Source organism: Athene noctua, chromosome 13, assembly GCF_965140245.1.
Source record: "Athene noctua chromosome 13, bAthNoc1.hap1.1, whole genome shotgun sequence".
Taxonomy (NCBI): domain Eukaryota; kingdom Metazoa; phylum Chordata; class Aves; order Strigiformes; family Strigidae; genus Athene; species Athene noctua.
This window is the reverse complement of record NC_134049.1, coordinates 5,541,137-5,685,315: the sequence shown is the minus strand read 5'-3', so window position 1 is coordinate 5,685,315 and position 144,179 is coordinate 5,541,137. Positions and strand designations below refer to the sequence as shown.

The 144,179-nt window shown below is 39.4% G+C and overlaps 3 protein-coding genes across 10 annotated transcripts in view; 1 reads left to right on the top strand and 2 right to left on the bottom strand.

Moving 5' to 3' along the window:
* ADAMTSL3 (ADAMTS like 3) overlaps positions 1-14,384 on the bottom strand; it is a 189,421-nt gene extending 175,037 nt beyond the window's left edge. For 4 of the 6 annotated variants that reach the window (XM_074917213.1, XM_074917215.1, XM_074917218.1 and 1 more), the window contains exons 1-2: positions 14,138-14,384; positions 12,811-12,905 (exon numbers count right to left, since the gene is read on the bottom strand). In XM_074917213.1, coding sequence (XP_074773314.1) covers positions 12,811-12,905; positions 14,138-14,288 — 246 coding nt within the window. In that variant the 5' untranslated portion in view covers positions 14,289-14,384. Of the gene's footprint in view, positions 1-12,810; positions 12,906-13,754; positions 13,844-14,137 lie in introns of those variants that run through there. The other 2 variants (XM_074917214.1, XM_074917217.1) reach the window with 2 other exon arrangements.
* A 9,881-nt stretch (positions 14,385-24,265) lies between these two features.
* Positions 24,266-40,158, top strand: LOC141965709 (lamin-B3-like). Of its 3 annotated transcripts, XR_012634498.1 has the most exons (13): positions 24,266-24,709; positions 29,135-29,291; positions 30,260-30,385; positions 31,294-31,464; positions 32,775-32,900; positions 33,022-33,242; positions 33,947-34,172; positions 35,087-35,194; positions 36,030-36,146; positions 36,246-36,341; positions 36,454-36,524; positions 38,040-38,069; positions 38,636-40,158. XR_012634498.1 is itself a non-coding variant. In XM_074917634.1 (12 exons), exons 1-11 carry the CDS (start codon positions 24,351-24,353, stop codon positions 36,493-36,495), a joined length of 1,749 nt encoding a protein of 582 aa, XP_074773735.1. In that variant the 5' UTR covers positions 24,266-24,350; the 3' UTR covers positions 36,496-36,524; positions 38,636-40,158. The 3 variants fall into 3 exon arrangements, 2 of the variants coding, with proteins under 2 accessions (XP_074773735.1, XP_074773736.1); XM_074917634.1 differs by lacking the exon at positions 38,040-38,069; XM_074917635.1 differs by lacking the exons at positions 36,454-36,524; positions 38,040-38,069 and having other exon boundaries at positions 24,267-24,709.
* Positions 40,159-41,222: 1,064 nt separating this feature from the next.
* On the bottom strand, positions 41,223-96,186 carry SH3GL3 (SH3 domain containing GRB2 like 3, endophilin A3). Its single transcript, XM_074917474.1, has 9 exons — positions 96,060-96,186; positions 58,797-58,865; positions 57,424-57,496; positions 56,126-56,269; positions 54,413-54,546; positions 52,878-53,036; positions 49,966-50,069; positions 48,630-48,757; positions 41,223-42,828 (listed from the first exon to the last, which is right to left on the bottom strand). Exons 1-9 carry the CDS (start codon positions 96,102-96,104, stop codon positions 42,623-42,625), a joined length of 1,062 nt encoding a protein of 353 aa, XP_074773575.1. The 5' UTR covers positions 96,105-96,186; the 3' UTR covers positions 41,223-42,622.
* Between the last annotated feature and the right edge of the window lie 47,993 nt (positions 96,187-144,179).

The window sequence follows — 144,179 nt, the reverse complement described above, 5'->3', positions numbered from 1 at the left end:
CCATATATTGTGTCTGACCTATCTGATGTTAATTATGCAGCTCCAAACAGGATTTTCTTCTAAGCTACTTTATTAAAAGAGCCAGTTCCAACACAAAAGATAGATCAGTCAAGCAGGCGCCCATTTTACGAGACCAATCATGCCACTGCAAGCCCCAGTTCAAGCAAGTATTCAGCCTAGCAAGCCGCATCACCCTTCATTCCTCAGTTTTCTCAACCCATGCTCTCGTTTAGTTGTGCAAAAAGATCTGGTTGTGTCTATTTTCTTAACTAAAAATAATAGCAGGGGATATAATTGTATATTGTTTTATACAGCAACCCCGTACCTTATATGCAGAGAAGAGTCTATCAGGAACCTGCAGCTACCTAACACTTAATTCAGACTAAAACTCAAAGAAAATCACAGTTTGCCTGAGACTTTGTTAGTGCAATTACATACACACTATACATGCACATATTTCCATATACCATGCATATAGGTAATGTTGAAAACTTTAGCAGTGAATTGAGGCTTTCGACATTGGACACCACCACCTAAAAAGGGGAATTATATTTTTTAGGGGTGTTAAATGCTGCTTTTAAGAAAAATGTGCTAGCTTTTTTCTGCAGACAAAGTTATATACACCTTGACAGGTACTAGATACTTTTGATTTAACTTGAAGATGCAGATGTAACTTCTCAGAATAATACAGATGTCCAACTCTTCAAAACACATCAACCTTAGACACCAAAAATATCACCAAGAATTTGGGTGCTTTATCACAAAGACAGGTTAATGGAACTGGACCTGCCTCGTCTCACTTGGGGAATGCCATTACTATAAAAATTAATAAACTGCTTAAGTAGCAGGGAATAATTTCATGAAGGGGTTCAGAGTGGTCTGATTTTGAGAAGAGCTGGGGAAGAACTAGCAGGTGCAAGGATGTTGTAGCAGAAAACTCTTCTCTCAGTAGACTGGACAGAGTCGATGACATGGGAAACCTGGGTTGCCAACTTTCTACAGAGTATATAACCCTGAAACTCTGGGAAAATGAGTTGGATCACGAAGGTTGAAGAGAGAGGCCAGCCCATTACTGAAAAATAATCTAATTGAATTTTGCCAATTTTACCTGGATGATTCCTCTCAAGATGAAGGGCTAGTGCCACCACTTTGGCATTGCTGCTGGTCTGTTTTCCTTTTTCTCAGCTCCATTCTTTCACAGACCCATGTGGAGCTAAGAAAGCACATTAGTGAAAATTTCCCACAAAGGGTTGTGTTTGTGCAGCCAGCTAGGCTTTCCCCACACTTAATTCAGCTTTTTCTGAGAGGAGTTCCTCAGAACTCCGTATCCTTACTCTCAGAGTAAGGTGTTCTTGAACAGAGCAAGACCACGTTGAGTAGTAACAGTGGAACCTAAAGGTTGGCTTTGACTATTCTGATCCAGACGTGCACATTACTGGTTAATGTTTGCAGAATTCATTCACATTTTGTGCCAGAGGAATCTCTTACTTCATGAGTTAAATTTTATTCATAGCTGAAGTCTACATTCAAAATAAGACTGGGCTATTATGGAGGCAAAAACTTATAAAAATTGAAAACTCCCTTTGAAACACATGCTTTCCAGTAAGAGCAGCTAGCAAAATGCAAAACACGGTCAACATTCCAACACCATGATGTCAATTTTCATATGCACAGACAAAATGCTACATGTAGAAATCAACTCTCTATATCTTCCTTATTTATGGCGTGCTTGTGTTTCCCTCTATTTTCATTAGTAGAACTGCACCGTGCAGTGGAGAGTGCAACCCCTTAAAAGGTTCAAAGGAATCTTCTGAATATAGTAAATCTGGCAAAAAGTCACATCGATTTTTAAAAAGTGAATTTCCATGTTCTGCTTCAGTTCTCCTGAAAAATAGCATACATGCTCTAAGGACTGGTTTTGATGTTTCCCTCTGCAGTAGTTCAGAGAAATTCCTGCCAACAGGGATGGTCTGGAACACCTGATAAAATGGTCTTCAGTGACACACAATAAAAAAGTGACATGTGAAAAAATGGAAATCACTTCAGATTTTGCAAGGTTTACAAGCAACAGGCAAATTATCTTTTTTATTATCTCTGCTTTTTTTTCCAGAGGGATAAATACAGCCAATTTCCAAGAAAACTAACAGCTGCAGACAGAGCTTTAAATGCCATCTGTCCTTAGCTGTTACGTGAATAAGAGACGAAATGATTCACACCACACAACAGGAAATATGATAACCAACTAGTTAGCACTAATGAAACTCAGCTTCAGTTTTCTTCCTATGGGCAGGTCTTACTCAAGAAAAAACTCCCACTGATGTCTCAGGCCAAGTGCCTGCAGACTTCACTGGCACTGTTACTCAAGTGCAGAATGTTGCACTGTTGAAGTAGAAAGCCTGAATTTGACAAAATAAGGTCTCATTTGTGGCACAGCAACCTAATGAAGTCCACGGGGCTCCCCAGCCTGCATCTTTTTCAGGACTGAGGTTTTATAGTGCCTAGGCTTAGAGTCCTCATACTACCACTGATTCAGTGTGAACTTTTGGCAGACAAAGAATGATGGAACACTCCTACAGTACAGTTGAAGAGGACAAGGTCTTTTCTTCAGTGTTCTCAAGAGCTGGCCTTAATATTTGCAATAATAAAAAAGTCCACAGTTCCTACATCTTCCCCATATCTAAATAGTGGCTTCTATGTGACATATGACAGATGGCTCAGAGGTCTAAATTCAGGAAGAAAAATAAGCAATTATCAACAAATACATCATTGGTGCTTGCTAAGGACATAATTCAAGCAAGTTCAAAAGATCAGAACACGACCCACATGTTCTGTTTTCCCAGCTAAGGCCCTTCTCAAGATGGTTATCTACAGGAAGAAATTTTCTCCAAGAAAAGCTTAGTGTTTCCAGTACATCTCTGTTGCCCTTGGAGAAACCATGCAAGTTTTTTAAAAAAATTAAAATTCAACACGAATAAAAATTTAAAATACACAGAAAATTCTCCCTTTCAAAGCAACAGGTTTAAGATTAGGTAAAGATTTAAAAGGTAGCAAGTTAAGAACAGGTGATACTAACAGGATATTTGAAAGGCCCAGGAGACTTGCAACATTAAGTAAAATGTATTTGCCTCCTGATCTAATTGCTTACTAATTTTCAAATCTATTCCCACTGGATAAGTAATGGCATTTTAAGCCCAGCTCCTGGCATTAAAAATACATTTATAGTTTCCTTTTAGCAGAAGATAAACAACTGCACAGTAAAACCCCATACATTAAGATGGCATTCTGGAGGTTTACTTATAGTTTTAACCAACCTATTGTGTTCTAAATTTAACTGAAAGAAGTAGGAAGAGGAAATGGGAAAAGCATTTGGGTGCGCAGTTTCACACTGGGGTGAAGGCAAGTGCTCACTCATGCAGGGAATATGTCTGGAATATTTGTGTCTTACAGAAGGACTGACCACATAATTAAAGTGGAACTTAAGCCAAGCCTTATTTAGTAAAATATCAAGAGTCATTTCTCTATTTATCTTGGTCAAGGAAATACTAGTGTTTGTTTAAAAATAAGAAACTACTCCCGCAATTAAGATGACCCAAACTTCCTTGCATACTTTAAAAATCATTCCAAAACTTTAAAAATTGAAAACACGCCAGAAGCATAATTAAAATATTTGTAAAGAAAAAAATGTAATAACATAAAAATAAAAAATATTCCAGGCAGACACAAAGAAGCTCAGAATGTAAACATGCATCTAGTTTTTGAGAAGTTCTTATGCATCCAGGACATAGTTCCAGTCACACCTGGCGTTTGGAGAATATGTTTCTTTGTTAGTTTTTCAACGAGTCATAAGCAACAGCAAGTCTACGATTGGTTCTAACTTCTAGTTCAAAAATCCTCAAATGTAGCTCCAGGGAACACCAAAATAATATAAGAACAGCTGAACAGGTTCAGACCAAGGATCCATCTAGTCCAACAGCTTCCAACAGCAGCCGTAACTGACACCCAAAGAGCATGTCTGGAGCAAGTATGTCCAGCACTCCCCTGGACTCACCTAATTTTCTTCGCCTGCCGTGGCTTGTTTATATAGCAGTATTTAGTGGATCTTCCCAGTACTCAGCCCGTCTCCCCTGAAATCCATATAATCTTCTACTCAAAAAAACCCCACCAAAAACACTATGGCAAGGAGTGCCAAAGATCATTACATGGAGGACAACGATCTTTCATTGTTTTGAATGTCTCCTAGTAGTTTTATTTAATGGCATTCAGTTCTTACGCTGGAAGAAACAAGTTGCCAGCTGATTGCTGTCTAACCTTTCCACCCCATTCATAAAGGCATCAGAACTGTCTACAATACTCAAGCGTGGGCAAACTAGGAATTCATACAGTGAAGAGGTGATACTCTTTGCTTTTACACCTTCCCTTCATAGCATTTCCTACCATTCAATTTTTACTGTTAACTGCTGTTAAGCTCTGAGCTGACTGTTCCATGAAAAGACTTACCTGAGAATCACCGCTCTAGAGGAACAGTGAAATGGTTAGTCACATAAAGCACCTTATACTTAAACAAAGTTATAAAATCAGGCCACAAAAACAGTCTGTTAAGCAATCTTATCAGTTAGTGGTATTAGTAAAATCCCTACATAAGCCTACAGCACACACAAGACACCTCTCCAGTGATAGATGAATTCCCTCTTCTTTCTGACAGAAGTGTTGATGAGATCAGCTGAACAAATCAGTATATGGTGGATGTACCTGGTAGTTTCCAACTAGAACATCATCTGTGAAGCAGGCAATACTCAAGACACTACTATGCTATTGGTTTTTTCAGCCAACATCCATGTTAGTCAACCAGGGAACAGTTTAAAACTATTTGGAGTCTCAAGAAAACAAAACACCAAATGACTAATGAGACCTTGAAAACATCTAATAAAAGGAGACTCTCAAGAGAGGAAGCCAAATCATATTTTAGCATATTTCACATTATACGTCCACAGAGAGCACTGAGCTTGTTTAGCCTTCTGCTTCCACACCACTGCTACACCAACAAGAGGCTGCAGTAGCTGGGAAACCAGCAAAGAAAACTCTCACCAGAAGAGGCAAATCTGAATGTATCCGAGCCAGTACTTGCATTCTCCTTTCACATTTCACCATGCCAGCGGATGACCTGGAGCAGCCACGTATAGAAGCAGGAAAATTGCAACAAAAGGGGGTATTTTTTGGAGTCTTGCTGAATCAGCCAGCTGGGAATAAAGCCAGTTTCTGCAACCTTCTCAGAGCTTCTGCAAGGTGCAGGCCAGGAAACATTTATTGCCAAACAGAACTTGAAAGAACACAATAACTTACTCTTCACATTCTGCCGCAGTGCAGGTGTGCCCATGTCATCTTACTTCTATGATACCAAAAGGCATTAGATCAGGCAGCTAAAACTCTCTTTACATCTGCATTTACTATAGAGTGAGCCTCTATGGGTCCTTTCACACATACACACTATAAAGGATACCCTGTTCTGCTTGCATGCACTGACAAGAGACTGTATCCTATAAATTTTAAGCAGATTCAAGTTTTGGCAAAGCACCTGATGACAGAAAAAACATTACAGAAATACATGTTTCCACATATAAACAAATGCTGCACTTATTTAATGCTACGAAACAGCATCATTAACCAGTTGCGACCTCCCACCGTGCCACAAATGACAACAGTTAGCATACAACAACAATCTAGTAATTGCAATCGTAAATGCATTTTTAATATTGTTTCACAATTTAGTCGAGCTGACTTGCATTCGCTGTGTTTCTAGTGCATCCAGAAGCATGACAAACTGACAATTCTTGGAAACCACATTTCTCAAAACAGACTGAGAATACTGTTTTCATTTTCTATCCATAATGATGTTAAATCTAATAAAAATAAAATTAGAAACAGAAATAACATTGTTCCTAAACAATTTATGTAATATGCTGTCTGGAAAGGATATATTAGGCCAAGATTTTAAAAACTGCCCTCCCTTTATAAACACATGATGCTTGTACTTGCACTTCTCAAATATGATCAAATATCTATCAATCATACCCTGGGCTGCACCCAGAGCAGTGTGGCCAGCAGGGCGAGGGAGGGGATTCTCCCACTCTACTCCACTCTTGTGATACCCCCCTGCAGTGCTGTGTGCAGCTCTGAGACCCTCAACAGAAGGGTACAGACCTGCTCAAGCAGGTCCAGAGGAGGCCACGCAGATGCTCAGGGGGCTGGAGCCCCTCCCCTGTGAGGCCAGGCTGAGAGAGTTGGGGGTGTTCAGCCTGGAGAAGAGAAGGCTCCGGGGAGAGCTTATAGCGGCCTCCCCGTGCTTAAAGGGGCTGCAGGGAAGATGGGGAGGGACTCGTTATCAGGGGGTGTAGGGATAGGGTGAGGGGTAATGGTTTTAAAGTGAAAAGAGTAGATTCAGATTAGATATAAGGAAGAAATTCTTCCCTGTGAGGGTGGTGAGGCCCTGGCCCAGGTTGCCCAGAGCAGCTGTGGCTGCCCCCTCCCTGGCAGGGTTCAAGGCCAGGTTGGACGGGGCTTTGGGCAACCTGGGCTAGGGGAAGGTGTCCCTGCCCATGGCAGGGGGTTGGAACTAGGTGATCTTTAAGGTCCCTGCCAACCCAAACCAGTCTGTGACCCACACACCCAGGTATTAGAATGTGCACACCAGAAACCTATTCTTTCAACTGAGTTTTAAGGCCGAAAGTTTTGGTTTAATCTGGTAAATGATGAAAAATGCTTAGCCAGACTTTTGGAACTGCCTGAGGCACCTAATGCCTGGGTCCCACTGGATTAATTGAAATTTACCTTGTTACTTGTTTTGAGAAATCCAGCTAAGCACCTACCAATACAGTTAAACACTTAACAGTATTCGTGTTTAATTTATGTCTCAAATCTTAATGAAAGTCATCAAAAGAAAGGCTTCACATCACACAGACCCTTCTGAAAAAGCTACTATATCTGCATTAAGTTTAGCACCCTCGCGTAGCTGATGGTCATTAAAAAGTGAATTTCTAGAATTGTACTTCCTCCTAGAAGATGGAGTGAGGCCATTTTGAAAACATGGCCCTAAAATTCAAGAGCACTTGACAGTCCACAGACTTCAGCTAGTATCAAGGAAAAGTCTCCTTTTATGGGAAATAAAGTTATATGTATGCTTTCAAAGCCTAAAGGAATTATTTATCTATCTATGACAATAAAGTGCAGAGGGCATATGAGAACTGCAGCACTATACAGTTCCTGTGTGGGTCCTGGATGTCTCTCCAGAGTTGCCATGGCTATATCCAATGTCCTTTCTGGAATGCTGTGCTCACTAGCAAACTGTACTTCAAAAACAAACCCATTCTTTCACCATGCACAAACTCTCTCTGTTTTACAGAGATTTTGCATAATAAGAATTACACTGGAATTGTTCGAGTAAGACTGTGTAGGACTGTACACAGCCACAAGACTTTATCATCAACTATATAAAATCTTAAAACACTGACTTAACAGCAAAGTACAACATTTGCACAGTGTGGTATAACTCAAGCTCAACAATTTCTTTCATAGTCTTACAACACAAACAAGTACAGAGGCACATTTATAAATCTGCTCCCACTATCACCAAAATTAGTATCTTTTACTACTTCGTTGCAAGTCACATTATATTTGGTGTTTACTTAAACCTCAGCTCCTGGATGCAGGTGAGCATGGAGAATGACTTTAAGAAAAGCTTCAAGCCCTAAAATTGCAGATAAAGACATAAATATGTGAACCCTACAGGTTCTAAAAGAAAATTAAAAGGACTCATTTTAAAATATATATTCTTTTTGAAGTGAAATTCATTATTTCCAATGGCCAAATTGCAATTCCTGAACAAACAGTAAAAGGGCTTTAATATAATGTATATTTTCTGTGATGCGAAGGCAGGAATGGAATTTGGTACATTGTGCAAAACTGCCACCTCAGTGCTGTTTATGCCCCAATTTGGTATGGAATATGAAGGATCCAGCTGCACCAAACAGACCTGAATGAGTAATTATCAACGACTAAGCGTTCAAATATCTGCTAAAACCAAAGATCATCCTAGAGCTATTCCTTCATTTCTTCACTACTTTTTCAAGATAAATTAGAAGCCACTGGCTGTTATGAGAGATTATTCCTACACTTGAGGCTTCTCTAAAAGGGTTCAACTCTTGGATATCTAGTTTTGGAACCAGCAATTTGCAGCTCTACGCACAACTGACTTGAGAATCTCTGCTCATCTTTAACTTCATCAGAAATTCTCATCACAGTGAGCACTGATATCCACATCTGAAGACAAAGAATTCAAAATCTAGCTGGATTAAACCACCTTTGCTGCATTAGACCATGCTTTAGCTGAATAATCAAAGCTTGATTTTCTGAGTTGCATCACTGCAAGCATCATTCATAATCACTATGATAAAAATATTTACTGAGAAAATGAAAACAGATAAATGAAATAGTAAAAGGCTGCCTTCACTAATATCATCTGCACTCCTGGTCATCTCCCGCAGTTGACAGTTTTTAAGTACATTTTTACAAAAAAGTATTCATACATAGTTTGTGTCTCAAGTCACAAGGCAGATTCATCACAATTTTTCTGGCAATTCTACTCTTTTGGATTGTAAATTGGGGGTAACAGCAGTTCAGATCCTATGAGCACTGACTGAGCAATCATTATTAGTCATAAATTCAAAGCAAGTTCAGAAACTTACATCAGTTTTCTGGTAATGCTGTCACTGAGTTACAACCTTGTCAATAACAATGAATATTTTAAGTCAGAACACTTCTACAGAGTCTCAGAAGTGTTATTTGTCTAGAGCAGAGGCATTTCAATCTTCCAACTAAGAATAAACCACAGGCCTATTGAGGCTGATGGCAAAACTCCAGATGGGTGCAGTATTGCAACCTGCCTACAAAAAGGGGAAACTGCTTCAGATTTAACTCTGGACTTGCAAATCTCATCCTGATATTTTTGATTAAAGTTACCGGAGATTTAAAAGTCCTTACTATTATATGGCCTGTAGATCATAATCTATTTTCTGAACATTGGTGTGCAATACATTCAGTGACTGTAAAACAATATTCCAAAGGTTTTCCACAAAGATGGTCTCCAAGTCCACTATGTCATATAATGGACATCAGATTTTTGGCCTTGCAAAACTCAACCTTAAAGACATTTACTATGTTGGTAGTTTTTGGCAGATTGGTTATGGCAGAATCATTTTGAATAAGATAATGTTTTCAGCATGTATATCCTTTATATCCAAAATATCACAGATAGTTAGAAAAAAACATAACACAGGCAGGGATTGCAGAAGCATAAATCATGGGAGCAACCAACAGTTGATTCAATGAATATGTGACCTATGAAACTTTCCCTTCCATAGAAACTCAGAGCTAATGCTTCTTAAACAACCAGACGTGGTGGCTTTGCTGTTATTCTCTCCTCAGACATTAGCAAGCCCATGGTCCTTGGAGGTGAAACGTTTAATTTGGACTGTAGGGACCTAAGAAAACATCAGCATATTCCTGATTTGAAAACAACATACCAGAGAATAAATCTAAAATTAACTGACATGTAAAATCCTTGATGACATATATTTGTCTATATCAATTTGCTAGCCATCATTTCTTGTTGCCATGAATCCATTATAAGAATACACAGATATACCTTCTTACATACATTTCATAACAAACGTAACAGTGTATAGGTGAATGGTGTAATAAAATGTTATCACAAGGTTAAGAAAGAGTTGGTTACCAGGCTGAGCATCCTGCCTTTTCAGTTACCAGTATGAAGACATATGTACTCAAGAGATCACTTAACAGCAGCAAAATTGGAGTTTGATACTCCTATTTTGTTTATTGGCTTAGACATTTCCTAAAAATCTGTAGCATTGATAGCTCACCTGCCACCATGCAAGAAAAATGAGGAGCTTTTTACACCATATTTAGCAATAAATACACATGAATAGTTACTTTCAAGGCCAAGGATATAGGTAATGTTCACCAATCCACCAATATCAATACTGTGAAATACAGTAACATCTTTGGATAGATTCACCATTTACATCTTTAGAAACAACGAATTATTCAATGTTGATGCAATCATTTGTGGTGGTTTTTTTGATGGTTTTTAAGAAAAAAAAAAACACATTCAGACATGATTTGTTGGATTACCACTGGCTTTAGACTAATGCAGTTCCGTTCATTTAATTTATATTGGCACGTATCAGAAAAAAGCAGGCTCTATGTCTGCAAGAGAACCCAGCCAAGGCTAGCCCATAAGTGATCTCCTCCCGAGTCATTTATGCCACTGGTCTTGGTCGCAGAGCACATCTAATGAACAGACAGCTCAGCAATGCTCAGTGGTAAACTATTCACTGAGTTATCCTATGAAATCTGATTTACTACTATAGCTACCAATCTGTCCTTGAGAAAATAATTTTGTCAAACCGGAGACACTGCATATCTGTAAGGGCAGAGTTCAGTTTGGAGCCCAGCTAAGCACCCTGCTGTGCTCGTTACCATGCTACAAAGAATCAGCATGGGCTCCTATAACCAAAGTTAACTTCCATTTCTCCTCAGTAACAGCTACCGCTTTTTCACAACTTCTCATGTTAAAGTTTTCTTTGCGTTACATTCATACCACATTTCCACCACATTCTTTTTAAACGGTCATTATTTTATTCTATACCTGCCTCAAGCAGGATGAAATTAATCAATTGCACATAAGTGACATGACATAGACTTGTGACCTTGCCCAGCATCCAATTGTTTCTAATTGATTAGCTCCAGACATAAGCACTTTAATAGCCAAAAACAACACAAGTGGAAGCTATAGTACAATATTAGGGTAGAATGACTGTGTGTGGTCCATATAGTATGGCCCCAAGCAACCAATTAAAGAATTAATGGTTATTGGATACCAAAAATGTTATGTTAAATAATATAAAATATCTTTAATGTGCCTAAAATTGTGATAAAATACCAAAAACTCAGGAGCAGAAGGGCCTCCTTACAAGACTGGGGTTAAGTGCTAATGACTCAACTATGCCAAATAGATTAGAATAGTTGAAAGGACAATCAAGACCAAAATCTTTGACCTGGATTGAAATGTTCATAAAGCTACTCACAATAGCCTATTGATTACTACAATGTGTTTGGGTTGTTCTTATTATAGAGAGACAAGTGAAGCTGTGCCAAACCATTCGTGGAGAAGAGGAAACTATGCCACTACTGGTTCCAGTTCTACAATAAGAAAAATATGGAAGAAAAAAATACAACAGAAATACTGTAAAAAAAAAAAAGTGTCTTGATAACCAAAAGACCCAAACATGAAGTTGACATTTCCCTTCTCTGAACTTCTACTCTCATCTTGAACAGAATTATGAAGTGAACTTTACATACCACTTTGAGTGTTTTGCAGGGCACGTTAATACAGCATCACTCAACCACTCACACACAAAAATACAAGCTGAAGAGGCACAGCATATCAGTAACATTTTTCTTCTCGCATAAAAAATATGCAAGCAAAAAGCAGAAGATCCCCCTGTTGCCCTATCTGCTTGGACATGTGCTGAATGAACTATGTTTTACTGCACAGTTAATACACATTATTAATTTAATGGCAGGTCCTTTACTCAAGTAACCAGTGTGCTTTCACAGACAGCTGCAGTAACACACATACAAGAGGTGTTCATCAAGAGCAGCTGCCAACTGACTCTCAGCACACAGTGCACTACACAGTGCTCCTGAGGATGGGTTGGAGTCCCATTCCCACTACCTAAAACCCCAAAGTCCCCTCTAAATGGATCACGGCTTACTCAGCTGTCTAGTACAGTCTCCTCAGTTCTTCATACTCCTTTTGAATTTACTTTTGCCTGCTGTATTATCCTTCAATTCAAAATTCTTCAGGATGTCTGTTTATATAATGCCCAGCACACCAGGCTCCAGTCTGAAACCACCATTTCTCAGCATAGCAATAGTACAAACAGAAACTACTACAGTACTTCAGAAAAATGACTCTATTCCAAAAAAATATTTTTCAGTTTATTTAGCTGTCCTTTTCTAAGGAGTTCTGGATTTGGGTGTACTTAAGACTGAAGAATCCTTGAAACGTTGTGCTGTGGGAACTATCAGTATAGAGAATGACATACTATAACAACATCTCTGCCGCATGCCAGCACACCATATTTCTTGAAATACTCACTTCTTGGAACTGATTAGGCTCATGTGTCAGGCAATAGATCAGTTGGCAGCTATGGTTTTCCTCCATGGTTCCTGTACGCATTGAACACTTGAAGCAAAGGCCTTTTTGGACCACCTTTCCTTTCACTCCCTTCCCCCCCAACACTGACTTCCCAGTGCTTTAGATGTTTCCACCCAGGTATTTATATAACTCTTGTCACTTACAGTATCTTAACATTTATCAGGTGATAGACCTCCTGGAGGCAAAGAGCAGCTGTACTGCCTGGAAAGACCCATGGCATTACACATCTGGCAAGATCTCCCTTTGGTCCCCATATAGGAAAGTCAGGTACAATATTACTAGGAAGAGAGAGAGTATCAATTTTCCACATGGATGTCTTTGAAATTCAGTTCAGTGGAAGGAAAACTTTCTCTTTGGGAGCGTTTTATTTACAGTGCAGTTCCTTCAGCAGCTTTGTTGGGTTTTAAAAAAAAAAAAAAAAAAAAAAAAAAAAACATAAAACCAACCAATAATTCAAACTGTGCAGCAGATAAAGGACCAGGTATGACAATAGCAACAAGTTCATTACCTACCTGTAGGTGAGCACAGACAGCAATAGCAAGCCAAGTGATCTCCCAGGAGAGCCCTGCGGCTTTAGGGCTGGCCATCCTCGTGCCTCGGGGCTCTGCTGAGAGAAATTGTTTCAAGTTACAAACAAAATCAAGTGGGCTCCGCCAGAATTTCAATGACTAAAGCAAATTGGGCAAAGGCATGGAACCGGCCTTTGGAAGCAATGCAATGCAAACACCGGAGTTTTGTACTGGCCAGAGGAGCAGAGGAGCGGTGCATGCCATGAGCACAGCCTGCAGGGTTGATGTCGTTCCAATTAGGGAACAGAAAGGGGGAAAAATGAAATGTTTGGGGATGCTGGCAATAGTGGGCAAGTCTGATTATCTCCTGAATGTAGAAGAATTTATGAAATTGGGAACGCCTCCCATCTTGATCTCTGGAAAGTAAAATCCAAGGAGCATAGGATTTCTGATGTACTGTTCCAGCCTTTCACCCACTCAAAGCTGAGAGCCCAGCCCTGGGACTTCCGCAGTTATTTGCGCTGTCTTTGAAAGCTCTGATCATAACAGCTCAGAGAAAAAAAAAAAAAGAAAAAAAAATCCATCATCATAACCATTACAGGGCCAATATGAAAATGTCAGTCACTTTTAGCAAAAAACCTTCAGTTTAAAATGGCCAACGAGAAAAAAAATCATGCAATAATGCTGCTTAATTCTGTTAATTCCTGGTGTCAATGCACCCTCCTGCCTCAGACTATTCATTACTACAGTGATCTCAAAACAGTGAAGTTCCACACACCCGCACACAAACACAACCAGCTCTCCCTCCCTCCCCCAGAAACTCCCCCACTATTTTGCCAAGGCCCACAGCGAACGCAGATCTCTCCTTCAAGAAAGACATCCCAGAGGAAAACCGTCTATCTAACAGTTCCTGCACCTGTCAACTAAACATAATAAAGATTCCTTACAGAAATAAGTGGTTTATTCCCTCCGTCCAGAAAGATTTTTAAAGCTCCCCTTCCTGCCAAAACCTTTAGCGCCCCTGGACGCTTCTGTCACTGAGGAGCTGCAGTCAGCCACGGCAGTAAGAGGGAAGATTCCCTCCGCCCCGCCACGGCCGCGGGGCGCTGCCCAGAGCCACGGCCGGCAGGACCCCCCCGGTGCGGTGCCCGGGCTGCCCAAGGACGGGCTCTGCCCGCAGCCCCCGCCGCGCCCCCTCGGAGGCTCCTCCCGGCCGCCCCCCGCCCGCCCCGCCGAGCCCGCCCGGGGGGCCCGGCCCGCCGCCCGCCCCCCCCCCCCCCCCCGCCGGGACCCGCTCGGGGCCGGCGCCGGGGCCGCCCCGCTCACCCACCTGGTGCGGCGCCCGGCCCGGCGGGGAGCGCGCAGCGGGGCTGGGGCCGCGCAGGAGGCGGGGAGCGGGTCCGGCTCCGCCGGCGCCTCCTTCCCGCGGGCAGGGCAGGGCAGGGCGAGCCTCGGCTGTCACGGCACCGGGGATACAGCATCCTGCATCGCGAGCGGCCGCCCCTCCCTCGCGCCGGGCTCCAGCCCACCGCCGCACCTTCGCCAAGGTCCCACAGGCTGCTGGCGGCCGCCGCGGCCCGGCCCCGGCCAGAGGCGTCCGGGCGCCTCCACCTGCGGCGCGGGGCCGCGGCCCGGCCCCCCCCGCTCCCCCCCCCGCGGCCAGCGCAGGCGGGCGGGCGGCCAAGGAGGCCCCGGCTGCCGAGGCACCGGCGGCGCCCCGGCCCGAGGGGTTCGGCTTCCCCCGAGGGGCAAAAGCTACCGTGAAGTCAGCTCCCACAGCTGATGCAAAGCAGCTTCCAAACCCACAACCGGCCGGCGTCTCATCTCCGAGTAACTCTCGCAGTGCAGCTGCAAATCTGCTCACGCACCCAGGGGGTCTTTAATCACGCTGCCCTCCGCGATATTTTTAGGTCTCCCCCTGTAACTCTGAGGAGCGTGTCTCCCCCGACGGCTTCTGCTCCCGTCCTCCCTCCGAGCCTCGGGCTGCCGGGCGGCAACCCCGGACCCTCTACCTCTGCGCCACGGCTCCCACGGGCGTCCCAAGCTTTCGTCGAGTCCGCTAAAAGCAGCGCGTAGAAAGAGGGCTATTATCCCTGCCACTGAAGTTAAAAATATGCTCCAGTGAACTAAACATAACCGATGAAGAGTTTGTTCAAATATGTTGCACTGGAAACTTTTCCAATCCGTTTAGGTTTCTCCCCAGCACGGGAAAGCGCCTCCTCCATCGTTAGGAACAGAGTGCCCTCTGCTGAAACTAGCCTGGGAGAGGAGCCGGGCGCGGCAGGAGCGGCCCTGGGGGGACCTGCCTGCGCTGCTGGGAGGCTGGGGCTGCTCCGCCGAGGCTGCTCCGCCGAGGCTGCTCTGCCTGCAGGTTCACCCTGACAGCTGAGCTAAGCTGCTCTTGCCAGGCCGCACATTACCACGATACTGGGCTGTGGAACTGCTTAGGACCTGATCCTTTTCTAATGCTGGTCAGCCTAAAGTGTATCAGCTTGCCGGAAAGCTTTGCTTTCCATCTATTTCAGTCGCTACAATTACTCAAACAACCCCATAGTCCTTTAACTGTGACCCCATAGTTATACCCCTGCGATTCTGTCTTCAAAAAAGATATACCGGTGCAAGTCAGCATATACTTCAGCCTCGATCACAAGCGATTTTAAAGCCAGAATTTAGCCATTAGATCAGCTGATGCAGAAAATAAGTTTTCCTGTCCGAAAAATATGGCTTGGCAGTGCTACAAGAAAACAAAAAAGATGTTCACCACCACAGGAGGAAGCTGACCTTCAAGACCTGACATCTCCTTAGGGATGTTTGCCCCATCCCTGTTTAGAATATCACTTCTCAAAATTATTTGCCCTCCATAGTGAGGCTGTCCCCGGGTCCCCGAAGCAAAACCTGCAGAGTGGGCTATTAATTTCTCTGCCAGATAGACGTATTTAGACAAAACAGTTCTTGCTGTGTTCCTACCACTGGCATTAGCCATAGATTACATTGAAAGGCTTGGCCCTCAGATTCTAATAGCATTTTCCAAACTTGAACGCTGGTCAGCATTTCTTTGTTTTTCCCTTTTCCATTGCTACTCATCTCTGTGCTCTCTCCCCTCCCAGCTTACTCCGATACCTTCCTTCAATGCTGCTCCCAGTCATCTGCTTCAGACCAGTTGACTGCGTGCATCCCTAACCATAAAGGATAATCAAACATCGTGTACACAAGTCTTAGAAACATTTGCTCATCTCCTGCAATAAACCTGAGAGTAGAAAAGTTGAGTAATAGGAAGTAGCATAGGCTAGCTCACATCAGATTCAGTGACTTAAGTGAGGCTACTGCTTACACACTTAACTCCTCCTGTGATCTCAGTCCCAGGTTATAGGTTCTATGCCTGAACTTATACATCATGTAAGAAAACTGAAGCACCCGCAAGCATTACCTCTCAGGAAGATTTCAGACAGCAGCATTATAATAAATATTGCAAGTACCTTGTGGTACCTATCTAGTAAAACAGCGACTGGCAATATGTTTTGCCCAAGCTACTGAAATGACATAGCGTTGTTAATCCTGTTCTTCCCCATCACCCATGGTCTGGTTTTGCTTTTATTACATTGAAATCATCATTTTTGTGTGGAAGATGAGCACTGAGGAAATAACAGTATTTGGAGCATAAAACCAGCCTCAGCCTACTACTGAAAACTATACAGGGTTTCAGACAGCTTTTAACGGGGCATTTTCCTATGCAAAGCTCATTCTCATTGAATACTGATTTTTTTTTTTTGTCTCCCTTATCCAATTTATTTAATTTCTACACCGCAGCCTCTCTCCACATCCCTGCCACTTCAGTCTTTTCTATGTAGACTTCCAGTGAATCTGGAAGCTTTGAGATTTCGACTCCTGGTGGAAGTTTCCATAACCTCTTCCACTAAGCCAAACAAAAACTGAATGAAACTCAGGTGTCTAGGCAAGATCTGTTTGAAAACAACCACTTCAAAACTCACAGCACCTGCAGCTCCACAGCAGACTCCTTCGATACACACCACCCTAAAGTTAAAAGCCACAAACTTACAGGTTCTGGACACCTAATTTTCATCCCTGGAATTCTGCAAAAACTAATTGACCATTCAAGTTTAAAAGAAATCACCCTTTTCTAAGGATAATTATTTCACATTTTAAATTTAACATTTAACTTCTCTTCTGCTTACTGTCTTGCCTATATGGATTATAAACCCTTCAAGGCAGGAACTATAGTTCTTTGCCTACTACATTACATTTACACAACCTCTGGTCCAGTGTCAAGTCCTTTAGGTATTACCTTATGGGCAGTTTTTACCACACAGTCTTCTAATTCCCACACGTGCCATATTAGCTTGGCAGAGTTGGTATCAGATTTTGGAGTAGGAAACTATAGCGATGCTCTTAATGCTCGGAGTTCACATGCATAATTCCTGTATTTGCCTCTTGTTATTAGCAATGCTTTTTTATTGTATATATGCTTTTCTTTCACTGCTCGCTAAAATATGCATCATTTAAATGACATTGAATATGACAGCTGTTAAGCCCTTACTGCTCATAAAATTGTGAAATACGGACATTTGCACTTATTTCATTGAACACATAAGAGTGATCTCGTCCATCTGTACAGCTGGCATGGTCTCTCACGAGGAAGCTGTTTGGAAATATGATGGTTTTATCCTTCGGTTTATACTGACTTAAGACCATGTGTCTTCACTATCGAACACAATCATGAAATATTTTGTCATTTGTTGATTTACATTCAATTGCAACAGAAAATGTCAACTTACACTCAATAGTGCAGGCAGAAATGGCAGAGAAAAAAGATTCTGCAAGATACAGCTAAGGGCAAAATTGAAGAAAATTAAATCTGGTCTGGTAAACAAAAACCTCTGTTCAATCACATGATAACCACCAGATTTCACTCTCTCAGTGAACATTAATAGAAAATCTTCACATCTGAAAGAAAAACCACATTTCTCTGTTTATCTTTATCCTGAAATGCAGGTATACATACTTCTTCAGCAGACTCCACTTTTATATAAATATTCTCTCAAAACAAGTTCAGCTAAGCAAATCTGATGATCATGAAGGCCATTCTTTCATCATAACAAAAGTCAATACTACTCAGGAAAAATATGTTTGGCTAAACTACAAATTTTAAATCCATTGAAACAGTGCAGAACAACATTTGGCTCATAAATCAGGATTATGTCTAATGAATACCAAACTGGAAGTATCCTGCCGAGGCCCCATGCAGAAACTGAATTTTGGTTTGAGGCCTTAAAGTTATCAGTAATAGAGCTGCACCTGATTGACTAATAAAAGGAAAATGTTACACTTCCTGTAACTAGAGTCATGAGAACCCTGACACAGTATAATCAGTTCTTTGGCCCTGTATTGTATTTGTACTGGGTGCCTGTTTACCCTGAAATAACAAGGTCTCTGGGGCAGAGAGCAATCATGCACTGTCACACTTCACAACTATGTTATACCCTATAAAGAATAAAGCCTCTATTAGTATAAAGGTACAAAGTTCAGCCACAGTACCGTGTCTTTGATTTCTTGGTGTTAGGGAATTCATTGCGTTTCACGTTGATCCTTGCCCTGGGCTTTGAAAATGGCTCCATCAATATAGTAAGTAGAAAAAAATTCTTGTGGCTTAAAGAAAGCAAAACTACTTATGTATAGACCTAAACATTACAGAAGAAAACTACTGTCTTCCTCTCAGTTGGTGTTTAAATGAATCTAGCATTAACCAGTACAGTATATACAAATGGTCACTATTTCAAGTATTTGAATAAATATTTGTCCTTTCTTGTCTTTTAAATTCCCTTTTATCCTCAAGCAAAACAACTTGTGAGTCATTTGCATATTTATGATCCTGTACAGTAGTAACAGATCCATTAAATTTCATGACTCTCCAGAACAAACACATCTTGCTTCAGATGGCACATACTTACTTTTTGTTGTAGTTCAGTGTTCATAGCCCTAACTAAAATGTCAGAATCGACATTTTGAGGTAAATTTATAATAGACTTACATAATCATTTTGTGGGTTTGCAGCATATCTTCTCAAAATAATATAGGTGCTTATTGTCAGCATAATTATAAAATATGAACTTGTATAGATGAAGACTGAATGCAGATAAGGCAAAATGAAAAATTAATTGCAGCAGTAAACCAACTTCAGTTTATTTACATATAGTTGTGTGTTCTTTAACAGCTTTTTTTTTCTGGTTTGCAAAAAAATGCAACCCCACTGAGGACTGTGGATAGGCCAGATTTGAATTCCTGAACTTGTATGCCGTTTTCTTCTCATGAAACAGGGACAATGATCTGTTTTCCTCAGTCTGTGATGGTTCTTCTGTGATTTTTAGAAATAAAATGTTATTGAGTGCTATGTGAAGGAGGCAACACATTTGGTGAATAGAGGGGCTCTGAGGAAATCAGTTATGTTGCAAGCCATGAGCAACAGACAAAGGTCAGCAGGACAATTACTGCCCTCACTGTAATGGTTCACTGGGGAAAGACAAGGAGAATAAAGCAGGTGACCTGCATCTCAAGATGACTTGTGCATGTCCCTACACGAATATCTAAAGAAACACACCAGTATGGAAACAGAAGAGGAGAACATAAGCAAGGAGCAAGCAGTGAGATGAAATAAAGAAAAGGTCAAGGTTGGAAGAAATACATGATACATCATTGGGAGGAATACCAGTGACAAAGACAATGCAGTTAAAAAAGCAGAAGCTGAACGATTAACATAGGAAAATGCAGTAAAACCAGAGGAGAGAATGTGCATGGGTAACAGTTCAAAGATCTAAAAATTAAATTCCCCAAACAAAAATGAGGTCACTGGAAAATAGCTTCAGAAAAGTGACATTGTGCATCAAATGTCTAGCAGTAAGAGGACCAAAATTTCCACTTTCTCACATACATTCTGTGTCTCAATACAAATATAGAAAAACCTACAACAAAACCCACAACAGAAAACGGTCGCACACTGCTATAAGCTTCTGGGGGTGGGAACAAAGCAGCAAACAAAACCTAAAGCCCAGACCAAGAATGCGATAGCGTACTAACCGAGGATAGAACCCCTAGCTCTAGCTATACAGTTGAAAGTATATGTGAGAACAGAAAGCGAGTTCAAAATTAATTTTTTATTCTTCTGTTCACTTCTAGGAAAAGCATCCATTCTCCTCACCACAGCCTGGCTGCAGCCCAAGTGCTCAATATTGAGTGAAGTACTGAGTCAAGTGCAATGACAGTGGGATAAACTATTTGCTCTCTATGAAATGGATTCAACTCATCTCAATTTAGCAATGTTGCCTGGATATAAATGAAGACATTTTTGTTACTATATTCTACTAAAAGAGATGGAAGTGACTTCATTTTCACAAGGGACTCAGATTTGTCTTAGCTTTGGTGGATCTGAGGTGGTTCCCAGCTCTTGTGGGAGGTAGCAGATGTGCTCATTCTTATTAACAGTCAGCAATGACATAATTGAATACAATCTATTTGACAATGAATAAGGAAAAAGAAGAGCTAGAAAGATTTGATGGATGGAGAGAAAGTAAGTTTGTAAAGGTCCAGATTCACAGTTTGGAGCTATATAGTCACTGGAAAAACAAATTATTTTCCACTTTCCTTCATATTTTTCTCCTTCACTGGCTCTGTTGCCTTATACTATGAGAACCCTTCATAATCTGTGACATTTCGTCAAAGTCCGACACAGCTATCAGGAAAAGCCTATAGAACAAAATCTTATTTTTTGCAGACCCATGCAGTACCCAAGGCCTCTTTCCTTCCTCATTCTGTATAGATATTCCTTACAGAAACTAAGATGCATTCTACATAAAACTGGAAAAGAGCTTATATCTTCCGACAGTGAGCCAGATTCTAGTCCTAGTGGTACCAATATAAACTGTATATGGGAACAGCTTCTCTGCATTTGTACATGAAAGTAGAATTTGGTCACTGCAACTGGAAACTAGGACAGCCTAAGACAGCACCTTATCAGGCGTCACCTCCAAAATATTGCTATCAGGTATATTTTCTATATTTCATGTTTTACCAAACAAAATATATAGTTTACTTTTGCATCTGGTAATACCACAAATAATTCCATTCCTTTACCTATTACCAACTTAGAGAATGCAGTTGTTGCAACACAGGCAAAATCCACTGTAACCAGCCTGACTTGTCCTACTTAACTAGACAAGTAGGGGCAGATCAAGTACTACACAGGAGGATCACTTGTGCAGTTACATGTTTCAGGAAAGAACTTCTCCACCTCTATATACTACCAAAGACATAGAAATAGCCCTTTAACCTTTCTGGTGGGTAATCTCTAAATTTCTCAGGGAGCCTCCATACCTATTCTAGTACCGTGGCAACCATTATCAGGCTAGTAGAACTCAATCCGTCTTCATTAGCTCTGGACATAGGTGAGCAACTACCATCTGCCTGTAAACAAACTGCTTAGTAAAGTGTTTCTAATGCATCAGAGTAATGCCACTTGAAACAGCATTACAATTATATGTACAGATTTCTTGACCTATCACAAAAGCTGTCCAGCAATAACTTGTTTTGCTTCCAGTGGATATTTAGGAAGAGACCCTCAAAAATTACAGAGCAGAAAGACTATCGGAGAAAAGCACTAAACTGCTATAACAGTTTCTGTTGTCTATTCTGACTCTGCATCTATGCCTACACTTGACAGCACAGTATTTTCACACTACTCAAGCCTATCCATTTGCTGTACATAGCCTCAAATATATTTAACACTTGAAAAGTAGATATAAAATCAAACATTTTGGATTAAGTCACGAAAAAAGCCTAAAAATAAATACTACTATTAGCAAACTTGTCCTTACTTAAGTATTTAGCAGTTATTGCTCTTCACAGCCTGTCATCTACGAAGTGGCAAGGTCCATTTGCTTCCTGATGAATAGAGAGCCAAGTCAGGTAGCCAGGCTGGCAGAGTAGGGGCCCTGTCCCACTGCTCCTGGCTAGAATCCACAGGGCTAGAGATGGCAACCAGAGTGTGCAGAAAGCCCAGGCAAAGTTACAGCACCTAAAGAGGTACAAGGTCAAGCCAGAAAAATCAGCCCACGGGCCAACAAAGCTTCTAACTAGGTACAACAATAACAAAGCTTAAAGAGGGGCTGAAGGCCAGGCCAGAGCTTAAAAGGAGTTTCTGCACCTGTGGGCAGAGGCGTGGGCAGAAGCCCCAGCTGAGGCTGGTCAAGGATGTTAAGGCATACGGGTGCACTCAGAGCCCTGACAACAGTCTGGAACCAGTACTAGCAGATTGCTCACAGGTGGTTAGAATCAGTTAGCAGATTCTAGGAAAAGAAAAGCAAAAAGTTCAGTTGACTTCTTCCTGATTGTCATTGTGCCTCTGCACTGCTGTATTTTTTTCACTTAATTTCATCAGCTCCAGATCAAGGCCTGATGAAGACACATGAAGAAAGTCCACAAATATTTTAAATTTGTCTTTAGATTTTTAATTCTAACTTTGTGGATTCTGCTAGTACTGTTTAAATTTCCCATATCTAGATTTTCCTGCAAAAGGGCTATTTGTAGGAAAGCTTTTACTCTGCTTTAGTCTGGGATATATACCTTTCCCCACAATTTTTCCTGATGCCCTCCATATCTTTATACTCGAAACAATAGGAAAAGATGGTACAGGCTTATCTCTGCAGGAATCCTCAGCTACACTTGTGGTCTAAGCAGTACAGATTACTGTTTTAGTCAAAGTCAGAAAAAAGTCAGAAATAAAAGAATCAGTAACAGACTTCCATTTCACTCTTTTTAAGTTGCCACCTTCTGTTCTTGCATAGGGATAGTAGGTGAAAAATACAAAAGATAAAACTAGCTCAGGCTATTTTTGAACTATTTCTTTCAGCTGTTTTTGTTTGCACTATTACAAAGCTTTGGCAGGCAAGGAAAATATTCTTAGAATAGCAGATTTCTTGCTTTGTTCTGCATCTGTTCCAAAACCATACAATTGTATTTGAACAGCTGGCCAGTAACATGCCACTATCAAACATGACAATGACATACTGTCACAGTGTTCTTTGTAGAGGACTGAGGTTTCAAAGTTGAGGTAAACCCTCAGATGTAGACATCTTGGTCTTAGAGGTACATATTCAGACTGAAATCATACTTATCATTTTTCTTGAATTGAGCTTTCTATTGGCAATGAAGAACAAACAAGTACTCATTATATCAAAATAAAAAAACTGGAACTGCTCTGCAGAAAAATAATTTCCTGGTGTTGTTGCTAGGACTAGAACCAGAGGAGCTCAGACTGGCCATACATCATTACCACGCTGCATGCTGTTTTAGAGTTTTGAACTTGTGTTTTATTTTATACATAAATGTGTAAAGAATTTCCAAAAAAACCCTTGAGGAGCATCCGTATTTCCTTCTATGTCTTCGTCTACTTTGTAACTTTATGTCCAAGGGTATATATAACCTAATTCTAATACACCCAGCTACAATCTTGGGGCCAACTATTGTTCTTCTATGTTATCTGCCTGCTGGCCTACAAAACGAAGCTTAAATTTACACCTAGAACCTTCACAAAATGTATCTTTACATTTAAAGAACTCTTAAGAGGATGCAAAGGCTCTATTTCTGCGTGGGAAATAACACTGACCTAAGCTAACCTTGAAAGTGAAGTTTCTTGTAACTGCTGCAACAAACAGTGCAATTAACAGTTATATTAACGGTCAGAGATATTTATGCTTATGCTGAGGTCTGCTTTCCAAAATGTAAGTGGAAAAGGGTAAATTAATTAGCTGCTGGAGAAAACTGACAACTATCACAGTACACGTCACTACTAAAGAAGTGCTGAAGCAACTTTCTTATTGAACGATTTTTATAAAATCTAATTAGTGTAAGGCTTTGCAGACTGCTTCGCATGTTTGTCTTGATGTGGGTTCCCTTTCCTTTTTCGTTCTTGCTTCTGCTCACACGTCATCTTTTAACTGAAACCCTGTAGCACTGCGGTGGCTGACAGCCACCACAGCCTAACCTAAAAGCTCTGAACGCCAACAACAAAACAAAAAAGAGCACGGCCTAGCTTATTTTCATCAGCTGAACAAATCGCAGAAAAAAACAGACAGAACAGGAAGGACACTGACACGACAGCATGCTGGAGCGTGAGCATCCCTTCAGCTGTCACGCAGCCTCCTAAATCCGGGATTATTTTTTTTTTTTCTACGCCGACCCTTTGCACCGGTTTGTAAAAACGCCGGGCTGCCGTCTGCTTCTGACAGCTCCCTCCGCGCCCCTGCCAGGCCGCACCATGGGGCTGATGAGATGCAGCAAGGCGTGTGGAAGAAACACGATAAATACGTAAATAAGAAAGCAGCCCGTCCGTGCTGCCCAGGGCGCGGCCCTAGCCCTTTAAGCTGCCCGCCCTCCGCGGCGGCAGCTGGCGGCTATTTATACGCGGGCGGCGGCAGCGGGCGCTGGGCGGCCTGCGCGGGGCGGGCCCGGGGAGCGGGGCTCGGGCCGCAGCTGCCATGGACACGGGTGTCTCCTCCGCCCCGGCGAGCGGGAGCCGCGCCGACCCCGGCGCCTCGCCGCTGACCCCGGCGCGGCTGAGCCGGCTGCAGGAGAAGGAGGCGCTGCAGCAGCTCAACGACCGCCTGGCCGCCTACATCGAGCGGGTGCGGGCGCTGGAGGCCGACAAGTCCGTGCTGCAGCAGCGCCTGGCCGAGCTGGACGCGCAGAGCGACCGGGAGCTCAGCGGCCTGCGGCTCTGCTACGAGGCGGAGCTGGCCGACGCCCGCCGGGCGCTGGACGACATCTCCCTGGAGCGGGCCACGCTGCAGGTGGAGCTGGGCAAGATCGGCGAGGAGCACCGGCAGCTGCTCAGCAGGTCGGTGGGTGCCCGGGCCCTCCCGCCGCACCTGCGGCCCCGAGCGGGCCTCCCCGCGGGGAACCCCCCTGCCCCGCGCCGCCGCCTGGCAGCGGGGTGTGTGTGTGTGCTGGGGAGGGAGCCCTCGGTGCGGCAGGGTGGGGGTGTCCCCCCCCCGAAGGCGGAGGCCTGCGAGGCTTGAGTGTCCGGGGCTGGGGGGAGCGGAAGGTGTGCCCTAGGGTGAGCGCCTGCTGCTGCGGGGCCCCTCCAGCACCTCCCCGGGGTGCCCGTGGGGCTCCCCCAGGACTTGGGTGTTGGGGGGCCGATGGGGATAGTGTTGGATGAGCGCCTAGCAGCTGGCTGGGCTTGGCACCACAGCTGTGTTGATAAGCCCTTAAGGAGCTGCTGTGCTGCAGAGCATCTAGGTTGTGGGCATGGGGGAAGGGGTCTCTGTATGGAGTCAGCTCGCGTCTTTTGGGGGACTTATTAGCTCAGGGACTGCCTAGAGGGGAGTACCCCGAGGGGGCAGTCCTGTAAGCAGTATAGTTTACCTGGGTCAAGCTGGCACTGCACAGAAACTGTTCTAGTGGCTTTTAGGTCTTGATTTACATGCTACTGGGATGAACTGCCTGCTGTTCCAGGCTTGATTTTCTTGCATGCCTCTTTCTATCCTGAGCCAGGAATCACCTTGTTGTCTAGTCTTGCCAAGCCTGAAACAAAGGAGTGGCCTAGTGTAAGTGCAATTAAACCCTCTTGAAGGAGGGAAGAAGGTGGGTAGTGGAGGGAAGGGAACAAGTATCCAATCCTAACAAGCTTCCTCTGTGGATATACACAGAGCATGAGCATTACTAGTTACTTTAATGCCCCATTGTACTGCTAAATCAATTACAGACTTGAAATAATTTGTGTATCCACAGGCCCACTAAATCCTGTTATAAACTTGTATCATAGCAACTTTAGGCACCACTTTTTTTTTTAAACACATGTGTGGAGCAAATATTGCTCCCTCATAGGCTCTGTAGGATTTAAGTAGCTGTTCTACTTGGGAATAAAACATGTTTTTACTCTAAAAAGCTTCTGTTTTCAGCTGCTTAGAAGTTCTTGGGCTTGTCTCATTCATGCTGGGTTTTGGCTCATAGATCTATTTCATAAATCTAACCAGCCACTTGAGTGGACAGTGAAGAGAGGGGTAATGCCAGTTCTAAAACTTTTCTGCTGCTCTCTGTGTTTGTATAACTGTGGCTTTGTTTATAAAGCTTTAGGTTTGGCAAGTATGCAATCCTCTGGACTGTTGGTTTTTTTACTTGAAAGTAACTAGGTCTTAGAAGTGGTTAACTTTACAGCCCGTGGGAAATGATGCATGGTGTGCATGCTGCTTTCTGAAAGAAGTCCTAATATTGTGTGTTTTGTAGCTGGGTATTTTGTATCTGGGCTGCCTAACTGCAGATGTCTCGGATGACTTGGAACAAACCACTCTGAGGGTATTGTGCCTTTTATATATACACCCTTTAAATAACCTGAAACTCTTATAGGATGGAATGTCACCAGATAATTTCCCTACAGCATTAACCATTGACTCTTGTTAATCACTGGTGAAGAGACTTAAAACTTCAGCAACTCTGAAGTGTGCTTGCACTTCAGCTTTTTTTTCTTATGACTTAGAGTGGTAACTGGAAGTAGGCCAAAGATGTTTGGGGAGGAGGAGTTGTGGATAAGCGTATCAGTTATTTGGACCCTGAGGAAGGTCAAAGCAGCTACAGTAGCACAGCAGAGAAAGACAAGACCAGTTTCTTGCTGCACCAGTGAGCACACATGTGCATTTTGCTGCTGAACCTGACATATGCAGTGTAGCAAGCTGAAGGTGTAACGATTGAGTTCTGCAAGTGCTGTTCGTGTCCCCTAGTCTTGACAAACTGGAGTCTGTTTCAAATATACCTGAACTCTTTTGGTAAAATTATTTAAATGTTCCAGGTCAAGCATGTGTAACACCCTGATTTACAGGGAATGTGATTGGCAGTGCCTCAAAGTTATTGCTTGCAACTGATAGTCAATAAGCCATGCCTAGTTCTGGAATGGTTGCTATATGGAATGTTGTAGAGTACTGTAATTGTCACTGCTTGCTGTAGAATAATGTGAAATGGCATTCAGAACCCCAAACGTGGTTTAAAAGGGTAGTAAATGCTCTTATCAAAGCCAGACTTGTTAAATCACTGTTCTTAAAGATGAAGTGACTCACTACAGGGTTCTCTGAAAATAATATTTGTCAGGAAAGAATATAGGAAACCTGAACCTCCTGTCAGAGGCCTGCATCAGGAAACTGGGCTATCAAACCACAGAGTTAAAACACGATACTAATGGAATTTCAGTCAGGCACACACTTTGACTGCAGAATGAAATTGATATTATTGTAGAATGAAACAGTCAATATTATTATTAAGTAGTGTTATTAATGTGCTTGTTAATATCATAACTAATACTTGCAATAAGTGGTGGTGATAACAGATCCCAGACGGAAGGTGACTAATACCTAGAAAAAGAAACCTGCAAATGCTAAAAAAACCTACAAGATGTTATCTTGTTTGTCACTGTTACCCCAGTAGAGTTATTTTTTTTTTCTAGAGTCTGAGGAGAGAGTAAATAACTGCTAGCAAAACATTTGGTTTTGTGTCATGGTCATGAAGCACAAGGACGCAATCAACAAATGCCTCTGCATAGCAGGGCTAGAGATGGCCTTGAGCAAGAACCTGATGTATCCACCTGCCTCAGGCCTGTGTTGGAACCAACCATATCTGTATCCCTTCCAGCAGATATTTTCGTAACCCTTTCTTTAAATTCCAGATGATGGAGATTCCAGAATATTGCTTCAGGTTGAACTACTGTTAGTTTCCTCTCCCTAACATCTAATCCAAATATTCCTCCCTGCGATTTAACCCTGCAACTTCCCATCTTTTCCACAACTGGCATGAAACAGATTCTCTTCCTCTATGCAGCAGTCTTTCATGTATTTAAAGACTGTTATGTCTCCTGTCACTTTTCTCTTCTCTAGACTAAACAACCCTTAATTTTTTTCCAATCTTTCCTTGCAGTCCAAGCTTTCTAGAGCTGATCACTCCTGCAGAATGACTTTGGACTCTATCCAACTGGTCTGCTCAGTTATCAACTGGAAAACTCATTGTATGAATTATCACAACTTTGTCACTTCGCAGAACAGATTTTGCTAAAATAAACTGGACACTTTACTCTTTGCAATCTCAAATTTGAGTTTTGATCAGGAAGTCAGGCTCTGGATAGTGGTCAAGCAACTGCAAGGATTTTAGAAGTTAGAGTGCTCTGGGAAATTATTGCCCTTTTCTCTGACAGAAACTCGCTGTGGGCCCAGCACTTACCTTCTGTGATGTCAAGTAAAACTGGCAACTTAAACTGTGCTGGCCATCCAGGTGGTACCTGAGGGCTTTGTACCTGGGTATTTGTGCAGGGAAACGGCTCTCCTGAAGGCAAAGCTTCTCGCTCTAACTGCCATGGTGTAAAGGAGGGAGGAGCGTGTGACCCTTCCCAAGGGAGAAGAGTCCCTTGCAGGGCTGCTGTGAGGGAAGGGTGGTTGCTGGGGGGGCTTGTTGCCCTGTGGCAGGAGCTGAGGGGCTGTAGAGAAGTCAAGGCCCGGGTGGGGGATGTGGGGCTGACCAGCCCCCAGGGCCTGGCTGGAGGCCCCTTCCTGGGGACAAAACTCCTGCGCTGTGGGCAGGCATGTCCTGGGGATGAGGAATGATATTGCCGGCACCCAGAGCTGGGATCTGCCTCTGCCTGAAGAGGAGGGTGTGCTTTGCCCCGGTGTGTGACCAGCATCGCCTGCCCCCTGCCTGGGGAAGGCCGCCCCGAGCTGCTCCCCCCAGCCTGGCCGCGCTGAGGCGCTGCGGGGCCTCCCCTGCGGTGGAGGGGGCCTCCGTGGCTGCTCCCGCCTGGCGAGGAGCGTGCCGGGCCCGGAGCCCCGGGGGCCACAGCAGCGGTGCCTTTTCATGGCCAACAGGCAGCTTGCCAGGAAGCTGGTGGCAGCCTTTGCTGAAAGGAGATGTCTGTGAGCAGCCTGTTCGGTGGTGGCAGGTCACCGTGGTCTGGTGAACTCTGGCTTTGAGTGTGACTAGGCCCTCCCTGTGGAGACAGGGGTCTGTGCCATCCCTTCCCTCTCTGGTGGTGCTGTGGAAAATAGCTGGCTTCCACATAGGATTCACCCAAAATGAGCTGGAAACTGGGTCAGATCTTTCTGGTTAAACAAATGATGCTTGTCTGAAGGGCCTGTCTGGTTTGTTTTACAGCCTACCCTGTGCTCTCACTGCAAGTGTTAACCTCTTTTCTGTTTCAGTTCTGCCACAGACCCCTGTGAAGGTGAACACATAAAAAACTTTCTCCCTTGCTGGCTGCAACTTATGAGTGTAAAACTTTCACTTGTAGGAATTCAAAAAAAGAAGCAGATTTAAACCTGGCACAAGCTCGTATGAGAGACCTTGATGCTCAGCTGAATGCGAAGGAAGCTGACTTGGCGACAGCTTTGAATGAGAACCGAACCTTGGAGAATGATGTTCGTGAATTAAAGGATCGAATAGTCACTGTAAGGCTTGTTCTGGAATTTCAGCTTTGCTTTTGTTCCTGAAGCTTTTGCTTGCTTTTCCCCAACTAGTTATTAAGCAGAGTAAGACTGTTATCTATGGCAATGGCAGGTGGACAGAAAGATTTCTACAATCTTGCTGAAAGCAAATGCTACTGATAGTTGGTCTGTTAAAACTTCCACTTGTGGGTAACTTTAATTCTATTTTATGACCACAGTATGTCATGTTTCTTGTTCTAAGGGCAAAGCAAGTGGAAATGTGTACTGCTGTAGCCCCTGTAGCATTCTCTAACATGTCAGCACAGGAAGCATTTGATGGACCCTGCTTCACTATGCTTAAATCTAGGTAGAATAAATAAGAAGTTCTGACTACTTTTTTGTAGTCTCTTGTGCTACTAAAGATAACTCTGAGTTGCTACTCTATCAATGCATTTCTAAGAGCATAGCTTTTGTATCTTCATGCTTTAATGTGATCCTTGAACAAGCTAATTTCAAATCTTTAGGATGAAAATTTACAAGGTTTTTTTTTTTTATTGTTAAAGCAGCAGACTCTAACAGTGGAAGTGTACAAGAGTTTGTCAACATAGGCTGTATTTGGAGGATGTAATTTGTTAAGCATCAAACAAATGACATCAGAAGTTAGGGAGAAGTTTGGCCCACCTAGTGTTGTGAAGGGATGGAACGTACATGGATGGTACAGTTGATTCATCTGAAGTCTACTTTGAGGGGTCAAGTTTAGCTGGTGGGATTAAGGGCTGATCTGTTTGCTTTGTGGGAACTCTGGTCTATGTAACAGATAGGCTTCTTCCTGTTGCTAATATGCTGGATCCCACTGAAGTAAGAATTTAAGAGTAACCAACTTCAGTGTGTTTTGCTATGGAATGAAGCTGAATGACCTGTAATAAGTTGACTGTCTTAGTTTGGAAAAATGACCTCTCAGTTTTGATTATCCTGATGTCTCTCTTTTCTAGCTGAAGCTGTCACTGGAGGATGCCAAAAAGCATCTCCACAGTGAAACATTGAAGAGGGTGGACCTGGAAAATCATATGAAAACTTTGCAGGAACAAATGACATTCCAGAAGCGCCTTCACGAAGATGTATGTTTTAGCTTATTAACAAGGATTTTTGTAGGTGTCCATGATCCCTGGATGCACTTAAAAGCAATGTTAAGATGTGCTTTATCCTTAAAAAGGTAACTAGCTGAGTCAACCTATGACTCCACCAGTCAATAAAATCCACCTAACTAGGAAGACTTCAAGAAAGTACACAACCTCATGTTAACTGGCATAGTACCAATAGGTATCTGGAATATGAGATAATTTTCTCACACTGCACTTCTGAAGGTAACTACAATCCCGATATACTACTTGTGTAACTGAAAGTGCATATATTGAAGTTAAATGATTCCAGATGTTTGCTAGAAGCCTAAAATTGAAGAAGTTAAATCTTCTTTAATAAGCAACTTATGTTCCCTACTTCCTTAACACTTATCAAAGGTGTCTGGTAACCTTTGTGTGAGAAGTCAGTACATAGCACTAAAACCCATGTGAATATTAACTAACTTCCTTCTGACTGGAAGGAATCTCAAAGTCTGTGGTTTAAGTGATAGAGAATTCAGTTTCTCTAACCAACTGCTATTACTTTGAATAAAACAAGAATAGGTGAAGTAACAGTGCTGAGACTGAAGTGTATATGCATGTGTTCTAACTAAAGAGAACCAGAGAAATCAATCTAGTTCAAAGAATTTAGATTTAATTGAATACAAACTGCTGCATTTATTAGTTTAAGCAATGTTGGCAGTGAGATAGCAAAACAACCCAGCACAGCTAGCAAGGTAGAAGTATCCAACCTAATGGATGAATATCTAAGATCTGAACAAAATTGAATTACTGTACACAGTGATAAATCTGTTCTGATATTGAATGACTTGTTAAGCTGATACAGTAAGTCCAGTCTCAAATCAAACTGTATTAGCTTGCTTATTCTCAGAAATTTCTTCTCCTAGGAGCTTAAGGAGACAAAAAGAGTCCACGAGAGCAGGATAGCAGAAATGGAATCGGACTGTCAGAGGGAACTTGAGAGTAAGCTCTTGAATGTTCTTCAGGGGCTCAGAAAACAACAGGAAGAACAAATTCAAGGATACAAAGAGGAGCTGGAGCGAACATTCAGTGCAAAAGTGAGTCTGTAAAAGATGCCAATAAAACAAAGCTTAAGTTATCTGCACCTTGATAGGATTAAAGTCACACCAGCAGAAATAGCTGACTGATGGAGCCCTTGCATTCAGTGCAGAGCTTCTTGGCAAAAGTTGTTATGGAATTTCAAAGCAGTGTCAAATTTGACAACTTTTATGAATGCTTGGTCCCAGACAAAACCAATTCAAGCACAAATACTGTCACTTTGAGGAGTGATGTGGAATGGCTAATTTAATGAAGTTGATCATAATTCAGACTTCTGACAAATCTGAGAGCTTGTCTGACAAATTCAGGACCAAGGTGTGCTATGTTTGTATTAAGTAATTTCAGTATTCTTGAATAACAACTCGATCTACTGATTATAGTTTTACTAAAATGCATGAAATAAGGTACTAGTTCTACAAGAGCACTTTTAGATGTATGAGTGCAAATGTCCCTTCCCAGTTGCTAGTAGTGGATAAGGGGGAGAGGGTGGCTATTGGAAATAGCTTGACAGTTTGTCTTCCAGAACTGGTCTGGTCACCTCTTTCCCAGCACTAGCCACATACACAGGAAAAAGTAGTACTTTAGGATTATACTCTTGATAGGCAAGATCCCAGGGGTTCATGGGTTGGTTGCAGTGTACAGCATTGTTATCTTAAGCCTTCTTTAATACTTGGTGCAGAATCACATGATTTGCTACTTCTCTCAAGAAGTACCTGTGTTCATTTCTTCCTGGTTCTTCTGACTTGCTCTGTACTCCAACTCACATGCCAACTCAGTGAGTTCCTTTGGATGCTTCTGTCCTGGTTTCCACTGGAAGTTCTCCTCTTGTAGGAGCATGGCTTTACCTTATCCTTCCTTTAAACATCTCAGGATTAAATTGCTCTAGAAATACCTCAGTGCTGCTTATAGTGATGCAGGAACTGTTTAGTAACAGAACTTTTGGGGAGGAGCAATAGACTGACATGCACACCTGATGTCCTGTAGCCCCATGCTTTGACAAGCAGATACTAAATGTATTCTCTGGAGAATCAATTTATTTAACATTTATACAAAGTCTTTATGTATCTGTAACTGAAATATCCTAATCCAGCCATTTTCACTACTTGATTATTGCTGACTTTGACATGCATGTCAAACTTCTGTAAACCTCCCTGAAAAGCAATGAAAAACTTTGACGTGGACGTTATTGGTATCTGCACACTTAAGTAAAACATAACTGCTTCCAGATGTAACAGCTGGAAATCTCTTGGTTTTCCTTATTTAAAGTACATGTTCATAAGCAACTTGGTAATGAGTGACTTATCCATAGGTGGAGAATGCCCAGCTATCTGCAGCAAGAAGTAGTGACTTTGCCAATGCTGCTCGGGAGCAGCTGATTGAAACAAAGATGAGAATTGATGCTCTGTCATCTCAAGTTAATCATTATCACAGCCAGGTACTATCTATTTGTGTAACCTAAGAGTTATTTTAATGTAGATACCCAATTCAAAATATTGGCCCCTCCTCTCGAATTTTCAGTTACGGTTTAAGTGATTTGTCTGTCCCCTGAATTTTAGAATGCTGCTTTGGAGAACAGAGCAAGGGAACTACAGGAGATGCTGGATTATGATCGTGATCTCCATCAAAGGTGTATTGCTGAAAAAGAGAAAGAAATGGTAGAAGCCCAGCAGCAGGCACAAGCACAGTTGGAAGAATATGAACATCTCTTGGATGTGAAACTGGCTCTAGATCTGGAAATAAATGCCTACAGAAAGATGCTGGAAGGAGAGGAACAGAGGTAGGCTATGATGATATCTTCATATGGAAACTTGCTTCATCTGAGATCTCTACACTTAGTGACTGTATGTTCTTCAGAATGTGGAGGAGGCAAGAAATAAATACCTAGTATGTCATTAGTTCCATAATTTAGTTCTTGAAGCATAATCTTCTGTAGATTGGTAGATGTAGGATGTAAATACATATGGTGTAAGATGAAGTAATTTGATAAACCCAGTTGATAATGTTCAAATGTCCCTTAGACATCCCTCAACTTTCTCCAAAGCTTTGTGCTATGTCTTAGAGACTGATACCAAAGACAGTGCTTAAGTTTTGTGCATGGAACTAGGAAAACGTATCAACTCCCAACTATCCAGACACTGTCTGGTGAGAACAACATGAGCTCTCAATACATGCTAGGAAGGGTCAGACTTAAACTGCTTCCACTAAAGATTGTGTCTGTAGAGAATTTAAAGGAATACTTACTGCAATTAGGAATCTTTCCTTAGCAACATAAGCTTGCTCTGAACTCTAGGGCTGGAGCTGTATTCCAAACTCAACAAGCTATTTAACTACACTTGTCATTAAAAATAAAATCTTATATTGAAGACTTTAGGGGAAGCTTGGATATAAGAATCTCTTAGGCTTGGCTGTAGTGGAAGGATAGGACTGAGAAGCAGTAAGTACACTGGATATTCAAGTGAATGTTATCCAACTCCCTTCTAGGCTAAACCTGTCACCCAGTCCATCTTCACACAGCACTGCAACTCAAGCAACAAGTCAAAGGCGATGGTTCCTGCATGGGAAGAAAAGGAAAATGAAAGAGGCTAAAAAGAGAAGGCATAGTGCTGGGTTTAAGGTTGTTCAGCACGCTTCATCTTCTGGAAATGTATCTATTGAAGAAATCGATGCAGATGGGAAATTTGTGAGGCTTAAAAACACCTCTGATGAGGTACTTCTGTTCATTCAAGTCTGCGTGACCTTCGCTGCGATGTATGACTGCTTGTAAAGCAACTTGTAGCTTAGTGAGAGATGGCAGTGGGGAAGGATGAAGACATGAGGGAAGAGCACTGCCAAAAAAACCTCAGAGTGGGGACTTCTCAGCTAAGCTGGCTGCTGTCAAGAGAAGACTATAGAGACTGATTCTCTTTCTTAGTACTGCAAGGTGTTGTTCACAGGTCTATCTGGGAGGTGCACTGGGGTTGTGGTGCAGAAATCTAATGCCTTCTGCTGTTACTCATCAGATTGAGGCTAGTGCCATCAAGAAATACTACTTATCCTCAGTGAACTAAAGGTGCTTGGTAAATTGGATAATGAGAGCTTTTTATTACTTAAAAATGCTTAAAACAGCTAAAAGGTTGAATAGACCTGACTGTAATCCATGCAGAGGGTTTATCTGACCCATTAGATGATAATTCTTTATCTATTTTAGTCTGCAAATCCAGAATTACTAGAATTAATCCTCAGTGTCAAAATTTGTGGCTGGTAGTTTAGCCACTTCAGCCTGAGATGCCTTAAATCATCACATGCTGCTATGTGTGTGTTGTCTATATGGCCCAAGCTGGGAGGTGGGCATGACAAACTTCATTTATCAGCATCTCCCTGCTAAAGAGCATCATGATCCCCCTTCAACAGAAGGCAAGAATAGGTGTGCCTAAACTTGTACTTCCTTAGGATTACTCTTAGTCCCACAGGGAGAAATCATAGGCTGGCTTTAATGGAAATTTGAAGGCTTCCTCTGAATTGATCAGATTCTTGTGTGCTGCAGGAGTGGGACTAAAACTGACCCTTGAGTCTGGAAAGAACTTTGCACTTATATGGTATGGTGTTGGTCTGTAATACTGAGAGAAATTTCTTGTCTCACAGGATCAACTACTACATGGATGGGTGTTAAGACGACATCTTGGGAACGTGTCAGATGTAACATACAAATTCCCATCACAGTTCACTCTTCAGGCAGGCCAAGTAGTTACAGTAGGTAGTTGCTTTATAAAATATGGAGCTCTGTTCTTAGATTCATGTAATAAGGAAAACCAGATTGATACTGCAAGTGCTTAAGGAAATAAAATCCTTCAGTTTTATGTGGGGAGGGAGATGGGAAAAATCCTTGATTTGAAATGCCAGTGAAATTTTCCTTAGAGCTAGATCTTGGATTGAACTTGAGTCATCCCAGACTGGGATGTGCTGTTACTGTGAACAGACTCAATATATTCCAGTTTATTCTTAGGGTTGCCCATACTCTGGTGATTTGATAAGTTGTGTAAAGACTTACACTGTTGCTAAAAGTTTTAGTCCACTGCAGTTTAGTTGAGCTCACGGTACTAAACTAAATAGTATCCCTAAAATCACACTCTTAAGTATGTTTAGATAGAGTTAGGCTCTTTGACCACTACACTCTGTACTCCAAACTCTGTACAAGCTTGCTCAAGAGACCTGTGAGTGACCCTGGGCTAGAGGCTATCTTGTATCCACAAATGGCTGCCATGAGTACGCCTGTAACTGTGGCTTGGCTCTGACTCAAGTGGTATGTGTGTCCAAGCAAAGCTACCTCTACATCAGCTAGAAGCTGGTAACAGCTTTTTCTGCACTTACTGTTTTACAGTATTCTGTTAAAAACAAACAAAAAACCAAAACACCACAAAACCCACCATTACTGGTAGTCCTGAAAAGAACTAACCTGCCAGGGATCAGTTCTGTTTGTTACTAGACATCTTTAGTACTGAAGTATTTAATAGTTAGATTAGGCTTCAGTCTAACATATATAGCTACAAATAAGATTATTCAGAAGCTCACTGTGAATCTGTTTCAGATCTGGGGTGCAGCTGCTGGTGTAAGCCCAGGTCCTACTGATCTGGTCTGGAAGTCTCAGAAGTCTTGGGGAGCTGGGGATAGTATTGGTGTTACACTCATCACAGATGATGGTGAGGTAAGTGAGACAGTAAATAAACCTTACTGTCCTAATACTCAACTTGTTTGATGTGCTTAGTTCTTGAGGGTTCTTGATGGCAATTCAATTGTACCCTAGGAGCTCGCAGAGAGGAAGATAATGCATATACCCAGAGAAGAAAGCAGTGAACAAGATGAGGAAATAACTGGAAGTGAAATGGAGCTTTCATCCCAGGTAAGCTGCTTGAAGTTTAAATCCATGCTATCCAATGGCCATTTTTCGTAACTCTATGAAAATACTTCCTCTATCCATCTTCTACAACTCTTAACATTTTTCTTGATGTCAGACCAAAAGAAGAAGAAAAAAGAAATGTTGTTTGGTTTCATGATAGTGGTTCCTGTGAGCATCCGTAAGCAGGTGAGATAGTGAGAATCATGCTTGTCATCTCATGGAAAACTTGCTTCATTCACAGTGCTGCAGTCTCTTGTCCCATGTAGGATGTAGCTTGCATGGCTTTTGCATCAGAAGTGGAAAAAATGTTTTGTTCATTCTCTAGTTGAGTATGATCAAATAGTAGCATTAACTGTTTGGTCTCTTACCACTGACACACTAAAAACCATGAGCTTTAATGTCTGTTCCATCTGCACATCTGAGTATGAATAAACTTAAAAGCAGTTACCCCAAGATCAGAATGCAAACACTAACCAGAAATATCTTTACTTACCTGACACACTAGTGTCTCTGACTTGCTCTTAACTTAAATTCACAATGAAGAAACCTAGTATTTCCATTCAAAAGTATTAAAAGGCTGAAATCAAAGTTCTTAGTGTATTGATTGCCTAAGTCCCTCTTAAATTCAAGCACAAAACAGACACACTTCTGTTACAGCTCATTTCAAGGAACTACTTTTTTCTTCCTTTGCTGTGTGAGATATTTATCTCAGCCTTGCTTCAGTTGTAAATTCTTTCTTGAATACTTTCCAAGTGGAACTTCAGCAGACATGCAGGTCATGCTAATGGAATTGATGTAGTTAAATGGAATAAGCATATTTTGTGCCCAATATACTTAAGACCCTTGGGCCACAACTGGCATGTTGTAATGCCCTGTGAAAGACACTCGAGCCCCTCCAAATGGCTTTTGACTGACTATGTTAAAAGTCTGAACTTCTGCATATTGGCTGTTCCTAGTGTACTTTGCTATATTAGTAGTCAAGGTATCTTTAACAGAACTAATACAAGGGCTTGCAATCAGTTATAACTGAACAATTATGGACTGTACTTGACTCTTTCGTTGATTTGTTTCTTGACTTGAAATAGCACTGAGTCCCTTTTGCTAGTACAAACTCCAAGGCTTTAAGTGCAAGGGGATGCCTAGCTAAAAAGTCATTGCTTGGTTCTGTTCCTTGTCCTTTTTTCAAACAGAAAATCTGGTTTGGTATTTATTAGTACAGTGCCATCTGGCTTAAAGGATGTTTCTCAGTCTCTTGCTGAAGGAGGGTGAGACCCCATTAAATAGGGTATTGAGAAAGGTTCTATAATGCTATTCTGGCCTTTGGGCTCTTAGTGCTGTATTGGGTTTGGCTGAACTGGAATAGGTTTTCCCCTATAGCAGCCCTCACGGTGCTGTGGTTTATGCTGGGAGCTGGCAGGGTGTTGATAGCACCCTGGTGTTGTGGCTGCTGCTGATTCCAGTTCAGCCAGACCCAATACAGTGCACAACATACACCAAAATCATTGAAGTAACACAAGTGGAAGATTTAGGCTTATGAGGAGACTTACTGATACAAGCTTTATGTGTTCAGGGTAGGGCCTCTCCTCAAAGTTTTACTGCTGTCTTTTAAAGGCTCTTGACTTGGCTAATAATGACTTGTTTGGCATTCAGTGATGAAAAGCAAAAATAACTTTTCCTTATACCTCTGATCTGTTTTACCAGCAATTTTATAATAGTTTTGTGACACTTATGGTAAGAATCGGTTCTAATACTATCACTCAAATGTTAATGTCATCCCTGTCTGAATTCCTATCAAACTTTTGTCATTAGTACCTATGTGCTTCTGCTGCACTGGTAGTTTGGAAATAATGGCAACTTAGTAAAAAAGTTGACTTCTTGCATGTGGTAAAGTGATGCAAAGGAAGCATGCTGTGCTTTAAAGGCAGGCAGGGTTTCCATGGCTTTTGCTTTTACCATCCTGCCTAGGGTAGCATGAATCTGCATGCCTGTTAAGTTTTGATGTTTCAGAATGGGGGTACTGATATAGTCTGATATGTTCTCATTAGGGTGTAGGCTCCTCATGTACTGCATGGGCTCAAACTCTGAAGAGCTTGTCCTCTTTTCCACACCCCCAAACCATCTAGTATAGTTAAGGTACTGCCTCTCTTGAAGACCCACTTTGCTTTATTAAGTGACTAAATTTACAAACCACTAAAACCATCACACACCTATATGAGGATCAGTTAGGTAACCAGCAATAAATACTAAGTTTGTACACATACTAATTAGCCTAATGTCTTCACACTTTATTTCTGCAGCGAAGTGAGGATCCTAGCTGTTCTATAATGTAATGTGGACAAGAAGATGGTCATGTGAAAACACTTCTGAAGAGACTGTGTCTGTTTTGGTATATTCTGCAATATCTGAAGCTTGGAATTTGCATCTCTTATCTGACCTCTTTATAGAAAAAAAACCAACAACACTGGCTATAACATGATGAAATTTCCTACTTTCTGATACTGGACCCTGTCCCTGGATTCACTGGTACAAAGAGCAGTAGAATACAAGCTCCATGTGAAGCTATCTTCACTTTAACGCAAGGATCTGGTTTCTTTGGCCTGCTGAAACAGGAGGGTGCACAGTTTACAAAGCTTCTAAATGTGTGCCCTAGAAGGATGCAAAGTACTTGACAATAAGTGTGAGGCTGCCTCAGCTTTTTCAATATTTGGATATGGTGTTTCTCCAAAGGTAATCCCTGTCTTAAGCCTGAGTGGGAAACTGTGGGCCACATCACACCCCCAGCTTGCACCTTGAGCAAGTCTGAGCTGGGCTGAGGTAAAACACTATCCTGAAGATTGCTGAGGGAAATGTTTCCTGCTCAAGATCCTCATGCTGAAATAAATGAAACTGGTCTAGATCACTTGCTAGAGAACTTCCTAGAGTAAAACACTTTAGTTGTAAAAATACTGTCTGTTATTTAAATGTACTGTTTCTGTTTTTTAGCACCTGGAAATCAACCAGTTTCAATATTTATATTCTTAGACACAGTGTATCAACCTTAACTTGGACAGATGTATCCTGTAAATGTGAAAAAGCATCTCATTCCAACAGAGAAGGTACTGTAGCAATATTAGCACTTTCTAAGGGGCTAGAAAAAAAAATGCTGAAACAAAACCCACCAACTCTGTAGTAAAAAGGTGCATCAAAAATACCTGCTCCTCAAGTCCTTACATACTAAATCTGTGCAGTCTGCAGTACTGCTTGTGTATGTCTGTTGGGCAGGCAGGGGGAATACTGCCTGTTGGCCAGTACGTACTTTAACTTTGATAGCTCTGTAGTCCATGTAAAGCCTGACCTATACCCTTCAAACCAGGCAGTCAGCCTCTGGGGACACTACATTCAATTATTAACTACTTTTTACTGAAATGCTTACCTGCTGGCTCTATGGTGAAGGGCCTTGATGAGCCACATGAAGTACACTTCTTTTTAAGAGCATGAGGGGAGCAGCTGACATTGCAGTTTTTCCAGATGCTGGAATAGGTTTTTTTTTTGACTGCCTCTTACCTTGCCAAAGTATTCAGTTTTAAATTTAAGACCTGTTCTGTGTTAGGATGCAGTGGTTAAGGTGAGGCTTTCCTTATATTAGCTTGAACTCTCAAATTATTTATTTGATATTTTTGAGACATCAGCAGTAGATGCTGGTTTAATACTTGTGTTTCAGCAGATCTGAATTCTTGTTGTACCTTATGGCTCACATAGAAATAGCTGCTACTATAACCCTGCTCTATTTATCTTGATTTCTAAAACTTTTTTAACTAATAAAGATATTTTTCATGCATATAAAAGCAGTCTTGGACTTTATTTGTAAGTTAAATAATAAAGTTCTCTGTTCATTGATCTTGAGTGGCTCAAAAGACTCTTAAGCAATGAACCTGGTGCCTTTAGGGAAGATTCCCTGCAGACTGAAGAAACTTTTCAGAAATACTGTGCTGCCCTGTTTATAAAGATAGTATTATCTATTTATTTTTATTTGCTAAACTATGAACTTGATTTCAAGAAGCATCTTCAGTATTTCAAATTAAACCTTTCTATGGCACAAGGGAAGGATGATGTACAAGTGTGCAAGCCTTGATAGGAAATAGCAGTGGTATAGGATGTTTAGTAAAACCAGCTAGTGGTCCAGGAAACAAGATCTACTTATATTTACTCCACTATACAACCTCCATAACAGCTGAAAAAACTGGTTCTGATTATACAGTCTTAAAGTACATGTATTAAAGAATCAGTTCTGATGTGCAATGGATCCTATTGTACAAACAGTCTTTGTAGCAACCCTTAAGTAGTTGCTTTGCTGTGACCTCTCTCTCTGTACTTTATTCCAGTCAACAAGTGTAGTGTTCTTGTCTTGCTTTCAGCCTCCTACTTTTGCAATAGCTACTTCTGTTAGATGAGACCTTGATTGCAGCTGACCAAGGGCAAGCTGCCTACTGCAAAGTGTATGGAGAATTCAAGCATTTATTATGTGTGTACATATGCAGTTTCTTCCTCTAGGGAGTTCTGGTGAGTCAAAACAGTTCAATGCCTCTTTTCTTGCCTGCTATAGAATGGTAGGACTGGTGAGACTGATACAGGATGGGGGGAAAAAGCAAAAGCAGCCATGCATTCCAATTACTTAAACCCTTGGAAGTCATCCCTTACATCAATATTCAGAATTACATTCTGAATTTTGAATTACATTTAAAAACTAGGTCAGGAGAGGGTTACTTTCCATATTGCTGCTCTAATAACAACTAGGTACTTACTTGGAAAAGGGCTGACTTTTTTAACAGTCAAATTCTGAGCTGATGTGCCTTAAGTAGCAGACTGTAGCCCAAGCTGCAAAGAATAATCCTCTGCTTCTCTTGTGACCATTGTGCAAGCCCAGGCTAGAGCTGGGAGAAATCAGACAGCTGTGCTGTGATTGTCAGTCAGGGACTATTTATGATTTTTAGAGGGAAAAGGTACTGTACCTGTGCACAGAAATTCTTTCTTCTCTAGAGAATTGTTTCAACTGGACTACAGAACTTTGAAACTCTGAAGCAGGACTCAAGCCCATTTGCCCATAAAGAGTTCAGAGCTCTTTTCATCCTCTGTTCCTTTTCCATGTTCCTCAGGGGCTGCTGAATTTTTTTTGGTCATGGCTACATCTGCATTTACTAAGCAAAGCGGAAGGCTAACAAAACCAAATTAATTCAGTCTTCATTTTGATAGTACTTAAGATGCCTGAGTCTGTCCTTCATTTTGAGTTTTTTTTCATACTGTTAGTTCCAGCATGTCTTTCCTTCCCCACCTAGTCTCCTCTTTCTCTTCCTTCTCTATCCCTTTCAAATAAATATAGAAAGTAGGAGTGTAATGACTTTTCAGTTCTTGGCAGTAGTCACCAGTGATACCTATTTATCTCAATGGACTTCTATACAAACCCTATGGAGCAAGGACCACTTCGTTCAAAGGAATTTTTCTCTTCCTGCTAGAAGGAAAACTTTAACAGACATTATAAATGCTACACAATCAGTAGGAAGACAGCAAGATTATTAAGAGGAGGTAATAAAACTAATACTTTGGCTTTATTGGTGCATTTTTAATGTAGCATTTTCTTTACTTAAAGCTGTAAGCAAAGGTGACCTCCAGCTCAAAAACAAATGCCAGAACTATAGGAGTAGAAGCAGCCACCATTGGTCTTATCCCACAGAAATATTTATTCGGTTTGGTCAGTAAGTTATAGGAATTCTCAATGCTGAGAGCTTGTACTTAGTACAACAACATCATAATATTGACAACAACCACTTTGCCTTTTGTCAACATACAGTGTGAAATGTGGATTAACTCACAATAAATTACAGTGTGATCAATGAAAAGAGCTTAATGACATCAGTAATTTAGGAACTGGTTACAGTTAGCTTCACTTACAGTATTTTTAAAAATGGTTTTCCATAGTAAAATCATTTCAGCCAAAGATAAAAAAAACCACAACATGTACCATAATAGCAAGGAAATGCATTTTTGGAGCAAGTGTGAGCTACCAGTAAACACTTCATACAGTGATCTTCAAGGCACAAAGCAAAAAAACTGGGTATGGGTTTTTTTGCAGGTTGATGAGTCAGGGAAGGTGAAATTTTTTTGAATATAAAATAAATACATTTTAAAAAGACGCATACAAAAGTCAGTAAGTCAGTCAAATAGCAAGGCTTTCACAGAATGCCACACTGACAGAACATTTGTGAATCCATTTCAGTCATGAAATCACATTCACAGCTTGAATGACATGATCACTGAGGCAAGGGAACCATCACTTCAACATAATTAATGGGGAAGAAGCCAGACTCTCCATTTAACATCCCCTCATACCAATTCTCATCAATCTGATTGGTCAAAGTTATGATGTCCCCTTCCTTAAACCCAAGCTCGCCTTCATTTTCTGGCTCAAAGTCATAGAGAGCTTGGCAGCAAGGCTGATCCATGTGCATTGAAGAACCTGCCCCCAGTGACAGAAGAAAAAAAACCTGTATTAATAGAGCTTCACAGCATACCACCAGCCACTAAGCATAAAACAATGGGTCAAAAAGTGTAGCCCCAGCTGTCATGAGTTCCCCCCTAGCAGTTTTTCCATTGCTTTCACCCATCAACATCTAGTACATGTAAAAATTAATACTAGTGATAATTGGTTTAAAGCATAATTCTGTTTATCCCATAAATTCAGATGCTGCTCTGTTTTCATTTTGAGCTGACTTCCCTTTCAAAAGGACATTTATCCCAAACTGCCAGTTTAAGTAATTACAGCTGTCAGACTCAGTGTGGTCTCTTCGCAGTGGTGGCTGGGGGAACTGGAAAGGTAGGAGTTGAGGAAGCAGAAGAGTCAACAGGAGAAGTGACAAATCATTTAAACAAATTGTGAACACCTACCAGAGGGCAGGGGCTCGGAGCCAGTCCTACAAACACACACGTCCAGCCTGGAGGCACCGCCTGGATTTTCACACTACGTGTGCGCTTGCAGGAGCAAGGCTCCAGCTGCTCCCCTCCCGCGTGGAGGCTTCTACCCTCACCTCACTTGAGCAGTGACAGTCACTTCTGGGTTACTGCTCCCCAAGTTTGTGTTCAGATCCTTTGTTGTGCACATCCTTCATCTGAACTAAAGCCAGGGTTATGCTAGGAACAACGGTGCCTGTCAAACTATTTTACAGATGAAAAGAGTTTTCCAATGCAGTATCTGGTTGTTCTTGTGACTTACATTGTTTGCCTGGCTATAAAGATCTTCATTCCAAATTACTCTTTTAAAATATTAATGGTAACATAATCGTAAGTACATACATTTACAGGAAAACAAATATAAATCAAAGTATAAAACAGAATCACCAATAGCAAAAGTTAACCTTGTAAATACAGTCACCTTTTATTCATATTTATGCATACTAACTGATTCTAATAAAATGTAATCTAATGTTCAAATTGTAAAGCTTAGCTCTGTGGCCAAGGACTAGCCAGACGTTCAATTGAAGTTCAGCCATAATGGATTTTTAAAAACATACACAGCCTATCCAAGTAAAATCTAGTAATTTGAAATATATTTATAATGGAAGAATAGGAGAAGAGATTTCATGCTGCTGCCGTGTAAACAGTAATAAAACACACTATAGCATGACTAGTCTAGAACACTCTAGTACTTACATTAAAGCAGTTGAGCCCCTTACGTATTAAGTTATTCAGGTCATCTTATTTGGAACTTTGCAACAATTCTCAAATATTCTAGTCTTGACTCTCTCCGAACTACCACACATGCTAATCATACAATCACCCTGAGGAATCATTTTTGTCTGGGTAAACCTGCACACAGTTGGCAATGCAATACAGATAAAAGAGCTAAGATGTTAAAAATGCATGCAGAAATGCATTTTAATCTGCTAATCATGGTAGTGTGTAGAAAAGTATTGAAAAGTGTTCAGGCATCTTCTAGTAAAAGGAATTAGGAGCCGTCTCTTATGGAAAGCAGTTGACAGCTACCCTGGGGATCAGTATATGAGAGAAGGTGAAAGCATCTTTTAAACTGACAATAATATAATTGGGATTAATATTTGGTGTTGAAATCAGGAAGTAGAAATTTCTTTACTATTTTGTGGTTATTTTTTATCCTTTATAACTGCAGAAGCAAGCCTTTATCTATAACAACGGAAGAGAACTGTCAACACAGAGATGTCCCTCAGCAAACCTCCCCAGAACACTGGTGTAACAATGCTGGACTAGCCCTCTGCTGCGGAAGGCATGGGCTAGTGACAATGTTTTACAAGAACAAACTACATCATGGCTAGTCTAATACAATGATACAGGTGAAAGCTTCATTCTGGAGATATTTTTGCTGCAACAGTCCAAGCAGAAAAAAAGATGACGACCCAGAATTTCCCAGGTAAAATGGACTGATTATGTTCAAAAATAGCTGAGCTGTTTTCAGTCTTTGCCAAAGTAGAACTGGTACCAGGCTCACCAGAACTGCCAACAGCAGAAGGCCATGCTCTGAATAATTGACAAAGTTCCTTGCTTTCACCAGCTGCTCTGATGGGGCTACTTTATTACTGCAAGCCAGTTAATTTCTGACAGTAAGGTACCTGATATGAGATGGATCACATTTGGTTCATTTTAAGCTCCAAAGAACTGAAAAGAAACATCTGGCAGCCTGGAAAGATTTTTAAATAATGGTCACAGCCAGTACAACCAGTTTCACTCCAGGCTGTAGGATCAGTCAAAGTCTTCATTAGAGTCAGGCAGCTGCTGCTACTGTAGACTCTAATGAGATGGAGTTTCTCTGACAAAGGTAATGAGGGCAGCACTGCCTGACAGTCTGCAACACACATTGTTTAACATCGCAGAACTGGTGACACGATCCCAGCCTTTTCCTGTCTATTAAATACTTGCACATCCTTTCCTGTTGCAGAGATTTAAGCTAAAGAAATGGCACTCTTTTTTTCTGCAAACAGGGTTTATGTTAATTTGCAACACCATGCACACCTCCTTAATTTCTCCAGTTGTGGAGTTCAACTGTCACACTTCACTGTCACATTCAAAGGTGACTTGTTATTACTCTCCAGACCACTCAAGCCTGGACAGCACAAAACCAGGTTAAGCAAGAAGCTGTCTTTGATTTCTGGAGTGTTACAGGATGAAAACAGAATGCCATTCAACCTTGGTTTGGTTTTCTGTTTGTTTACCCCAAAGGGAGTTACTGCTTGTACCTGCATCTACTCTGTTTTCCATATCCCGCTGTATACACATGGTAGCAAAATTACACTTTAATAATCACAAACTGGAAGTTTGCTAAGCTAATTAATCCAAGTTTCCCTCACAGCTGAAGTCAGTAAACACTCAGATGCTTATGCTAAATTCCAGCACATGGCAACCAGATCCATTTAATTCACAGCATAGTCAAACCTGACAAACAAAAAGAATGAAAGGCATGATGTAATACAGTATTTAAAGAGAGTTTTAAAATGAGCCAGATGATGCTCATAGCTCCAGCTGATTGAGGAAAACAGGGAATTAGAACAAAGATACAGATTTGTTATCTGTGCTTAATCAAAGCAGCTAAATAATTCACAACATTAAAATGAGGTTTCTGTGAATCTAGCCCTGCAAATGTGTGCAAGTCATTAGTAGTAAATAATCCCCACGTGTTAGGGACTGTACAAAGGGAAATACTGTTTTTGCTCCAAGAGGCTGATACTTCACTTGAAAAGCTATGGTGAAACACAGGAAAAGCCATTTCAACACTCAGAACTGGCTTGTGCTGAACGCATCGCAGCTTGCTTTGAACCGTCCTGTTGATTTCCATGGGCTGGCTGAATGCTAAGATACCACTTACCTTGAGTGACAGTATCCAGGAAAATAAAGGTCTACATTTTGATAGGGCTAATGTGTAAACAGGGGCAATTAAGCATGAAAAGTGCTTGTTTGTGTAGGATGAAGAGGTCAGTTTTCTATACAAAAAAAGAGGGTGATCATGATGCTGTTCCCCCTATCACATGGAGACCTTAAAACATCTAACTGATTTGCTTAGAGCTGCTTGGTTCACATTTCTAAATCACAGACCATAAATCTAATCTGTTTCATGATTCTGATTTTAAACAGGAACAGAAAGGTTTCCCCATTTACAAGCAGGGCATATTGACTCCACTGCAGCTCCACAGAAATCCATACGGATAACTTTTGAGTAGGAAGAGATTAAGAGAATGAACAACAATTTCACCAATGATTGTACTTGCTGGGGAGATAAGGAGAGCATCCACAGCTTCTTCGGGAGGAAAAAACCATGATACATGCTCTTTCTGATATTATTAGCAACACTAAGCATAGCAACAATTATTACATACATCCCATTCCTCCTTTTCATCTCTTTCATGGTGGTTTTATTTCTTTTCCATTCTGACAGTGCTGAGCGAAACAGTAAGTGAAAACCCATCACTTAGTGATACACAAGCAGCTGATGCAATAGTCCTGAATGGAATCAGTGAATGGAAGTGGCTCACTCCTTCCTTATCGTAGTGACCAGTGGTCAATTACTTTTTAACCAGAAGCAACCCTGAGAAGTCACCTAGTCTGTCTTTCTCCCAAAGGCAGGATTGATTACCCTTAAAGGACGTGTTGGATCAAGTGCTTCATGGCAGTGATAAACCACTGTAATATGATTTGAAACTCTGGTCTGACACATTAGTTTATGTACAAATGCTGAATCTGAACCTCCTTTCTCCACTGCACATGCAAAACAGAAAAAAGAAGGCCTATGTAACTTGACAAGTAATTAACAGGGGCCTAGAATTTTTATGCTGAATTTTTAATAAAGGTTGTTATGGTTTTGCTACTCATCCTGATATGCTGTGAAAATACCTAGGAAGTTACTGACTGCTGTAAACATCCCCAGTGCTTTGAAATAAAATGGGTGCTTGTATCACACAGCCTTAGTAACCAGTGGCTTGAATCGAGAGGAGTGTATGAAGAGGGGGTTGTCTCCCTCAGTCCTACATTTGACAGCAACACACAAACTCCTCTTAGCACTTGGGCAACATGGGGAGCTTCGCTAACACACCCCCAAGTAGCTTGAAGCACAAAAGGAACAAATTGAAGAATAAGATCTTGCAGGGTGGATTTATGCCACCAAACTACTGCAAATCCCCTTCAGTGTGGATTGTATAACAGCTTCATCTTGTAGCAGAGTGCAAGAAAATTAAAGACATTAGGAGCATGAAGTTACAGCTCCAAGCTTTATTCTTTCACCTTTAGTTCTCTCATTTCTCTCTCAACAACCTTGAAAAAGGAACAAGACTGGAGGGAAGAAGAAATTGGAAAGTAAGGAAAAAAAAAAAGAAAATAAAAGAGCTCCAGGAAAAGATCCTAGATACCATGCCAAGTAGAGAAGGGAACCTTTGGCTCACTGCTTCCCCTCTATTTTCCTTACAAATAATGTTTATGGAAAAATGTGGGTTTTTCATTCTCTCTTCTTTGCATATTGTTGTATTTTGTGGATTGGGGGTTTTTTTGGTTTGTTTTTTTTTAATTGATCTTCTCTAATCACACACTGTAGCCATTAAGGAGATAGGGCAAAATAATTTTATCCATGAGATGACAAAAAGCTATTTCAATGAGTAGTATAACCTCACTAATTATTACCATTCACACAACTTTCAACAGCTTTCAACAGCTGATTTTTTTTTTTGTGGAATCGGGGCCTAATTACAGGAAGGGATCCTACTCATACAAAAGTAGGTACCTGTGTATTTCAGTTCATAAATGCACACACTTTGGTGCATACTTTAGGGGACAGTGAAGTAAAATATGTTAATAAAATCAGTAAGGGTGGGAATCATCTCTCTGAATTTTACAGGGCTAATAGTTAAGATCCTGTACTGATCATTTATGGTCTCTGACTGGAGAGAAATTAGCATCTGGAGATATTCCAGACAGTGATCAAACACACCCACCTTAGGCATCCATCTTTGCAAGAAATTAACTGTTTTCTGCAAGTGCCTCTCCCTCTCTCTCCTCCTACCCTCAGTGGCAATACAGAGAACCTAGAAGACCAAGCAGAATGCCACACCTGAATTTCAGATGGGTGAGAGATCATTGAGAGGAACCGTGTTTCACAATTCCCCTTCCAAATCTGGGAAACAAACTGAAGTCAGATGCATGGATACCTGACACCTCATGGATCCACTGTTCTCAAGGTACAAGGAATACCTCAAGCAACAATCTGGCAAAACATCTACAGACATGTTAATCATGTGGCCATAGACTTACCTGATGATTTTATGGAAGAACTATAGGCAATCCCATTGTGCTGCTGATTATCACCAATTTCCAGAGTTGTAGTTATTACAGGCTTTGGCTTAAATTCACGCTTAGGCCTACTAGATGCTACATTTATTCTGGAACACAGAGAAGAGTGGCAAGAGAGTTACCTTGAAAGAAGAAATGCTTACAGAGCTTACAGTCAGGTTCAGTGCTTTGGTGTCTGGACGATGGGGGAAAAAAAACAACCCAACTTCTGCTGGTTTTGTTTTTACACTTTTTTTTTTTTTTTTGGGGGGGGGGGGTTATTCACTAAAGGCTGCTCAATTCTCATGCAGGATTTGAATTTCAGCAAGTCCCTATTTTATTTAATGCTTTGGTCCCACTGACAGAGGCACAAAGCTTAACAGCCTGAGTCTGAGAAGTGCTGAGCATCCACAGCTGCCACTGCGTTCAGCAGAAGTTTCAGGAACAAGCTCTCTGGAAAGTTCAACTGCAAATGACATATGCAGAAACGCAGCCAGGACAGAGGCCCCAGGACTGCAACTCACACACTGCCTTTTTATTACAGAAAAGGGGAAACCACCATTCGGTCAGCTCAACTGTCTCAATACCTCTTCCTGTAAGTGCACGTGGCCCAGCTGAGACCTCCTTGTCTCAGTGTCCCCTCCAGCTGGGACGGTGCAGGGTGTCACAGCTACCCCTGTGCCAGTGCTCACAGCCACCACATCCACCCTGATCTCAGGAAAGCCCCAAACACTTATCTTGACTCTGCGACTGTTAGCATTACAGGTGACACTCAAGCCATTTAGGTCTCCTGTTGTCTGTTTTTCTCTGTATGACATATAACAAATCAATGACAGCAGCGTTATTTTCTTCCATTAGGATGACACAAAGTGTCTGGGCCTTTCCTAAGTGCATTACACCACAGCTGTGTTCTTAGCCAGCTGGCTATTTTCTTACTCCGCTGCACAATTTTGTTATACCCCTTAATCTCAATGAAAATAGGCCAACTTCTCAGCAAAGCCTCCAAAACACAACTCAAAGTAAGCAAGTTTAAATAAACCTACAAACAAATGGAGGCTGTCCTGATTAACCTCCACAGATGTGAGTGAGAGATTCTGCACACACTCAAAGCTATCTGGGCAGATCCTGCATTACATTAAAGGCTCACAGTGCAGCAAGAAGTTGCCAGGTGGCAAAGGTTTAAAGCAATGAAGTCCAGTAAAGCACAGAGCACAGCAAATGTGCATCTGTGAGATGGTGCTACAAGATCTGTTGCTCCAGTGACTTTTCACATTTGTGAACCTCAGCTGCAAGAGTTTACTGATAGGTTCAGTCTTACCGGTTTTGCAGCTTGCTCTGCAGATCCTCCAAAATTTCTGTGGATTGTTTATGGTAATCTAGTGCTGCTTCTACAAATACAGCCAACTGGCTAACTTGTTCTACCTGAAATATAGAGAAGGAACATAGTTGTAAGGAGCCTGCAGTACATTCAGCTGAAGGATAAACAGAGCATTCAAAGCAGACCTGGTATCTCAAAAGACCACAATACTTTGTGGAGGTTATTGAAAAAGAGCATATGTGATTCTATCAGAGAAACTGCCAGTTGGAAACTGAACAAAACTGAGGTGTAACTTTTAGTTCACTAACTCAAGGCTGGGTCCTTGAGTCATTTCCTTTCACAGTGTGCAAATCCCTCCTGCTTTCAACTTACAAGCCAGCTGTCTGTCAACACCCAAGCCTGAAACATTTAAAAGGACATGACCCTTTAGCAGGTGAAAGTGGGGCTTTTCTGATCAGTAATGCTGGAAGAAATTACAGTGTGACAGCTCTTATGACGCAGACCCATTACTGTTTATTAGCAGTGTTTACAAACTACAGTTCTGGAATGATCTGGACTTACCTCACTAGATGGCAGCATTTATAAAGCAATAAATGAAACATGATTTATCTACTTGGATTTAAAAAGTATCAGCCAATCATTCAAAAATATGATTGCTGAGGAAAGGGAGAATGTGAAGGAGAAAGAAAAATCAAAATATATTCTGTTCAAGAGGTACAAATAATATGATTCCCCTAACACAAACTGAAGATCAAGCTGTACTGGGGATGGAGCAGTAACATTTATTTGTCCTCTTCCTTTAAGATGACATTAAGAAGACCCCAAGAAGTGTGACATGTCTCCACCTCATCATGATGTTTTCGGACATTGGATCACAACAAGATATCTGAGTAAGCTTTCTACAATGTTTTATGGACCCATGGCAATTTTGTGCTATGCTTTGTATACTTCTACACAGTTAAAAAGATTATTAAAAATTCTGCTGGGAGTCCAAGAGAGCCAAATATTGTCACACAGCATAACAGAAATGAAATGCACAGAACCGAATCAACAGCTGATACAATTCCATCACAGTCAGAAGACAGTAATGTAAACCAGCTGAGGACAACGCACAAAGTGCCTGGGGTTTGAATGGGGCGGCCAGAGAAAATGGATAGACAAGGACTGTCCAAACAAGATGACTAAGAGCCAGGAGGGATATGGAATTGTGGATTAGGAGAAGAGACAGAAAGACTGACAAAGAGCCAAAGAAACTTGAGGGACTAAAAGCCACTTAGCAAGAGGAGCCTGGGACTGGCTAAGTGGGAAAGGCTGGAAAATGGATCTGATAAGAAGTGCATGCAATGGTCTCTATGTAGGAGGTCTGGAACTGGGTGTGCAAAAACCTGATGAGAAAGATGTGGATCAGGACAGAGTCTGGGAAAGGCACCTGGCAAGATGGCTGGGAACCAGAGCTCAGAGAACAGATTGTAGGGCAAGGAGACCAAGAAAGGGAGACATTTGGGGAATTGGAAAGGATGGGAAGGAAGCGATTGCGGTGAAGATCTCTGCAAACCCAAAGACAGTCTGGGGTTAGACAACAAGGCTGTAAGGAGAAGTCTGAGGAGGACGGACAGACTGGGTCAGCATGGAAAATGGAAAGGAAGGAGCACAGTTTCCTTTAAACAGAAACAGTAGGATGTGCGTATGGAATAAACCTCAAAAGGGACATTCAGTTCACTCCCTCCCAAAGGCAGAATCAGTTATGCTAGAGAGTATAACTCATCAGTCGTCTAGTGGCTCAGCTAAACCATTTTAATCCACTCAGTTTTATCTTCAGTGTGGTGCTTTGACTAATGATAAACACTGACACATTTCTCAGCTGCTTATGCAAGGCAGAATTATAAAACACATACACTGCAACCAGGCAACTGGTAGAGCCTACAGTGGAACAACGTGCTGATATTGTTTACAGAGGATGTTACAATTTTTGCTGCCCTCCTATAACTCGCGCTGGTAAAACAGCAAGAGGCTTACTGACTTACACACAGCTGTAACACATGTGACCCTGTCACAGTTTAGGAGCTACAGGCTAGTTTATAACTGGCCATTATGTAATGGGTGTGCATAGAGGGAGAAGTTGCTTGCAGTTAAATATTCCCACTTAACAGCTCCTCCTTGTTGCACACTTCCTACTTTCTAAGTGTGTTTTCTGGGATGTTGCACCTTACAAAAGAAAAGCAAGCTTTGGAATAGGCCCAAATAGGTCCAGTTCTCTTTTCCTACACTTCCATGATTACAAAGGAGAAAGTACATCCTTCTATTCCTCTGTGTGTGAACGAGAGGATTATCTTGAATAACCACAGCTGGTCCTTATTTAGACGTAATTTCATGATGGACTTGGACTGTGAGCCAAAGTCCAGGTATCTGAGCCCAAGCTACAAAGAAACAAAAAATTTTCAGAGCCAAATAGTAGTAATAATGCTTTTCAGAGATAAAATCATTCAGAAACTTCAAATCAGCAGCAAAGTCTTGACTATAAGTGAGCTACAATTCAGAAAGCGCATGGTATATACCCTCGGTCATAGTTTCAGCAGCAGGTCTATGACTGTTACTCTCCCACCTTCTCCCTCCCACCCATGAATTTGCATTCTACTCTTAGATAGTTCATTGCTCATAGATTATAAAACTACTTAAGACCTCTGTGACGATCTTGTCTGAGCCACTGTGACTCCAGAAGAAATTCCTGAATTCTTGAGTTCTCTCACCTACTGCATTATGTTCCTCTCTACCAAGAGATTAAAAGAGCGAGGAGGCACACTTTCTGCTTTCAGACCTTACCTCCTATGAAGGATGGGACAGGCTTTATCCAATCCCACACACATTGCCCTCCCAGATGTACTGCAGCAAACAAAAACACAGAATAGACTTACATCATTTTCTAAGAAATTGAACATGCTTCTTTCAGCCAGTTCCTTTGACTCTTCAAATTTTTCTACTGCTTGTCTAACTTCTTCATCTGGTATCTTTCCAAAACGCTTCTTTTTATAATCATAATCCAAACGGCGTCCTTCTAATTTCTTCAAATGATGCTAAATAAGACAGAACATGTATGAGGAAGTCCAAACAGGACATGCCTAAACAAACACATTGTGATTTAGGAAGTTTCAGTTATGGATGCAAATATATTCAGAACTGAAGAAATACGAGGCTCAGGGATTATCCAGTCCATCCCTTTGATCTAAGGCAGCACTAGGTAAGTCTAGGACTACATACATTAATGAAATTTTAAATAAACAGCCATTTGTTAACATCTGGAGAACTGGCTATCTTGATTTGTTAACTTAGGCATCCAACTCACAGACTAGATGTGCAACACCTCCACTTGTCTAAATGAGAAGCAGGATCCAATCTAAATATGTGTGTCCCCATATTCTACATTTAAATCAATTTTACCTCTGGAATTATTCGCAATACAACAGCTAGAAGTTAAAGGGTTATTTTCCCCTCATTCCATAAGCAGTGCTCCAACAAATCTCGTATTCTTGCTTGCTTTGTTAGGTGTCAACTTGAGACTTCTATCTGATATAACTACACAAGATTTCTGTCACCAAAAATCATGGGACTGACAGACTTACAGAATGGACTCACAGTGACAGTACAAAATGCTCATTAAAGCCAACGTCAGACAAATTATTTTCATCAGTTCAGAAGAACTACAACTGAAACCAGTAATGTATCACAGGAGACAGCTACAGACATCAAGACGTTATTAGTATCTTTTTGCTATGCTTTCCACATCCATTTATGTGTAAACAAATAACTTTCATTTCTGCATTTCAGCAGGGTTTTAACTTGCTTATTACCCAAGTCTATTGGAATCAACAGACTCAGAGACTGCCTGGCTTTCTTTGAATTGCACAGTGTAAACAAAAGCACTGAAAAACTTAACTCTAAAGGTTAAAAATTTATTCCTCAGCCTCCTTTATTTTTCATGTAGTGGCATATGACACTTCAACATTTCATGGCACTCTTCAGATCACTCTGCGATTGCCCTGAAATAGCCTTTTTCAACAGTTATACTCATCCCTCATTATAAACAGCTTTAGGCTGACAAAGACAGCAAGACAGGATAATCAGTCACATTAAATCACAGCCCACTCACATGTTCATAAGAATTAATAAAGATGTCAGTTAAAGTAAAATAGCAGAAAACTAAAGAATACAATTTTCTTCACTATCCTTCTTGTACTATATGTACAAGCAATATAGAAAATTGAGTAAGTTAGACAAGTGAGAAATAGCCAGGTATTAATTTAAAGCAGATTTCATCACTGTTTTGCTAGAGAGACAAATGCAGTGAAATTTATTTATTTACCATTTTGCTTTCAAGAAAAAATATCTCAGGGAACTAGAGTCTGATTGACTATGATTATTGATAAGTGAAGCTTTACCCTGGAAAACTTACCCCAATCTCTTTTAAATCTTTGTCCTGCAATAACTGTAGAGGATCAATAAAATTTTGTTTGACATTAATATCAAGCGAGTCCTTCACCTCTGCCATTTGCTTCATGCTCTCACCAGCATCCAGTAGTGCAAGGCCTATGGTAAAGAACAGGCTACTTATATCTCAATATATGCAAAACCAGAAGATTTGTCTCACAAAACAACTATTTCAAATAGGTATCTTTATATCTGCTGCAGGCCTCAGAAGAGTGAAAAAAATAATGCAGACTATGCAATTGTTTGTCCCCTACAGAAAACTAGAACTTGTAAATTTTTGCTCCAAGTATGCTGCTTTTTTTTTTTTTTTCCTCAAGGGCATCAGGGAATACTATTTTCCCTACTGTATTTGCATAGGTTACAAACCTCCTCCACTTAGAGAGCTGCAAACCAAGCTGATTGATTTGTACAACTTTAGTGGTATTATTAAATATACAAAAAGTGAGGAACTTTTTAGTCACAAAACCATGTTTTACAACTTCCTTGCATACAGCATGCTTTCTTTCGGTCAAAATTGTTGCTGCTACTTTAAAACCACCTATTTAACATAGCTGTATACTTTATTAAGCACGTTAAGTATGAGCAGGAAGAATAGTGTTTGAAGTGCTCTTTCCCCTTTCCTAGTTTTATTTCGTATCCTCGTTGCTTTTGCAAAAACACAAATACATCCAGCTCACAGATGAGCTGTGCCACTTGACTCTTCATGAGGAGAATAAGTGAGCCTTTGGCTATCAGCAGCACCTTTCCCTGTGCAGCACCTACTTGGACTCCAGGTCCCTAGATCTACACAGCTGTTACTATTTCAAGACAACCCCTGTGTGTAAAACTGCAGATACTAACAACAGTACATAACCAAGCCAGCCAGTTCTGTGCTGGCTTCTGCACACAGTCCTAGCTCATACCGCTCTCTCCTAGCCCTATAGCCCTCTCTTTCCCCAAACCAGGATTCTCCTTTTCTCATGTATTTCTCCCTCACTCTCTCAATCCCAGCCATATCAAAAAGCACCCACTGAGTAGCCCTGTGACAATGCTTCAAATTCATTCCAGTCGAGCCCACACACTATGCATGCTCAGCAAGCAAGGCCTCTATCAAGATTACGGCTGTGAAGTACCAGCATATCTTGAGAGGAAATAGGCAAGCTATGATTTACCAAAGAATTGTAGCATGGCCAAGCCAGAGTACATTTTCAAGAAAATGAGAAAATGCTTATTTAAAACGCACTGCACCAAAGCACAGAAATACCAGATCATTATAAAAAAAGCCCCAAAAATGCCAAAATCACCCAAAGTTACTGTTCATTTTTTTCCATGAGAAATTTTTCCCTTAGTTTACTTCTCAAATATAGGTTAACCATTTTTATTTAAAGATTAAAAAAAAATACAGTGAGTCTAAGAATCACCCTGAATTATTTAGGTTTGGCAAATTAGAAACTAAAATGGTTATGGTAATACGAATCATCAGGCAGCATCAGCAATAGTGTTATCAAATCCACCTGCAACAGAGATGGACAAACATACAGAGGCCTTGTGTTTTGTTAATGGTATCAATCACCCCCTGACCACTGTACTTAACTTCCCCTCTTACCTGTAGTAGCTATTTACATAGGTTATGTCACTGAGAAATATTCTGCAAAGAATTTAATGCTGAAATATTCGCAGAGGAGATACACAAACTCACCAAACATAGAATCATCGCCAAGCTCTCTGCCATACCGTATCATGCAGTCTCCCAGGAGTCCCTCTGTCTGGGGATAGCCTGTGGTTTTAACCTGTCCTCTGATCTTTGACATAGTGTTCAGCATTCCCAGCTTGGCTCTGTATGCTAAGAAGGACATAAAAAAAAAAAAAGTTATGGAAACACTTTTTAAACTAAAATATTTAAAGCAATAAATTATTTAACAAGGAACATAATGAAGCAAGTCATTAAGCTGGTCTATAGATCCATAAATTTTTTGTTGTCAGTACTTCAGTCAGAAGTTAAAATAAGATTTCATTCAACAATATGGGTCATATGAAACTGTTTTTTATTGCCCTAAGCATCATTTCTTCAGGCAGATATATAGTGGAAATGCTTATTATCTTCTGTGGCTATTCACCAATACTCACATTCCTTCAAATATTGCTACTTGTGAACTTCTTGATTAGAAATATTGCAGAAAGCAAACGCAGAACAGATACAAGCACAGCCAAAGCCAATTTCATGCACTCTCTCTCTCCCTCTCTTGCTTGTGAGAAATTTACAGAACTTCCCCCCCACCCCTTTTTTTTTCAATAATCATGACAGTAGAAATTTATTCTGCGGGATGGCCATATAAATTAATTTATTGTCATCTTGCACTTATGACAATGAATCAAGGTCATAACAGATAAAACTTTGTGACTGACTGCAAATGTGAATGTGTCTCCTTTCTTATTTCTTAGAACATCATTTGAAAAACCTCTATCAACTGACGATCCAAAATCCACCGAGACCTAGCAGTGTCCAGAAAATGCAAAACCTCATTCAAATACCATGTAAGCATGTAACAGCACTCTTCCCCATGGTTACATAACCATCAGTACCTCTAACGACAGCAGCTTATGAGTTAAATTCAACAGCTTTTGTATCTCTGCTAAAAAAATAAAAATAAAAATACTGTTCTCTTCACTTTAGGGACCCATATCCCATTTCCAGGAAATCTAGCAAAAATATGACTACATGTGCTGTACTACAGGCCCAAGCTGTCCAAGACATGTCATGCATGCACAGCCTACACATGCCCAGTAACCTGACACACTGTGTGCTGCAAATTGAACGCATCCCAGACCATACCACATAGAAACTTTACAGTTGTTCATTGCACACACAGGTAATGTTCTCTAGGATGCCCAGAAGCCTCATAGTGATGACCTAATTAGCTTTTATTTACTTAGGATGAATTTCCAAGTAAGAAGACAACGTTCAGCAAAACTCAGCATCTACTGTTCCTATCCTACCTGGATTTGGCTGAAGATACTCTGTGGATTTGGACAGAAGTTCCGTTACAGCTTTATTAGTAACATCAATTTTCTGCAAAAGAAAAGTAACACAGTTAGCAAAAAAGCAAATCGATTACTACATTAAGTAAAATACTTAGATAAACTAGAAAATTTAGAATTTTATTACACATAATACACTATTCTAGCTGACTATGAAATTTTATTTAAAGTAAAGCAAATATTCTAGCTTAAAATAAAGAGCCATGACATAGTTATGACAGGATTTTACCAAAAACATATTAATTGGCAGATAGTACTGCAAAGGAGAGAAGGTTTATATAAAAATGTGGGCTTGCCTTTCCAGCCCATCAGTCTTGACTACTGCTTAGACATTCTAGACTATAACTTTCCTGCCAGCCCAACAGTTGTTACTGAGACTGCTTTTCTCCACAGGTGAAAAAGACTGAACACATCTTGGGGTCAGAGCCATTTAAAACAGTAGTTTGCACTGTCTTCCCATTTAATAGTTTCTAAAATGCTATAAAAATCACGTTTCTGGTTTGTTTCCCTTTCCCTCCCTTAGGGCCTGCACATTATTTTTCTCCTTGTAATGCAGAGAAAGGAAATAATTATTCTGTAGCCAAAGAAACTGAAGCCTAGAAACCTGTTTAGATCATAAATTCAAACATGCATGCTGGGGAAAAAAAAACCCACAACAACTCATGCAAGACTTTTTTCCTCTATCTGCCAACAATAAAAGCTGTGACCTAGGTCTACTATGAACATTAAAAAATACACAGAAAGACAAGGCAATATAAAAAAAAAAAAGGCACATAAAAGGTGAAAAAGCAAAAATTGGCAGTAACATTGTATAATTTGCAACACAACCAATAAGTGGATAGCAAACATCTCCATTTCCACAACAATTCATGTAAATTTCTGAACGTGGATTTAAACTAAGAAATATAATTCTATATCAAGAGAAAATTCGACCCTGGTAGTTAGATTTTTATCGTGAATAATATCAGATGGGAAGGTTTCGTGATATTTACAAAGACTCACTAAACACTGAAGACTTCTCTCTCACACAGACAGAGGAGAAAGGCCCCTCCTGATGCTCTGCACCACTCTTGGAGGAGTTTCTCTTCCGTGTTGAGAGGCGTCAGTGGAAGCTGCTCCCTCTCCTCAGACAGCCTTTGTAGATGTCTCTTTTTCTCTGGCTGTCCTGACAAGGCTCAAGGATAAATCTGCACCTCTATGTTTCTGTTTGGAAGCGCAGGTGGAGTTTCCCCCACAGGTAAATCTACAATACCATTCTAATACTTGAAACATGAAATATTTTTGATTCTGCAACAGCTTCATATTGAAAAATACAATGTTAGTTTCCTTACCCTTTCCATCTCTTGAAATTCTTCATCTAACTTTGTTCCTTCTGCACCACTTATTTTTTCACTGAACAACTGTAAAAAAATTAATTTCAGAAAAAACCGGCATGATTATTTAATTACAGAATAAATATCTCCGAGAGTCACAGGAATTCACTCCAGATTAGAAAATATGCAGCAATCATTTGAGGCAACTGTGCAAGAGAAGAGTAACCTTATTCTTGGAAGTGAAGCACTCCTTTCAAGAGAGACAAAGATACCTGAGACGAATTCACAACAGGCAAACAAAAAATGCTTTCTTGTGCTTAAACAGTTTGTACCCTAAAGGCACAACCTACACTGCAGACTTCCGAGCACAGGGACCAGAATCTGGCTGCACATAAATCCACAGCAACCCTTTCAAGCACATCTCTCCATCCCTGTACTTCTAAGTGCCTCTGGCCTTGTATGCCATTAGGTTCAGGAATACAACTCCCATTCCTGCTGCTGGGAGTTGTGTGCAGTTCTGTGGAAGGAACAGACTTGTGAAAAATGCTGCGCTGTGACCCACCTGTGTGACGGAGCATCTTTATGATGCTGAAAACAAAAATGCCATGCATTCTTCAAAAACTCAAAGCACCAGTTTTAAATAGAAGATTTCAGTATATGTTCTTAAGACGGCTGAAATGTTATTCAACTTCTGTGTAAAAATTCCTGGCTGTCAGACCTGAGTTTGGTCCTCACTGGGTAATCCATGGCTAGGAATAAGCACTCGAGCAGAATCCAGCTATCTGCTTCTTCCAGTGCATGGTACCTGCATCACAAAAAGAGCGCCAGACCCTCACCCAGTGTGAAACAGCCTGTGAAAGCATCACTCCACTATGACAGAAGTGTTTTAACACATATTCAACAAATTTTAAATATAAATTCCTGCAGAAATGCTACACATTTCTCTGTTTTAATTGACTTGTACTACTGAATTTGTAACAGAGTAATGCAAAATCCAAGCCTAGCTCACTGACTGCCTGAGTTCCCCAAACCTGCCCCCAGTAAAGCATTTTGTTCATCCTCAGCACATTCTAAAAGGGAATTCATCTCACTGAATCAAAAGGGCCTTGGAGACTTGCATAATCTGAAAATGGGTCACGGCTCTTTGTAGCGCAATGGTTCCCTCTTCTCGGTCACAGCCTGCACTGCACAGGTGTGGAGGGAGCACGCTGCCTTGCCAAAAAGCAGCGAGGAGCTGACGAAGCAGAGCTGGGAGCTCAGTAGTGGCTGACCTTGCATCAACATCACAGCTACCACCAAGCCAAAAGCACAGACCTGCTTGAGGGGAAAAATGCGAGTTCAAAGAGAGCCATACTGCTCATTATCTCTATTGGCTTTGCAGTAGGACTCGCAGTCTTTATGCTTAATATGCCAAGCAGCCCACGTCAAGGTTATTTCTCTTCCAGAGCACTGACAGAACAAGCACAAAAGCAGATAAAACAGATGGTGAAGCCCAAGAACCAGTGAGTTCCTGTGGGTCATCAACTTGCTGCTGTAAGACATCACAGCCGAGAAGCAACCTGAGGCCATGTACGGAGGGGGACACTGCCCAGGTCTCTGCAGGTACGTCTGAGGAGTCCTTCAGCACTGATGGAGAAAGATGCCTGAAAAGGCTGCAGGAAAAGCAGCTTATCAGAAATTGTGCAGCTTCTTTACACTGGCAGTTTTTGTCTCTTTTCTGTGCAATGTTAATTCCTAAAATAATCAATGCCATTTTCCACAGTCTCACACATGTTTTCCAGCAGGCAATGAACAGATCTGTGGTTTCCTGAAACCTCTCATGGTGATCCCTTTTCAAAGGCAGAGTGCAGCGGAGGAAATTATCCTTCTCAGGCTGAAGTTGCAAAATCCACATTCAGTAGCAACCCATAAATGGATTATTTGTAATGAGACAGCTATATGTTGGCAAAGAATAAATGCAATGAAGTAACATGACTGCTCAACTGTGAAAGCATAATTAGTAATAAATCACTGCCCCAAATGTCTAAAATAATGAAATGTCCCACACTTGAGAGAGAATAGATCTGAAAGTTATAACAAGAAGCATAAGTAGATGTGTATAAAGTTCACATGCTAACAGTAATGCCAGAGAGAAAAAAACCAACTCCAGTGGCTCATTAGAAGGCTAACAAAGATAGTCTGAAAAATGCAATTTCTCATCAGATACACTGGAAGTTGATATGTTTTCAGTAAATGTCTCGGAGCATACTCTATTTATCCATTGGCATCCCTTAGTTCTCCCTGGCTTACTGATGGCCGTACATAGTCACATACCCCTCCCTTGAGTAACAGTCTGAAACTTAAGTTTACTGAGTTGTTGCTGGTTTTGCCAGGACTGCAGCTGCTGATCCAGGCGTTTGCACTTGGCTGGTGAGGCTGCACCACTCCCAGTGCCGACCCACATGTGCCTCAGCACCGGGCTGCAGCCTGCTCACTCTCTTTGCACAACTGCTCACACGCTGCTCCCCATGTTTGGTTTTGGTTTCCCTTCTGAAACGTTGCAAAACTCTTCACTGTGTTTTGAATGGATAAAATTTGATGCTACTCACAGAGGGAGAAACTATTTGCAGCAGCACTGATTCATTCTTTTCAAGGGGATCACTGGACTTCGTGAAGCAGCAGGGAGTAAGGAAAGCCTCTAAGTTAAATCCAGAAGGTCACAGAACAACTAAGACTTCCCTGCACCAGCTTGCAGAGAGACATTCTACATCTGCAATGTGCAGAGAATAATGGAGTAGTTTAATTAACAACTTGAATGATTGGATAGAGTACACTCCCTGAGAGTCTGGAATGCATCAGCTTGGGGGAGCAGTTGATACACCAGATGGTGGGGCTGCTCCTCATAAGGGCCTTGACAGGCTAGAAAAAATGGGCTGACAGAAAGTTCATGAAGCTCAAACACAAAGTCCTGCACCTGCAATGGAATATCCCCATGCAACAGTCCAGGCTGGAGGCCAACTGGCTACGAAAACAGCTCTGCAGAGCAACACCTGTGGTACTGGTGGAAAGCAAGTTGAACGTAAGTTCAACTGCTCTAACAGGACCTGCTTGGAGTGGGAAGCTACAGTAGATGCTGTCTGAAGGGCCCTCCCGACCTACCTGACGCCCAATTCTAATTCCATATTTACAGTAAGATGTGAATGCAACTCCACAGAGCCAGCCGCAGGATCTGCAGACACCGTTTCATACAGACACTGAAAACAACCTAACACACCCCTACATCTAGGGAGCAAAAGCACTGACCATAAGAAAAAGGTTGTTCACATGCTTTCCCAGTTCTACACAAACATTAACGATACTGCAATTTCTAGCTCAAGGAGACACTTCTTCTATGATATCTACTCTGAGCTCTAATTTTCTTTGAAAAAGGAGACTCCCTTGATGTTCAGAGAGATACTGTAAAGAATGATTCCTTAAAGTCTATAAGCTGTACTGTTTGTGCTCCTGACAGTAAAAACTGGTATGAAGTTCTAATGGTTATCATTACCTTTTACACCACTACAGCTTATTTCATACTGGTATAACATTGGATCAGCTTTACTATTCTCATATTTACGACCACCAAATCTTTTGTTCTGCTCATACTGAATGTAGGAGTTGTAAAACTAGCATCACCACTCTCCCAATTAAAAGTCACAGGATACTCAATTAATTATTGAAAATGGATGCACAAAGGAGACAGCTGCTGAGTTTTAGTTCTCCAACTATTTGCTGAGTATCATTTACATGCATTATATCAAGCTGTAATATGCTTTGAACTTAAATAGAAGCATGCCCAACTGTGGGGCTGTGTAATTAGGTGGCAATATCTATCCATTTTTACGAGTCAGCTAATCAAAGGAGAAACATCACACAAGGCATGTACTCCGTGGGAGCCTGGAATTACTTGTACAGGAAGAATCTTTCATCTCCAAATTCAGAAGCTGGGAGCAATGGATTCAGCACCTTTTCACTAGACAGGGCCTGAGCTAGAATTTGGGGCTCTGACAAAACTCAGTTCCTGCCATAGGGACCACCACTACCTTACTATTCCACTGTCAGGTCAGAAGGTAAAGCCATTCATTAGTCATATTTCTGGTGGAGTTAATTAGGTTTCCTCTGGATCAAAATTTACACCCAGAGAATAGCTGTGAAATGAGAAAGATTTCTTCCTCTCAGGTGTCTGTGCAACTCCCTCCATCACACTTGACATATTAGTGTTAGCGGAGAGAAAAAAAAAAAAAAAAAAAACTAAATAAAAACATGAAAATACTTTCCAATCAGCCATTGCATTATCACCTCTCATTTGTAGTTATATACAGTAGCAAACTACCTTTTACTGTAAAACTTGCATGCTTTATATAATAGAAGAACTTCTTGCCTGAATTTGCCTGAATAAATACTGCAGTTTGTACACAAATGTTCATTGCTTGTAATTTCTTCCTAGATCCTACTATTCAATATTGAAAAATTAAATATGATGTTGTATTACAGACAATCTAAAAGTCTCTGGTGGGCTTATGTGGAAACTTCTAGGAAGACAAATCTGGAAAAAAAAAAAAAAAAAAAAGAGGTTTTGAAAGAAACCCCGCTAGATATTGTGACTTCTATTTAAGTTCTGTATATCCAGCAAATTCCTATTTTGTTAGACAGTCTTAAAAGATTGAGTAGTCATCTGATAAGAAATTTATATTCCAATACATTCTCTGAGAAAACAATTTTTCTGTAAGCCTAATATTGAGATCTTGTTCTCATGCTAGCTATTTGTTACTCTAATTTCTTTGAGATAATGTCATTTTCTTTTGATCTGTTCTGTTGTAATGAAGCATGAACACAGCACACGAACTGCCTACAGTTTAAACTAAAATCTATGGCTCCCTTAAACTCTAAACTAAAAAAAGCCTCAAGTGTTCACGTAATTTCTCAGTACTTTTAAGTATGTTAAGATTTATCCTTTTTATTGCAGAGGAATAGTACATTTCTCCATCATACGGATTATAAAAACAAGCTTCAGAAAAATGCTGTCTTTTACTAATGTTTTCTATATCATATCTACTAGATTACAGTACTCTTTCAGATTTCACTAAAGGTTATGGAACATGAGAAACTGCCAAAAATATCCCATATCAACAGAGCGCTGATACAAGTCTCAAAACAATTACCCTATTTTTTATATATCCACTGGGTATTTTATAGTACATGTCAATAGGATTCTTGCCAGCCAATACTTGCACACATGCTCTGACCTTCTGTTTCACTTGTTTTGCCTTTCTTTTGCAAGAGTCATTAACCGGGATTGAACCATCACAGGATTTTTTGTTGTTTTTCAGCTACTGTTGAAAAAAACTGGAGCTGAAGAAGTCCTTAACTGGCCAGAAAAACTCCCTTATACATAACCAGCCAAGAAATCATCAAATACTATTTAATGACTGAATGAAAGGTATCATATTCTATTAAAGACTTAAGAGCTTTTAATAACTCTTCACCAAGTAACATCATTTATTTTGTTCCGAAGGAGTATCTGCTGAAATTATCTGTTGAAACTTTAATGGGATGGAAAATTTCCACATTTGTCATAAATATGCACACTGTCAAACCCATGAGGCAAAACCTAGATTTTCAGGAAAAAAAAATAATCTTTTAACAAAAAAGCCAAAGCTATGAAAATATTTTAAATGTATTTCCCTCTCTCTAAAAAGGAAGTAAGCAATCAACTGGGAAAACCAGCAGATTCATCCCAAAGTTAACACACAGAAAGCCAGAAAATAATCTAACTATATGGCTACATTTCCCACAGAAACATATAACTGGGCCAAACTGCACAAATACATTGATATGTCTTTAAATATAGTACTTAGTACAAAACACTGCATTCTGGTACAGTAATGTATACTAGTTATGCTTCTCTTAATAAATCTTTAAGACTTCCAGTTATTGCCCTGCAGCCACATTAATTGTTTCTTTTGGCATTAAATTACTATGCATTGAGGTTTTAATGCAACGTGACAATACTAAATAGCTTTCTAAAGAATCTTATTAAAGCCTATCATAAACAATGGGAAGAATAAGATGGCTAGAAAGATATCTTCTGGCTAAAGTAGAATTCCCTTGCAGTGTTCAACCTCCTGAGGGCAGAGAGAGATTTTCTTTTTCGACCTTTTCCAGAATGCTCAGTCAGATTAGAGAATCAAGATGCCAGCCTTTCTTTTAGATCAAAAGTAGTTTAACTTCAAATACCCATAGTTCCCTGTTGTGTGCTTTACAATGCTATGTATATTACCTGTTTTTCCTCTTTTCCAATTGCTGTTTTTCACTTAGATTGCCAATTCCCACACAAAAAGGTTACTACTAGTTCATGTACTGCAGACTACCAAGAACTTGAACCTACAAGGCAGCTTACTTAATGTCTGGCATCTTAGCACATCTTTAACAACATAAAGGGGTACACAGTGGCAGAGCCATCTGCACAGTCTGCCACTGTGACAGAAAAATATTATTTAAAAAAAAAAAAAATTAGAATATTCTGCTTTATTGACTAGGTGAGCATGCAAAATGAACGGACAGTTTATAGACACGCCTGTGCCTGATTTCTAGTGATCTACTGAAGGTCTGAATGCTCAGAAGACGTGTCCCACACTGAGAAACTAAACTAAGATATACCTTTTCAAACACATCTCTAAACAAAAGGCCGAGGAAACAGAGCACTTGGCCCCTGGAACAACTGCAGAGAATTCTGAAACCAACCAGGTATAAGAATGGCAGTCTCTTCAGGTCCCTCCTCTCACATCAACAATGTCCCAAGACAAGGCTGTCAGAGCCATTCAAAGTCAAAAATCATCTGCAGGTGAAAATGGGTAATATATACCTAAAAAATTATTTTTCTCAGGCTCCTTAAAAAAAATACACCCATGAGGGAAAGAGTCAAATTATCAAAGTGTACCAGTAATTGAAGCTGTTCTTTTAATTATATTGACACAGCTCATACTATCCTAATGCTTTGGAGAAAATCCAAACCTCTTATTTTAGAGGTTAAGCACTAAACAATCACAAGAACTCTTTAGTTGACTCAGTACGTTGTATTTTCAAAGAAAACAAAAATATTCTTGCTCTGATATATTTGAAAGAAAAAAGACTTATTTTGTCCCCCCCCAAATAAGTAAAGGGTCTACTACAAAGTGCATGTTTCAGTCTTGCAAATACTCTGGCTTACCTCCAGCAAATCATTTAAGTTCATACTTCAGTAGGTGCTTAAGTGCTTTGCTGGATCAAGACCGGAATGCTCAGCACCTCACAGTCTCAAGCTCAAAGGGTCATCACCTTTACATGGAGTATTTTATAACTTTTTCTTCTACTAAACTTTCAGCTAGTAATAGCATGGATTTCTCCAAAGCACTTGGGGAAACAGTAAAAAAATATTTCTGACATCAACAGAGAGAACTGGGGGGTTTTGAAAAAATTAATCAAGCAGCTGAATTGGGTCCTACTGGTATTTAATAAAAATTAAGGAGTGCAAGAAGCTGCACCCTAAAAATCAGATACTCATTGTTCTCACAGCTACATGAGTGGTACAAAACATCTCTGAATTCAACACTTGTGCATAAGTATTTAAGAAAGTGAAGCTTTCTCTTTTGCTAAAAGTTTATGCATAATTATAACATGTAATATAATACTTTGGAATTTATGGGAGACATTAACACTGATTAAAAATTATAATCATATTACAGACACAAAAATTAAAAGAGCATTCTGGTAGTACCTACGGCAGAGTACATTTTTATATAATGGTAGGGAGACAAAGAAGTGTTGCATACAGTTGGCTGATTATCTTGTAATTCATTACCCATCACAAACAGCTGAACCAGAACTCCAGAGCACCACATCCATGGCTGCAGGAATTCACATCCTAGTGTTTCACCACAGATGTCTGTTCCCAGATATTTAAAGTAGAAATATAAAGTATGAACTGTAGGATGTGCCTGTACTTCAAAGGCAGCTCCTGACTATGCTCACACTTTCCTGAGTAAAGAAAGGGCACGCCCTACATCTCAACTTCCTTTAGGCATTTCTGGTGGATTCAACAGCAAACCTTGTCCCAGCAGCAAAAAAACAAAACAAAACAAAAACAAAATGAAAAGGGTTGTATTTTTTAAAAATATGAAGGATTTAAAAAATATGTAGAAATGTGTTACATTTAAGGATACGTTAAGATAAATACCATTAAAATCTTTCTTAAATATTTTCTAATTTAAAAAAAATTCATACAACTTATAAACATGAAAAATAAAACCTGAGCCCCATTTCATTTTTAGAGTACAGATTTAGGTAGGAAATTCTGTTTGCATAACAAAAAAAATCCCCAGGCCATCTAAAGGACACCATGAATCTCAAGGGCCTGTTTCCCAAGAAGCAAAACATACTTTTTCTACCAAGAGATCTCTGAATCATGCAAACAAAGTTAAATGCATGTAAGTACTGCCAGAGTGTTTATATTCATGATGAACATTCCTACCTCACTAATACTTATGAATCCTTTATTTCATTACTTGTAAGTTCTCAGACAAACAGGAGCAACAAAACACAGTAGATTTTTTTTTTTTTTAGGAAGACAGATGAACTGAGTTATAAAAGGCTACGCCAGATAAAAAGGAATAGAAGAGAAATATGTTTGCAATGTGACTTGCCTTGGGAGGTTGGGATCTGAGAGTGTCCCCATATACTTCTCACATAGTGATGTTCTGTGAGCTGCTGGTGTAACATTAACTTACCTTCAAGCACGTCACTGTTAATGGGTCGCATGCAGATCTACATAAAGCATTATTATTAAGTCTACCTTAAAGCACGGAGCAAATATTTCACAGCCTAGCATGACCCAAAGTGTAGAGAAGTCTAGCCAGGCAATCAGCTGATACCACTACAGTCAACTCTACAGCTGCCAGTATCAACGAGAATGGACCCAGTCCATCAAAATTCCCCATATGCTCATAAAGAAAAAAATACCCATTCACATCATGGAACGTAAGGTCTGCAACTACCACGCTGAATCAATGAACAGCCACAGCTGCTGAGCTGCAACAGCACAATTCTGGCAAAGATTCAGAAGTGGCAGCTTAGTTTTATTTAGAAAGGAAGCTCAAATAGTGCAAGCCATGTATTCTGGGATCAAGAAAGCCCTTACAAGCACTGGTACAGAGAGGAACGTTTGAGGAATGACAGAACTCCCCAGCGATGTAGGAGTTTCAGCAGGCAATCCAGACACTCCTCACAGGGAAAATCCAAGACGTCTGTCTTTCAGCAAAATATCTCACCAACAGATCAACTGGAGGAGCTGCTTTCAAACTAATGGTGTTAGAGACTCAGAACTATGAAGACAAGAATTTCCACTGATTTCAAATCTTTTATGTACAGTTTTTCTGTACCACTTAGTGTAATCTCTCCTAACTTCAATCAATTTTATGAATAAGGACTGCTGAAGCCACCTAGGTGCATGTCAAAATGTATTCAATCAGTCTAACAGCCTTTGCTTGGGAAACCACATTGAAGAAAGGGGAAAAGGCACAAAACCCAAGAACATGACATAAATGAGGTTACTGGATGACAAGTGCCTTCTTTTCTTCAGGAAGGACTTACGTAATCAAAAAGTATGGAAGAAAAAAAAGAGTATTAAGAGTGAGATTACCTGAACAACATATATGATTCTGCATAGTCTAAACAAAAGATTCTGCCACTTGGGAGTATTATCACAGCAAAAATTTTTCCAGAAAGAAGGGCATGCCATTTTGACAAAGCTAAAGAGTGCTTTACATAAAGATCTGCCATACAATGTATATGATGTGGGTGTTTGACCATTTCTGTAAGTTCCTAGAATCCTTGCAATTCTTTCTGCTGACATAACTCAGGGATGCATGAAATATTTTTTGATTCCTGTTGTTTCAAGGGGGAAAAAAAAAAAAGGAAACATAGAAACAGACACAAGTATATCCACAGTTTTGACAGACTTGTAAGATTCTGTGTGTGTGTGCTTTAGAAACTCATCATCTCTAAAGTAAGCAGCAAATGATGTAGTAATGCCTCGTGCTCTAAGAAAAGATCTACAACTGATAAGGTAAAATGAAGTGTCTGATATTAAACAATTAAGTCATTTGTAAAAACAGGACAATGTGCCAGTCACGGTCCTGCAGTTCCTGAGTCAACAATAACATCCAGTGAAATATTATTTATGACTCTGTGTTATTTGCCATATCTGTGGAACAAAAAGAAAAAAATCATCTCCATTCTTTGACATTAATACTCAGAACTTACCTCGTATGATTCCTATGCTCTTTTAATGTATTTCTCATATGTAATATTTTGCCAGAACTTAGGGTTTGGTTATGTTTTTTTATTAATTTAGTAACTGAAACATCAGACATTACATTATAGCTCTGATACTCCTTAAAGTTGTTCTGAAAGAAGTCTGGGCCATAAAGTGAATTCTGAGTAGGGTGAGGAATGTTGGGTGCTTGCTGTTGCTCAGTCAACACTCAAAATCCTGTACCCAGCTGATCCAGTCAGTACACAATTGGGCAGCCTTTTAAATTAACCTTACTAAAAAAATCCAGCCAAAGTATGTGTAAATATAGACTTTGTAATCTAGGCTTATAAAGAAGTCTGCACACTGAGAAGGGTGCTCTCTATTCCTCTAAGAAAGCATGCTCTTTTAAAGTTCTTAACATATCACAGAACATTTTATCTTCACTATGTAATGGACAGTTTGACACTTGCTGTAACACTGCAAAGGTCTCGAGCCTCTCATTAAAAGAAAGCCCGTGCTACTTGTGCTGATGATATTGCTTGTTCACAGGTCTGGATTCCAGACCTTCTACTCTCAGCAAGAGCTACTTCTTAGCCACTGCTATAGCTTTTGATGCTAGAGGAAAAATGGAGGAATGAATTGGTACAGATTGAACCACACATCCAAGCTCCTAATATGACAGTAATTGAGAGGGGTGGATCTGAAAGCCTAAATCCTTGACTGAATTTGGGTTGACTGTCCTTGGCCACACGGTAAACAAGTGGTAACTGAAAGCAGAATTCCGGAGTCCCAGATCTTCACTCTTTGCCCTGAAGAATGCTGTCTTACATAAAATATTCTATATGTATTTCTGAACAGGGAAAGCAAAATAAAGTTATGTTTACAGAATGCAAATTGAGCTGTCAAGTGCTGCACAATCATTAAACCTTATTCTAAGAATGCAATTCTAGATTTTGTTGGAGAGCAAAATTAAAAAATGAGTGTACAATCTGCAAAAAAAATATTTTTATTGTAGATGGTCCATTAGAAAAGTGAAATGAAAAGTGTTTATACCTGTTTTCCATGTTCAAACTGATATGACTAATGTTTCAGATTTTCAAAATCTGAGTGATAACACTTAATGTCTGCAAAGTTATGTTGGTTTCCTGCTGATCTATGCAGTCATGGATTGTTCTAGTTCCTGCAACCTTACAAAAGATAAAATACTAACAAAAATCTGCATTTGGTCCAAATATGCAATCATTTGGTGAGCAAAGTTGAACAGTTTGCTAAAGATTGTAAGAGACACTTTTGACCCCAATCAGGAATTGAATAAACTCTGTGCTGTCCAGCTGAACACCTCTGTCTCAAAACCAAACTTCAGAAAAACTGAAAATTCAGAAAAAAATTATATCAAAGCTATCTGAAATTGTACACAAAGCAAGGAACATGTGACTGCTCATTTTACACTAACATAAGTTTAACTGACTCTGCAATTACAGGATTCACTTTGGAAAAAAAAAAAAAAAGATCCTGGACTAACTGAATAAATTCTGCTAAAACTAACTTTAAAGAAAACAACGGGGTACTACAATATCCAGTTGCAGTCCTGATTCAGCAGAAGTAGCTTTCCACATGAGTATTATTAATGAAGTTGAGAACTTTCATAAGGATCATAAATCACATCACATACAGTTACAATGAGGCAACAGTTCAAAATACATCAGTAACCAAAACGTTAAATCCTAATTATGCAAGTAAATATAAAAGACTTGCTCTCTTGTGCTGCTTGGGAGATTAATGGACAACTAGAAGAAACATAAGGGCAATATTTACAAAATATTCCCTACTTCAGCCACTTTTGCACTTTTTTTCCAGTCACTTCTAGCTTTTTTTTTTTTTTCCTTTTTCCTTCTCAAACATAAATCTGTCAGAGCTCAGCTACAAAATGATGCTAAACTGGAATTAGCAAAACTGATGTCTTAACAATAAATACGACACATAAGATCACACCATTAAACCTGCTGATAACATGCCAAAGGATTCCCTTTTCCATGCAAGTCAGAAGGTACAAGGAATAACAAGTTTCCTCTTTGCCTCACAAATACAAGCAAGTGAGGGAAAACAAGAGTAAAACAACAAAATACAGGAAAGAGAGATACAAACAAAACAGTAGTTACAAAATAACTCAGTGGCTCAGCAAACCGGGATGGAATGCTATTCCTATTAAATTGAATATGCTTGTGCTTCTAAAGAATAGCATTAATCAATCAACTGCTTTTATATGCATGCACATGCACGTACAGACAGCCCCACACAGCTCCCCATATTCCCCTAAGAACCCCAAGAGGTATTAGAGACCTGGATGCTTTTGAAAACCCCACCAAGTGCTTATCTAAATCTCAAGGCATGTAAATACTTCTTAAGAGTCTAGCCCAAGAGACTCATCAGAGAAGCACACAAGACTCAACACTGCCAAAAGACAAGCTCTGTTTAATTTCAGATTCTAGCCATAAACAGCTGACAGCAGCTAAACTAACTACTACTACATTATTATTACTTAATGCCTTCTTTTCAAGCAATATTTTGTCCTTGTGTTTCTTCTAGCACAGCACAGCAAAAGCTTCTCTTGTTTACATTCATAAATAATGACTGGATAGGTGGTGAGCATTTCCTTAAACAATCTTTGCACCCAGAGTGTAGAACCATCAGTACACCTTAGGACATACATACAGTTCATCAGGACATCTGCGTATGGTCTACAATTATCAAATAAGAAACACTTCAAAAATTATCAATATTTAAACTACTGGTTGACTACAGAGTTACGTGTGCATGCCTGGACCCAACACTTCCTTGCAAACTACCATGTACATCTAAAGATCCATAGCACTGTGGCCCAATACATTTCAAATGGCATTAAAAATTATTCTGACAATCAGCAAATACTTTTCCACAATTTAAAAAATTACACAAAAAGTTGAATACTCTAGAAAGAAGGCAGACTTGCACAACAAAACTCAGATCAATGGCTCCTGGCTTGGAATCACTCTGCCAGTGCGAACGAAGAGATACACTTTTGAAAAGAAGCACTGCATGATTATTTGTAAAGCAATGGCAATCCTACCTACCCAAATGGCACGTGTAATAGTATGAAGTTATAAACAGAATTCCTGTTTTCCACATCATTCTTTTTCTGCAATGGATTTAGTAATTTCACCCAGGAGTCCCCTACCTCCCCTTCCTTTTTTACCTCTCAAATCCCAGTCCCTTGTGCTAGTAAAATCAGCTCAAGTTGCCACTTCCCTCACCTGTATCACTAGTGCCAGAGTTTGCAAGAATTAAGTTTTAAAGGAAACCACGACAGAAATGACTACTTTTGAAAGGGTAGCACACTTAATGCTTCATTAATAATTTCATCTGAAACCCTATTTAGAACATTAGCAATGTAAATTTACATATTTCATTTGTGAACCTGTGGGAATTTAGATCTACTTTCAGCAGGGGTTTGCTGCAAAACACAGTTCTGATACTGGAAAAGAGGTGCAGGAATGAAACATGTTCCTGGCAAGAAGAGATGCAGCAGTTCAGTGTATTCCCTCTGCAGCCGCTGCCAGCTGGGTTCCCAGAGCCAGAGTGACAATTAAAAGCTTGCTGAAGTTCTTGGTGCAAGGCTGAAGTATAAACACTGCTTGCCTTCCTAGGAAAGGGACAGCAAAATTGATGCTTCTCCATACCAGCAAGGTTAAATCAATGCCACAACTTCAAATACCAGGGACAAAGTCTGATCTTTGTAGAGTATCATTGTCTTCAGGAAACTGAGAAATAAGGGAGTTTGGCTCAGTGTTCTAACTGAAACAAGAATCGGGGAAGGGGAAAGCAAGAAAAATCACTTTACCGCTGGACAACTATTGCATTACATCCAGTCTGTGCCAGGGGCAGTCAGGTCTATTAAGGCACTAAACTCCTGCGTCAGGTCTTCCTGGCAGTCCTATTGCTTACCTCACATTACAGTACAGAAGTGCAGAGCTGTCACTTTCTCTCATCTCTTGAGTATTTTACTAAGATTTGGAAAATTTTCTCTCTCACAGAAACATTAAGCCAACCATGCATCCCGAAACATGTTTCCTCCTCATGCACTAATCCCTGGTACCTCTGCGCTTCAATTCAGTTGGTTCAATTTAGTCTCTTTTCACTACCACTGCTTCTACTTGGTCTGTTTTTCTCTCAGTTGCCTCATGCCTCCTTATCTTTTATCTCTCTTTGCCTTATGTTTCTTTCTATTTTCTTCTGACACACTTCTCTCCATCTATGCTGTATGTAAGACCCTGCTCAAAACCTGAGCAAATCACACACACATATTAGATTAAAAAAAAAAAAAAAAAAAAGGAAAGGAAAAAAAAAAGAGCAGCAGTATTTGAGCTGGCAGTCTCCAGCAGCTGCCAGCAAATAGCTCAGAGCTCCTCAGAGGGAGTGAAAAGAGGGGCAATTTCTTCCATTTGCTTCCAAACTTCCCTCTTAATTTTCTTCCATGAATAGTTCTTCAAATAGGTCGTTTCATGAAACAGATTCCAGGATATTGTGGTTTCAGATTTAAATCCATCTAGAGTCTGTTACATTGATGCTAAAGCACCCCTCACACTCAAAATATTAAGACTGCTTAACCATGGAAATTTCAAAAGAAAAAAGGTTTTTCTACTAAAGTCAGTGGGACAGGGATGGAATAAAGAAGCAGTGGGATGAAATATAAATGCTGGCTCTGATCACAGCAAGGCATTTGGGCTTATTACCATCCATTTATCATCTCCATCTTCTATTCTGCAAAAATAAAATTATCAGCATAGCTAAGGCCAAGCTACCCATCACAGCACTCAAGCAATACACCCTGCTACACAACTTGAGGCTTCAGATGTCAGATAAACCCAGTTCTCCAGGGTGCAAGTCTAGATGTGAGGTAGAGTACTTCATTGCAGCTTCAGACCAAGACTCAAAAACCAAGCCTAAATAAACAAAGCTGGTTTTCCTCTGAAATGAAGAAAGTCTACTCACTGCCTCCGCATAGGGTCTATGTCTTTGTACAGTTTATATTTTCCATCAAGCTCCCAAAACCAACTAAATATTAAAGTGCAGCAAGGTATGGTTTTATTTTTTCTAACTGGTTCCATTTTGTTTTGGGGTGCACAGTGATTCACAGTGAACTGAAACCAAACCAAGTATTGTTCAGCTACAGGAGTCTATAAGCAGAACAGATCAATTACTATTTCTAAACTTCTTTTAAATTTCCTCTTTCTGGATCATCTTCCTACACAGTGTATTGCCACTGTAAATCTCGCAGTATCAATTCCTGTGGCTGCACACAGGCCACAGTCAGTAGCACTAGTGAGGATGATAAAGGAAATGCAGGCAGGGAAGTGCCTTGCTGTTACGCTCTCACTAGTATATGGTTTCTAATATTTCCTAATTGTATCTTATTTGCGACAGCAGATTGCCCGTTGTCCATTTCTTCCTTAGAGATACACTCAAGTTTAGACAGACAAACACCTTTGTAACTTGTGAAATTCTGCACATTCTACAGCAACATTTTTGCCATAGAAAATATTGCTCTTAGTATAATTTCCCTGAGATACTGTAACTAGAGCTGAACTGAACTAACTCTTCAGAACCTATTATTACAGACCATGTGGATACCAGTTCACATCTGCACACACATACGCATGGGAATGAAAGATAAGTCCTGGACAGGCTAGTTATTTGTTAGGTGGTGAAAATAGTAATTTAACTATTGTCTCAACTAGTCTGGAGAGAAAGGTTCGATTCCATTTAAAAGAAATGTAACAGCTAAAGGAAGTGTCATTATTTAAATTATTTTATGTATTTTTTTCCTATTATTAGGGAATGATCTCCTAAAGGGATTTTAAAGTGCAATAGGGAGTAGACAGGAAAAGAAGTTTTTTCTTCAAATGTGTTTACTTTCTGCATTTGACAGCACCTTCAAGTAGTCCAACAGTTTTCCCACAAGCATGATGCAAATGTTCCATTGCTAACCTGAATATAAACAGAGAGCTTACGGTCTGCTTTCTTTTTTAAATTACAACGAATGTACATAAATCAAAGGAACCTGAGAAATTTGTAATATTTTTTTTTAATACCTTGTTTATATTTATGTGTAGTGACACAAACTAAACATTTAGTTTGCATACTTCATTGCATTTAAGTCTATTTATAATGTGAATTCACCCTGTTTGAGTTAGTCAACTCAAGTTCAAACAGCAGAGAAGATAAAGTAACTTTGCTTTTATCTCTAAGCTCTCTCCCACCTTGGAAATTAATATAGACTGGTATAGCCTTGTCAAACTGAAATAAAGGCACCCACTGACATAATGCCACGTCCATTAGACAGGTTAGACATTTGTTTGACAGTTTGTAAATTGTGTATTTACTTAAGTCACTGGTTTCATCTCTTAAGATTTAGTCACACACTGAGAGCCTGATATGCTCTGCATTGAGGAATAAAGTTTCTTTACCATTTAAAGACAAACTGATTGCTCATGAAAGGAAAGCCTATTGGCAGGACCATTGCCAAGCTTCTCATCTAGATAATTCTATGAATGGGTGACTCACAGAGTTGTTCCAGATGCATTTGTGTTCCCCCTGGCCTTGTCACCAGTATATACTGGTCCAATGAAACAATTCATAATTAAACCACTTAAAAGATCAAATTTACCAGAAAAAGGTCTAATCATGATGTTGTTTCAATGTTAAGCCCAACTCAGAGGGACAAAGAACTGTCCAGCTATGGTTTCATTTTGCTGCAAAAAGGTCAAGAAAAACAAAATACTCCCACAGCTACAAGAAGTGGCTTGACAAATTGTTCAGAGAATTTATACTTAAGGCAGGAAATGAAACATTGTAGAATGACTAGTTACTTTGTGCATCTACAGATGATGATAATTCATCCGGCCTTCCATTCTAAATACTCTCTCACAAGCCAAGCCCCTACCCACACACACCCCCCCACCCCACCCCCCAGATCCCTTTTTTCCCCCTGCTAGTCTCTGTTTTCTGTTCCCAACAAGAGCTGCATATACTTTGGCTCCTTTCAGTGCTCTGCTCAGCAGTCATTTATTGGTACACTCTCATGTTCTTTTATCAAAGTACAAGACTGGTTTATCCTGATCATTTCTACAGTCTCTAACTCAAGGTTGAAAGAATGAAGAGTCCTAGGACAGAAATACTGTAGCGAACATGCTGGAGAAGATTATGTACTTGATGTTATTTTGAGAAACAGATAATGCTGAAAGGAGATGGGGGAAAACAGCTATAAAGAGATGCAACTACCTTGGCTTTCAAGGAGAGTTGCAAAAAACCTCTGCTTGAAAAGTTCCTTTCTATCAGCTTTACTTTCTATCACAAAGATATGCACTGTTTATGACTCTCCATTTCATTAAATTTGACCTTCTGCCTTTAAATTGTAAAAGCACTTTCACACAGATGCATGGACGCTTGAACTTAAGAACACAAGAGATAAGTGTCACCAGTTATATTAACTGTGAACAGCTATTTCCCAAATGGCTTACCAAGTACCACAATGCCAGGTTCAGAAAATGCTATCCACCGTGAGTTCTAAATCATCTGCAAGAGTGAAGGTCTCTGATTAGAAGTCTGTCACTGAGACAAAATGTCATCAGTGTGTATTAAATCCTTCAACTTTTAAATGGGACTTGAGTCTCCTCCTGCTTTCAGATCTGTCAGCAGCAAAACACTTTTTGGTTTAAGCTCTGGGTGAGAGCCTGCAGCTCTACAAGGTAAGATTACTAGACAAACACACGAGCTAGAAGCATACTGAATGTTTAATGTTATTCTAGCAGGAAATGTTTAAAGGAATGTATTCCACCATTTCTAAACCTAAAAGGCTAAGTCCTTTCTCTTATAATGCATACAGTACTTGTTTAAGATAATTTTCTTTACTAAGCTTCTTTGACAGAAAAGATTAAGCAATCAGTAACCATACATAGATAATTTTGGCAAGACCCTCAACTATAGTTGTAAAAGTGCCGTCTTTTATTTCTTTCCCATAACAAATAGCAGCTTTCTCGGCTTCCTAATTACACGCATTCTTTATTCTTTTTAACCACTAGCACAGAGCTTAAACACTAGCCACTGAATAACATGAAAAGAAATCTGTGTTGTACATTTCAAGGAAAAAAAGAGCAGCTGTCACAAAGCAGAAGCTTGATTCCAGCCACAGAGAGCTAGCAAAACATCTCAACTGCTGAGAGACCTGGTGTTTGCTATTCCAAGCCATTCTGGCCAAAGGAGTTGAACTCCAATAATTCAACAATTCAAACACAATTCTTCCCCCACTACTCCCCTACAGCCTCTCACAAATGAGACCACTCAATGATTAATGGAGCTGGTTATTAACTCACCCTGACAACCTGCTCTAGTAATACCATTTTCCAGAAGGTGGACCTTTGGGTCCTATGGGTTCTTAAACTAGCTGAACTTGGGCATAGCCGCTGCTTCTAGTGCTACAATTCTGAGACACACTGTCATCTGAAGTCATTTGGACGTGGTGATCCACCACCTCAAACGCTTTAAACCTGAAATCCGTATCAGACTTGACATCCTTCCCAGGTACCTAGATAGACTTTCTCAGTGCACCCCACTAACACTGCAGTTTTCACATTAGCTGTTCCACCACACCAGTGGGATGAAAACACAGAAGACGCAGGCTTCACTTCAGATGCATTTCTAAACCACAGTGCTTTTAATTCTTAATGCCTTTGGCAGCTACTGAACTTTGGAGGCAGCAAAACCACTGGAAGTACATTCCAGAAAACAAGTCCATCCCACTGCAAACTCATAGTTTTTCAAGATTTCTACATGCCTCCTACTCCTCCTTACCAATAAATCCAACTTAATTGTGGCAAAATCCACAGACCCCCTTCAGAGAGCAAAATCCTATTCCTAAATAAAGCCTTCATCTCCATGCCACTGTACAAATCACAAAGCTCCAGTAACTATCACTCATACTTTATCCAAACTTGTTCCAGATCTCTGCACAGAATGGTTTCAGACTGCCCTTTGATGACTTCTAGCTATGGTCCTTCCACGTAGCACTAAATGACCTTTCCTACTCATCCCAACTGTCCCGACAGAACATAAGCAATTGTTCTGGACAAGCCCAAATAAATACAGCTCTGAGGGCAGTATTTCTACATATTGCAAAGAAGCCATTCCAGGTTGAGAAGCATACCTTGTCTTCAATCACATCTAAAAAAAGCAGTGAAAAACAACAGTAAGATACCAAACCCATAGAAAATGGAGGCAAATTATACAAATCAAACAGATCACTAGTATGAGATGGTGTATACACCAATACTCAGCATGGTGTCTATGAGCTTAAATTAAATGCATACAGATATTGAAGAAAAACAGTGTCATGGACAAAGGACATTCTTGTCCATATATGAATAAAGTTCAAGACTCTGGACTCTATAATGTGATTTTGCATTTCTATAGAGTGTGACTCACTTCGCACCAGGCAGTGACACGTCACAGTATTACTAAGCATTTTAGTCAAACTTGTCTGCTAAAGCTATTCTTTAGCACATGCATTGTACAACAAAACTACTTTGTATTGCAAAACCTTGAGCACTTCCCTGACAAACCTCCACTGTTTCCCGAAAAACTCAACAATGATGCCTACACATGCATTTAGAAATTAGTAAATTGAAAATAATCATTATTGTACACATGAAGATGTTTTCCTTTCGAGATAAGAATTCAAATGTAATAAACTAATCAATCTAAATTTCAGATGCAGACATATTATTTGCTCTGCAAGCCTACTTAAAAGACTATGTTATGAGACCCAAAACTGTCCACTTTTCAGGAGATACAAGTGCTTTTAATGAGGAAACCCAACTACACTGAAGCCTCTGACAAAAATTCAATCAAACTCATTGATGTGAGATTTCATGTTGCCAAGAACAATGACATACCTGAAAACATAAAGATCCACAAAGACAGAATCACTCTTTTACTTCAGCATTTCATTTTGCAAATCTAAAATACTGTTCCCTATTCTGTTTTAAATCTTGCTGTTTGTGTAAGTGAGCATATTCTAAGAACAGAAGCGTAAAGCCATCGAAGGGCCACCAAAAAAAAAAAAAAATCTGTATTTAATATCCTTCCTCACTTTTACAGTTTCACTGATTCATCGCTCAATTCCAAACTTCTGTTAAAGAAAACATTCGGAATGTCTTTGAAAAGTAAAATCTGGGGATTTTTTTTCCAAACTATGATCTGTTTGGCACTTGCTTATCCAGCAAGAATAGACTGAGCCAGCATGGGCATGAGCACTGCAGACAAGGGGTGGTAGTGGCTGCATTACCCAGAGGCAGTCCTTCTGCAGGGTGATAAAGGACAAGCATCAAGACTCAGTGGTGGGTACGTACCCTGCCAGAACCATTTCCTGTCTCTGTTCAGGCATCTTGTTTCAGGTATAACAACCAGGTAATATTTCATCCCCTTTCCTCTGCATGGAGAGGAGCTAGAGCTGTGAATGACAAGTTAGACGCAGAGTGAGTTCCACTGGCTGTTATCACATTAACACTTCTTCCTCCCTCCACAAGCTCCCGGTGCAAAAATTCACTTGGCAGCAATACAATCCTAATTTGGCCTTAAAACAATCCCTCTTTCTAAAGCTGTTCTCTGTGCTTGTAAGGAAGGTGTGGGGTTTTTCTGACATACTCATATATGCCCACTGCAAAGATAAGAAAGGGTGATTATGCTTGTAAACACATCCCTTAAAATTAGAGATTTAAATAACCCCCTTTACACGCGTCCTTTTCAAGTAATATGAGGGCCTTTCATATTATCTTGTTTCTTACTCCAGCTGCCATGTTATTTAAGAAGTTTCTACATTCCATGTTTCTCATAACTGAATTCAAAGATTGCTTTTACAGGTGCTAACAAGTAATTGTCAAAGTGGTTCCTTACAACATTCTGTTGCGTCCAAAGAGTATTGAAAGAACATGAGAAGTTATACCACCTCTATTTTTTACTGGTTAGCTTGTCTCTTGCTACCTCTAACACCCTTTTACAACTTTTCCCTAACTTGTATCTCTGTTCTACATCATGTGTCACACTAGTCCTTACTCTAATTGAGCACAACTTCCTTCCCCTGATACTCATCACAGTTGAAATAAAGTCACTCTTTCCTCCACTCAGAAAATATATGTTTCCCTCACCTGGCTCCTTCAACAGCCTTCTCAGTTTTTCACTGAAGTCAGACTGAAGACACTCAGATCGCATTGTGTAAGCCATGTCACTCAAAGGATTTGCAGATTACATGGCCTGAGGTGCTGCTTTCACCAGGAACATTACTGTTACTTCTACATCCAGGTTGACCACCATTTCACTTAAACCACCCATTTGCCCTTTTTGGACTACAGGCTTGCTGGAATATGGACAGACTTGTCTCTGTTGTTTCTCCTCACATGATTATCATCATAATCATGCCAGTCACCACTAAACCCAGGTGGAACTGGTAGCAGAGATCTCTCGTTGGCTAATCATTCAGAACATCAGTGAGATACAAATCTCTTACAAAGCATAGGTCATTCTATTGTGAATGTGAACAATACATCCTACTATTCATTAAGGTATTTTTCCAGAGCCGCTTAGCCTTCTCTAAATCCTTTTCATCCCTGTCGAGACATTCCCACCACTTCCCTTGCACTGGTATTAGCTCTCATGCGACTACACCATGGGCTGCTTCAGTGAGTTAATCCACCTGAAAGCTAATCACACAGTTGAGCTAGGTGATCACACAAGCACTCAGAACCAACTCAAGGAAGTGGGCAGGACCTTACTCTGAGGGTAGAGGGAGGCTACGACAGCCTAGATTTAGGGTGAGACAAATTGCCACGCAACTGCATCCTCAGTCTGATGGCATCCAGCTGTTAAAGCCGATTCCATAAACACAGCACTTGCATTTGCAGTGGAAAGGTATGCGTACAAAAACCAATCTGAGGTAATCTGACTTCTTAAATGACCTCTCTGTCCTAAACTAAGCTAGCTTTACATTACCTTGTCCATTCAATACCTCTTTATTTCTATCCTCTTCACATGACATCTAGCAATTGTCACTCAGCCTAGTGAAAATCTATCCTTTGCCTTATTCTAGAAAATGTTGGCATATTGTCAGTCATAGTTCTGGGAGAGTGCACTACTCTGATTCATAGCTTCTAACAGGAATCTATTGCACTTTACATTCCCAGAACGCTATCTGACCAGTTCCAGCACAATGCTCTGGGATTAACCCCAGAAAATAGATCCTTCACTCTTTTCTCAGCTTAACCTACCTTAGCTTATTCAGGAAAGATGGCACCCACTGGCTTGCACGAAAGCTAACATTAAATACATCACTGATTATAGCACAGGCCTGAACTCAGGAGAGTCTAGCCAGCTTTCAACACATGAACAGCCCCAGAGCCACCCATGCAAACACCTCAGGGCTTCATGGAATCACAGCCCAGTGTATTACCCTATAGCTGGGTCCATATGAAGTCTGACTTGACTAGAGTTACAGAATAACCAACCACAACATTTATCTTTTAAAGTAACATATGCTAGTGTTGGGGGGGGGGGGGGGGGGGGGGGTGTTACATCATTTGAAACAAAAAATTAAATTCTGGTTCTTCAAATAAGAGAGATCAATCAACACAAATCATGGGAATAGGCAATTAAAATCCTTAAAACTTTAAAATATTTTTTTCTTCTTGAAAACACTTAACTGCACTGCATAATTCATGACTACCCAGTTTGCCACCTACATTTTCCGTGACCAGAGATTTCTGCTTACTAGACAGTTTTACTGAAAACCCATTTAAATAAAGATCAGCTGTGGTCTAAAACTATAGTTCAATTTTTTTTTTTTTTTTTTTTTTTTTTTTTAAGGCTAGTATATTGGGCCTCCTTCACAGGACCCAAGCACCTAGCACTTCTTCCTGATGTTATGCCTTAAGTACATCCTCAATGCCCACATGAAGGACTGAAACGATCACTTATGTCAAAAAGCCCTGTGAAAGTAAGGGCTAGGGAAAAGTCAGCGGGTTTTACTCAGTTTTTGGGATAACCTAATTCTGATTTCTATAAAGTCAGAACATACTTACATAATCTTCACTGAAGTCAGACCTATCTCATTATACATTCAACACCACAAGCAGCAAATTTGAGTCTTAGAAATTACCTTGCAAATACTTTTAAGCACCAGTAGAGACCAACCACAGGAGAAATAACATAGACAAAACGTGGGTGCTTTTAATAGTGATTTACAGCTTTAAGCTCAAAGCTAATCTGTTTGGGTTAAATGCTCTTAAATTCGTCTAAACTCAAGAGCTGCTAACACTGAAAGATATGCTCTGAAGAGCTAGGAACGCCATTTTTAGTTTTTAAAAGTTACTAGACAGCTATGCGTTTCTGTAAAGCAAAAATTTCCTTGGTAGTGCCATAGTTTAAAGTGACAATTTTAGCAAATCCATTATCAGTAAAATATGCAGTCAAGATCATCTACTACAGAGCCCCAAGTGAGCTGTGCAGAGGAAGCAAAACAAGAACGTCAAGGAAAGTTGTATATAGCCAGATAGACTTACAGTCCAAATCATAACATTTGGTTGATTTGGTTTAGAAATAACTTCTCCTCAGATTAGCATACTACTGCTCATGACCACTTCAGCATAACGTTTATCAACAAGTCTACCTTGCATGCATAGAAAATGACAAATAATCTCTGATTATTGCTCTTTCAGAAACTACTTTCCATCAAGCAATAATTCTTACAGAATTCCATTCCAACATAATCAAGTTAGAGATTTGTCCTTCACTGTTATTAGACTACTGCTTCCGGTTTTTAGCACTTACACTAGCCTTGTGGATTTTATTAAGTCACTATAAAATGGATTAACTCCTTCTCTTACCCTTACATACTGCTGCACATTATTTTGATTCAAGATGCATCATTCCTACTTTTCTGAGCAGTCACTCCTGCAGATGTCACTGCTTTTAGTACATTGTGAAACACCCACATTCTTCCACTACAGGCTCAGCCCCGGTTACTTGCTACTCGAGGCAATCCACCTGTTCCTGCTCTACATGGATTGTGCACTTTCGCTCCGAAACAGCAAGACTTTCTGTCTCCTGAGAGGTTTCCTCTTTGTTTCTGGGTTTTTTTTTTTTCTTTTTAAGCCATTTTAGTTGAGTTTTCACAACCCTTTAAGTTCTCATTCAGCACTAGAGCCCTGTGAAGTAACATGCTTCCTGTTCCTGGGTCCACTACAAATGCAACTGGGTTTTTAATGGTGTTACAGTCTTATTATTTAAATATTTTGAAAAATCCAACAATGTGCTTCCCAGCAGCTCTGTAGCACTGCTGATTTTGCTGGGATTCATGTAAGGCCCTTAGCAATAATACCCATTGCAAAAACAAAAGGACTTGAGATATCTTACTCTCTTTGCTAATGCAACCTGTGCTCATCAGGAGTTGCAAAACCTAAATGGAACAGACAAGTCTCAAACACTGTTGGGTATCTGAAAGTTTTTAACAATTCATGCTGCTTTCACTCACTTAATAGAAAATTAAAAACTCCAAGTATCACAGTGAAAAAAAAAAAAAAAAATTTCATCACTGTGTTCACTGTGACTAATCTGGAGAGGAAGTCACTATATATTTTTGCCTTATTTTCATAACTCCGTTTCAAAACATACTAGTGGTTTTAGGCTGCAACATATTGTGACACGCAACACCACAAACTAAAATGCAGCTGTGGCTCACAGGACTTCCCAGTCACTCTTTTAAGACACGAATCTCCGCAAGGCACAATTCTTTCCAGTGGTAACAGCAGCACTGCAGAAATGCACTGCTAACTTCATCCATGGGGACAGAAAATAACTTCCCTCAGCACACACAGAGAATTGTCTGTATTTCATTGTTATCAAACTTTATCAAATTCAAAGCTGGAAAAACTTTCCGAGCATAATTTACACACAGAAAACAGACCTCTGCAGAAATACCCAAGGAGCTCATTTGCACTAGTGCAAATGAGGCCAAAGGGCACCAACCTCCTCTATAGTGGCACACGGCTTTCAAGCAAGAAATTCCTAGAGAAAAGGCCATACATCCATCAGCAGCAAAACAAGCCAAGTCCCATGAAACAGGAACCTTGAACCACAGCTGATGAGATCACTGAAGGGCAAATCTCAATCACCAAACTCACCTGCAATGAAAATACGTCAGGATTCTTGCATTTCTGATACAAAGCAGTAGACATAGCCCTTTAAATCTTAACCAGACGTATATGATAATTAAGAATATACATATAGAAACGTGTTCTTCGTGATTAGTAATACAACTGTAAATTGTATAGTATACAGAATCACAGTTTTCAAAATTTCAAATCACTGCTTGAAAAAGTACGTACAAAAAAATCCAAGATTGGCTACTTTTTAAGATGTGCCATCAGAATGATACGCATAAATTAAAGCCCTGACTGACAGGAGTTCCAACAATGCCTGCAGTACCTAATTAATTTTACAGTTACTTTCTCAATTATGGAAATAACAGAATTGCTTTTTTTTTTTTAATAACATTTGAACACTATTGTGAGTAATCTTCGTGAATCTTCATAACTGCATTAAACACACAGAAAGACGTAAACTTCCAGAAATATTAGAAAAGGAAAAGAACTACAGACAGGCTTTTGCACAGCAGTATTTTCTGAGTAGTAACTACAACTGGCATACCAATACTTGTAATTTTTGAACATGTAAGTCACTTGAATTTAGAAAATAAGTGGCAAGTTGACAAAAACTGGTTTCCCTTTTGCACCAATCTAGAACAGTAATTTTGGCCAGACCATGTATTTATTTCAGTCACGTGCTAGAATAATAATATGCATTACTAGAATTAGTGTCAAGGCTTCATATATGCCAAAGTGCTGATGAAAAGACAGTCCATTTGGTCTATTTTACATGTTCCAAGTGATGAACAAAACATGAAATTTACTCAGTCTCACATGCACTGGCAACAACAGAACGTCTGCTGAAGGAATAACTTAGATGATATACTACAAAAAGTAATTAACAAGGCAAGCAATTACTATTTTGGATCATAAAATGAGTAATGTTCCAGAAGAATGCATACAATCTTCATGAATAAGCTTCTGCCACCTGAAACTAGGCTTTACAAAAACTATCATTTTTCCAATTTTCTATAATTTTGAATAAAATACCACAGAAATCAAAAACACTTGGCAAGATGAGTTTGTGAAGTTTCACAACAAAATAATTTCCTCGTTTTCATAACAAATGGAATTTTTATATAATCCAAAAAAAAAGCAATACCCAGAAGCATTACTACTTTTGTGCAAGAGTAGCTATATTTACGTGCATCTTTGCCCCTTGTATAAACGAACTGTTTGTTCATCAGATAAGACTGAGCTGTACTAGTCTTCTGGCTGCTTCCCAAATGTGCTGATAGACAAAGAAGTGCTAAATGCAATGTAACAAATCTGTTATGCAAGCTATCAATAGCACAAGACTCCTCGGTCTGAACTTGTTCTTTCTTCTTTGCAGCAGGGTGCAATCCCACACAGAAAGGCTTCATTTCTACAAACCCTCGTTAATCTGACTAGAACTCTGAAGTACAACAATAAATTACAAAAAGCTCTAAAGATTGTTTCCACAAAGGTAATGTCAAAAAAGCAACATAAGCAGCTACAAATGTTATCTGATAAAGAAACGGTGTAATTCAGCTTAGACCTCTGACGGACAGCCAGCGACCCAGGCCAGCACTGCCCAGAGCAGTTGAATTCTCAGTTCTTCTATAAGCAATGTTTGCTCAGATGTGTAAGTCTGAAAACTGAAAGGCAGATTTCTTGCCTTCTAAGAACATCTTGCAAATGTATTTTGGACAGAGGCTATCCATGAGGAGTTTTTCCTATCTAAAGGCTTAAAGATGGTGGGGGAGGAAATAGAAGTTTTATATAAATGTACACACACACTATGTTTACACATAATAATGGAAGTCCTGTAAAAAAAAATGTAAAGAATACCTTAAAAAAATATGTTAAAAAAAGGAAAATACTTTGTTGAAATCATGCAAGATCCATTTTGCTGATATAAAGGGCTACACTCCCTGTATGAGGGAATCACAAAAAAATACACTCCTCCCTCCAAGTGTATAAAGGAATCACGCACAAATACAGGTGAAAATATAGTCAGAGTTCCTATGTAATTAAAATAGTTTTACCTAATGGTAAGGAAACAAAGAAATCTGTCCAAGAGAGCATATTAAATGGCAGCATAAAGTTGAGATAACTGATTTCTAAAGAGAAATTATGTGTGTAACGGCAAATGGAACAGAGAAAACAAAGGGTCGGAGACCGGAACAAAACAAAACAAAAGCTCACACAAATCAGTGAAAAGAAGAGTAACTTTCTTCACAGTATATTCCTACAGGTACGTAAGTCAATTTATCATCATTTATCATCAGTCTTCCCCACACAATTAAACATCCTCCCCAGTCTGTGTCACAGAACAGGTTTGCAAACTGCACTCCCAAGTTCTTGAAGAATCAGGCACAGAAGTTCCTGATGCAAACACTAGTAGCCAAACTGAGTTTCCTCTTGCTTCTTACAGGTGTACAAACGAGTTCTTCATCTTATCTGCATACACCCACAGGGGCAACCATCCACCACGCTCCAGCATCAACCATTTACAAGTCTGGCAGTTGAGCAGCTTTGGGGTTTACCAGTGCCTTCAGCCCTCTGCAAGTCGTGCTGCTGTACCTGGCCCACTCGCAACAAATGAAAGCAGCAACCAAGTGTACAGTTTGAGGAGAACCTACAGAGCATAACTACTGATGAGAGAAAGTATCCACTGAAGACATACTTACCTTGGAGTCTCTTCTGCAATGTATTTCTTCAAACATGAAGGTATTTCTGCAAGTAACTCCCTGCCTGTCTAAGCTTACTATTCACCTGTGCTTGTGTGTGCCTCCTTCCTACCGTTCACTACAGAAGTCTTCCTTCCCATTAAATTAAAATATTGCAACAAACAGCACAAAGTGGTTAAACAGTACAAGGAAGAGAAAGTTCCACTGACTACAATGTCGACGGTCTTTGAGCACATGGAGAGCTGTAGAACAGACCAGGAAAGTGAAGTTTTCCTTGCTCTCCCCACCACTCGGTAAAAGCAAACAAAAAACAAACAGGAAAGACCCACCTCCAACACAAAGTCATTTTAGGTGGTTACTACAACTTACAAAAAAAGATAGGGAGTATTTGGATGCAAAAGCCATAAAACAATAAAGTTAATCTTAAGGGTAAGTTAACAGTTGCTATGTTCCAGTGCCTCCAGGCATGCAAGGAGCTTACACCAGAAGCAAAACTCAATCTGACATCTTTAAAAATCTTCTTTTCTTTGGAAGTAATTTCTAGGCAGAAGACTGGAACCACTTGTTCCGAACTGATGAAAAATGTTAGTCTTTGATAAATAATTTACTTTAACTGGGCTTCTTCCCCTGCCACCATGCACGCATCTACTGTGACCCAGATGCCAAGCTGACAGGTGCTACATTCTCTGCGTAAAAAGAGAAAGCGTTTCCAAGATTGTGGCATTCCCTGACCAAACAGATAGCACGAGCACCAAATTTCACTTTCTAGATCTCTCAACAGGACTGTGACAGGGAAGTTCATAATTCTGAATCAAAACAATGACCTTCTGACCTCCAATTCCATATCTGATTTATGGAACTAAGTAAATTTTTTTTCCCCACTTATTCTCTGCTGGGATATAATTGTCTGAAAATCCTAGCTTCTAAAACATTGTTTGCCTGTTACATAGGGGTATTAAAAACAGTAAAATTATGTGAAAATGTGAATCAGTAGAATTACACCACATTTATACAGAAGCTTTAATCCAAACTCATAACTACATTTTGTATTTACCTATACAACTTATGTAAAATAAAAAATAATTTTAAAAAAAAACAAAGCACAGTGAATGTGACATGGTTCTTCTACACACCTTTTTAACCCCGCCCCCCCGCCCCCCGAGTTTGAAAGCAGAATTTCAAACTTCTATAGTCTAGAAACACATCATCTACTTTCAGATCTGCCACTGACCAGCTCCTTAACCTTGAAGTCACATCACCTTCAGTACCTTATTTATTTGCATCTGTAAAGAATGGGAACAGTGAGACCTATCTGTATGTGCAAAGCATTCACAAGGGAATAAAGGGGCTGTTACTACCTAGGACCATTTATACTTGTTTTTAATATTTTAATTTGTTTGCTTGGTAAAAAAAAAATTTAAAATACTTTCCCCACTTTTTTCACCTTAGACCTGTAACCTGACTGCACAAGAACAGAAACACTGCCAATCATAGAAAAGGGAATTTTAGAACCCCTTGATGTCCTTTGAGTCCTGGATTCTTATAATTATATTCAGTTCCTAACCAGGCTAATTTCACTGCAGTCATTTCGGTTCATTAAACACAGGTACAGTATCAAAAATGTAATTTAATTAGGGTAGCACAGAAAGAGAATTAATTCTCATCAGAGGCTCGGCATTGTCCTTTGAATAGAAAGCATGTAAGGCCAAGTTATTTTTGTGTTTCACATACACAGCTGCTGCTATATGAGATGTTGTAGGACATTTACTGGTATATTCTCCCATCAACGCACGTAACCCTTAGTAACTTTAATAACAGAAACACATACACAGTGATAGGACACTAGGGCTCTAGAAAATAGAGTTCAAGGTGGAATCTAACCTTTGATTAGCCCTTTTCTAACTAGACTTGTTAAAAGCACTGTTAAAACCTGCCTCATCAACTCTTAACTAGTCATAGAAACTCCAGCAGTGGCTTCCTTTCCTAAAGTTTGGAGTTTATGAGGTTCTTACAGAAGGTATGAAGAATGGGACACATTTTGTAACTTGAATTACATACGTGCTTAAAGAAAAGTGTTGGCATTTGGATGGCACAACAGGCAAAACGTTATATTAAGCCCACTTCTATTCTTCAGCAATAATTTGTTCTGGAATTGCAGGTATATTGTGCCACTGAATATATACAACTTTCTTATCTTAATACTAAGCAAGCTCTGGGAGAAAGGTTCTATAGGCCAGATTCTGCTCCCAGTTACACAGTTAGTTAGGCTGCACACTCCTATAGACCCTTCATTGAGTCATCCCAGATTTCTATCAGTATAACTAAGCAGAATTCGTCTTCCTATATGTATATTATAAAATCTGTTCCAAATTCTGTATAGGAATGCAACTTCTTGGTAGAAATGTATCTGTTCAAGATATTTAAGCATCTTCAAGTAAGAATTAGCAAATGATGCTAAAGAAAATCTTAATGCAATGCTGTTGCTGTGCTTCACTTGTCTGTTTTTCAGCACTGCAGGATTCTCAAGAGACTGCACTGCAATATATTACCCAGCATGTGCCGCAATGACTCAGACAACAGCATGAGTTAAGGATGGAGTGCCAGCTCTCACTCGAACTTTCAGGATGCCTGTGCAAAACTCTTCAGCAAAGCCAAGAATCTATAAAAGGAGACACGTTCAAGGAGAAAGTTCAGCTTCCATTTCATTATGCTATACTACTTTCTATTGCAATGCCATTCAGACTTTTATATATACAAATATCCTATGTGTAAAATATAATTAACCTCCTTCCAAACTATAGCTGCACCTCTGCTAAATTCACAATTTACAGCACTATGATTAATCTATTGCAAGCTTTGAGAGGTGCATTGGTAAAGGTTGCAGAGACATACGATTGCTATCTTCTGCTAATTTGTATGCTGACTGAAGCACTCCAAGTTTCTCTTTCCTACAGCTACACCTTACTGGCAGGCTACTTAGCAGGTGATAAATACAATTGTAAATATAACTGTAAACATAAATTGTAAGAGCTAGTTTCCCCCTCCTCCTAACTCCATCAGATACAATTTTAAGATTGAAAATCACCTTCATGCCACAAGGAACTGTCTTCCTATTTCCTACCTATTAGCCCAGTACTTCGGCCACAGGAGGCAAGCTCCAGCGTAAGCAGGGTGGGCTGCACAACCAAAAGTCAGCCACGTAAGGCTAATTCACTTGCTTTTGAGTTACTATTTATTGCCAGAGGAAGAGGGGTGAAGTGCAGATTACTGACCCCTTACTGCACACACCCTCTTCCACCACCAAATCCATTCTGATCTTGGCCACAGGACGATATTTCCCTCCCTTTTATTAATAAATGCTTTGAAAGAAAGTGCAAAATTAAGACTTCTCCTTTTGTAAGCACTGTTTTCCAACAAAAAAAAAAAAAAAAACAAAAAAAACCCCAACCAAACCCACCCCACACCCAAACACTCCACGAACTAACAAGTCTTCAAAGATTCACACAAACCCTCAGCCTCTCCTCACATGGTCTAAGGAATTTAAGATGAACGGTGTATAATCTACATTATAGTTTTGGAATTACTGGATTGTATAACAACAGTCTCCAGCCATGACACAAATAAAGACAAATGATACTGTCTAATTAGATATCTACATATACACAGAGGATAGAGGAATTTTATTTTTTATCCTTGACAGTGGCTGAGGATTTACTCTCCTTTCTGAAATACGTACAAGAAGTATAATTATCCATTTCAATACATCTCAGAAAATAAACTAAATTCTAATGTCCTTCTTACCACTGTCCTGCCCCACAATTCTGTAAGATTTGCAAATCAGTACATCCAGTTATCTAATAAAGACTAGGAATAGGATAGAAGTGCTCTCTCTGAGGTCTTGGATTCATCATGTCCAGTTGGGGTTGCATGTGAAAGGCCAGTCAGTATCTCTAACAGACTACATGATAACAGGTTATCGTCCTAAGAAAGAAATACATCTGCACATAGTCAATAAATAGTTTCTTTTCATGTCTCACTGGCCAGGTTCAGGGGTTTTTTGAAGTTTGTCTCTTCCTCAGTTTACCAAAGTACTTCCTTTGCTAGAAAGCACTTGTGTAAATAAAGTTTCTGTGTATTAACTTGGTGCCAACATGGACTTTAAGACAGGCTTAAACATTATTACTAGGCTAGTATCATTCATCTACAACATAACAGAAAAGAAAAATAGTCAGAAGAACAAAAAAAAACCCACCACAACAAAACCCAGTCACAAGAGTTTATTCTGTCTGGGGAACAAGAAGGTCTTGATTCTGATCTGGTCTTCATTCCAACAGACTGGACCAAAATGTCATATAAGTCAACGGAGTAAAAGAAGAAATCTGGGAGAGATGCAGGAGCATCCCTTCAAATGAAGGTGACAGCCAAAAGTTTTTTAAAAAATTTTTTTAGATAGAAAAAGGCCTTTAAAAGCATTGCTAAAAAAAGATGCAGTACTTGCAAAGACAAATGCCATTCAGGATATGTAAGAGACGAGAGCACAGAGCATACACTTTATATTACACTAGGTTAAATCACTTTCAGAAGGCAGAAAAGTTGTAACAGACTTCGGTTGTTTTGGTTAGAAAGTCTGCTCACCCTTAGGCTGTCTCTATAGACAATGAGCCAGCTGCTGATTCACACTCTTGGAGCCTCTCTTTCTTCACTGACAATAGGAGAAGGTTGAAGAAACCAGGCTGCATAGGCTAGCAATAACTGCTGATGCCTATATTACAAATAAAATATTCACAATAACTGGCAGTCATGTGTTTCCTCAAAGTATTACTTTCTACTATCACTGAAAAGCTAAGCCTAAGAAAAACACTATGAATAAGCTGCAGATGAGACTGCTGCCATACACAGACTTCAGCTACAATTAATTAAAAAAAGACACAAAACGTGAATTAAAGGTCAACAGCAGATTTCCTGTGCCAGCATCATGATGGAGCTTTCAAAACACCCTAAGGGAGGGAGGTTCTCAGCTCACTAGCCTCCAACTACTTTGAAAAATCACACATCTTTACACGGAGATAGTAGCCTGGCTGCCGTTTTAAAGCACAGCAGAATTTATAATAGCATCTGCTGCCTATTAAGGCTTTCTTATTCACTCTCTACGCTTACTGCTTTTCTAAACAGAAACACCACTCTAAAAATACTCCCAGTATGCATCAGAAGATGCAGTCCTCCCACCCCCTGGGTTATCCCACACGCACAACCACCACGAGAACAAGGCCTACAAAACCAGTAGGCAGAGATACACCCACCACCTACATCAAAAGGTTTCAAACTGAAAACAGGAAAACAGATATGTCAGAGGCTGAAAGTGACAGGAGACAAACTTCCATCGCGAAGAGAACTCCCCAAAGGTTAATTTAAAAAAAAAAAAAAAAATCTATTTGAAAATATATTATAAAATAGAAAAAAAGCTGAATTCTATGAGTCTTGCGCATAAGTTAATCAGCTCTGAGAAACAGCCTGCCCTCACTTCAGCCAGGGAGAGGTGGTAAGAGGAGTTCTGCTTGGTATTTCATTAGTCAAATGAGTTATACTCAAGGGATCATCGCTGATAATAAACGGACAGAATGGAAGCGATCCTCCTTCTAGTCCACTTGAGCGTTTCAATTTAAACTTATAACCTAAATAAGAAGCATAGTAAAGAAAATTCTAGTGTACCTGGAAGCTATTATCTGTTACATAACAGATACAGAACCTTCGGGCTATATATAAGCTTTAGGTCTATGAGTTCTGGGACACCAGAGGAAGCAATTATTAGGATACAGATTATGGAGCAGAATTGCAAGCTTATATATTGGAATATATAGAAAAACACTTAAAATGCCACTCACTCTGGGGTGCAGACTTTATACTACAGTAATTCCAACAGATGCTCATAACTCAAGAGTTGTCTTCTGAATCTCACTACCAGATACTTAGGTGAAAACCTATATACACGTGCTATTTTCAGTGGCAAAAAAAATTACAGTTGGGTAAAAAATTCTAGGAGAAAACCATCGAGAACGCTTATTGTGAATTGATGGATTACAGAGACATGGTGACTTTTTACACCACCAACCAAGTCTGCAACAGCATGTCACGCCTGATTTTGGTGAGGGCTTTAGTAACCATAAGAAGTTAACTGCTGACCTTTTATAAAGCAAACACTTACTTACTTAACCGTAACTTTGGATAAACTAAGTGACACTCACCAGACAAACATCCCAGAAACCTCAACTGCATGTACAAATTTGTAAGTATTGTTTGTTTTTTTTCCTGGACCCTCTAAACAGAATTGAAGACTACACACAAAGGTGATCACAGCTAGTTAACACAGAAGTCGTACATAAAGACATACAGAGGAGGCAGGCTTTTTACAAAAACAAAACCAAAATGCATTTCCTTTGCAAAAAACAGTTCTGCAACAGTTAAGTGCTTCAGCTAGAATATACAGTTATAGATTAACTCCATTTATTTAGTCTTAATCTGTCTATTACTATATATCTATATTACTCTGTATTTCAGTTGGAACTGTGCTTTATTTCAGTTGAATAGAAGTCTATTCTAGCGTGGAAATAGTATATTTTGAAAATACATGGATCTTGTCAGTTCTCTGATATTTATTCACATTTCTGAATGAAATGTTAAATACAGACTGTCTTAACCCACTTGCTTCACACTTCAAATTTTTTGTCTTTAGTTTCTGTCAGGCTTCAAATATTATTCTTATTCCTTATTCACATGTCCTGGCACAAGTCTCATTCCCTTCAGTATTCCTCAGTGTCCTCTGGGAAATTTGCCAGGTTTTGTCATCCGCCCCCATTCTCCTTTGGGAACACTAAAGGAATCAATTTTATTCTTTCCCCAAGCAATGCCTGTCTCTGCTGTTAACAGTTACCCTTGGCATCTCTCATCCACTCAGTACACAAAGGTGTAAGTCTCCTTAAATGATCCTACAATACTTAGAGATGTTCTGTTGAGAAACACCTCTTTCATGCTCTGCATTTGCTTGTTTTACCATTTTGTTAAAGATTTTAGCTAAGAGATGGAGTGCCAATATTTTCATTTCGTATGCTCCACTTCATTTTTTTTTTTAAGTTTCAACAACTGTTTAGTTTGTACCTTTATACATATGGGTGTGACTATGACAGAGATAAATATATCAGTTATTTAAACCTGGATGCTTTGGTCAACTATATATACACCATTTTTTTCTATTATTTTTTCCACTACTACTTTGCCAAACATCTTATCTGAATTCTTCCAGAATGAGCTCCCAAGAGGTGTCTTGTGTTTCCTCAAGCCCTAAAAAACATCCAATTCCAATACCTTTCTCCTGCACGTTAATTTCCTACTAAACAGTATTTCTTTCCCTGAAGAGAGACTTTTTCAATCAACTACTTTAAATTCCTCGCTCAGTCCTGCATTTGAAAATAAGTGGAAACTTCACCTTTGACCCACTCTGAGAAGAAGAATATTATTCGAGTTATACATCACAATTCCTTACTGCCATGAATTCTGGAAGTCATACTAAAACTTTTCAATAAACATACTAGCAACCTGGGCTAGTGGAAGGTGTTCCTGCCCACACAGGGGGGTTGGAACTAGATGATCTTTTAGGTCCCTTCCAACTCAAACCATTCTATGATTCTATGACTCTACAGTCAAATTAATAATATTATATTGTTCTTTTTTGCCATTACTACTACTTTTATCAGATCCCCTCCCTCATTTTTTTTCTCATTTACCTGACATCTGGGCAGGATTAAGCAACTTGCACTGTTAGCAGTTGCTAGATGAGACAGCACTTGTTGTGGTTACCTCTCTAACTTCCTCAGATAAATACCTTCTGCTTCCTGAGTTAGAACTCACCATAGCAAAGGCTGTATCACTTACCAGCATAAGTCAGGTGCAAACCAAACCAAACCCTTTATAAATTGTCCTTGGATTTGTTTACCTGGGAAGTCCCCCATTTTCTCAAAGAAACGGTGAAAGTTAACTACAAGATACAGATTTATGACATTATTTAGCATCTCTATATCCAAACAAAGCGCACATTCCGCATTTGGGCTGCTGACAAGTGACATATGTGAAGGAGGACCTAGAAAGATGACAGCTAAGCACTTAACAAACCTTTATTTTTTCCACTCTCAGCAAGACAAGAGCAGCTGTCCAATTTGACCGAACAGGCTACAGACACTAATTTCAATATTACCATTATCATTAATGAGAGCCGACAGAAATACAGATCTCCCAGGCTTGGAACAAGCAAGCAAGCAAAGCCATTGAGGCTTCCAAACACCTTCTGTGAGAAGAATCCCACTGCTGCTGCACCAACGTGGGGCTTCGGGTCGGCACTACTGTGCTGTGTAATGCAACCGGTCCCCCTGCTTGGCAGAAAGGGGTTTGTCTCTTAGGAGAAATCAGAAGGGTTAAGGAGAAGCACATTATAAAAAAAGAGAACAGGAGAGAAAAGGGTCAGGAGAAGAAAGTTCACCCAGGAAAAGATAAACAGTACAGCATCTCGAAATGAAGGGAAAACTCTAGAAACGTATGATACCCTCTATAGGACAAATGCACGGTAATGCCAGGTAGAATAACAGCCCAGCACTTTGTGGAAGAACAACACAATGAACTCTTTAGGAGAAAGCTAGTACCCTCCAGCCTACATCTTTAACGGGGGCCCAGAGCACAAGTGCAATCCCGGCATTAAATAACAAACACTAATAACTAAAAGACCTGAAGCTCCAAGCAAAAGAAGGCACCGGGTGACCCTCTCTTGTAAGGATCAGCACAAGGGACTAAGCGGCAGAAATCAAAGGCAGGACCCAGAGGCAAAGCTGAGGGAAACCCTCCCCGGGCGCCAGCGAGCAGCGATGCCGCCACCCCGACGGAGAAGGGCGAGGGATCCGCTGCGCCCTGCGGCGGGCGCAACCGGCCATCAACACCAGAGCCCCCCCGGGCTGCGCCAGCGCTGCGGCGCCGGGAGCGGGTCCCTTACCTGGCTGGCTTTGTGAAACTGCTTCTTCAGCCCCGCCACCGACATCTTCCCCGCGGCGCCCCGAGGCGGCGGCGCTCCCAGGCCGAGCGCCCGGCCCGGCCTCTCGCTGTGTCACCCGCCGCCCCGCGCGCAGGGGAACGCCGCCTGCCGAGCGCGCCCGGCGGGACGCACCCCATTGGCCGCCGCCCGGGCCCATGCAAATGACAGCGCCGGAGCCGCCTGCCCATTGGCCCCTCGCGGGGGATATGCAAATGAGAGCGCTCGGGGCCGCCCACGCCGCGATGTTGCATGGAGACAGCGGAGAAGGGGAAGGCGGGCGCCGTGTGGGGAGCGAGCCCGGCCCGGCTCAGCCTAACCCAGCCCAGCCTAACCCGGCCCGGCCCAGCCCAGCCTAACCCCCCGCGGGGAGGGGAGCCGTGCCGTGCCCCCCTGCGGGGACCGGGGCCGTGCTCGGTGGGGAAAGCCGAAAGGATCCCCGCGGGCAGGTGGCACCAGCGCTGCAGCGAGGGCATCCCTCCGATTCACAAGATTCTGGCGAACCAACAGGCCTGTTAGCTCACCGATTTCATCTAACTAGCCTAATAAGGCTCCGATTTTCTCTTTACGGGTCTCATTTTTTGTGTTCCGTGTAGCATCTCGAGCTGAGCTCATTCACATCTATTATTATACACCGTAACTTAATTGTGGCTGTTAACACATGCAGGCCCTTGCAGCGGTCCGGAGCGTGACTCGTTGGTGCTGTACATCAGAACAAAATCCCCTTGGCCGTTTGACTCCGTAGCTGCGTAGTTTATGGCTTGGCAGTTTGACTCCACAGCTGCCCAAGGTTCAGAAAGGCAGTGTCCCACTGACCCCCTCCCCCTTGGAGGGGGGGGTCTATACGCTGAAACAACGGATTAGTTCTGTGGTTGTTATAGGATGGATTCATTATGTGCTTAAATATGACTGCGTATCAGCAATGTGCTGATATAAATATAAATAGGAGTATGCCTACACTGGTAAAGTGCTTCCAGACTACACTTGGATTCTGGGGAAGACATGCTCTGAGACGTGCTGCTCAGTCCTGGCTCTAAAATCACTTGGGAGTTACAATTCGGCTGAAACTTCTGCCCAGGCCTGGGAAGCAGTGTAGAGATAACCTCTGCTGGCTGCAGCTGGGCTCTGTGTTACTCACTGTCATGCTTACTGCATTTTTATCGGGTTGGGAGTGACAGGCATTTCCAGAGTATGTTAATAGTTACTTCTTTATACTAGCAAAGAGGACAATGGCAGAAAGTACAAAACCTGTCAGAGTAATTGTCATTTATAAACTGGGAGAAAGGAATCACTGTCCCACCTGTTAGAAGCAATTATATACCACTATGAAACAAAGTGCAAAGACAAACATATCCATGAGTTAAGGAACTCCCACTGGCTATTATTTGACAGAGGACTCTGTACAGGAGAGTCAGAAGAGACAAAGGAGAAAGGAAAGAGGATAGCAACAGTCAACATTTGCTCTGGAAGACAAACCGTAAGGTAAAGTCCTTCCAGGTTTTTAGCCTGAGTAATGTTTGAAAGAGGTCTGCAGTTGCCATGCTACATGGTGCCACCTGTGTCCAGGGAAAAAGCATTTCAGCCTCCTTATAAGTAAACATGATTATGCCACAGGCACCTGATTTCAGCACTAATTTCTCCTCCAAATTGAAACAGGCAGCAAGATGTTAACTGTCCAGGCCGAACTGGGTATGGCTTAAATTGGTAATGCATTTGTTGAGATCTCAAGTGAGAAAATAAGGCCTAAACTAAGAAATTGGAGTTCCATAAAAGGTATTAAAGCAACCTCCTAGTGTACCTTGGAATTAGGGAGAGAAGGTGGCTTTGGCTAATCTTTGTCTTTAAGAAAAGTTGGACTGGAAGGAGTTTGAAATAAATCACTGTGGAAGAGAATCAATGGATTATGAAGTCACTGTAGCTGTTAGTTGTAAAATTAGATTAGATAACTTGAGTAAGGCCTTATGTCTGCAACCTCCTTTTTTCTTTTTTTTTTATCCTGTCTGTAACCCAAGGATAGCAGTCATGTTGTCTCTGCTGAAGTGATACAAGAAATTCCAAGTGGGAAATGCCCTGTGGAAACTCAACTTCACAGCCCAATTGCTCAATGATACAGACAAGGTGAAAACTTAATTAGTGAGCCAACTTGAATGGTGGAGGTGTTAATGATTTGGTAGAGACACCCTGAAGAAGAGATGGTATTCAGTTCAGATATAAGCAAAAGTTATAGCTTGTAGCCAGTAACGTACGCTGGCTAAGCAATACCTGAGAACTTTATAAACACACAGTTAATGGGGGAGGGGGAAAGGATTGTGATTTGCTGGATGATATTCCTTAAATTTGATGAAGAGTTACTAATTCAGTGTGTAAAATGGGGGAAATCAGAAATAGTACATAAACTATGGAAACCGGTTCAGGTAAATGCTGACATGATGGAAGAAAAGCTTCTATTAAAAAAACCCTGTTACATGCAGAAGACAGGCCAGGGCATAGTACTACATGGACATAGTGAAAAATGCATCACAGAGTCTCGGAAGGAGAGGGCCTTCAGGGCAAAAAGTGCTAGATGTCTGGATATTTAAACAATTACAGTCCCACTACTCAGGAAATCTCAAAGTGCATGAGAAAACAGATGATGGCTCCAACATGTTGTTGTTACTGAATCAGATGTGCTAAAAAGGACAGTGAAATTTGTACAAACTGAGAACTCCTAACTGGGCTCAAATCAAGGTAGTGACTAGAAAATATGCACTGGCTACTTCTATGGGAGAACTGGGCTTGAAAACTGGTCCTGCAAAATCCAAACAAGATAGATACTTGGATAAATGGATAAATTTATAATTCACTTGGATTTCACTGTAGCTAATACTATGTAAAAAACACAGTCAGCGGAAACTTAATCTCCAGATGTGGCAAGCAACATTATAGTAACTGGATTTTCAATAAACAAATTACCTTACCTGTGGAATTGCAATAGCAGCCATATGAAGTATTAGGTTTTCAGCAGAATGAAAACTAGAAATATTTTAAAAATAATCCAGAGGCATCTTAGCAGTTGAAATTACTTGGAATTTGAAGCCAACTACATCCATGTTTGATTGAATGTCTCTTAAAAATAATGAGAAATCTGTCAGTGAAGTGGGTCTTTGGTAGATACTGCCATGAAAGAAAACATCAAAAAGGGGAGAAAAGATAAGTTTGTGATTAAATTCTATCGGATTTGATTCTGGGCCACAGTCACTGCCTAAGTAAAGCACTTATTTATTCCTTAAAGCTTAAATATTCAAAACAAGTTACTGTGCATCAGCTTACCTTGCAATCAATATCTATACATGGCATTAGAAGGAAACTATGAATGTACTCACCTGATCCAGGACAAGAATAAGTACAGGGGAAACCAGCCTATTGAGTAACCAAGTTATTGCTTACCAAAACCAAGGTCATTGAGAGAAACCTATGAGAGTCCCATAAGGGAGACTTTCATTTGTAGTTGAATTAGAGATTAGCAACCCCAAATTCTGGATTTATATGAAAATAAATGGAAACTACACGTGAATTCTCTACATGTTGAAGAAGTCTGATTTCCCAAACTTCATCTTCAAAATACAGACAATGGGGAAGGAGAGAAAAAAGCAAAAAACCACAAACCAAACCAACCAACCAACCAAAACCCCCAAACCCTTACATTACTATCGGCTTTTGTGGCTTTCAGCTTGGAAAAAAAAATTGTTAGGTTAGAAATGGTACATCCACAGGACTATGTTGAATAGGAGCAAAGGGGTGAAGAATTAAACAAACAAAAGTGAGCAAGACTTTCAGGCACAGATGTGATAGCCACTAATGGTCCATTATCTGGTTACCAGATTATCTGGTTACTTTTTCATGTTAGTTATCAAAACTACGGTCATAGCCTGTGCTTTTTGGTCACAGGAGAAGAATACATTTGAAAACTAGTGCTTAGAAAATAAGCATTCTGGAAAGTTGATCCTCTAGGAAAATTATGCTATTTGAAAGGACAGTTGGCCAATACCCTGCTCAACAAGGGCAAACTTGCAGAAAGCTTTAAATATAAATCAGGCTCCGATATAAGTTTGTGTGCTTTTCCAGATAGGTGGGAGTTCATCTGGTTTGACAATTCTAGAAGAATGAAGGGAATCCTAAATTGAATTGACGCTGATACGTGAGTATTGACCCAAGTAAATGAAGTAATGTATAACAGTGTTCCAAAGGACTACAATATTGGATGAAATTGGTCCCAAATTTCATCCATTTCATTATTTTTTCAGTGTCATCTTCCAGGTTTAATGTTGCAGGACAAACTTGGGAGCTGACACTGGGAAAACAACACCAACCCCAATAAATTCAGAAGAGAATCCTGCAAGAAAGTGCCCAAGACAGTAAGGACATCTCATGAGCCTGTTTTAGCACCCTTTCTATACACTTAAATGAAACAATTATTTAAAACTGAACAAAAGAAGTGGGTGATATGAAAATATGTTCATGTACAGGAGCAGGCTAACACTATGGTTTTGCTTCTAGAGCAAATTCTGCATATCATAGCACTTCCTGCGCAGATAAACTAGCTCAGGTATTTCTGACATTTCACAAGAAAGGGAGAAGAACAGACATTCTTGTCTACACAGCCAGCACTGGCCAGAACTTGGAAAGCTCCCTGTTCCACATGGATGCTGCTGGCAGTTAGAGTAGGAATATGTGACCCTGGGGCCAGTAGACACTCTGGCTAACCTACTTCATTTGTTTAGGATGTTTATGTTTGCTCCCCAGATCTTCCAACTAAATGTAGCTAGTGAATTATTTTTGGCATACGTGATTGTTCTTCTCAAGCTGACTTTCCATATGTGTTGCTTTACTATTACCCAGATCTTTGCTTCTCTCCTTGTCTCCTTCCTGTGTTTGTACTCCACAGGCTTCTCCATGATCCTGCAGATACCTTCTATCCTCACTTACTTTCCTGAATCTCTGGTTGTTGTTCTGCAACTTTCAACAACAAAACAAAAGCTTGTTAGGTCTTATGCCATTAATTAATAAATATGGTTCTAATTATATGTTTCTTTTAAAAAGACATACATTTTAGATTAACTCAAATTCTAGATTTTTTTTAAAAAGTTACATATATGTATACTCTAAGTGCCCTAATTTTGAAAACTCAACAACCTACTTTTTTGTGTATGCAGCTCTGTCACACTGCAGCTTGTAAAAATTTTGCAATCCTAATCTTGCAAATTATATTATGTGGATGGGCTCCTGAACAGCTCCTACTTGGAGATCTTGTAACTTTTAGGTGTGTATGTTGTTTCTGGTAGCAGTAAACAATTTTAGTTTTAACTATTAACATATACCTAGGCATTCAGTGCTCACAGACAACTCTAGACTGTTGAACAAAAAATGAGTTACACATGTAAATTTAAGAATAAGATGTGAGTGTCCAAAATTACTCCACAGTGGAGACAAATCTGGAAATAATAGAGTATTAGTTAATGCTAATCCTGGACACCCAGAACATTTTTATTTCCTCCATGCTTGAGATTTCTAACTTGATAAACCACTGAAAAAAAAAAAAAAAAAAAAAAGATGTTTTCCTTCGGGTAGGTCTATTTGTCCTAAACAGAAATATTTCATTTTTCGGATCAAATTGGAAAAAATGTCATTTCCAATCTCGTTGTTTTCAGTACAGCAGGATTACCTCACAGAAGCACCTGGTCTGCCTGCGTGAGCCTGCCTTTGGGGCCATTCTCCCATGACTACCTCTCCTCTCATGCATCTGTGGCCATGTGAGGGCCCGGGGGGGGCTCTCAGGGTGGGTTCAGTCAGGGCAGTGGCGTGTTGCTCTGCGGGAGATGTGGTCTAACCAGGAGCCCGGCCAGCGAGGGGCAGCTGGGGCATGTTGTTGCCAAGTGGAGCTTCTTCACAGAGGTACAGCAAGGTAACAAACCCATGAGAAAAGGCTGCATTGTGAAATGCACCCACAATTTTTTTCACTAAGGATAAGGAAAAAAGCCCTTTTCTATTGGAAAGTACTAAAAAGAAAAATGTAGCCCTATCTGAGCTGACATTTCTTAGCCTCTTTTCTGGTGAAGAAAAATCAACCTATTTAATAAAATTAGTTTAAGAGAAAAGCAAATGTTGATGTATCAGAAATAACCACATAAGAAACATCCCTCTTTTTGCTGGCCTTTCTAAAGTAGCCATGTTCCTTTTTATTAAAGCATAAGGCAAAATAAACTGTAACTTTAAATGAGTGTCTGTGGTATTGTGCAAATAATGCTGTGCTGATTTCAAAAAATTGCACCTGAGTTCTGTGCTGCTATTTCACAGGTGACAAAAGAGATCTACTAATTTTTTACACACAGCTGCCCCTGTTCATCAGAAAATGACAACATTCTCATTGTTGACAATGCCAGCACAAAATTTGAAATTGAAATACCACTAGAAAAGGAACACTAGCTTCAGGAAGGTGTAAAGGATATTCATCTTCAGCTTAAAACTACTGTATGATAAATGGCGAGGACTGTTTCAAGGTGAATGTTGTAGTGCTCCAGCATAAACTGGATCACATTTACTGTGAGAAATCCAATCTAGAATTTCATGTAACTTGCTCCTCAGTTATGGAACAAAGCTTTAAGTATCATCTTAATAAGCCTCGGTCTTTATAATGATCCTTTTCAGTGGAAAAAGGACACACTGAAGAACAGCATGTGCTGCCTTGCCTTGCTTAGAGAAAGCAATGCACAGGCTGCTTTGATAATAATTTTTTTTATCAGGGAAAAAACAGATAATCAGCAAGAACTAAAACTTTGAAAGTACATAGACTGTATGTAATAAAAGCAGACGAATAGTAAAAAATAAAGTATAAAACCCAGTTGTTTATCTTGTCCATGTATAAATACATGCTTAATTCTATTTTACCTTGCTTCATATTACAGGAGAGAAAGTCGTATCAACTCCATGTCACAGTGTCCTTATATAATACACATTGTGGACATTTCAAAGAATTTGACTGATGTTTAAAAGCAATTTGAATATCAGTAAGTATCTTGTGGCAAGGTTGTGAATATTCAGACATACCTGATTTTAACAAAACTTTTACAGCATGGATGTTGTTTTGCTTTCATTGTAATTTAATAGGTCTTTGGGGATCTGCCATGTTTGAACATCTGGGAATCATCACATGTTGTCTGTTGATCAATGAGGCAACAGGAAAGGCATGATGTGACACAGATGTTAAATACGGCAATACTCCATAGACCGACTGGATCACAAATGGGAATGATCAGACTTTGAAAAATCTGATTAAGATTCATTGACTGGATAAATTTATTTTTTTTTCTTGAATTTCATAACTATTCTGATAACAGTGGTATTATAGAACTCAAAGAATTATTGAAAACTGTCTTATTTTGAAGAACAAAATGGTGTAACTGAAGGACTTTTACTATCAAATACTTTACAGGAAGATGAATAGAACTTGCCAGGTCCCTGCTGTCTCGTCATGAAGATTAATGTCTGCTACTGGATAACTCTGCCACTCCTTGTAAAACAAAGAATACGTAAATCAAATTTATGGCATTAGTTTAAGCATCATGGTTAATTGAGTAACTGCCACTATACTAAGAAACCTTTTTCTCCCCTCTCTCATATGCAAAGAAATAGGATAAATTAATTCCTTTAACTGTTAACCATGAATGCCACCTTCTGGCTATGTACAGAAACGCCCTTTGAGAGTGATAGGGAAAAAGCACACATTTCATTCTGTAGTTGCCAGATAACCATTTCAATTAAATATGTGTTAAAAATGTGTGAAATACAGACATGCTTCTTGACAGACTTGCTACCTTGCTCGTTGAAATGTAAAGGTACTCAGATATTTACTTTTCTAAAGAAATTGTGCGGCTTAAAATAATAAACACACCTGACATTGACTTCCTGTAGAAACGACCTGAAAACTGTTGTATTTAAAGCTAGCAGCTGAATCAATATCATAAATGAAATTCTGACCCTGCTGAAGCTGACAGGACTTTTGCCACTGACTTCAGTGGGGCCCAAACTTTCAGCCTGTATTTTCTGAAAGATGCTCTTGTGAACTGGAGTTTGAATTTTCAGAAGTTTTTAAGGAAGACAAGCGTATATTCTTCTGCAATTCAGTGGGCACAGGTTTTTAAAGCAGAAACTGGTCCTGCAAAACAACGATGATAAAGATTTTGGGAGTCAGAGACCTCTCCTTCCCTATGATCAGACCAGATTAGCTGTTCCTTTTATTGCTTGAACTTCTGCAATACACTTACAGTTGTTCGGTGTTGCTCGTACAGGTAAAAGCATGTTGTACGTACCAGAACATGTTCCTTAAAGCAATCATATTATCATGGTGTAATGGACTCCCAAATCAAAGCAAAATTCTACTCTGTCTGCTAGGATGATATACAGACAGCAGGGGAAACAAGCCAGGGAATTTCTCTCACCTGGGGAAGCAAAGAAGCAGCATTTCTCCAGCGCATAAAGAAGAATATTTGGGCAGACAGTAGTTGAAATCCCCTGCAGTTACAGATTGCTTTAACTCTACTGCATTTAACTTATCCTTTTTTTTTTTTTTTTTTTTTAACCTAGCTATTCCAGCTACGCAATCTCTTGTGCACTTAAATTGTCAAGTCATAGTTAAAACTAATTTCAGTGAGCCCAAACCTACACTTAGATATATCGGTGGGAAATCGGTCATCTCTTCTTAGTTTCTTTTTTATTCTGCCTATCAATTCCTTCACTCTGTCAGGTATAACATGGTAAAAATTGTATGCAAGCTGAAAAATCACTTAACCTTAATGTAGACACTGGACTGCTTTTAATTTGCCTTATCTGTGATTCTAATTTTTTTTGATGTTGTCACATATGCACTAATTTCAAGGACTCAGTGAGACAGCGTACATAATAGTGACAGATACTGTACATAATAGTGACAGATACTGTATATTAATACTTGTTTGATAAAAGTTTTCCTTACAATTAAAAAATTTATATCTGAATATGGAAGATACAGGAGAGAAATGATGAATTCTATTATTTTTCCCTTTAAAAGTTATGTTAAATGTAACAGGTTTCGATATGCTGCAAATGCATTGTTCTTCTGCAATAAATAATATTAGCATGAACTTTATCAGATTTCTTTTTTACTCCCTTCTTTGGAGGGAAAAACTAAAAGACAGGGATTAAATTGAGTTTCAGCTGTAGCTCTGCTCTTCCTACAGTACTGTACTTGCTTGTTTTTCCTAATAGGTCATCTTGCAAACATGACCCAGGCACTGATACACGGAAAGCAGGTACCCAGTTACTCAGTCCCTCTCTGCAAATGTCCACTGCATTTGTTACTTTTCTCAGCTGCTATCTGAGAAACCTTTAAGAAGCCATTTATAATTTTGACATGTATACTAAATTTTGACATATATACTAGGTAATGGAAAGCACATTTGTGAATCCTGACTTTTTTCTTCCCCCCTTCAACTTTGACTTAAAATATTAGAGAGCTTCTAAGATTCTTAAAGTACTATGCTTTTCCTTTAACGAGGGTGATCATGATCAGTGTGCCATAGAGACAACAGTGTGTGTTGGGTGGGTGACTTTGTGGGTTTTTTAAAGGGGGAGGAGGGTTTGAAGAGACAAGTGCTCAAGGCAAAGAAAGAAAAATATTCCAACATGAGAGAAACTGTTCCAACAATTTACTATAGTATTAGTGATACTATCTCCTATCTGTAGATGGCAGTGATCTTCCACTGCCTGCTTCGGGAGGAAGGGGAGGGAGGGAGGGGGGGGGAGTCCTAAAATTAAAACCACTATGCAAAACAGATGTGGAGAAAATAAGTCATGAGGTTAACTCAATTCTATATACCAATCTTCTTTTTAAACGAAAACCTACTTCGAAAATATAGGAAGGTATACCCCTTTTTGTATTTCCTTCATGGAAGGAGAAAATTCATCCTGCCATTTAAGAACTCAGAAACTTCTGTATTGAAGTATTCAGATGACAAATTACAGAATATTGTGGTTTGGAATTTATCTATAATCAAAACCCTACACTGGTATTCTGGACATCTTGTAGGTATATTTCATTATTTTAAACATGTTTATTCAAATAATACCTGCATTTTTCCTCCCAAACCCCTCTGGGTACTTAACTACCTCCTTCATCCGTTTTTCAGCAGGTATGTATCACCTGTTTAATTTTTAGGTTTTTTTCTCTTGACACTTGCATTAGTTTTTACTCTCTTTCAAATAAACTGCAGTAAACAGAGTGTGTAAGGCTGTCAGGGTACACTTTAGTGAAGGGTGTGATGTGAAGCCCACTGAAATCAAAGAGAGTACTTCTCTTAATTTCAGTGGACTTAGAGTCTTGCCTCCCAAAATCTACCTTGTTCAGTGACTGGCAGAGAGAATTTCAAAGTATAACACAAAATCCAACCTTCCCCTTTGTCACTATTTTCCATTATGGTTTGGGTTTTTTTCTTAAGGATTCTGCCTATAGAATTTTAATATATAATACTTTTTACAAAGATCAGACTATAAAAATGACAACATCTTTAAAGTTCAAGTGTCACACAGGCTTCTAGCATCAGATTATAAATGACATCTAGATACACAAATGCAGATGAGGTGCCAAATAGGATTTCAAACAGCATCCAAATAGCATTTTTAAATTTGCTTCTGATGATAATGAATATCAATGAGAATTTGGGTTCTCAGGGAGGAAGATGCCTACAATGCATACATATACCACGTGGACACAGAGAGGCACCTAAGCCAGTTGATTTCTTAACATCTATCGTTGTCAGTAGAAAGTACATCACTGCAAAGAGCAAAAACTACAGAACTATTCATCTACTTCTAAGGCAGCCTAGTTCACTTTAAATGGTATGAGCATTACATACCTTAGAGTGACTCCAAGTTGAGACATTCCTCAGCAAATCATGGGAAATTATTTGTGTCAGGATCTTCCATTTAACATTCTGCCAGTTTGTTCCTTGCTGCTAAAAGATGTTTTGCAACATCAGTACACCTAATTTGCAGTCACTGTTGTTTCACTGCAGTCGAGCGGAGGCTTGTCATTGGTATGACCAGTGGCAAATTTGACGACTTCTAGTGCAGAAAGCCAGTATAAATTACTGTGCATCACTTAAATCCTTTTTGGAAAGCTGGGAGTTACCTCCTTTTGCACACGAATGTATCACGTCCAATATGTTCTGGAACAAAAAGGACATATACTCTTCATCCCAATAGCAGGCTTTCCACCCATTCCAGTAGGAAGATAAAACCATCTACCTGACATCAGTCTTAAGAGCTTTCTATACATGCATCCTACATTTTCTCCTCTGAATTTTGTCACCTCTTTTTTGTGATGCCAAATAGCTTTTCCTTACTGACCACACTCTTCAGTTCTTTGAAAAACAGCAGCAGTCTCTCTGTCTAATCTATCCACATTGCTTAACCTGCAGTTCTTAAAAGGGATTTGTTTTTTAATGAGTGAATGTTTAATCTTTTATATTGCACTGTCAGAAAAATAATCCATTGATTTGTTCCCAGTGTGTAGTACACACTTTCATAATATGTGCTCTCACCCAAAAAAGGATGGGAAAGGGCAGCTAAGGAAGGATGTATGGCCTTATTCCCTGTTTATTTACACATGTGCATGTTTATATATCCAGACTTGCTCTTATTCCACACACTACTGGCAGAGAAAATAGGGCACGGTACAGAAAATAGTTTTTTTAACCTGCTTATATTGCCCTCCCTCCAAAAAAAAAGACTATTGTGAGATATTAAATAACACCTAGGTTTAATATATCCACTCATGCTCTAAATGCACACAGTAAGATCCCTTCTTTGGGAGTTACTCTTGGCCACTTCATGAAAATCTCAACATTAGAATTTTGCAAAAAAACTTAGTTTGGTAGACAATGGTTCAGTTTGCTTTAGATACACTTAAAAGATTGTTTGCAACATGAACCCAAAGTGTGTTAGAACTCTGCATAGCTCTCCCACAGCTTCCAGTCATGCTGCCTGACTTGCACTGTTACTGTCTATCCTTCCTCCCTTCTGCTTCTTCCCATTCTCATTCTTCTGCTCCCTCTCTTCATCTTTCTAATTCATTCCACATGCCCTTGAATATGTACCATGTAAGTTGCTGTTTTGCATTCAACATTTGTTTATCCTGGGATTTATCACAGTATCTGAGAATCTCATAACTTTCACAGATTTTTATCCTCTTGAAGCCTTTGTGAAACAAGGAAGTATATGTCAATTTACAGATGGGGAGTGGTCACACTGTAGATTAAGTGAGGTGCTCAGAGCCCTGCTTAGCCGTGGGAGCTGTATTCAAGTATTTCTTGGCTCCTGATCTCCCGTATAGATTGAACATTCCTGTTGAACTACATCTCCTGCAATGCACCACAGTCTCCTTTAGCAGTGAGGACAGGCCATCACTCTAGCCTTTTTGGCTTCAGAGACTTCTGGGAGATATGGACTGACTGGGGAGACTCTTTACATTAGAACAAGGACATGAGACAGAAATTCAGAAATTTCAGAAAATCCCATTGTGAATTTTCAAAATCCAAATTTATGGATGGATAGAAAAGGGAATGTGTGTGGGCATGGGTTCAAGTGTCTGACTTACATTTCCATTCCCCCACAAGAAATCAAAGTATCCTAAAAACCAGAATCAAATTCATGCAAAGGAGATACTTTACTCAAAACCAGTTAATGACCTAAAAATGTTGCCTTCTGAGGAAAATTCTGTAACGGCCCTAGTTGTATCTTAGACTGGAAGAAAGCACATAACTAATAAAGATTTCACTACAGTTAATCTTTCCTTCGCATTTCAGAGTATCTGCTGTGAGGATAGCATACTTTTTTTGCAATAATATTCACCTACCTGTACATCAACACAGTTAGAACACTCTTTTCATGCTGGTTCTAAATTAATTTTTTTTGAGTTGTCAAAACATAGGAATGTGTATCCATGTTTTACGACTCAAAGGGGTAGCTTCCAAAGCAGTGAAAGGAAGGCTCACATAAAGACGGAGGCTGGCAACATGTGAAATTTGGGTGCCAGATTATTAAGTATTCCGATTTAGCTGTGATGTGAAACTCCACAGTGAGCTCTACAAATAGCTCTGCTGATACTGAGGTAGTGACCTCTGAGGCGCTCATGTGACTGGGCTGCCAATGGGCTGTCTGGTCCACCAGGGTGCCACTTTCCTTTGATTTATCTTTGAGTCTGAGGAATTTTTTTTTTTTTCAGTGTAGTAAGAAAATCCTATTTTGATTCATTACTAGAGCTATCTATGCTGTCTGGCCCCAGTGGATAAATCCTAGTAACTAGATATGTATTTTCCATGGACCTATGCACTGACTTTAAAACAAGTCTCATGCAGATAGATGTCTGGTTTTTCTTATTAATTAAGGGAGGTGCAGAAGAGAAGAGAAGAGAAAGGGGAATATATAATAGTTCGCTTACCTGAGAAAAGCTGTGCAGCTGGGTGTATAAGGCAAAAAATATGCATCTAATCAATTGTACTCTCTTGGAACCTTAAAAAAAAAAAAGAGGTTTATAGCAAACGTTATCATACAAACTTGGTGATAAAATAAACATTCCAACTACTTCTGCACTTTTATGCAGACCAAATACAGTCATCATAAATAAAGTGAAAAAAAAAAAAAAAAAGGAAAGTAACTTAATGAAGTGTTTGTATAAAACTACTCTGGTAGTGAGCCCGTGTCTTTTATTCTTAGGACTCAAACTGCTTAGCCTAGTGAAAATGTTTCAAAATTGACACACAGAAAGAGTCTGCATTATGCTGCAAGCATAACTTCCACTGAACTGTGTAAAAATAAGGCAAGATACAATGTCAACACTAAGAAGAAAAGGTTGAATTACAGTCCTTATATACTTGGTGGGTATTGCCTAAGAAAGCCTTTTTCAGTAAATCAGTTTAGTGCTATTGTATGTTCAGTATTAAAAACATTGCAGTATAATCAAAAGTTTCTAGAACTATTGCAAAACAGTGAACGTACCATCTCTACAGGCTACAATAAATAACTTAAATCTCACCAGAACTTAATCTGTCTGATGAAGCTTTGCAGAAGTTGTCTTTTATGCCTCTATAACCAAGTACCTAAAATCACCCACATATATAGAAATACAACTTAGTCTCTACACAATGTTCTACACAAGAGAGACAGTTGGGAGAATATTGTCATCTCCACCCTCACAGCAATTAGAGCTGCTTACTGGACAGTTAGATGTTGTGCAAGGCACATAGTCCAGCTAGTTTCAAGAAGTGTGTTTAATGCTAAGAGCTAACAAAACCAGCATCAGCTGGTCAGAGTCCGAATATAACACAAAGACCACTGCACCTTGTTGGATTTTCCTCCAAAACTTCTTAAAAAAATTATCTTTGGCACAGAGGAACACTGCAGTGCAGTCAATGTTTTACTTAAGGCTGTAAGTCTACCACATAGGGCTAGACTTGAGACAATGACTGTTACTTTCATCATTGGGTTTTTCCTTATAGTTTTTCTCTCTGAGGGATCCTCTTTCTCAACGTCATTGTTATTCTATTTTTTTTGCATCATATTTTCAGCTGCATAAATACATGGAAGCATTTTACAGGAGTTCCAAAGCTTCCTGAAAAGTGGCTGACCTTTATAACTCTTGGAGTGTGTGCAGCTAATTGAAAAGTTCTCCTCTCTATGTATTTTCTCTAAACAATGCAGAAAATATATATGTTAAAGAGAATCCCATCCCAGTATGTGTATAAACTTGAGAGAAGAATGCAAAAGAGTTATTTATAAAAGGATGGAAATATTATTTATATAGTGCCAAATATATTCTTGGTTCTTATCTGTTCTTACAAGCAGCACTTTGTTCATATATGGAAGAAGCAATCTGAAGCCATGGCAGCTGAGCTACCGTAATTTTGATATAATGGCAAGGAAAAGATGCCAAGAAGTACCTTTTATGTGCATGTTAAACTTAGCTTTGGTTGACAGTGTGCCCACTGCAAAACATACACAATATCTATAGGAATGATAAACAGAGCCTTCCCCAAAGAAGATTTTATTCAATTCTGTTACTAACTTAGTGGATAATTTAATCTATCAATTCCTTATCTATAAAAAAGGATGCATCAGGACTTCTGTGAGTCTTGTCCAGACACATTTCAGTTTCTTTTGAGAGGAGCTATCCTGCTAGCTGCGTTGCACCACACCTACTATCCCAAAGCCCCAGTCAAGAGAGGGGCCTCGAAGTACAACTGTAATAACCAATATAATATGAAACATTAACTTTCTTATGGTAGCTGCAGCCCTGAAGATTTTAAACAAGGAACAAAAAAAAAAACCAAACCTGTCTTTGACATATAAAGGATATGAAGGAAAGAGTTCTGGATATGCTTTTAAAATATCTTAGTAATATCTTCTGAACCTCTAGACACATTTACTATGATCACATCTCTTTTTAAGTCTTGTAAGCTAACACCGACTTATTAACTTTTAATATATGAAAAATATGCACTATAGGAAATGTAATGTTACTAATGAGGTAAAGATCTTCCCCCTCACTGTTATTTCCTGTCCATCTCCGTGGTAAGTAACCATGTATCTTTGTATATGGACATGTACGAGATAAGTGGAATAGCTACTTACCCATCTTCAGTCCCTGTGGACCATGATTAGCTAGTAAAAAGGCAGGGGCCACATCAAACCAATGCTCTACAGAAGAAACCTGAAGAAGTGCATTAAGATTCTGCCCTTGCAGTGCCAGCTAGTGAAATTTTCACACATGAGGAATACAGACTAGGATCTTCTAAAGCTAAAAGATCTTGCAAATTACAGTTTGTCTCATCACCTAGTAGTTTCTAATAAGATAAATACAAAGAGATCTGCCATAAAAGCATAGAGAAATACTCCGTATTCCAGAAAATACCTCAGACTTTTAACTCAACATCAATATTCCCCTTGTTAGAAAAGCAGAGGAAATGTGTTTGCTTGTTAAACATAGCATTCAAAAAGGGAACCGTTTCTTCACTGATGATTGCACACAGCTTTCAGGTACTTCCCTGCAAGCCACATGCAGACATAATTTTTTTCTAATATAAAATGCAACCCTTCTGCAGTCTAATCAAAAGTTAGACTGCCAGGCCCCAAATGATACTAAAAAAAAGGTCACATTAAGTTTCTAAGGGTCATTATTAAAACCATGTGGAATGTTCCCTCCAGTAACTTTGGAGTTAATTACACTGTCTGGACACTCAGAGATTCCTCACAGGCAAGGAACAAAACATGTTGATGTTAACGGCCATACAGAAAACACTCTCTTGCTTTCTCCTTCTCTGCCCATCCTTCTTGTCCCTGACCCTCCCTACTACTCTGGCCAAACCGTTAAGACCATAAGCACAAGAAATAGCATGATCATTCAAGGAGTGCTGGAAAGTACTGTTATAAATGGGCAAGCAATATCAAAACATGTCATAGCTAGCAACAAGCAGAAAAGAGCACTGAAGGCTTGGCCCTGGGGATATGGACATCTAGTAAAGATTGGGAGGGAAGTCTGCAGGTGGGAGGCAGGGAATAGCAAAGAATGCACTGCCTTAGCTCCTGCATACACCACCCTGGTGTATGTGTGAACTGAGACACTCCGCGAGCAAGGCTACAGGTTCCACGTCATTCATTCAGATGGTCTCAACTCATTTTCAAAGATCATCCCACTGCAGTGAGCCCCCATCTCTGCTGTTGTTCTCATTTGGCTGGAGAGGGCTTTGTGTAAGGTTAACAGCGCAGCAGCATATTTGTTAGACACTACCTGTTAGTTATTTGATTGGAAACACAGGCTCTAGAGCTGGTGCATAAATCAAATTTCTTTTGAGATGGAAAAATGGTTTAGTAAGTAAACATGACTTAGAGAGGCCTGAGACAAAGATGACAAGTCATGGTCTGCAACAAGCTATGTCTCAGCTCGATAAATTTTTTTAAAAACACTTATTAATCATGATTAAAGGGTTTGTAGATCACTGGTGATCAACCCTGCAGACAGAATAGCAAATCATAACATTCCCTTATTACAAAGTGTTTGAAAATTTGGGTATAGCTACTGAAAACCACTGGAGGAGATGAACCTGTACGTGTGGCCCCACCAGTCCACAAGGGGTAATAAGACACCTGCAGGCCAGAAAAAGGATTGTTATCCAGATATCCCTGCAAGAGATAGGGATTTCCAAAGATGTAAGATACTCCTGTAATTAAGCTAAGAAGGCCTCACAAGAAGTGAATGCTATATATGTTAAGAAAATAATTCCTTAATTTTAATCTCATTTTTTCTTTCAGAATCATTATTACTTTTGGATTACCTCAGATTCCTGTTTAGCAAACTTTTTGCTGGGATGACTGTTTAAGGAGACATGATGAATGTCCTCACAGAGGAGAAAACTCAAAGGTGAGATACAGGCAATATAGCTCAGAGATGTAGAAAGGTGTTTTTCTAAAGGGCTGTGTTGGTTGTTTCTCCTAGAGTTCAATGACAAAAGAACATAAACAAGAAAGCCAGCACTGGTGTTGGATATCATGGTCTCCATCCATGTGATATATGCACAGCTCCTGTTATTTTTATTCAAATAGATGAAAATTCTTGTTTGCCCATTGCTTTTTTTCTCAGTTCCTTATCTTGACAATTTTTAGTATTTTCAAAACAGAAATCCTACAAAAAGAAGGAAGGTTAGTTCCAGTAAGACCATGTAAATCTGAAGGCAAAAGTGTCCATCCTATTTACTTCAGAAGAGCTTTTTTTTAAATACTATTTCTACAAGCTCTCAGTCCTTATAATCTGTTCTCCTTTTTAAAAAAATACATTCTCAAGAATAAGAAGAAAAACTCAAGAAAAATTGGTTTAAACCACTGGTCAAAATTTAAACAAAACCCACCCCAAACCAGCAAACCATGCAGAGCAGACCAAACTCTGAATTAAAGCCAACTCATGTGAATTTCAGGTCAACCAATGGCTAATAGCAGCTCCACAGGGATTAGAAGGCACTGCCTGCTACTAAACTGAGCAACCATAAATGTTAACTCACTCAACCATTGAAGTCATGTTGGACATTTACTGAAGCATGACTTAAATCAATACATAGAATTCCAAGTAAACTGGTGAAAATTTGTTCAGCGAACGAATACTGCAGCATCTGATTTAAAGGGGGCTATTCAAATCTCTCTGATATCACCTACTCTTTCAACTTTCCTTGAAATGTTGATTCAATACAAAACTGCTTTGTAGTACTTCCATGAACTTTAGATTTCCTGACCTCCAGCGAGATGGAGGTTAATTGCAGTTTCCCCCCGATGTCTAAAAATGCATCTTTTTAGGAATGGCACATTGGGCATTTTGTCACTACGCAAAGTGCACTTCTATCTGTGATGAAGTTTAGTTTCCGTGAACTAAATAACATTTGATAAGTGCCAAGAACATCAAATGATCTCTACCTATGTGATGTTACAGCACCCTTGCTCTTGTTGACTGATGCACAGATTCCTAAAATTAGCCTATTGGAACTATCTAGAGGGATATGGGGTTTATTTCTAAGCTCCAGTATACCTGTTCATATTTATTTACAATAATTAATTTATTTTATAAATCAATTAGCTTCCACTGATTTCCTTCCAATTTACAGAGTGAAATGTCTTCTGCCTATTGTTACACTGCTTATTTAAGTTGGGTAAATGTTCTTTAGATCTATTTCTTATGCTATAGGATGATGCAGTGAAATTTCATTTTTCACTAACATTTTTATTTTAAAATTCCTTTGAAAAGTTTAGTAAAAGAAAGATGACAAGCCAACTAAGTCATGTTGATAAACCACGAATTATTATTATCTTGGCTTTGCTTTAAAACAGCAGCAAACAAACAGAAGCAATATAGAACCACTCAGATGAAAATACCTTCCATAAAGAAAACAAAAAATAAAAGGTAGAACTATCACAAATGTACAGACTGTTCTGTGAAATAGTATTTGTGGGCTTAAGGAAACTCACTGGGATCTGGGTCACTGGGTTAGAAAGAACTTAGTGAAAGAAAGATTACCGTCTTTCTAATTTAGTATACTCGACAAATAGTGAAACTTGATTTCAACAAAATGTGTCTGACGTTATATAACACAGAGTTATGCACACTGCAGGTAAAGACAAGTTGATAAAATTCTTAAAAAAATAAAGGGGGGGCATGTAAATCCACCCTCTATGTCCTGCTTCTTCCAGTAATTCTGGAAGGACATAATATGCAAAATTATAATATATATATAGGCTCTCTGCAAGAGCACCATATAGAAACAATAAATTAAAAATCAATTCTAGAAATGATCTTTGCTTTTAATCTCCCTTTATGTTCCTTATTTTAAAAAAATTAATAAAAGGAAAAGTTGAAGACTTGAGAAAATAATGTAACCACCACTTCTCAGAGAAAAAACAGCTTACTATAAAAGATTCTCAGTAAAACTTTAAAATATATAGCTCAAAGTCCTGAAATATTTTACGTATTTTACCACCTAAGACAACAATGCAGAAAGACAACAGCAAACAAACACTGCTGCCTTAACAACCAAATCTCTTCATGTAAAATAAACCCTTGCCATGAGTGCTACACCAGATTAATATACATGAAAATCAACAGGTTCCCTTTTCAGACAAGAAGATCTTGTAGCACCGTGCTACAGCCTACTGCAAGTAGATTAATACTATCATAAGAAACTTGAGATGGCTTAACAGTAGCATTGCATTTATGTTTGAAATAGGCTGGAATGAAAATTTTATTCCAAATGAGTCATATTGGGTATTCCTAGCACCACATGAAAGGCTTTGACTTTTATTACCTTGTATTTGGATTATGCTTTACCTTGCAATTCCACATGATCTCACAGTGAATGACTACAAAGCTTTTATAAATGTTGAGGATGACGTGATATTTAACTCATCATGCGATTGGGGAATATGATCCATATTTTACCAGTGAAAGGATTGAGAAACAGACTGGTTAAGGGGTTTGACCTAGACAGTGATATCAAAACCGAGTACTGAACATCTCCCTCGGGTTCCACAGGTATGCCTCAGCCAGACAGTCAATGCCTTGCCCCTTGCCGGCTGCTCACACCACACCTCACTCAAAGTCTGTGTCACACTACTCTTTTGTCCAGAACTTCACTCTAAATATATATGAAATTAGAGGTTAAATTCTCACCTTTTGAATCTGCAGAGACAATTTTGGAAGGCATTTTGCCTCAACATTTCCTTTCACTGACATCTAAAGCATTTTTTTCTCCCCTAGAATGGAAGACAATCCTACTTCAATATAAATTGCTACACAGGAGAAAAACAGTGAAAATGTCTCTTTCTCTCTGCATGAAGACAGCTCTACTCGGTTATTCAGATACAATTGTTATATATTTAGCAGCCTAAATAAAACTACTGATACAATTCAAATAAAATGGTAAAATTATTTTAATATTAATTGTGCAGAAGTGAAAATCAGATGCACAGGTAGTTCTTGTGCTCACTACAGGTGAAAGGCTACAGATCCCATATGGGGGTATGTTTTAAAGCTCACTGAAATTATTGAAAAAAACTTTCAAGGATTTCAGCAGTCACTAGATCAAGCCTGTGGCCAACAGGGTGAAATTGAAGCTTATTTGACTTCTGGACAGTTGGGAATTTTGCAATAGCCCTCACTGGGGCCAGTATTTTATATCTGGTTTCTCCTTCCTTTGGTAAGGTTCCCAAAACCTTACATATTTTGATATCAACCCAATCCCCTCTCCATCAAACTGACTTCTGAATCGGCCCCTAAAAGAACACCATATTGGCAGTATGTACTGTAAGCAAGAATAATCTCAGTTCTCTGCCATATGCCCCATGTGGTATTTTAAAAAATGACTGATTGCTGCATGATTGTTCTGCCTTTCCCTGTAGCTCTTGGGCTGACTATATATCTTCGGGTGTGTTAAGGTACGATGCCAGACTAAAATCTGCCTTAAACAAACTCCCAATAGCTCTGATATCACTTTTAATTTATATTATAATTTCTAAATTCTAGTTGCTCCCTGGTGATTTTTTTTTTTTTTTTTTTTCCACAAGTGCATCTGGAGCTGAGAAACAGTTTTGTGCAGGAAGCAACCATGTGTATTAAATGACACCCTCCTATGCCTCTTGCTTCTCGGTGCAATCTGACCTCTTTCACCAGAGCGGCCAGTTGAGTCTCACAGCTTCTGGGCAGCTCTTACTGTTTTACCTAAAGCAAAAAATTCCTGGGAGTGTCCACAAATCTGAACCGGCATCTGTTCTTTTCCTGTTGTTTCTTCTTTGAAAATATAAACAGAATGTTAATTACCTTGCCCTGATTTTATCCTGCTGCTCAGTTTGTTTCCTTTTAACTTCTGAATCTATTACCACCTGCCAATTTGTCTAATCCTGTATTCTGGCAGATGTAAGGTTTTAGCTGAGATTCCTGCAATGATCCTGAAGAAAAATTGAGCCATATTCTACTAGGTCAACAAGACTTGGAAAACCAAATCTGTTACAAATGTTACTTCACTATTTGCACAAATTGGAGTCTCCATACAGAAACCCATTTCATAGATTTGTTCATGGATATATTCTGAGTTTAACAATCTCTCACATGCAACAAATGAGTCACAGGCTTTGACTATTTGTGCCTCCAACACTTTCGGACCTCACTGTCCTTAGCATTTTTGTCATGTTTTGTTCTTAAATTAATAATAAAATGAAACTTTAAGTAATCTGGAGATTCCTGCCTATTTCTCAGCACACACAGAAGAAAAAAAGCTGAATCAGCATTTTCACACGTGCTTAACTCTATAATTGAGTGCTGTGCTAAATTAGAGAGCTGTGCTCAGGTTTCATATTACAAGGACTACTTTAATTTTATACAGGAAAAAAGGAATATTTTACACCATATTTTAATAAATAATTAATATTAAACTGCATCTATTAAATAAAGGTTCAAACTTGCACAGTGCCGTAAGCTCCCACTGGATGGTGTTTATCGACTTGCAAAATCAGGATCTGGTACAATGATATTTGGAGTGCTCTTCTGTTTCATACTGTGCCAGTTCAATATTGCTAACTACAGGTGTTTAAAAAGCATAAAGTGGTCCATCAAATATCAAAAGATTAGCTTGATGCTTGCCAGATCTCTAAAAATAAATAAATAAATTTTGGGCTCTGCTTATTTGCCTTCTGTTTTTTGATACTCTAGGGTTCAGTTGGCTCATGTTTTCATGTTTTATCTCTAACCATAAAGGCTAGAACTCTTTTTTGATGGAAGCTGAAGTTTGCATCTACTCACTAGCCTGCAGGAGCAGACTTTAAGAAAACATGAAATACCATTAACGCTCATGGGAAAATTGTAAAATTGGGCCATGCCGCTTGATAACTTACTAATTTACAAATTTTAGTAATAGACATTGGTGCTTTGAACCACTGATGTGAATTATCCAGGTTCTACTACTTACTTAATAGTCTGTGTTGCTTGTGGCATTGAAATTACCCTACAACTGAATACGGTGTTGCTTGCCATGTGAATCTGGAACAGATTTGCTCCTAGAATGGTGGGGTTTTTACATTTTATGTCAGAACAGAAACAGTATCTTAAGCCTAGATTAAGTATTTTAAGACTAGACTAGTTCACCCAATTGTTTTAATAATGAAACTGCCGGGTTTTGCTCCTATTTCAGTTCTTTGCCTCCACTAAGAAGCTCCACAAAGTCCAATTTCATGCCATGGATTTTCATTGTTCATTATCTGATGGATGAGACACAGTCATAGGTGTTTTCTGAGTCAGTTTTAAGAAGGAAATGTAAACCCCTGACCATCTACATGTTTTGATTTGTCTTAAACACAGGAGCTACGGAAGCAAGAGACATGAGGTAGATTTGTTGGAGGAATGAACAACTGAGTAGACAAGAACTAATATAGGCTCAGGCTCTGTCACTGTAGGTAGCCCCATTGTTCCAGTGATGAACTTCTCTGAAAAATTAAGAGTTCAATTTGAAGGCCTGTTGCCCTGTCATTTTTTCATCTGGCTAGATTAATTTGTCTCAAGAGTTGAAAAAAAAAATCTAAAACTTTTGGACCCATTTTTTACCCTGTATAGTGTAAGAAGAGTAACAGAACTCTGTTCTTTCATAAGCAGGTTTAGTGCTTTAATTGGCTGTTGGGTGATGTAGAAAATAAAAAATCTCATTCTGATTCTCATACCTTACAACCTATGCATCGTTCAGTTCAAACAAGACTGCAGTAGTAAGCACAAAACAAAACTAGCTCAGAACAAGGGGGAAGACTCTTTTCTCATCTTTTAAAAATATCTTGTGTTGGTAAGTAGATATAGTAAGTACAGATCAACTACACATAAACACGCCTAATTTAAACGTGGTGTTTTTTATAAACTGAAAAATAATAACAAAAAGCATTTCAAATTATGAGATAATTAAATGTGTGGATCTTCTCCTTACTGTTCATTCAGTTTTACTTTATTTCAGGATTAACAAAATGCCATGGCTAAAATTGCTCTTGAAGTATTGAAGCAGTATTCGTGTACCTCCTACTGTGACAGTGCTCTCGGAGGCAATCTCAGCATCTATATTCCTGTACTCTTATGTTTGGCATGTTTGTTTCTAAGGATCAGTGACTTCTAATAACAGCTGAACAAGCAGAAAACTATTCACCCACTTAATATACAAATATTTCATATTCTAAATATAAATAATTAAGTGTTCTAAATATCAGTGGCTGAAACCAGTGGTATATTCAGTTCATGCAGAATTGTTTTAGTGCAGAGTCAACTTGAGGAGTCAATAACCTTGCATTTAGTTTATCTCATACCCTCTGCTGGACTCACTGGGTTTGCAGTCCACCTTCCTTAGCAGAATCTGCCAAAGCCCATCACTGAAATCACATTTTAATTTCTGTTAACATCCATGACCTTTTGTTGCATATTTTATACTATCCGTGCTTACATGATTGTTAGTAATTTTATATAGGTGCTGTATTAGTGAGGTTCATGCTTCCTTATGTTATTATAAACTCTACATTTCTGTTTTATAATCATATTATTTATTTATTTAATATAATTAAGGCATTTTTAGAGCGCTAATGTTTGCATGAAGTCACAGAAGTTTGGAACGGGCAAAGAATGCAGGTTTGGGCTTTTGCTTTAGTAAACGTTAATTACGCAGGTATTTCCTACATAAGGAATTACTCTTAGAAATACAAAGCTATGCTTTGATAGTCAGTATTTTTCAGAAATTTTTTTTGTTAACACGGTTTTTTGCTTTCTATCTCAAAAATGATTTTTTTTTTGCACAGTTCATTTATTGCTTTGTTTTTTTACCCCCTGAAGTACATCCCCAAGTTTTTGATTTTGAATCTGCAATTGTACTAGGTTTGGAATTCCACTGAACTTTAGAGAAGTGCCCTGGCCAAGGAAGGCTTACAGAACTGGGCACTTTTAAATGCTGAAGTATTTTTAGTTGCGAATATTAAAAAAATGCACTCTCAGCTGTTCACACAGCAGTGACTGGAGTGGTTGGAGTACTGGAGAATGCTGATACCTTGATATGTTTTATGAGTGTACTGTAGCTGTGCTTCAGGCAGAAATTCTTCAGAAGAATGAGCAAAAGGAACACCAAGCTGAACTGTTTAAATTAAAAACAAAAAGGTTATTTTTTTTTCAAAAGGGACAGGATTAATACTAGAATTCATATGGACAAAATGTACTAAAATTCAGGTATATTTTAATTTGGGTACAGTATCCGATTATCCTTTTATTACAAAATGACTCAAGTATATTTCTAACACAGGTACTTAAGTAAATGCCATGACATGAGAAATATATAGCATATTCTTTTTGAACTGATTTTATTTCATTTTTTCATAACACTCATGAATACCAAGATGGCAATTGCCCACATTGAAAAAATGAGTGTAGGAACACAGGCAAAACTAGATTTTCCAGGGGGCTTAGAGAATGTAATCTGCATATCTACTTCCCCAGTGTCCTCCTCCACTTTTCATATGCCCCATCCGCAGGTGAGCACCTGCATTTCTGCATAAATGTGTTCTATGAAACCCCCCCAACCCCAACCCCAACCTCATTCTGCATCTGACCAGTGGTCCACCAAGCCCAGCAGCCTTTCTCCTAGTACCAGTATTGACTAAAGAGTTTTGAAACCAGGCGATTGATTTCAGTCTGCAAAGACCTCCTGAACTGAAGCTGGCAGCTTGCATGTCGTCTTAGAAAAGTCAGTTTCAGGCTTTGTAGACTTAAGACTTAGCAGTTGGTTCAGAGAAATTTATTAACATTTGGGTGCTTTACACAAACAAACAAAACCTTTCAAGTTTAATTTATTTTTAGTTCTTTTGTTTGATGTCTGCAACACATATCTGGAAGCAAGCATGACTGCCACAACTGACCACTGATACTAATTAACTATTTCCAATGCAGTATGCATCAATCACTGTAGTTAAAGAAGATCTGCTTTATTTGCTTTTGCTCAGGGAAGAACAAATATATAATAACTGAATCCTGTAAATAAAATAAAATTATAAATTAAGGTAAAATATAACCCTTTTTCTTTTCCTCTATAGCCTCATGCATTCCTTTCAAACATGAAATAACTTTTGAAGGAAGGATGGCTGTGGTGAAAATCAATATTTTTCCTCTAGCTGAGCCTACTTCAGAGAAAAGTCAGATCCTGCCTATGCCCTCTGCTTGCATCTAAAAATTTTAGGTTTCATTCCCTGTGGTAACTATCATAACTACACAGCTACTTCATACAGTATATATTGACTTTGTAAACTGTGGTTGTTCTCTGGTGCGGGGATCAGTATTCTGGACTGAGCATTCAAGTGTGGAAACAGGAAAAGTCTGACATGTTATTAGATGCATCCTTACTCATGCTCTTTGTAAGATTTCCTACATATCCCTGGATAGAAAATCAATGGTTACGTATGAAGTATCTGTGGTTACCTATTGGAAAGCAGCAAGATGCTTCCTGTATGAAAGAAGCTTGGCTTTCTTATTTAGCAATGGAGGACTGTAACAGACAAAAATATAGTTGATATATAATAAGCCTCAGCTTTGCCAAGTTTATTGTGAGAAGTACCAAAAGACACAATGAGCAGGAAGTGAAGACCTGTGTACAAACAGTCCCCTGCCAGCTACAGCATAAAGATTTGCCTTTGAGCAGAGTGGAATCTACTGCTTCTGCAGAACAAGACAAAGTTAATGAGGTAATATAACTGGAGCTTAAAGAAAAGTGACTGCACCCATAATGGCAAAGCAGAAGAGAATTAAAGAGGAGAAAGGTACTTTTATACAAGAAGTATTAATAAGTCTCAGAACTTGATATAAGCTATTTGTAGTGTTTGCAGTATTCTAAGTTTAAAAAATCATTAAACAATAGAATAATTTTTCAGTATAACTTTAGTCAGGAACAGGGCCTCATATAATTATCAAATAAAAGATGATTTCCTACTTCAAAGAGTTTTCCAAGTGCCAGCCAAAAGCATCAGACAAGGATATACTGCTAAGCTGTCAGTCAGTTATTGTTTTAAAGTTCTTAAACCAAAATGTGGTCTTAGCATCTGTGGGTTATCGTGTATCAGCACTGAGCTCACATGTTTGTCACAGAGTTGACAAATACAGCTCTCCGAGACAAGATCTACTCGCTCGTATTTCGGGTGTGAAAACAAAGCATGATATGTGCCCTTATGAGGTATTGTACTGTCTCTAGTTGAAAAATCATATCCTACTAAATATGATAGGCCAGATTCTGCCCCTGGTTATGTGCCTTTGTCAACCCACTGACAATATTAACTATAAGATAATATAAAGTGACACAGGAATTAAGCATTTTTACAGCTTAGAAAGTAGTGAGCTCACCTAAGAACATCCAGGCATTCTAGGCTTAAACTAGTTATATCTTGCAGCTGCTAAATGTTCTTACTGTAGAGTATACATATTACATAGCATGCAGGTGGCAGTCATATCCTATCACTATTATAAAAACAGTTTATTAAGCATACGCAGTGTGACAGGGAAATGGAAGACAGCCAGGAATTTGATCTTACCTGGTGCTCTATGCTGCTGCTTCACGGTCTCTTACCATGCTCAGAAGTCCTATGCTTTGTATTTGCTTCAGGCCTAGAGCGTCAAAGTGTATCAGTTCTTTTACAAAGCCACACAGCATCAGTATGACATGTGAAACTAGCCAGTTCTACAGCTCTTTACACTTCGAATGTTTTCATGATATTGAGCCTTACAAGAAAAATGTCAACCCAGCCTGATCTTTAAGCCTTTCACCATTGAATCAACTCACGTATGTCACAGATATTTAACAGTAACTGTAGAGATGGGTGAACCAGTTTGTGGAAAATCCTGGCCCTGCATGTGTTTGCTCCACAAGCCCTCCCAACCCTCTCTAAGGTTCCTATCACATCTCAGGGATCCTCTTATTTCTTTGTTACTTCTTGCTGATTTTCTGGTCATCATGCTGCTTGCCGATACTGTAATAAAGCCACCATCCATCATCATAACCGAGCCCTTTAGCTTAGTCTACACAGCATAATTATGAAACTTCACTTTGGTAAGGTAGATAAGCAAATACCTAATGTAAGGGATGGCAGTCACTCTGCCAAAACAAGCAGGATGTTTCACATGCTGAAAGTGAAAAATGTGCTTAAATACGTTGCTGATGTTTTCTTCTTATATAACAAGCCATTTTTTCACCAGAAGTGATTAATTCTGAAAAGGAGGAGGGGGGAGAGGTCATGTGTTTTGGGAAGCATGGGCCAGCAGTGTATTTGCTCATTTACATTTCTCTATATTCTTTATTTTACCATCTCATATTTTCCCTTTGTCACTCCTTTTTTTCTCAGGTTTTCTTCCTCTTTATTTTCTGCTTCCCTCCTTTCTGTTCACAGACTCCATACCTGCAAGGACTTTGCTTCATAACTTTGTCTTGTATATAGAATTAATTTAATACTTATCCATTATTTTGAGCTATTCTGCCTTAAACGTGTACGTACCACTGTCCAAGCAGAAGCAAATGACCTGTGTGAATGCTGGTGAGTACCTTGTTCTCTGTGGCTGACAGGGTAGAAAGCCTGCCACTCTTAATTGCCACCACAGATGACCTTTCAGCCTGAGTTTTGAAGTTCAATCATGAGATATATGGTATTTTCCAAGCTATTTGCACATGTTTTAACTGAAGACTGTGTGTATGTGTACACAGCCATGGGTCATTACACAAAGTGAAACCACCAGCTTGCATGTCGTAGGCCACCAAACAGTCACCAGCTGATAATGACTCTCCGTTATTAGTAACTAGGGTCAAATTCATGCCAGTGACCTAGAATAAAAGGGCTCCGTATCTCATTACCAACATTCTGAGCTCTCTAGTCCTACCAACCATTGCATTTAGGTCTTTCAGTAGAAGAACGAGTCACACAAAAAAAAATAATTCAGAAAACTAAACCAGGAATTTTGGTAAAAGACATGCATGGTATATTACCACATTAAAAGCCATTCAGAGCACATGAAGTTCTTCCACTCATAATCTGATAATACATTCTTAGCATACAGATATCTTCTTATACAAACAGCTGAATAACTATCGGCAGAGGTCCATAGGTATTAATTAGTATGATAGAGAAACAGTTCCAGTCTGTTGAGTGAATAAAAGACATTTAAAGAAATCCTTAAATACTTTTTTTTTTATTTCATAGCTTTTAACTTTTCGGAGAGAGTCACTCTGGTATGTTCAGTAAATAATAAGATTCAAGGAAGTAATTGTTGTGAAGTTTCAGGATATTTAGACATAAAGGATCTATCTGCAGGATACCTCTAATGTGATACTGATCCAGCAAAAAACTGCAAATGCATGCTTTACTTCAGTAAAACTGCTGATTGCCAGAACACATTTTAGGATTTAGTTCTAATGAATCTGGGAATTCAGGGTCTTTAAAGCCTAACTAATTTAAAGAAATGTATACACTTGGCTTTTTACTCTCCTTAAGCTGATAAACAGTACAAAATCATGAACTGTAAATTCTTTCCCACATTGTCTGTACTACCATAATAAAACATTTCTAATGTAAACATCCTAATGTTGTCAAGGCGCTCATTAAAGTATGAGAACTGATAGTACCTAGAGTAGTCGTTATGCCATCCTTGTATCTCTTGAAAAACTGAATCCTAAACTTGGGCTCAGACAGGTAAGAAGAGGAATTAATTTTTAAAATTTTGTTTTGCTATAGATTTGGATCATTTAGTTTGTGAAGAGCACATTGCTCAACTATTTATTTGGGCTTTTAGAGTATTCTTTCTGCTTATAGTAAGGTATTAGCTACCTTCAATCCGAAAAATGTATTGAAATATTGAGTCCAAATTAGTTTATTTGCCTGAAAGGGAGTGGGAGGGGAATAATGATAGGAAGAAAAGTCCTTGGGTAAGCTGTTCCAGGCATGATAGCAGCCTTGCCAAATCCAGGTGTTCAAAAACCAGAAGACAGTTCCCCAAAACACAAAATTGGATCAAACATCACAAGACTAATATCTGGTTTTCTTTTGATTTACTTTATGGCTTCTGAGACATAATTTTTAAATGAAAGCTGAGATTCTTACCTAACCACAGAATTTTGGAAGCTTTGAGTTTAAGAAAAACATTATACCCAAAACTTCATCCGCCCTTGCTTTTGCTCACCCTCTATATAGCTCAGCATCTGCACTGAAATTGTGAGGAAGGGACTACACAGGCCATTTCACCAGAGCTGCACCGCCTGGATTCTCCATCCAACACACTGTGACTGGGCTGCCAGTTAACATAGCATTAAGTCTGCTTTGTGTTGAAGAAGCGATGCAAAGCAAAATTAATGGTCCAGTGAATTTGGTTCTGCACTGGAATTTAGTAGCAGTATCACCTCTACTTCTCAGTTGCACTCCACAGAGGCACATCTTCCTGCATCTTAAAAATACGGTGGTGATATACAAGCGTTGCTCAACACCCCCCCTGGAAATTGCTGCAAAAGAAGTGTCATAGGTGTTTGTAAAATGTTTTCCAATTTCATTGAAGGTTTTTTTCTTAGTTGTTCAAGAGGACTAATACACTAAAGGTCTAGTTCTGTAACACAGAATTGCAGTATATATATTGGTGGATTTGATCTCAGAAATCAATTACTATCAAGGCCCACAGCATAACACAGGTTACCCAAATAAATCCTGCTGTTGATACAGGAAGACATTTCTAGGATGGTGGCCTTCTACCTGCATTAATATAAACCAGATCCCAACACAAACTGCTAAATTTTTCAGCTAAATTCAGGACATCCATCACCAAATAAGTTTGATTATTTGGATTATTCAAAGAGCTGTCATTTGATTTCTTCTGTGAAGGACAATCTGTGCACTCTGAATCTAAATTTCACACATTTGACTTATTTTGCCTCTGCATAAACTAAGATGAAGAAACAGATGCATTTCGCCTCAAGGACTTTATGTGAATCCAATATATGCACCTTCAAGTTTGTGATCTGCCTATGATTATCTCTTAAAAAAGAAAAAATGGGAATTGAGCAATGAAATATTTTAGCACAAAAGGACACAAATTCTTTTTTTTTTTTTTTTTTTAAGAAAAACAGGGAAAACAGTCACATCTGGTGATCAGGGAACTATAACAGACAGATGAATTTCTGTTTGACATTTTTACACTATGTAATGCTGACTTTGCAAACTGCTTTACGATAGCAGAAGACTTAAAAGATGTTTTCTATTTATAATCAGGCTAATGAATTACTGTGTAAAGTAAACAGAAGTCTACCACTTCTATAAATAAATTACCCCCTTATAAATCCTAAATTTTTTAAAGTTTTAAACTTAAAAGACAAATGTAGTTAACTGAATTTAGCAGCAAGTCCTACCTGAGTTTTTAGGTAAGAGTATAATAAATTAATCGAATTAAAACAATGCATTAAAGACAGTGGTTCCAACTAAACTAACCATAGTTGCCTGCTGCTACAGGAACAGTGTCTGTATATTCATGCTGTTTCAGATCACATAATACAAATCCTATAAGACTGGAGAGAAGCAGCTCAATAACACCGAATTCAAAGGAATTGAATTAGCTCTTCATTAAGGCAAGCAGGCATTCATTTCACTTTGACTAATTTGCATCTTCACAAATTTTTCAGCATAAAAAGCTCTTTGGTAAGAGCTCTTCTTTTGAAGTAAAGATTATGATTTTTTAATGAAAAGCTGTATATATACAGCCATTACAAAGACATTAGAAATATTATATCAAAGAACTTTGGATTATGGCCTCTTCACAGCCAGGACATATGATATGCTATCTTCAAAACTAAATAAAGATTTGATCCTACTGTTAACTGATGTATACTTATCTGCCATTCAAAACATACATACAAATGTATACATACATATGTATGCATACATATATCTCTCCATGTCTAGCACAACACCAGAGTTTAGTGAGAAGCCACATTATTTTTAAGTCTGACAATCAGAAATGGAAAAAAAAGCGCTCTGAACAGCACTGAGGCATCAACTGATGACCCCTATACTGGTGAATCAAGACATCAAATTCTTGTTACATAAAAAAATTCACAGACAGAATCTTTCTATGAATCAATTTACATAGAGTAAAGCACGGGATGTTACGTTACTGTGTTGATATTAATAAGTTTAATGAGTATTTTCAAAATATTGTTTACAGAACACATGGAGAAAAAAAAAAAAAAAATTGTGGGTCCGATTTGTAATCACTGTTAACTTCACTGGTTGCAGTGGATTTGTAGCAAGAATTCATATGACGCACTTTGTTCAAATGGATTGGCCTGTTCCCTTTGGCATAACAGAGGTCATTCCAAGATGATGATCTTTTATGGAGCAAGGAGTTAGGAGCATTCAAACCTCAAATAAAATCCAGTTATATATTCTGCCTACTTCAAGGATTAATATGTACCAGTTGAACAACCAGCACTCCATAGATAGCTCTCATTCAACAAAGAACTTAATGAAACAACTGAGTTTATTACAGCTTCTTCAAAAATCCGTTCCCAAATGCAGCATTGGGGGATTCCACTGCACATTTCCACAACGCCAAAACTTTCCTCTGGATGCTAGTATAATTAGCCTTAGAGACTGTCCTAGTTTCGAAGTTATTTCCATGACACAAAATGTGGAAGGAGAGGCAATATGAGTATGCTGACATAAGCAGGTGTCCCTGGACCCATTCCTGGGATAGTGTTATTTACAGTATTTAGGAAACTATCTGATCTCTAAATCTGTTTGTCTAGTTTAGTCCAGTGAGTACACACCTAAGTAGTACACTAGCCTAGTCTAGTATTCAGAAAGCATTACCATGTTCCTAACCTGATCATCCCGAGGTTATGCAACTGTGTTTTCTGTCTTTCCCACTAACTTTTGAATCTATTGGCCAATCTCAAAGAAATCTGATAGAAGAGCAGCGATCTCAAAGATACTAAGTTCTACCCAGCTACATGAAAACTGATGACTAGATAGATGACTGGCCTCATTAAGGGAAAAACTGCAACGTGAACTCAAAAGTTCTGTTTTGTCTGGCTTACCAGCTGGACAATCAACACACATACAGCTCATAACCAGCCACAGGACATGCTGCCTCTTGCCCAGCTAGTAATTAGGTACAGCAATGAGACCTCAGGATATGGACAGCGAGAGAGGACAAGAAAGCACAGATGAAAGATTTGAGGTCCTGGATGGAAGAATCATAAGGTACGTGAGAGGAGGTAGACAATATTACTCTCGTGGAGTTGTACAGAGACTTAAAAGGCAGATGTGTAGGTGTTGATTTATGACAACATTCTTCATCACAGGGAAGGTGTGTAGCTGGTGGTTATCAATAATGTGCAACTCTTCCTTTTTGATTTTTAAGAGAAGAATGTGTATCTGAAAATCAGATATCGAGGTTAGATGCTCAGTCAGAAGTCAGTGGGTATGTACTCTGTTACAGAAACCAAAGATGGCAAGAGTGAGAACTAAGACAATATTCTCTGCAGAACATTTATAGCCTAAACCAGAAATTTTCCCCAGTGCACTTTAAAGGCAAATCCTGCACTGACCAAGCTATGTCAACCCTGCTACAACCTGTGCCATTGCATAGCTGTCACCAAGAACAGGATTTGGGTTTGGAATATTTTGCAATAATAAATAGGGAGTTTCCACTGGTGGTCACTGCTGTTGGACATCATATACACAGGTGGCATGTTACCTTCTAGCTTGTCCTCGGTTTGTGTGAGTGGCGGGGGTTTGTGGATGCTTGAAGTTACAGTATATCACATATCAGAGTATATTAATAGAATAAAATAGGGACTACCTAGTGACATGCCATAATGCTCCATGATAATATATATAAATACTATGGAACATTATTCCTCTTCAGCAATATGTGACTATATTGACTTATTAAGGTGTATGTTGTATAGCCTAAATACAGTGGTCACAAAGACAGAAATAAATTTCCCATCTTCAGCTACTGCAGCACTGTGAATTTGCATATTACGCTTTACTCTCTGATAACCGTGCATATTCTTATCATGACCTCCAGTTGTTAGTTTTCAGTGCACTGAACAAAGCTGAAGAAAATGTGCTAAGATCACAGAGGCCAAGTTCCATTTTCAGTAGTTACTCTTTCTCATACAAAACCTCAGTAAAATTCTTCCTGATAGAATAAGGAAAATGTAGAACTGGATTCTTTTCTTTGCCCAAAGATCCCAGGGTGCAGATGAACTGCAATATATGGAGCATCACCATCGCAAAGGAAATCGTACTGATCATGCATGGGGTTTCTTCTGAAATTAGTTCTACTGAGTATGAGTGCGGAACCCAAGTACAAAACTGGGCCCTGTAGTCTCTGAGTGCTCTTGAAAGACATTTTTGATACAAAGTTAATGCTTTGGTAGACCCATTATGCTATATTACTAAACAATAGGGATACTTTTCTTATGATGCCTTAAGAAAAAGCTATCATACTATTCTCTCCAAGTAAAAGGAAAGCAATGAGTGTATAAAATACTTCAGTATACAGGAAGAGAATAAAGGCAAGAGTTTTGATCTGCATCTCTGACTCACATTCATTAATCCATTAATGTCAGTGGACTCGTTCACCTCTGTCCAAGAGTAAAAAACTATTCTCAGTGAAGGATTAAGCTGCAAATGGTAACATTTCCCCAAACTTGTGGCTGACAAAAGCCATTTCATTGTCTGGTATATGTTAGAGGGCCGTTGGAGTTGCTGTGAAGTAAATCCCTCTACCTATAATCATCAAAGGACTGATGCGTCAGCTGGGGATCAACAGACACACACACACTAGTGACACCGTTGGAAATGCTGTATATGAAAAGTTCTTATTCAAGAGGAATTGACATCTGGAGATACCTACTAGATTTCTAGTTCCTTTGTATTCCTGGAACAATACATTCTGCTCAGAACTCTTCAGCAGGACTCAGGAATTAGCCCCTGATTAATTTATCCATCTCAGGATTTCTATTAGGCTCATCAACATGATAACTTGTTAAGATGTGCTTAACTGCTTATTCAGTTGAGCATTATTATTGCCATCAGCATTTCTTGTGGATCTTTAAGTGAATTTACAATTAACCAGTGCACAGCTTGAATCCACAAATTCTTGGCGTCTGCCAATAGCAATGAGGGGATAGGACTCTTCAGTTCATAATCAAAAGCATTAAATAAATATCACTGCAGTGCAAAAACATCTCTATTTCCCCAGAGCAGAACCAAAAGCATAACCTGCTTCTTTATTTTTATTAGTCCATTAAATTATATCTACTGTACTTCCCTATAATGAAGTAAAAATAATATCTGGTAACACTTTCCCTAACAAATAGCAGTGCCCTCAACAGTCCTTACTACTAAAGCTTCAACGTCTGTAAGAAATTTGAGAAAATTAATCATGCTGTAGCTTACACAACAATGCCATCAGTCACTTCAGAACTGGCTTTCAACAAAGCATCTCTTAGAGAGTATGGAGCACCACAACTCCCATTGAGCTCAGTGAGACTGACACTATGTTTTAAGATGAAAACTTTTGCATATGTGTCGGAGGAAAATATGCCTGTCTAGCCTACAGTTTATAAATTGTTTTCTTGAGAAAAGTTCAGTTTACACAATGAAATGTTTTCTAAAAGCAGATCATATTCTGACATATTTGCTCTTGGTGCCTCCTGATCCTTAACTGACTAACCAGGGAGTGTTATTTTTGATTTGCAGCTGCAGATTTCATTTATGCAATCTCAGTGTTTTGTGCTTGCATTAATGAAATCTGTTAGAAGCAATCACCTGTGGCTGTCTTTTGCTTTTCCACATCTTTTAGATTAGCAGCATGAAAGAGAAAATATTTACACAGAACTACTAATGCAGGTTATTCTTGTCACAAAGCAAAAAACATAGTCACAGAGCCATTTGTCTCTTTCTCTGCAATGAATTCCTGTTGCTTTCTAGATTGTGACTTTCAAGGCTTGTCAGGTCTATCCCATGTATAAAATATTTGCACTGGTCTTTTGCCAGCTGACAGTTGAAACCAACACAGCTCATTGTGAAAATGTTCCGCCTGGGTTTTAAAATCAGAGCTAGGGTTAAACTAAAGATTGTACCAACTGTATGTCTTAAATCCATTCATTCCATCTGACCTGCAAGCACACATCTGCTGCATGTTAGCCTTACCCTGCTGTCTGACAGTGGCACACATTTGAATCCTCATCATTTTGATTAAAGACTTGGTTTTGTTAGGATGTCATGTACAGTATATCAAAGGAGATCAGTAACCAGTCTGAAAGTCAGATGACAAAGAAAACAATCAGCACATGCACAGTTAAGCAGAGTTTCATGAAAAGAAGGCTTAATGTAATGAGTCATATTTTGGAAAAGTGTCTGTAAGTGGTCTCAGTACTCAAACCTCATAGTTTAGGATTTTAGAAACGGTTACTAAGTATGGATAGTCACAAGAGATGTGTTGTCATAGGCTCTGTGCTACTCAGAGTACAAATTGGTTATCTCAGATAATCACATTGTACACCATTCAGACTTAGGGCAGGCAAAGCACTGTATATATCAAAACATTTGGTAATAATTTTTTTTAAGTTTTGGAGATTTGTCCAGCTGTTCAGTAAATTAATGTAGATTAGGAAATTATCCTTCCTTTAATCAATGGATAATGAAGAGCATTTGTTTCTGACTTGTAAGACTATCCAAAATACTAACTCTGCCTTTGTTTAGTAAAAATATGATATTTTCCCTTACCACATTAAAAATCCTGCTGGTTTCTGCCTTCCTGATTGATTTCTGGTTTTAACATCTTAACGTATTATGTTTTCTATTTGTGTTTATTAGTGTGTGTATATGAAAGCATCTGTGTCTGTGTGTCAAGATCATTATTAATCATAGTAATGGCAGGAAAAAGAAAGAAAACTTCTAAGCCAACTGGAAGAGCAATAGTGTTCCAGTAAATTCAGGGTCTGCTAGGATTAAGGGTTGGCTGATCTGAGCCACCTGTTCTTCAAGTGAATGCAAAAAGATGTGAATACAGTTCCTGAAGAAGAGAGCAAGGATTAGCTAGTGTTAGGAAAAGACAAATCCAGATCTTTGCTGAGAAGAAATGGTCTGTGTTAGCTGCCAATCCTACCAAAACAAAGTTTAAGGCCTGCTGTTTGTAACAGCTTCTTTGATGGTTACCTCTCTATGTATCTGTATGTGATATTTAAATAGTAACAGTTATGTAAGACTTTTATATATTTATCTATTTCTCAAAGTATACAGGAAAATCTGTTACAAATCTTTCAGTTAACTTCAAAATTGTGTGACTATCGTTTGGATAGGTGTACTCCTTGCTCAGTAAAGAACTGTCTGGATGGCCACGTCCAAAGAGTTGTGGTGAATGGAGTTAAATCCAGTCAGTGGCCAGTCACAAGTGGTGTCCCCCAGGGCTCAGCGTCGGGGCCAGTTCTGTTTAATATCTTCATCAGTGATCTGGATGAGGGGATCAAGTGCATCCTCAATAAATTTGCAGTTGACACCAATGTGGGTGGGAGTGTTGATCTGCTTGAGGGTAGGAAGGCTCTAACAGAGGGATCTGGACAGGATGGAGCTATGGGCCGAGGCCAACTGTATGAGGTTTAACAAGGCTGTGACAGATCCTGCACTTGGGTCACCACCCCCTGCAATGCTATAGGCTTGGAGAAGAGTGGATGGAAAGCTGCCCAGTGGAAAAGGACCTGGGGGTATTGGTCAATGGCTGGCTGAACATGAGCCAGCAGTGTGCCCAGATGGCCAAGAAGGCCAATGGCATCCTGGCTTGTATCAAAAATAGTGTGGCCAGCAGGACTAGGGCAGTGATCATCTCCCAGTACTCGGCACAGGTGAGGCCACACCATGAATACTTTGTTCCGTTTTGGGCCCTCTGCTACAAGAAAAACGTTGAGGTGCTGGAGCATGTTCAAAGAAGAGCAATGAAGCTGGTGAAGGGTCTAGAGCACAAGTCTTATGAGGAACAGGTGAGGAACTGGGGTTGTTTAGCCTGAAGAGAAGGAGGCTCAGGGGAGACACCTTATCACTCTCTACAATTACCTGAAAGGAGACTGTAGCAAGGTGGGTGTCAGGCTCTTCTCCCAGGTAACAAGTGATATGAGAGAGGAAACAGCCTCAAGTTGTGCAAGGGGTGGTTTGGATATCAGAAAAAATGTCTTCACTGAAAGGGTTGTCAAACATTGGAACAGGCTGCCCAGGGAAGTGGTTGAGTCACCATCCCTGGAGGTATTCAAAAGACATGTAGATGTGGTGCTTAGGGACAGGGTTTAGTGGTGGACTTGGCAGTGCTAGGTTAACGAGTGACCTCGAGATCTTAAAAGTCTTTTCCAACCTAAACGATTCTACAATTTTAAACTGACTAAATAGTTTTTAAAACAGAGATTGGTGTTTTTATGATCCACGAGTCCTTTTGGTTCTATCACTTCAGGATTTCACAAGTGAGTAATGCATAATCACTCAAGCTGTCCACTGAAGGATCAGGCTTTCATCCAGTATACAAATGGCACTTGTGCCTTAAGGCCTTGGGTTTTAAAGCATGTAAAGAAATGCAGTCAGGCATAAAGTGGACTACCTGTGACCACAAAACATGTGTTCGTTGAACACCTCTGCAGGAGGGAAACAGTACAGCAGCTGGTAAAGCTGCATCAGGGTGGATTTACTTGGGTCACTATGTTAAATGCATTTGGAAGGAAGAAGAGCGTCTTCTTGCACAGTAAGATATTACATGAACAGTCCTACTAACTGGAAAATGCTGATCTTGAACACACCATTGATGTATTTCCCAGGCTTCCTTTTAAAATAACCTGTGTTGTTTTAATTCAGCTAAGGGCATCCTGTGTTGTATCTTCTGCGCTGACATCAGCAGAAAATTTTTCACAGTATGCTTGTATTTGTGCATGATTTCAGCAGGAAGCTATCCTTTGGTCCTCTAAGTCATGTGCTATTTATTATAGAAGTAGGATAAGAGCTGATATTTTCACAAGGAATTATGTGAATGGGGACCACAAGCCTTTTTCACTTTCAGCAAAACTCACCTGAAACATTTAGGCATTTTGAAAATTTCAGCAACCGAGTTTTGAAAGAGATTTTGAAAGAGCATGAATACAACCCTGTACTTCATCTTTGTGAGAGAACTGTTTTCTTTCTTTTTGATACACATTCCCTCTGTATCTTTAGATTAGGCTACAAGCAAAGATAACATTTACTTACTAATTTGAGCTCACAAGACTTTGTAAACATTAATTTACTAATAGAGTAATAGTTTCACTGGGATTTCCTTGCAAAGATTGACTCAACAGTCATAAGAATGTAGAATGCTATATTGGTGAGCCCTCATATCATAAGTGATTTTGACTTGTCCTGCTTTTGTGGGCTTCACTGCCCTAAAAAACATGCAAGTATCTTATCAGACCAGAATCCACAGATTAATAGGATGGCTGTAGTAACTTATTTTTCTGTTAGTGCTTGTTTAAGCTCTGTTAAATCATTCTCTCTGTCTTAAGTCACTGGAATAAACTTTGGAAAAAGGTAGATTGCTCTTATTCAGCAAAGTTCTCTCTGCTGCACATTGCAAAAGAATTAAGGTGATCTTTATTGCAATGGACAGCATCAGAAATTATAATGCAGTTTAGGCTCTCTTATTGACTGTAGCAAAGGTACATTCATTAATCCTTTTTGCTTCCCCCTCAAGTTTTTGTTTCTTCAGAGTGACCACAACCAAATGTCTGCATCCTGGGACACCCCTCCAATAAAATCCTCTCCCAACATTGGTTTTTTTCAGGATTTTCCTTTTCCTTTCCTAGGCCATTTGACAGTTTTTGTAGAGAATGTATTTTTATATATGTTATTTTTCAGTTCTTTAACACATTAAAGTCTATGCATGTTCTTTTGCTTTAATACATAGATAAATCACAGGTTTATAGAAAGAATACTTATTCAAGACAATCTGCAGATGCAATACCAAATTTATGTTCAGTTTCAATGATGCACAGAAAACACATGCTCATACATATTTACTATCCTATAAACCACTCCTTTACATCCAAGTGGTACCATGGCTGTACACGTCACATCAGAAGCTTTCCCTCAAAAAAGCAGTGCAGTGTAGTTCCATTTAAAGAATGAGGGGATGAATCAAACTCCCCTCATTATTTCAGGGAGATTTGTGCGACATCTGTTTCCATTAAAAGGACATTAGAACGTGAAAAGAGCCTACTGAGCCATGGCAAGGGTTGCTCCTCTCCTGTATCCTATCTTCAACATAAATGGATACCTAGGGAAGAGTAGCAATAAGACAAATTCTGCAGAACACAACACAACCTCAGTGCTACTACTGATGCACTGCATCTGAAAGCAAATCTCTGCTTAGTTCCTTTTTCAGTGAGTGTTGCCATTTACACTTAATCTGATGTTTCCTTCCCTTTTTACAGTTTCGTGCCTTTTCATTTTGGCAAACTGTAGTGTTTTAGGAAATTAAGATCCGACAACAACAGAAGTGCCTATTTATCATTAACAAAGCAGACTGACACTGGCAGAAAGCAAAAACTTTGTAAATACAAAATAAACTCCACAGCACTGTGAGATAATATGCATCTATAAAATGCAGTTTTCCAGTTTTCTGGGTTTTGTCTCACTTAGGAAAAAAACAGAACATATCAGTGGCAAGTTCACAGAAGCCCTGTTAGAACAAGAGACCTTCAAAGGTATGTGCTAATTCTCTTAGCTGGTGCTCAGCCAGCAGATGGGGCTATTAAAGTCACATGAATGAAACAGAAACGGTGTAATTTGCAAAACTAATGAAACTCTCCAAGTAATAAAGGACAGAATAAAGTATACTTTACAGCTTAGAAGAGATTTGGATTATTCAATAATACAATAATTTACCGTATTTTTTAAAAACAATGTGCATGTGCTGGAGAGTGAACTAAAGGTATTGCACATACTGATTTCTTTTGTAAGGGGCTGATCTTTCTATTGCCTGGGATAAAACTCTTCCATAAACGAGACCCCCTTATGTCAATGTGACACTTTTCAAGTAAGATCTACACCAAAACCCACCAAAAACAAAAAACAAAAGACAAGGTGTCTGATTGCATACCAAGTACTAAATCAGGATAATTTCAGTGTTTTGAATTGCCATGGGAATAGCTGAGTTCCCATCAAGTTAAGTCTTGCATAGGTAGCAGTCATGCTTCTCTTTCCCTAATGGTGCTACCATCACTCCCTTCCCTGTTGACTACTGTTCAGGGATAATTATAATGTGCCTGCAGAAACCCCATTAAAGGTCTAGCTTTTGTTTGTAAATTATATGTATCGTAAGGTTTATGAACTGATTTGTGTGTTAAAAATTCACAGAAGAATTCCAAGTAAAGAGCCTTAGAATAACATTTTTCAGTAAATAAAAACAGCAAAAGTAGAAGCCATGTCAGTATTTTAAAATGGAGAACTGGGCCCTTTAATCCAGCTCAAATGAACCTGCCTTTCAAATATTACAAAGGACAAATGGGCATTGCCTAAAGGCTGTCAGTTTGCAAGCATCAGAGCCAGTGAGCAATTTCTTTATTAAGGGCACAGCAGACATGTCATTCAGTGGCACATTTTGCCCAGACCTAAACCCAAAAATGCTGTTAAGGACTTTAAGTTTTTGAATTGCTCCTGAGCCTACTCAAATGGAGTACAGCTTGGTTATCAAAGTTGATCTGAAAACACAAGCAGAAAGAGGTTTCTTGTTTAAAAATAAAAGTTGATCTGCTCAGAGATCCGAAATCGCATAGGACACTGAGGAAAATACATTAAAAAGAAAACAGCAAAGGAGAAAAGAAGGGACATATTTGATGAAGTATGAGGTCATCCTGCTGTCTCAGCAATCTTGTCTGTCTCTTTTTATCACTGAACTTGTGTATTAGTTTTCCACATATCTTATGTCTGGAAGGTTAGGATTAATACTTGCTGAAGGGTATATGGTCCACCAACGCTCAGACTGTCCAGGTGTGCAGTAGCCTGCAGCTGAGATTTGTACTTTTATAAGATTTAAGCTATCAAAACTGTTACCTGATTTCTTAAAGGGCAAGGATTACACATGAGAATTTTAAACTCTGCATCTAATGTTTCTTCCTAACATGAGTTTCAGACCAGTTGGCTTTTATACATCAGTTAGTTTTTGTATATTCAGATGGACTGAGAGGAAGAATTAGGTCCAATAAATCTGGAACTGGCACACTATTAGACATGAGACCAAACCGTAGCTTTTCTGTACTGTACTAATTTTTACCTCACTCTAGAGCTGAGAAACATGGAAATGCTAGTACTGGTACATCAAAGCACTGGAAAAATTTAATCAACGGCACCTTCAAGCTATTATGCATATCAAGTGGCAAGATAAAATCATGAATAACAAAGTTCTGCAAAGTGGTTGCACAAACAGTGTTGAAGCAATCTTATAAAAGCGCAGTTTTGCTGGACTGGACATGTCCTCTGCATGGAGGACACCAAGCTCCCAAAGGAAAAAACGTGTAGTAAACTTTTAATGTGTGAAAGATCAAGAGACCGACTGAGGCAGAAGTAAAAAGATGCCCTGGAAAAAAAGAAAAAAGAACCTCACCCATTGTGACACAGGTAGCAACACATGTGGCAAACAAAACATGTTGGCGAGGCCCATTAACATCTGCTGCAGAAAGCTTGGAAGAAAGACATGCAAGCCAAGAGGAGAATAGGGTAACTGGCAAGCAGAGAGAATGTGAGAGTGGGAGCACGTGCAGAGAAGCTGCAGAAACAGCCAGCAAAAATTATCCCAACGTACGGAAGTTGATGTCACACAAACTCGTGCTTCTTCTTTCGTCTTCAGAACAACAGACATCGACCAACGATGACAACTTCACATTTGGACCTTCATGCCAACCCTTAATCTGTGGTACAGCAGCTAATGTTATTCTTGGAGCTAGACAGAGTCTTGCCTAAACAGAAGTAACCTAAAAGTGTTGTGTTCACTTCAGCTCCATTAAAAAATGTGGGTGGGGTGAAATACATGGGAAAGAAGCAATCATGAAAACTATCCATAAGGAAGTTCATTTCATGCTTCTAAAAGGATTTGGCAATCAGCAATTGGGGATTTTTTGATTAGAGCAAGGTCGTTGTACTTAAAAAAAAGAGAGACCTTTTATACAGTAGATTTGAGAGAGAAGGTGTTCAAAGGCACCCATTTTTATAAAAGAAATCATCTATTTTTTGCATTTTCTCCTCTTCCCCTGGCAATGCCTCCTCCAATTCTTTGTTACTGAGCTTAGGAGACTTTTACTTTCATAGGAGACATGAAAGAAGGACATTAAGTTCACGTCACATCTGTGAACGTGTTGCCATGTCAACAGGCAGTACTTTGTGGCTTAATTATTGATTGAGTCATGTTCCTTTAGGACATAACACAAGCAATAACAGCACACTGAGCAGCTTTCCTAACTTAGATACCTACTTATGCCATAGAAGAGGTGTGGCACTTCCAACCTAAGCATGGCTAAGGTCTATATTGGAGTAAAAGACCCTACTGCAGTCATCTTGCATAAAGAATATGATGGTCTCAAACACATATAATTACACTAATCACATTGATAAAGAACTAGGATTAGAGCCTTTGTCTTTAAGATCAAAATCCTTACCCTGAACAACTCCAGCTAAAGAACTCTTCTAGGTAATGAATAGATTAGTACCTACAATCACTCAGTCATTCAACAAGTTAGGCATAGCAACCAGAACAAGTTATTTCCAGGCATTAACTGTGAAGTAAGAAAAGGTAAGAATTTACAGTGTGTTACCTAATCCATGGTAGGTATTCATGCATTCACTGTTTTCCTGTGGTGGGTACATGGTTGCTTAGTCCACTTTCATCGAGCAGCAAACTACCTAAAAGTACCTTATGTTTACCAAGATGTACAAGCATATAGCCTAACCATTAACCCTGCAGTACTGAATACTATAAACCAGTACTGAACACTACAAACTATCACCCTAAATTGCTTCACAGAAATTTATTCCCATAGTTACGTGCCAGTTATGTGTCTATATGCACAAAGCAAGGGGACTACAAACAGGCAGAGAGGAGCATTGAGTAGTTCCAAGAACTCCCAGTAAAACATGGGGAAGGCAGGCAGCATGGGAAGAGAAGAGCAGTATTTTTTAAGATGACAGATCTGAATCTGATCCATTTCATAGAATGGTAAATCAGGATTATCTATGCTGAAGTCTTACGAAGTCTCCTTTGCAAGAGTAATTTGGATCCTGTATCAGATGTGTAGTCAGGCAGGATTCTTAGGCACTCAAAAACAAAGCAGAAGGGTAGGATCTCATGTTTTAAAAGAGGGTATTTAAACTGGGTAAAAGGCATGTAGTGATGCAAGATGGATTTCTAGTCTAAAAAGAGATATTTTTTAATTTAATTTTTTTTTTTTTTTACAGTATAGGCAATTCCCTTGAAAATTTCATCTACCACTTACAATTTTAAGCTTAGTATGCTGGGAAGTGGATGCACAGAAAGAGACGGCCAGCATCGTGCAACATCCTTTTGATGTGTGTGGTCATGTTCACATCTTGCAAAGTTTAAGATTTCAAACCCCAGCTGTAGACATAGTGGTTCTCACACTCACCCAATTTGTCACTGCTATACCATTATCTATATGCTGTGGGCCAAAATAAGTTCTCTTTGCAGTTTAGTTCTTTTATTGATACATACAGAAATAATTAAGATATGGCTTTAACTTGGAAAGTCATATTTGAATGAAGCAAGTTTTAATTAGGAATGTTGCACCATTTTTTGCAAGATTTTTTACATCATGGAAAGGTAACTCTTCTAAATGTGTTCTTCTAAGTCATATATATATATAAAAATTACATTTCTTAGAGATGCATAAATTACACTGAAAGATATAATTTTACAATAAACTTTAAATCTCTTTTCTGGTTAGAATGTATATTTATTTGGAAATGCATTTCACATTTGTTGGGCTGGAAATATTTGTTTTTCAGTACTTCACTGTTCTTTGAAATTTACCGTTGTTTCCTGTGAAGTATCATGTCCGAATCAGAAATCTGGTCTCATGACTAAGAAAATGTGTTCACTGGTCAGATCTACTGATTTTACTATTTGGCTGGGATCACGTCTGCCCAGGCCTCAGCGCCTCCTCTACGTAATCAGGAAAATAACACTTCCCTTCTACTTTTATTCTACAGTGTGTACTTGGCTGCAGGGACAGTCTCAACATACACAGTGCTCAGCACACTGGGATTACAAATCCTGTCAGAACTTTTTAGCACTACAAATGAATGATAATGAGCTTATTTTAGTTTCAAAAGTGTACATCCATTCAAGCCATTTATGTAAACAAGTTAACTTGATACACAGAAGTGCTGCAGCCTTACAAATTCTGTTCCCCCTAGTCTGTAAAAATTACATTTTTAGCTCCTCATTGTTCTTGCTTAGACCTACTTTTCAATTTAATGAGCAAACGTTTCTCCTGCCCCTTCACTCCCCTCTCTTTAAGCATTAATCTCTTGGGTAAAACACTGTCAAATGACTCCTGAAAATCTAAAAATATAATGTCCATGGTATACCCTATCTTGGCAGCGTTATCTTCAAAGAGTTCCAGAAGGCTAGTGAAGCATGACTTCTTTTTTCCTAAACCATGTGTATACAACTAATCAGGCTGAAGGATGCTTTTACTAGATACTCCTTCTCCTAATCTGTAACATTCTTTCAAGTATCCTTCCTGCAGATGAAATTAGCTGAACTGGTCTGTAATTCCACATGGTAAAATCTTTATTAAAGAAAGCTCAAAGTGAAAGAAGTAATGATACAGAAGAGCATATAATTTGTGAGGGCTTGACATAACGCTGCTCGCGCAGCTGTAATCGAGTCACAAAAGCCCTCATTTGCCTCAGAAAGTGTTACGTGACTTATTATGTCACTATGACTCAAACTTGCTTTCTTCTTTTTAAACACTCACCACTGGCCAGCTTTGAAAGAGCCATCTCACTGCCTGGGCAGAGAGGAGCCCACAAGGAGTCTCAGTTGTTTTGTATAACCTGAAGAAAGCAAAATTCCAGAGTACTCGTGTCTTGCTACGTTTGTTACAGAGACAGCCAGTAGAAAGGAAAAGAGGCATAGACCTGGTCCCATAAAACTGATCAGTATAGTCATGTGCACACAGCAGCAGACATGCAAAATGCCTCCTGCTACTTCCTCTGGATTAATACACCTTAAGATTACCCCAAACAAATTAATATCCTCGAAAAACATAGATTCATGCATCTTAATGAAAAGCAGCATTCATTAATACATCGTTAGGCACCTTTTTTCTGCATTTTATATGGTCTACTGTATGCAGCAATGCAACTGTCAAACACAGAAGACAAACAAAGAATTCGGTTTTTCATGCAGTTCCTGATTTCACCATTTCACATTTATGGCCCCACAGAGAGAAGTCTCTCTCAGCTGGCTTAAAACAAGAGACTCTCTAGCTGGCATAGCATTACTAAGCAGCTGTTTAGCTGAATGATAGCATAACCTTGCACATTCACCCCGCAATCAAGGTGCAAGAGGAAACGAGATGAACCAGAAGTGAAACAGCACCATATCATTTTCAGCAGTATGATTAAACTGTTTATTTCTTTACAGCTGGACATGTATCCTCCTTATCTACTAGCTGTGGTGAGCCAAAATGCCAAAAGCACAAAACATAGCTGTATGAGGTCACCGTGGCATTAGTCAAATATTTTTTACTCAAAAAAACCTAACAACTGAGATGCTGTTCATTCTATTGAATTTATATACTGATACATGATAAAAATCCTACCTCTACCAATTCATGCAGGGACACTCTTCAGTGGCTCAACAAAAATGTACAACTGGCATGGATCACTTGATTTTTTTCCCCAGTGGTTAGAACCATGATTATTCTTAGATGCATTTTCCAAAGATTTTAGAATTCAAGTAATTTACAAGCTTTGTTTATCACATGCTATAGCTGATGTTTATTATGAAGTTACAATACAGTAATTATGATATGACAAGGCTACCTGATTCACAACAGAACTACCCCTGCACCCTTTATTCTTCTGATAAGTACAACCATTTTCTCTAATGCAGTTCTAAACAAATTATGGGCAAATGTTGCTTCTCCCATAGGTAGTACGTAACAGCATCTGAGTGACTATGAAGGAGTGAAGTCACCACAGCTGGAGAACAGAAAATAACCAGAGGGTGAAGGGGGTCAGAAAATAATCTGATCTGCGGTCCAGAATGTCTCATTGGTTACTGGGGTCTGCAGTGGCAGTGTATTAATGAATTAAGCACAAGAGTGAGAATAAAAGGTAATGTTTTCTGGTATTTGAGAAGTTAGACAATATAGGCTAATGAAACCTCTGGCCTTAAGTTGTATACATCTATGTGTCTTTCCTTCGAAGTTGTATTTAGTCATACTTCAAAGTGTCTGAAAAAAACCCAACTTTATCTAGATTTGTAATTAGTATTGCGTAATATCTCTACGCAACTGAAAAAAGTTCCAAGTGATTCTTGACAAAACCTTCTACAGGTACAGTTCCTCACATTTCATCCTCAGCCAAATATAAAAATTTTCCCTGGTTTATTAATTTCCTGATTTAGCAGTCAATTCATTTACTTGTGCAAGTCTCTAGGTTAGGACCCTGTTATATCAACCAGCTGTTAACTGTTGCCTGTGGAGATTTTCTTGGACAAAACGGATGACTCAGTGCCTCTTCTTCTCACAAAAATATGAGGTGTGGTCACCTACCTCAGTATGTTTCTGTCTGGCATAGCAACCTCGTGTGACATGTGGCATAAAGGAACAACTCTTGTAATGCTTTTGCTCCTTCGGATCATTCTTTAACATTTCAAATACTCATGATGTCCTACGCCATTTAGTTCTGACCAAGAACATCAGTTAGGAACTGGTAATTTTTCAGAATACAATTTACTCACAGTTTTGCTCCTTCAGCATTGTTCTTCCTGCTCAGTAACCCAGACTGAACTCCTCCAAGCAAGAAACACTTGCCTTCTTTCCAGCTGCCCTAGAGAAGGTACAGAGGAAATATCATCTCCCATCCCTTGTACATTTCTTCACACTGAATGACAAAATTTGAATAATCCCTGTAGGATGATCCAAACTATGGGTCCTGGTAGTATGACCCAATATATTGCATCAAATACATTAACATGATTAATAATCAGAAAGGCCTGGGTTTTTTTCAGAAATCCATTCCTGGGGTTCTGAACAGTCAGCAGTAAGCAACAGGAAAACAAGACAATTTAACACAACTTTTCTGAAAACCTTTAAAGGCACAGTTTCCATAACGGGTCTGGAACTCCAAATCTGCTAA

Bases quoted from the DNA above. Each gene is read 5' to 3' on its own strand.
- LOC141965709 (XM_074917634.1), top strand. From the start codon at position 24,351: ATGGACACGGGTGTCTCCTCCGCCCCGGCGAGCGGGAGCCGCGCCGAC. The intron at 30,386-31,293 runs GTATGTTTTAGC...TTCTTCTCCTAG, and splicing joins AGAAGCGCCTTCACGAAGAT to GAGCTTAAGGAGACAAAAAG. The intron at 33,243-33,946 runs GTAGGCTATGAT...ACTCCCTTCTAG, and splicing joins CTGGAAGGAGAGGAACAGAG to GCTAAACCTGTCACCCAGTC.
- SH3GL3 (XM_074917474.1), bottom strand. From the start codon at position 96,104: ATGTCGGTGGCGGGGCTGAAGAAGCAGTTTCACAAAGCCAGCCAG. The intron at 58,866-96,059 runs GTAAGGGACCCG...ATTTTTTTACAG, and splicing joins AGTTTCACAAAGCCAGCCAG to TTGTTCAGTGAAAAAATAAG. The intron at 53,037-54,412 runs GTAAGTTTTCCA...TGTCTTATTTAG, and splicing joins AAGATTTAAAAGAGATTGGG to CATCATTTGAAGAAATTAGA.